This window comes from Diceros bicornis, chromosome 18 (genome assembly GCF_020826845.1).
Source record: "Diceros bicornis minor isolate mBicDic1 chromosome 18, mDicBic1.mat.cur, whole genome shotgun sequence".
NCBI lineage: Eukaryota > Metazoa > Chordata > Mammalia > Perissodactyla > Rhinocerotidae > Diceros > Diceros bicornis.
In genome coordinates, this window is record NC_080757.1 from 1,133,235 (window position 1) to 1,255,130 (window position 121,896).

Sequence of the window (121,896 nt, forward strand, 5' to 3'; positions counted from 1 at the left end):
CAGCTCTGGCCAGTGAGATGCGTGTCCCTCCCAGGCTGAGCGTTCCACTGCTGCGTGAGATGCCAGAGTCTCTTTCCCGCCGCACCCAAGAGGTGACTATGCGTGAGCAGGAGCCTCCCTGCCGCCCTGCTGGATGTGTGACGTGAGTGAGAGATACACCTTTATGATTCTAAGCTCTTGGGATGTGGGGGTTTTGTGATAGCAACACAGCCTCGCCCACCCTGACTGACTTCCTGACTGTCGTCAGCGTCACTGTTACTCAGGTGTGACCCCCACCCCCACTGTTCTCCGTACAGGAGAACAGTGAGTGGTGGAGGGGACCTGGCAAAAAATAGAACTTTATTGCCAACCTACTTCTAGAATTGTTCCACTCAGACTCTCACTCATTTATTCACCTTCTCGCTGTTTTGTTTGCATCGTTCATTCATTCATTCAGCCAATGTCTCTTGAGCTCTTGTTTCGTAGCCCCTAGAGAGCCCACAGGACGCTGGGGAGATGGACCGCGGACGTTCTGCAGAGCGGCAGTGCTGGCCCAGAGGGCACAGGGCCGGCCTCCCCCGTCGGGCTCAGAGGTGGGGGACGCTGAAGGGATGGTGTGGGCATCAGACTTGCAGAGCCAGGCAGAGGGAAGGAACAGCATTCAGGCCAGTGGTCCTGTGGGAGCAAAGGTCGAGAAGTGGCAAGGGGCCTGGGCAGTGGGTCCGCCCAGCAGGGATGGGGCCAGGTAGCCGCCAGGCTGGAGGGAGACTGTGGCCTTTGGCTCAGTGTTCTGCGCTGAAAGATGAGGACTAATCGTGGGTAAAACGAAAGGCCCACAGTTGGAGGGAGGGAGACCAGGTAGGAGGCTGGGCCAAGGATCCAGGTCGGGAAGGGCTGGACAAGAGTCTGAGAAGGCAGCGCAGGCACGGGAAGAGCCCAGGGCCACATGGCCATCGGTCGTGGGCAGCACTGGCAGCCTGGGGGAGCAGAGGGCGGATGGGGGCACCCTGCACAGCGATGCGGAAGGTTTGGGGGGTTCGATGCAGAGTCAGTGCCTGAGCGACGTCCAGGGGAGATGTCCAGGCTGCAATGAGAAAAAACATAGAGCAGGGAAGGGGCTCAGGAGTTGGAGAGATGTTTGCAGTTTAAAATTGAGGAGTCAGGAAAAGCCTCACTGAGCAGGTGACCTGTGAGCAAAGACCTGAGGGAGGTTGGTGAGCCTTGTGCATATCTGGGAGGAGGGCAGGCAGAGGGAATGGCTGTGCAAAGGCCCTGAGGTAGGAACGTGCTTTGTATATTGCAAAAACAGCAAAGGGGCCAGTGTGACTGGGGCAGAGTGACGGGTAGAGGGTTCATGAAAGGGCTCCAGGCATGGCCGGGACTTCAGCTTCCTTCTGGGTGAGGTGGAGGCCATGGGAGATGCATCCTGAGCAGATTTAGGAACTCACAGGCTCCCTGGGACCTGGAGGGGGTGAGACAGAGCATGGAGAGCAGGAGAAGGTTCCTGGAGTCCTCAGGCCGCTGTCAGAGCCACGTGGGCCGAGCTGACCGCCCCCTTACCTCTCAGGCCTCCCTCCTGCCTCCTTGTCTCCCTCCGTCCTCCAGCTACTGCCCTTCCCTGCACCCGCCGCTCTGCTCCTTTGGCTGCCCACCCGCCTCCCTCTAATCACTCCTCAGCTCGTGGGTTTGTCCGGGTCTCTCCAAGTGTATACTGACCTACAGGTGGCAGCAGAGGTGGAGGCTGGCCTCTTGTCCAGGAGGAGACCCCTTGATGAAGTCTGGGGAGCCCGTTGCTTAGCAAGCCCTTGTTTTCTCTAAAACAGGTGCTCATCGGCCTAGATTGTACGAACAAGGAAGGAATGGGCTTTCACATCCTCCCGTCCTCCCCTCTGGGCTGCGCTCGTGGGTGAGGCGGGGGGACCAGGTGGAAAGACCCCCCTCCCCATGATAGAATCATCAAATCTCAGTGTTCCTGGAGCGGGGTCTGGATCGGTGGGTGAATGGGTCACTGTCTCCCACACTTCCTTGCACACCCTATGTGATCCCCAGCATCACTTGTCACGTTTGAGGCTCAGGGATGCTCTGTGTCCCGTGTCCCCGTCCCTCACTGGTAGCCATCTTTTATCCACACTCTGCTTCTAACAACCAAGAGGTTCCAGACGAGGGGAGGGGCATAGAGCAATGCCCAGAGTCTGGAGACCAGGTCCTTTTCCTAGGCTGGGCATCAGCTAACTGACTGGAGCCCATCCTCTCTCTGCGCTCAAATGCTTAAGCCCGTGTGGGAACTCCCAGAACGCTGCAGCTTTACAGCTGCTGGGGCGTGGAGTGGAACCCTGTGCTGGGGTGCCCTGCTGTCCCCGCTCCAGGCACAAAGGGAGCCCTTTGTCTTCAAGTCCTCCAGGGGCCTTTCTCCCCTCAGGTGCAGAGTGGGCTGGGGCGCCCCATTTTACAGGCAGGAAGACTGAGCCCCAGTGAGCAGAAGGGACTTACATCGAGAGAGGAGCCCACAGGGCCGGCCCCGTGGCTTAGCGGTTAAGTGTGCGCGCTCCGCTACTGGCGGCCCGGGTTCCGATCCCGGGCGCGCACCGACGCACCGCTTCTCTGGCCACGCTGAGACCGCGTCCCACATACAGCAACTAGAAGGATGTGCAACCATGACATACAACTATCTAGTGGGGCTTTGGGGAAAAAAAAAAAAGGAGGAGGATTGGCAATAGATGTTAGCTCAGAGCCGGTCTTCCTCAGCAAAAAGAGGAGGATTAGCACGGATGTTAGCTCAGGGCTGATCTTCCTCACACAAACACACACAAAAAAAAACAAAAAAAAAAAAAGAGAGGAGCCCACAGCCTGGGGTTCTTCCCACATGCTCCAGAGGCAGCCCGGGAGCCATCGCTGTAACAACAGTGACCTCTGACTGTGCCGGCCCCTCGCTTCATCCTGTGAGGAGGACAGGATCCAGGTTCCAGCCGAGGAGGCGCCGGTGCTGGGCAGGCAGCTCGCCGGGTGAGAGGCAGAGCCAGGACTGTTTGCCACAGTTTGCCGTGTCAGCTCCGGAGGGCTCCTCTCGGCCTCTCCCTCTGTTTTGGTCTCTCCCACACACTCAGAAACGCCCCTTCCCACCCTCGGCGCACCCACAGCCCGACTTCCTTCTCATCACCCGCGTCTCCAGAGGCCCTGCCCTGCTCCTGGCCTCCCGCTCTGGTTACCGCTGTTCATGGCGCCTGTAGGCTGACCCTGCCCTGGGCTGCCCCGACGTGCAGGCCACGGGGGTGTTCTAGTCCCAGCCTGGAGCAGCCGCCAGGCATCCCCGGGCTGCTCCCCCACATCTTCCTGCACAGCCCTGGCCTGCCCCCCATACCCTTCCAGGCCGTTGGCCTCACTCAGGCCCTATCTCCCTCCTCTGGGCTGGGCTGTGGCCTCAGGGCCTGACCCGGGACCTGTTGGGCCTTGGGGAGGTGGGGGCCCCTGCCCGGGTTCCATGAACCCAAATTCCAGGTCCAAAGTGACGTGTGTCAGGACGTTTGTCTGGGCAGGAGGCCTAGAGCTTTGCTCTGAATCTTAAGGGGCCCACAGATAAGAGCCCTGTGCCTGGGCGTGTGCACGTGTGGGTGCAGCTCCCAGGGACTTGGAAACCAGCTTGTCATGGAGCCAGAGAGAATGAGAGCCCAGAGGGGGCAGTTCCAGGGAGGAAATCTGCCTGCGTGCACACTCATTCCTAGATGCCAGCCCCCTGTGGCAGAAGATACACACTCTCAGACACAGACACACCCACACCCCTGCCACTTGTGGTCACATTCATGGACACTCACACCCCCTTCTCACACCCTCCAAAAATCTGTGTCACACACACAGATGTGCCCTCTGCCGCTTGCCGGCCCTTGGCCACATGACCACGTACACACTTGCTTCAGGGTTCTGGAGACACGAGAGACGCTCATACGAGGGACTCAAGCTGTTGCATATACCCACCGATCAGAGGTGGTGGCCGCAGTGAGGGTGACTCAGAAGCCAGCTTTCCGCAGAGAAACAGAGCCACCGACTTCTGGGGAACCTGTCCCATGAACACATGCATGCACACACACACGGGCACACAGCCACAGCTAGAGGTTCCCTCCCTGCTGCTGGTGTGGGGTTTTTTCCTCCTCTTTTCAGAGCTGGGGTCTGCCCAGAGACCCCCTTCACCGCCTAGCCCCTGGCTCTGTGAGTCAGAGGCCCCTGGTGCTCCCTGCTCCCCGGAGAAATGGCTGCACAGTGCCAGCCTCAGTGCAGGAGATCGGGACTTTGGGTGGGAGGCCTGCTGGCCCGGCGTTGGGGCTGGTGGCTGGCCTGTGATTGGCACAAGCTGCTCTGCCCGTGCCTCAGTCCCCTGCCCGGCTGCGCCTGGCAGATGTGCACCCTGTCCCCTGTGCCTACCAAAGACTTGCCCTCTCCTGATTTCAGAGGTGGGAAACCGAGACAAAGAAGGGGGCAGAGGCTGCTTCAAGGACACTCAGGGCACACCTTCCCCCACGCCCTGCCTCATTTGAGAGCGGACAGACAGTCCCCTCAGAAGCCAATGCATCCTGTAGGTGGGGAACTTCAGGGTCACTCTCCAGAGGCCCACAGAGGGCAAGGGTTTTGCCCAAGGTCACATAGCAAGTCCATGGCACAAGCTGACCAGACTCTTACTCCAGAGCTCTCCTGGTGGGGGCCCCATGTGTGCATGGGGCGGGGGGTGTTGAGGGGGAGCCGGCAGAGGGAGGAGGCAGGACCCGAGCCTCCCCTCTCCCCCTCCCCTGCTCCCTTCTCTCCCTCGCATGGGTTTGTTTGGAGAATGACTCACAGGAATGCAGCAAAATCCTGATGGATGGGAAGGCAGGACCGCAGTACCCGGAAAGCCTTTCCAGGGTGGGGAGGCGGGCCGGAGCCGCGGGGCCAGAGAGGCTGGTGGTCAGGGAGCCCTGTGTGCAGGTAGGGAGACTGAGGCCCTAGGAGAACCCCAGACACTGCCTGCTGTGGAGCCCTCCTCCATCAGCGTGATCACACACACGCACGCACGCGCACACGCAGGCCCAACTGCAGCAGCGCGCCTGGGCTGCAGCCCCGCTGTCTTCTCCCTGGGTCGGTCTCCCCACCGCAGGCCTGCCCCAGGTCCCGTCTTTGTGCCCCTGCGCACTGACACACAGTAGGTGACTAACCAGTGTGTGCTGGCGCTGAGCGTGACCACAGTGGACCCTTCTAGGTGCATGTGTTAGCCCTGATGGGGTGCTGTTCGTTTGTTCAGTCCTGTAACGAGACTGCCCGAGGGCCTCCTACGCACTGGGCACTGCCAGGGGCGAGGGAGGCCGGGCTGAAGCGGGTGCCTCCCCCCCTCCCCCAGCTCACAGACAGATGGGGAGTTGTGTGTTGGGCCGCGACGGGCCCTGGGGGGCAGATGAAGCAGAGCCCCTTAGAAGACATGGGGATGAAGTCAAGAGCAGGCACAGGGCACACCCGCTGCGTGGGGTGCAGGGAGAGCTCGGGAGCCTGGGAAGGTGCGGAGCTGAAGGTGGGTGGGAGACGAGGCTGGGGCCAGTCAGGGCCGACACCAGGGAGCAGCTGCAGAGGTTGCGTCCTCCTGTGAGTCACCTCTGGGGGGTCCCTGAGGGGCTACAAGGCATTCACCTCCCAGGACCTGGAGGCCTTGCGTCTGGGGAGGGCCTGCCTGGCAGAGGTGGCCCCAGGCCCCAGAGCCAGGACCCCAGTGCCCCCATGCCCAGCCTCTCAGTGCCTGCTGACGGCTGTCATGTGGGTATGCGGCTCTGGATGACCAGATCTGTGTTTTCAAGAGAAGCTGGCATTTGGATTTTTATGTGAACTCTCCTGGCTCAATTAACAAAGGCACAGTGTGGTTTAAACCGCACACGTCCACGGGCAGAGGCCGCCGGTTCATAACGCCTGCTCTGTGGGGCGCGTGGGTTTTGCTTCTGCTGCTTTTACATTGCTTATTTTATTGGAAGCAGCCCAAAAATTCACTGAGCTGCAACTCCATGCTAGGTGTGAACAAGACAGCAAGTGATTGAGCTGCCATTTTAGTGGAGGAGAAGACAGTGGACAGAAAGACAGCCATGTCAAGTGGTAAGTGTTATGAAGAGAAAGGAAGCAAAGCTACAGAAAGAGAGAGTGGTGGGGAAGGCTGAGCAGACAACTGGAGAAGTGTGTTCTAGGCGGAAGGAACAGCCAGTGCAAAGGCCCTGAGGCAGGACCATGCTTCATGTGTTTGAGGGGGCCAGCATGGCTGGAGCAGAGGGAGCGAGGGGGAGGGAGGGAGGAGATGAGGTCAAAGGTAGCAGAGGTCAGGTCAGTGTGGTGTAAGTTTGGTTGTAACTCTTGCGTGAGGCGGCACTCTTGCAGGTTCTGAGTGAGGGAGGGTGTGGTCTGACTTGAGCTTTAGTGGGCTCCCCCTGGCTGCCATAAGGGCTGAAGGGGGCAGGGGTGAGCGCAGGGAGGCCAGGAAGAGGCGACTGCACTGGTCAATAAAGACAGAGTGGATTGGTGGTTGACAGGGCTGTGGTGTGGGGGAGAATGGGGAGTGACTGCTAACGGGTACCAGTTTCTTTTTGGGGGGATGAAAATGTTCTGAAATTAGATAGTGATGATAGTTGCACAAATCTGTGCATATACTGAAAACCGCTATAAAAGGGTGAATTTTATAGTACAGTCTCGAGTTGCTTAATGACGGGGACACATTCTGAGAAATGCGTTGTTAGGTGATTTCATCGTTGTGCGAACATCACAGCGTGCACTTACACAAACCTAGATGGTGTAGCCTCCTACACATCTAGGCTACAAGGTACTCATCTTACGGGACCACCGTCGTACATGTGGTCCATCACTGACCGAGACGTCGTTATGCGGTGCATGACTGTATGTGAATTGTATAGTATCTCAATTAAAAAAATCTAGAGCACGCCAGGATTTCTAACTGAAATTGATGGGCATAGAGAAGATTGGAAGGAAATGTTGTCACAGGATGAGGGAGACCCTAGATTTTTTTTTCCTTTCTACTTTTGTATACTTTCCAACTTTTAAAATTAAAAGTAGGTATTTCTCTCTGAAAACTAAATGCTTCGTGTCCTGGCGGGGTGGACAGGGAGTTGGTCTGCGGGGCAGGCCTCCCGCTGCAGCCGCTGAGCTCTGTCTGTCTGCTGGACTTTCCCGTGGCAGGTTTGGAGCAGGAGTGCCGACTCCCGCCCCCAGCTCTGACCTGGAATTCCATTCCTGCTCACATGGCCTTGGTCAAGTCACAGGACCAGAGGTCCCAGCGATCCCCCCGTCCAGTGTCTGAGCCGCCTGCACGCCGTCTCCACCAAGAGACCACCTTTTTCTGCTTGCACGCCTTCAGCCACAGGTTGCTCACCACCTCCCAAGGCAGCTTGCTCATTCCATTTCTGGGCAGCTCTGCCTGTTGGCAAGCTCTTCCTTATATGGAGGTGAAATCTGTCTTCCTGTTGCTTCTACCCCTCCTCAGCTCCCTCTCTGAGCCCCAGTTTCTGGGTCTGTAGCCTGGGGCTCCTGGCCCCTCCCTGCCCCCTCGCTTGGCTGTTGGGAGGTTGTGAAGGGATTCGGGAACCAGTAGCTCAGAGCACGTGTTGGTGGTCATTCGGTACTGGGGACAAAGTGTGGGGGCTTTTGCCCCATCAGCACAACCAAGTAGGAGTTCCAACTTAAATGTTCAGACCGTCACCATGAAATTGGAATTTGATACTTATCCCAGAGATTGAAAACTCAAATCCCTCCATAGAGCTGGAGGGAATATTCATCATCAGAGCTAACATTTCTCGAGGGCTCATGATGTGGCAAACCCCATAGTGGCTATCGTGTACTAATTTCCATTAATACTCAACACAACCCGGGCCCCGCTGTTCTCCCGTTTTAAAGGTGGAAGAACCGAGGCTCAGAAACGTGATGTGAAGCAGCTGGGTGTGAGTCTCGTCGCAGTTTGGGAGCGGTGTGCACTGGACAGGAAAGCTGACCATCGGCCAAGCTCCCCCCGCAGAAGTGTGCGGAAACGAGCCTGGAAGGACATCCAGCTGGGCTTGGTTGGACTGGGCTCTCGGCCCCGTCAGTCTGTCGAGGAGAGGATCTTCGTGTCTGCTCCTGTGGCTGCCTTGTCTCAGGTGCTGGGTTTGGAGGGTTGTCCTGGTCTCTGACCGTGAGCTTTTTCTGAGGGAGACAGATGACGGCTTAGAAGCCTGCTTCCCAGCCCGTGTCACCTCCCCGCCGCGAGGGAAGCAGGAGCAGAAGCATTATCCCTCTTCTCAGTTGTGGAAACTGGGCCCAGAGAGGCTGTGGAGCTGCCCAGGGACACACAGCCAGGCTGCGGCAGAGCTGGACTCACACTGGGGGCGGGCGGCGGCAGCACCTCTCCTGGTTGAGGGAGTGTGGGGAGCATGGGAACTGACCTCCTCACCCGTCACTCTCCTGCAGAGCCCAGGCGTGGGCAGCAAGGGCTTCTTCCTTCCTCCACACGTGAGCCGAGGCTGGACTGCCCGAGGGGCCCTGGGTGTGACGGCTGAACGAGAACGGCTCCCTGAGAAGCTCAGGGGACAGGGCAGTGGTTCGGGCTCGACCCAGAGTCACTTGGGCCTCGGGCCTCTCTCTTCTACTCTCTGAGCCTTAGTTTCCATGTCTTTAAAATGGGCTACGGACACGTACCTCAAAGGATTGCTGGGAGCATTCCCTGGGGAACGCTTGGCAGAGTTAGCACCGTCTCCATCTCCACCCCCTGCCCGTGGTACAGGCATCTGGGTTCCACCGGGGAGTTTTGGGATGAAGCCAAACCAGGAGGAAAAGCACAAGAACAATAATCTTGCCCTCCTCCCCCCTCCCTCCCCTCTCCCTGCTCTCCTCTCACCCAGATCCTTGCCTCCTTCCCCTCCTCCCCTCCCCTTCCTCATAAACTCATGTGGTAAAAAATTCACACAGCACAATAAACGTCCCTCCCACCCCCCACCCTCCTCTTTGATCAGCAGTTTCTCCTCCATCCTTCCAGAGGCCATCTCTGCAGCTTCAGGCACCCCTGAAAAGGGCTTCCCATTCTAATGTTCCCTGGTACCCACCTGCCCCAGGAGAAGCTGGGCCCAGGTCTCTCTCATCCCATTCTGCAGTGACAGACTGGGGCGGGGACTGGGTCTCCCTTAGGAGGGAGGGAGTGGGCCAAGTCGTGCCAAAGACCAAGGGCATGTCCAAGCCGGTCCAGGTCCAGCCGGGAGCTGCAGCTGTCACACGGGACAAGTCAGGAGGACTTTAGGGGTCCTCACTTGGCTGGGGCTGAGGGCTGGGGGCCAGGAGAAGCCCTGGGGCAGCATCCCCTGTGCCACCAAGTCAAGAGAGGGCAGAGGCCCACAGAGCTGAGCTGAGCTGGGGAAGGGCTGGAGGGGTCGCTTGAGTGGTTGAGCCACTCAGAGATACCCATGAGCTCTGGGGTCCCCAAACTGGGGCCACCTGGGGTGAGGGAACAAATGCTGCGTGGAGGCAGGTGGCTGCCACCCAGGTGTGTGCAGTGCATGGGTGCACTCTTACCTAGAGGAATGAGACCTGTGTGTTCTTACATGTGCGTCTGTGTCACACATCTTGTGTACATGTAAGCGCATGTGTGTCTCTGATTTTGGGAGTGTGTGTACACACAGATGGTGTGCCGTGTATGCCCACCGAGGGGAGTGTGTGTGTTTATGCATGTCCTGACCGCCCCGATCTGCTGTGTGACATGGGGCGGGCTCTTGCTGTAAGTTAGCGGCTGCCCTGACTTTGGGGGAGGGAGTAACGCACGCCCTCTCGCTGGGTTTCCTTCGAGGCAGGCAGAGGAAGCCACTGGGGCCCGGGAAGGGCCACGAGGGTTCTGCAGCCTCTCAGAAGGGGAGGAAGAGGAGGCGGCTGTGGTCATTCCCATTCTCAGGCTGGGGAACCACGGGCCTGGGCTCAAGGGGCTGTGGGAGGGACAGAGGGTGGGGACAGTCTCTGTGCACATGTGCATGTCTGCTTGTGTGTCTTTGGACTGTATGTGTGTGCTGGTGCCTGTGAGCCTTGACCTGTGTGTGTCTTGGCATGTGTGTCTGTGTGTGAGGGTCTCGGGGGCTGGGCCCATGGGTCTGACTGTGTGTCAGTCTGACTCTGAGTGTGTGTGTGTGTCCGGCCTGCTCACCCTGGCCCAGGAGGCCTCCTGCATGGGGCTCCTGGACTCTGCTCAGAGAAGTGTCCGTGGCCTCAGGCTCTCCTTGGTCACCGCATGGCCCTGAGGCCTCGGTGTGGGTCCTGTGCCGGGTTGATGGTGTGTCTTACCTCAGGGGTGCGATGGCTCTGAGCTGGGCCCCTTCCGTCCTTCCCATGTGGTCCCTGGTGGCCTAGTGGAATGTGTCGACGGGATAGTCACCACAGTGCACCCCTGCCAGCATCGGGGTTCAGTCTCAGGCTGGGGCTGTGGTCAGAGATCAGTCTGGAGCAGGGGCCAGATGTTGGGCTGTGGTTAGGGACTATGGCTGGGGTCAGAAGTCCATTCATGGCAGAGGGTGGGGGTCAGTCTACGGCTGGGGTCAGGGAGAGGGGCTCACACTGTGCCTGGGGTCAGGGGTCAGAATGTGGCTGTGGCTGTGACTGAGGGTTGGTCAGGGATCCATCTGTACTGGTGCAGAGGACAGGATAGGCCTCGGCCACGCTGCTGCCCCCAGCCCTTTGGTGGCTCCCTGGCCAAGGGGGCAGTGTCGAGCCCCGGGCTGCTGCTGCTTGAGAGGTAGGGCCCCGGGGCTAGAAGGCATGTATAGCCCTGTGGGCCCCACACAGTCATGTGGCTGCCGTGAGCAGCTCCCACAGCCGTGACAGGATCCCAGCCAGGCCAGATGTGCCAGGAGTGGGTGGCCTTGGTCATAACCGGGAACCAAGGGGTGCCCTCTGGCCCCGGGACAGAGCCAGAGAATGCGGAGCAGGGGCAGCACCTCCCCATGCTGAGCAGTGGCTGGGGGACCTGTGCCCGCCCCCTCCTGGTGCTCTCCTCCGGTTCCTCTGGCGCCTCCCCCCTCCCCCCTGTTGCTCTGTCGGTCCTCTCCCCTCCCCTTCATTTGCTCCTTTCTCCTCCCTTCTTCTCTCACCTCTCATCCTCCTCCCTTCCCTCTGTCCTTCCTCTCCACTTCCCCCGCTGTCTGTCTTCCTCTCCAGCTGCCCAGCCCTCCTCTTTTCCCCACTCCTTCCCGCTCTGAGCCCTGCCTGCAGCACCCCCGCTCTCTGAATCTGGGCCTGACCTCCTCCAAGCTCAGGGACACAAGTCAGCATCTTCCAGTGCACTCAGATGCTGAGAAAGGAAGGTGAATGCCAGTGGGGGGGGGTGGGGCGCGCAGGGGGTTTCAAGCTGCGTTGGCCTGGATCGCCCGGGAGCTGGAGGCTGCGGGGGCTACAGGGGTGACAGGTTACAGACCTCCGGCCAGGTTCCTCCTCTGGAGCCCACGCCCCGTGAAGAGGGTCCCGTAGTGGGTGGGTCTGCCCTATCTGAGTCTGTGAGTCTGTCACAGTCTAGTAAAGAAGGATGGACAGACAGACTGATGGCAGAGAAAGCCACAGACAGCAGAGATCAAAGCCAGGCAGAAAGAGACCTGGCCTTAGTCTCCGTCTGGGCAGGCATGGGTGGGCAGACCCCAGCCCAGCCCCTGTAGGGGTGTGGGCCAGCCCAGAGCAGAGATTGTGATGTGCCCCCACGCCCCAGGTGCGAGAGGTAGATGCCAGGTGGCCTTTCTCCCGCCCTGACTCTGGCCAGAGCCTAAATAAAGAGATCCCAGATCCTCCTCCGACCTCCACTGCCATCCCCTGGGATCGGGGGGACACGCCAGCTGTTTGAAAATGTTCTGAAAACTTAAGGGAACTTGGATATTTATAATTATGACCTCCCCCCGCCCCCAGCTAAAACATCAAGTTCTTTGCTTTCAAAGAAATACATTTTCTCGAGTGTTTTGTGCTCAGTCTCACGTGGCGGTCCAGCTCTCAGGAAGTGCTGAGTGTGAGAGGGTTTTGGTGTAGGATAAAAAGGGACAGGGCTGGGATTGCGCAGTGATCACGCCAGCCCATGCAGGCAGGAGGCTTCCCTGTTCATTGCCGTCGCCTGGCGCCCCGACCACACCTGGCACTGGTGGGCGCTCCATAAACCTTCCCTGAAGGAAAGATCGTGGAATGGATTCACTCAGGGTCCGGGAGAACCACAGGAGCCACGGGGAGGGAAGGCACACAGGGCCCTTGGCCCCTGGCCTGGACTGACGTGCTCATAAAAAGGGGAAACTGAGGCTTGGAGTGGGAAAGTGACTTGGCAGGTCACTCGGTGCTGACCCAGTCAGGGCATGGCTCCTGGTACATCCACTGAAAAGGGGCCCTGTTCAGCAGCTGTCCAAGCTCACAGATTGGCATGCAGGTCATTAACCTGTCCAAGGAGGTGGGGTGGCTCCTTCCTGAGGACTTGCCCTCGGACCAGCCACGGGAGCCTGCCCCAGACCACCCGCCTGGCAGCACTGGCTGATCACAGCAGCTCCATCCTGGTAGTTGTTCAGGCCCAATGCGTCAGCTAATCCCGTCAGCCCTGCCTCCAAAATAAATCCAGGGTCTGACGCCTTCTCAGCTCTCCACGGCCCCCACCCTGGCGAGGCCCTGTCATTGTCCTCCTGGACTCGTGAGGGGCCCCTCGCTGGCCTCCCCGCTCCTGCCCTGGCCCCATGTCTGTCCTCTTCACAGCAGCCAGGGGATAACAAGAGGACCTGAGGGGGATCACGTCCCTCCTCTGCTCATAACACTGCAGAGGCTCCTCATCTCAATCCCTGTAAAAGCCAGAGTTCTTACCAAGGTGTACAAGGTCCTATGGTGTGGCCGCCATCGCCTCTCTGTCCCCATCCCTTTCCACTCACCCCAGTGCTCCCTCCGCTCTAGCCACACCAGCTTTTGCCATTCCTTGAAAACCCCCAACCTGCTGTTGCTTCAGGGCCTTTGCACCTGCTGTCCTCGTTCCCCCCAGAGAGCTGCATGCCTCACTCCCTTAGTCTTTCACGCCTGTTCTCAAATGTTTTCAAGTAAGAGTTCCCTGAACACCCCAGTGTGAGAACACAGCCCTGCTTAGATGCTCCCAGCCCCCTTCCCTGGCTTTATTTATTTTTCATAGCACACATCACCTAAATGTAACATACACATAATTTGCTCGTTCATTCTGTTTCTTCTCTGTCTCACGACTAGAAAGAAGGGAAGCCTTGTCTCGTTTTGTGCTCTGCATCCTCAACATATAGACTACTGCCTGGAACATGGTAGGTTCTCAGTAAATATCTGTCGAGCAAATGGATGAGTCCTTCTGCCACACTCGAGTGCTGTGACCTTGGGCAAGTCAGCTGTCTGGACCTCAGTGACCCGGTCTCTGAAATGGGGAGGGTGACTCATCTAAGAGAAAGATAGAGATTTGCAGTGCAAACGTGTGTGGAGTAGACGTTGAAACCTGCCTGGCCCACCTCTGACCCTGGGCCTGCACACGTGCTCCCCTGTCCTCTCCTTGGAGAGCCACGGCCCCTTGAGACCATGAGGGCCTGGGGGTTACCAGACGAGGGCTGAGCTCGAACTGGACTTCTGGGTCTCAGTGGCACCTGCCTGGCCTGGTGGGTGGAGTCCAGGCCCCTCTCCTCTGCCTCTTGTGCCCACCAGGATGGCCCCTGGCCTAACCCCTGTCCCTGGTGGCCTCAGTGAGCCCAACACCTGGCAGCCCGCTGACGCCGTGGCCTGCACTCCCCAGGTCTCTGCCTGGGGTCCCCTCCCTGGCTCCTGTTTATTATTTAACCCTGGAATGGCGTTTGGACACACACTTTGCAGGAAGGCTGCTATTCAGATAGCGCTCGGTGAACAAAAGGGCAACCTGTCCAGGCCCAGGCTCTCCTGAACATAGCCCCACCTCCCCAGGAAGCATCAGGCCCTTCAAGACCTGTGAACACCCCTACCCTGGTCCACAGAACTCTGCCGCCAGCCAAGCAAGGGGGGATCCCTTCTCCCCCTGAGCCTGGGGCGGGACTCACATGGTGGGTGGTAGAGTCAGACCCCTGGCTGGGGCAGGGAGCCTCCCCTGCTGGTCATTCCCTCAGCATTTATGGAGTGCCTGCTATGTGCTGGGTGCTGCCGCCCGGTCCCCTGGGATCCTGTCAGGATGGTCTGATGGACAAGCAGGGGTTTGGGGTCCGTGCAGACCTACGTTTGAATCTTGGCGCTATCACTTCATTCATTCATTTGCAAAACGCATATCAAGCACCTGCTCTGTGCCAAGCAGAGGTGAGCAAGATCTCTCTAGAAACTTCTAGTCAGGTGTGGATCAGATTGTCTTGCTGTGTTCTTGAGAGTCCTTTGATGGCTCTGAGCCTGGGTTTCTTCTCTCAGAGATGGGCAGATCCCTGCTTGGGGTCTGTCCTGATGACCCTCTGTGATAACGCTTGTGAAAGGGCCCTGACTAGGTGGGGGTGGGGGTGGGGGTGTCTGTCTCCCTTTGGCAGATGTGAACCTGGACCCCTCGGCCACACTGCCCCGGGAACAGATGAAGGGCTCTGCCCTCCTTTGGGATAAGCCATCCCACCACCACTCACTCCTCCAAATCCCTAGGACCTCTGCCCAGAATCCAGAATCCATGACGGGCACTCACTGATTGACCCCTGATGAGTCACGTGACCTGTCCTTGCCCTGATGTTCTCCATCCCCACCCTCCCATTGTTCTCCAAAGGGGCTGTTGGTTCAAAGAAGAGAAAGCCCTGGGCTGGGTCTGGCTCACAGGAGGAGGGCTTGGGTCAGTCTCATTCATTCCTTCACTCATTCATTCATTCAACAAATATTTATTGAACGTGTGCCAGGCACTATTCCAGGTACAGAGGATACAGCAGCAAGCAAACTGACAAAAATAACTACAAAATACATAAATAAGTAAATTATATGGTACATTAGAAGGTGAGGAAGAGCATTCCAGGCAGAGAGACCAGCAAGTGCAAAGGCCCTGAGGTGAGAGTATGCCTGGTGAATTCAAGGAACAGGGAGTTGACAAGGTCACGGTGAGGAAGGATAGGGGGACGGCCATGAGGTCAGAGAGACGGTGGGGGCCTGATTGTGTGGGCTCTCCTCAGCCACTGTGAGGACTTTTTTCTTCTTCACTCTGAAACCAGGGAGAGGAGGGGAGCCTGCTCCTGCCTCCCAGGGGAAGGGAGCACACACCACCAACCTCATGCTCCCACCTGCGGGTTTTGACCTTGACCTTGTGGGTGGCTGCCTGGAGGAGGTGGCTGAGTCAGGATGTGATAGGGGCAGTTAAGGTGGAAGGTCAGGGCACTGTGATAGGGGTTGCGGGTCAGTCTGTGGCTGGGCTGGGGGTCCCTGGCAGGGGTTTGGGCACTTTTGTCTAATGGTGCACACAGTGGGCCTCTCCTGGCTCACCTGGCAGCCCCAGGACTGAGTGACCCTGGTTCCCAGGCCAGATAATTGAAAATAGAGACCAAGCAGCCCACGTTTGAAAGATGGGGAGACCAGAGCCCAAAGACGCGCTGGGCTGCCCAGGCCTGCTGGCTGGGAGTGGGTGCCCGCAGTCAGCCTCTTTGTTCTTGCTGCATCCTTACCAGGTGAGCCAGAGGTCAGCCCAGAGGGCACATTTAGGGTCCATTTCTGGGAGGAAGGCCTGCTCTTTGCCCCTGAGTGGCCGCACCCAAGAGTCTGGGTGGGCTGTAAGATGCTCCAGGCCGGTGGTTCCCAAGCCTGGCTGTAAGATGTTGATTCCTAGGCAGGGGTACATCATGTGCAGAGCCTCTGGGCACTTGGATTGAGTAGGTCTGGGCTGGAGCCCAGGAATCTGTTTTTTATTTCCAGTTGGCACTGTACCACTGGTAGGTTTGGGAGTGACTGTTCAGGCCACTGGGGTACTAGTGGCCTCTGTGCTACCAGGCTCTGCACAGCCTTCAGCCAAGGACCTGGAGGCACAGCAGTCCTTTCATGCAGCCACTGCTTGCTCACCCCGGGGGGCTGGGCTGAGGGAGGTGCTCAAGCAGTGCGTAAAAATGTGGTGTCTGCCGCTGGCCTCGCTAAGGAGCCACCAGGCCTCAGGGCGGCCAGGCCGCGGGGGAGGCGCCTCCCGCATCCAGCTGGCTCTTAATTAGGGGCGGGTGGGGGCTTAGTAGATGGGGAGAGAAGTCAGCGATCACCGAACAGCAGAACCTAAGTGTGATGGAGGCCTTGGGGTGCGCTCGTCCCCTCTTGCCAGAACTGAGAGGGGCCTGAGTGGGGAAGCGACGGAGGAGGTGGAGAGAGCCAGGTCTGACACGTCTGTGATCCCCGGTGCGATCATCGGGTAGACGGACGATGGGTCGGACACGTGTATGGATAGAAGGGTGGGTGGATGGAGAGACGGATGGATGAATGAACGGCTGCGCGGGCCGAGAGCAGCCTGGCGAGGGGCGGGCCAGCGAGCGCTCAATCACAGCCCTGGGGCGCGGCGCCCGCCCACTACGCTCTCAACTCCCACCCCCCTACCCAGGCCCCGCCCGGGGCGCGTAATTCCGTGCCCCCGGGGCTCTGGTCTGCTCCCGGTGGCCTTGAGAGCGCGGGCAGGGCCGCCCCTCGGCCGCGGGGCGAACCTGGAGGTGCGGTCGTGCCTCGAGGCTCTCGGCGCCGCTCTTCTTTGTCTCGGCCTTGTCCTCTGCTGTCTCCGGGCCGCGACCCGCCTCTTCAGGCAGCCCTCGCCTCGCGCTTCTGGGCTGTTCCCGGATCTCCCAGTCTCAGTCCCCTCTGCTCCCAGCCCATAGGTGTCTCCCCAGGCCCAGCAGGGTCCATCAAACCCAGTACCTCTAGGACCGCGGGGCCGTCAAGTGTCAGGATCTCTAAGCTGCGTCTCGGGGGCTGGGGGCGGCGCGGGAGGAAGGCCCCCCCATATCTCTGCCTTCTCTCCCCCCCCTCCTCCGCCACTATTCGTCGCGCTGCGCCCCGACCCCAGCGCAGCCTGTTCGCGCCTTAAGCGGCTCTTCTGCGGCGGTGCGATCCCCGATGCCACGCGGACCCCCCTCCCCTCCCGCCCGGGCTCAGACCCTTCCGCAGAATACAGCCACACACAGACCGCCTGCAGACACACATCACAGCCTCCCTTCGAACCACAGCCCTGCACAGGCGCACTGCCCCCTACACGCTCAGACCCACAGCCCCAACAACCGCAATCCCACTCGCAAACAAGCCCACACGGATACACAACACTCCTCAGACATACTTGGGCCCACGCAGACACAATCTCATACACACGCAACCTCACACAGACACAGCCCCTCGGACACACACAGCCCTACACAGGCACAGTCCCACCCACGCAGTCACACAACCCCCCCCACCATAAACAATCACACACAAACACAATCCCACGCAGGCACCGCATCATTTAGTTCCTCCGAGACCCAGAAACACATTCACAAGCTCGTAGCCAGACCTCCAAACCCCGTGACATTCACACGTAGGACAAACCAGAAATATACAGCCACACTGATACACACACGGACCTAAACGCACAGCCAAGAGCTCACCCACTGGCTCGTAAGTCACTGGGAAAATATTAAAGCGTTCGCTCCTTCCCCTTCTATCTCTGACGCGCGCGCGCGCATACACACACACACGGAGACACTCACCCCCACCCCCAGTCTCTAAGCGCCTTGGAGCCTCCTAGCCGGTGACCCCGAGCCCCCGCGGTGAGAGCCGAGAGAGCGTCTCCCTGGCGCCCCCTCCTCCTGCTCCCTTTCCTGAGCTCACCACTCCTCCCCTCGCCTCCTCGCTCCCTCCCTCCCCCCAACCCCTCCCCTCCCCCGCGTCTGGGGCGCGGGCTGCGCGCAGCCAAGCCCCCTCGTCGCGCGCCCGCATCGCGCTTGCCGAGTGGATGCGGCCACGGGGCGGTCTCTAATTACCTCCTGTCCCCCGGCGGCCGGTGAATAATGGCTACTGAGGGCGCTCGCAGGGGCTGCTGAGGAGGAAACGCGGGGCGCGAGAGGCGCGGCGCGCGCGGGAGCGCGAGGGAGAAAGGAGCGAGCCCTGGGCCGCCGCGAGCGGCGGGCGGAGAGAAAGGAATCGTGCGAGCGCTCACATTTTTTTCTCCCAAGGATCTCATCTGGCCGCCGCGTTCTGGAAGAGGCGAGGGGGAGAGCGCGCGCTAGAGGAGGCGGAGAGAGACGGCGCGGGGAAAGGGAGACGGCGAGACGCGCAGTGCTGGCGCCCGGGAGACCCAGGAGGAGCCCGCAGGTATTGTTGGCGGCAGAGCTTTGTGTCTTCGGGGGACCGTTCCGGGGCGCGAGGGCTCCCGGAGCCCCCGGCCTGCCGCCGCGCTCAGACCTGCCCCAAACCCGGGGCTGCTGGCGGGGGTCGCCTCCTGCCGCGGGCACCCCTCCCGCCGAGCCGAGATCTTGGCTGGCGTTGCAGATTTGCCTGCTTTGGGGTTTTCCATGCCGATTGAGGGAATCGGTCTCTGGAGAAGGAATTTCTTTCCTTTTTGTTGGCCGCAGTTTGGTTGTGCTGGGGATTCCCCCCTCCCCTTCCTCCACAATACATTGGTGAGAGGTCTTGGCGACAGTGGCACTGGCGGAAGGCAGGGGGCTGAGAGGGCGGGGCTGGTGGCCGCCGACGGGGAGGTGAGGGATACCGGAGAAGGAAGGAGTTTTGCTCAAGTTCGCAGTCTGCGCCCTGGAGCTGGTCTGGCCGGGGAGGGCCGTCTGCGCGCCCTGTTCTGCTCCAGGCAACCGGTGGGAAACTTCCCGAGAGCGCAGCCTCCCGGGGGACTCGGCGCCCCCGACGCCTCCAGGCGCTTCCTCCGGCCGCCGCGGCCCCTCCTTGCCGCCCGCGAGTGCTTAAGGTCGCGCTCTCCCCACCCCCGCCTTCCTCCCTCCCCCGGCGGCTTCCGGATCTGGACAGAGCTGGAGGAGCAGCTTCAAACACTTCCCCTGGAGACCCCTCCCCACTCCCCGCTCTGGAGCCTGCCCGGTGGCCCCCCTGCCCTGCCCACCCCCGCCTCACGCGCGCCGAGTGGCCAGGCTGACAATGAAATCTCGCGCCTCTACCGTCGGTGGGCGGCGGGGGTGGGGGGTCGTAGCCCGGTCTCTCCAGGGGCTGCTGACTCCGGGCAGGGGGAGGAGGAGGGACTTGTTTGGGTTAGAGACGGTGACGTCGGATGGCGCCCTGCCGGGAGGGGGAGGGGGCGAGGGCACCGTGGAGGCCCGAGGCTTGGGTTCGTGGCCGGGGGTCGTGGATCCTAGCCCCCCTTGGGCTTGGTGATTGGGTGGTGACTTCAGGCACGTCCAGGGCCCCTCCTAACCCCAGCCTCCTCCCCCCAACTCGGCCTCCTCCCCTCCGGTACAATGCGGGCTTCAGAGGTGATCCCGAGGGTGATGTGTGTGTGTGTGTGTGTGACGAAGTGTTTGTCTCCTGCCATCCAGAGCAGACGCTGCTCTGGTGACCCGGAGATCCGGACGCCTCGCCCCCTCCCTCAGGGGCTGGGGGAGGGGAAGAAGGGGGAGGGGAGTAGTGGGAACTTCTCCTTTTCCCAGTGGGGCCATGGGAAGGGAGTGCTAGCCCAGAGCATTTCTGGGGACCACAGTCTTGAGCTGGGGGCTCAACTCAAAGTGGGGGCCGCAGGATCAGAGGCTCCTCAGCACTCAAAGCTCCCAGATCCTTTGCTGCTTTGGGGGGTCGGGATGAAGGGCTAGTTGGAACGGGAGTGGGGGCGGAGGAGAGTCAGTGGAAATCTGCCTTAATTGGATTCCCAGGGGAAGCCGAGGGGGCTAAAGAGGGCTCCTCCCCTCTCTTGTCCTGAGGTGGGGAGCCAGGGCCAGGAACCGAAGCCAGGGACCCCAAGCTGGCCACTGAGGCAGGTGAAGGAGATCCTCCCTACTTAAAGAGGGGAATCCTGGGGTGGGGGTAGGGGGACAGACTGTCTTCAGGCTGTTCTGTGGCTTGGTCCAGGAATAGAAAGAGTTAACCCTCCCCAGAAATCTCTCAGCCCCCACACAGCGGGGACACAGTGTCGGACCTTTTGACGTGCTAACAGCGTGACACTGGCTGACAGGAGCTAGCAGATTCCGTACCCTGTGCTCCCCTTCACAGCAGCCGCAGCCAGACAGGACCTGGCTGGGTGGTGCCTCGTTCAGGGGCCTGGGGGAAGCGGAAATCAAATCCAGAGAGGGCGCCCAGCCAGGCAGCGGCCTTGTGGCCCCGAGGGAAAAGGGGTTACATGCCAGGCCCATGGGAACTGGAAAGGGAATTGCCATGGGAGCTGGGTGGGCCGGGAAGGGGGAGGCCCCTTTAACACTTTGCCCCAGTCCCCACCCCCACACTCACTAGGCACAGCTGGAGGCCTGGCTGTCAGGGGTGAGGGTAGGCTGTGAGACCCCAGCGGCTGAGGGAGGCCTCTGCGGGGCCAGGGAGGCAGTGCCAAGCTGACAGGACTGATTCTGCTCCCTGGAGGCCTGTTATGGCACAAGCCCCGGGGTGTAGTTATTCGGGGCTGTCTTCCCTCCCCGACCAGAGTCCCTGTTTTCTGCAGGGGAGAGCCCCTCCTGGGGGAGCTCAGAGGCAGAGGCCTGGCCACCATGGGCACTCAGCTTTGACTGGACAAGCACGGAGTGAATGGATCAGTAATGAATGAATGAATAAATGAATGGAAGGGGAAAGTTTCTCAATTGGAGGCATTTAGTCACTTAAAAAAAAAAAAAAAAAAAACCTTTTAGGTATATACATTTAAAAACGTGGTTCATAGAAAATCTGAAAAAATAGGGAAAAAGAAACCAAAGGTTCCTGATGGTCTTAGCAGGCTGTGACAATGTTAATATTTTGATGCGTTCTTCTCAGTCTTTTTGGAGTTGGTGGATGGTTTGTTTTTTAAAGACTTGTCATTCTCTGTATTCAGATGTATATCCTGCTTTCTTCGTTGGCGCTCACAGGAGCCTTTTCCTGTTTTGTAACCAACTCTTCATAAACACCAGGTTAATGTCTTCAGGCTTTTCCAATGGGGTAGATGTACCACCATTTACTTAATATTCCCTTTTTGTTCAACATCCTGGATGCTCCTGATGAATGAGATGGTAGTGGATATATTTTGTGTAGAGAGCTTTTTTTGCTGCTTAAGATGATTTCCTCAAAATGACACTGCTGATGCCCAAGGCTGCTATGTGCCTGCGGTGGAAGAAATGGGCTTCTCGTTTTTCCCAGAGAAGTGGGACACTGTTCTCCTCCCTTCCCCACAATCTAGAACCTTCTGTCAGAACTGAAAAGAGCCTTGGCAATGAATCACCTGTCTGACCCCCCTCCTTTGACAGAGGAGGAAACGGGAGCCCAGAGAGGGGAAGTGAGTCCCAAGGTCGCACAGTAGTTGCTGGGCTTTGCAGCAGCCAAGAACCAACTACTGATCTGTCATTTTGGTTTCTACACCTGGCAGGCAAGAGTCCCTAGGGGTCCTTTAGGCTGACCTTGCCCATTTCACAGATGTAGGCACTGAGACCCCAAGAGAGGAGAACCACCTAGTTTGTCCCTGGTGTCGCTAGCTGGAGCACCAGACAGGCTTCTAAGCCCTTCTGTGTCATGCACACTGGCCATGTCCACAGGATCTGGGGCCACCCAAGTTGCTAGCCTGTGGTTGGCCAGCCGTGGGCTCCCTGTTGCCCCTCATCACAACTCCTCCTTCCTCTTTGCCATCCCGTTTTCCAGCAGGGAAAGCCAAGGGTCCAGAGCAGGTGGAGTGAGAGTGGAGGGACTACAGAGGTCAGAGGACCCCCGTGGTGTGCCCTGCCCCCGTGCCTCAGTTTAGTTGTCCAAAGACCCAGCTCCGAGTCTGTTCAGGAGCTAGGGGCAGGTGTTGGCAGAGATATCCCCGTGGGGGAGCGGGGAAGGACCAGTTCCGTCTTAGTCTTAGACCTGTCTCCCTCTGGTCTTAGATTGACCCCGGGAGGCCTTCTGGGGAAGAAGGGGAAAGATGGAGGGTGAGAAGGAAGAGAGAGAGAAGAGGAAGACTAGAAGTGAAGAAGGTGGGAGGCAGAAAGGGATTAGAACAGAGGGAGACGAGGTCGGGAAGGAAGAAAATAGGGGAAGGAAAGGACCTATTTAAAATAAAGAATAGAGAAAGTCCTCTACCCCAGCCTCACTGGGCACCCAGAGGGTGCCCGTGCAGGTGTTGGGACTGCCCGGTGCTGGGTGGCCAGGAAAGGCTGGACATCGGGGTGGGCTCTGTCAGCGCTGAGTGGGGGGGCCAGAAGGATCCAGACCAGGTGGGTGGCAGGGAGGCATACCTCCGTGGTGGCTTCTCTGTTTGTCAGTTCCACCAGGGGGCAGGTGGCAGGGCACCCCCAGGTCGGGGGCAGGGGTGCTTGTAGAGACAAGGTGATTGTGGCTCTGACTTCCCGTTGCAGGACAGGGACCTTCTGTTGCTCCCGTGTCAGCACGCTGGCAGGCCGTCAGGTTGGAAGGAGCCCTCCCATGCCCAGAAGTGTGGGCATTTGGGCATTTCCGTGGGGTGTCTCTGTGCTTGGAAGCGTCCCCGAAGGCGCGTGCGCATCCGTGTGTGTCTGATCCTGTTTGTGTATTCTTGGGGGTTGATGTGCCTGCCAGCCTGGGTGTGTGTGGCCGTGTCTGTGTGCCTCAGATCCTGTCTGTATATTTCTCAAGGGGCTCTTTGCCTTCCAGCTTGGGCACGTGTGCGTGCATGCATGCCTGTGTGTGTGTGCAAATCTGTGTGTGTCCCTGTGTGTGCTGTGTCTGTGGGTGTGTGCACGTGTCTGTGAGTCTCTGATCCCATTTGTGCATTTCCTGGGGGAGAGCGTGCCCCCGAGCTTGGGCACGTGCGTGTTTGTCTGTGTGTGAGCACACACTTCCCTCCTGATGGCCCCAGGAGGGATCCAGGCAGCAGGCTTTTGTGCTGCTTTCAAGGTTGCGGCTGGGTGGGTGAAGGGGGGCGGCCTTCTACTGGGAGGGGTGGGGGGGGGGAGGCAAAAGAAAATCTTAAAAGACCGTCTTCCCTCTGGTCTCCAAGGAGATCAGCCTGTGAAATGATCCACACGTTAATTAAAAACGATTATATCCTGATTGAGCCATTCCTGCTCCCATCCCTCAGCCAGGGAGAGGAGGAAGCTGAGACGGGAGGATGCAGAATGGGGCAGGGTCCAGCTGCGGGGCACAGGCAGCTCGAGCCCCAGCCCATGGAGGGGAGCAGACCTTGGGGGGGGTCCACGGCAAGCTGTTGAGGGTATGTGCCTGGGGCAGATTTGACCTGCTCCTTTAAATTTTAAAAACAACCCCTCCAGGTGGTGTTCTCTGAGGTCCCAGGAGCTGGGTGGCAGCCACCAGGCCCCATGGATCCCCACTCCTGTGCTGGGCACTCCGCCTGTCGTTTGCACAGATCCTGAGTCAGCCTTTGTGGTTCCAGTTTTACACAGAAGTGATGTGCTTGAGGTCACAGAGCCAGAAGTTGGGGACCCCAGGCTGGACCCAGTCCTCTGACCCCAAGGCCCAGATCCCCTTCCTAGCTCCCAGCTGCCCCAGACTTCCACGGTGAGGGATCGCCTCTCTACAGGACTGCTGGGGAGCTGGGGTGCCCAAGGACAGGCCCTGTCATGCTCTATGGCACCTCTGAGATTGTTCCTTTCTGAGGTCCAAGCTGCATGGAGTGGAGGGCTGTGATGTCCATTCGTGTGGAGAGCCAGATGTCTCGCCGGCCCTGGGCAGCTCTGGTCTGACTCGTGTCACCTTTGCAGCCTGAGCAGGGCCTGCTACCCCTCCCTCCCACTGTCCCCCTAAAGTGGCTGAGGATTCTGCAGCAGCCTAGCCACACGTGCCCCTCAGGGCTGGAGGGCCCCCGCGTACCCACACTCCTGAATATATGCCAAGACCTTTCTGGAAAAAGTCTGGGCCTCGTCGTGCTCTGCTTCGCGTGCTTCTCTGGTCTCCTGTCAGCCCTGTGAGGACTGCAGTGGCAGAAAAAGTAGTCATAATAACAAACCAGGTGACCACTCAGCCTATACTCCAGCATCAGGTGGTGTTGTGGTTCGTAAGAGTGGTAGGTGCTCGAGTGAGCCGGTTCACCTGGGCATTTGTGGGGCCCTGGCTGTCCAGAAGGGTGGCTCGCCGCTCTACCCCTTCCCGTCCGCACACTTGTTATGGGCCTGTGTGCTGAGCCCAGCTTCTCTGAGAGGAGGAGACCTGCCTTTAGGTCAGCCACACCCAGAAGCCCATGAGAGCACCGACCACAAGCAAGGGCTTGCTTTCCTTTTTTGAGCCTCGGTTTCTTCTTTGTGCAATGGGGATCAGAGCTTTTTCCTGACAGGACTGTTGGGAAAGTAAGGAAAACCAGGTCAAATTTGTTCAAGTGCCTGGCGGCGTGGGGACGCACAGAGGGGCTCATTAAGTATTCATTTGTGCATCTGTCCATTCAGGGCACCTGTGTGTTGCCACAGCAGGGGCCTCGGGTTGGCTGGCTTCTGGGGAGGGAGACCCGCTGTTTCTCCTTCACTGCTTTCTAGGAGACAGTCTGGGGTTGAGGTGACTGTCATTTCAGTAGGAGCCTCCAGGGGGCTAAGAAGTTCGTTGGACCCACCTGAAGCTACATTATCAAAGGTAGAGTGTCTGGGAAAAGGGAGGGGATGCTCCTCCTGCACCAGGTCCCACATTCTTAGGGGGACCCTGACCAGGGGGTGGGCGCTGGAGCCAGAAATGATGTCTTGAGGAATTAGAGGGGCAGAATGGACCAGAAAAGTCAGCATCCCCTGTTCCCAAGGGCAGAACTGGGAGAGAGGCAGGCAGATGTTGGCTCATCCCGTAAAGAGCCATTCGCACTGAGGCAGGCAGACACGTTCTGCCTGCCCCAGGTCACCCCTGCAAGGTGCTACCTTCCAGGAGCACCTCGACCTATATGGAATCTACCTTCCTGCAAAATCTCCCCCTCTTGCCTCTCCCAGGGCCTGAAATGCCTCCTTTCATCACTGCGCAGGGTCAGAGCATCTAGGCCCTGCTTAAAATGCAAATGAAGTGATCAGAAGGTGAACTCATGTTTGCATAATACAGGGGCCGCCAACCTCTAGGCCCCGCAAGGCCAGTGGGCAATGCTAATGAGGGAGTGGGAGCCGCCTGGCCCTCATGGGGTGCCGCAGCTCAGCTCTGCCAGGAGGGCATCTGAGGATGTAGCCCAGGGTGCCCGTCACCCACCTTCTCAGGAACCAGGATTCAGAGATTTACATGACATCTCCTAGTTTGTGTGTGTTGTCACCCAATCTAGCAATCTGCTTGTAGCCAGACTTGGACCCCGGGCCGCCAGTTTGCAGCCTCGGCTTCCTAGCTGTTGCGCAGCAGTCACTATAACCGCCCTCGGTCTGTGGAGCCCTGAGAACAGTGTGCGATGCCAGCCTCTCGCACATCCCACACTCGCCCCGGGCCTTGTTAGCCGTCTTAGAGGTGACGGTGTGGGAGCAGAGGGCGTGGGTCCAGTGGTACCAGGACCCGAAGGAACGGGTCAGCCTGACCCTGTCCGCGCGGCTTGCCGCAGCCTCATCCCGTCCTCCTGCATGCACAACCAAGTGCCCACAGCTGCTCCCCCAGGCGCAGTGGGGACCGGTGTTGGTGGGCATCTGGTGGGCGCCTGGTTCACAGGTTGAGGTTTGTTTCCTTCAGTCCTTCATTCAGCGCCCAGCAGACGTTCGCTGACAGCCCCATGGGTCTGGCCCAGAGGAGGCACATCCAGACCCTGCCCAAGGCGAGTCAGGGTGGGCCTCCCGGAGGAGGGGACAGGGGCACTGGGTCTGGAAGGGGGAAGCATTTGACTGCAGGAGGAAGGGCATTGGCGGTACCACACAGCATGCCCAGAGGCCCGGAGACGTGAAAGGGCCAGGAGAGCTCTCGAAGTTCAGACGGTGGGAGTGGGGGAGGCAGAGGCAGGAGTGGAGGCTGAAAAGGAGTCCAAGGACTTGACTACCGTCAAGGGGTGAAGGGGTTTGTCCCGAAGGCAGTGGGAAAAGGACGGCGCAGGCAGGGAGCCCAGCAGGAGCAAAGGCTCCGAGGTGGGACCTCGTGGGACCCCTGAGGAGAGAAGCAGGGCGATCAGAAAAGGACCGGGGTGGGCCTCAGGTGGTTCTCCCTTCAGGGCCTCGGTTTCCTTCCCCGGAACTCCCGAATTCTCTAACTGGTGGGGCCTGGACTGGACAAGAGCTTCCTCCTTCCTTGCATCCTCCCTCGCGGCCCACTCCCCATGGAGCCGTTGGGCAGGACTGGGGCCCTCTCCAGAGGGAAGCGGGGACCTGAGCCTGGAGCAGCTCAGCCCAGCCCTGCAGCCGGTCCCCGAGCCCCGGGGGGGATTATTAAGTCTCGGCTGGGGAAGGAGGTGGCGGTCCTCAGGGACCAGTAATTGAAGCTCAGCAGATTGTAATTCCCTAAAAGAAGGCTGGGCAGGAGAGAGAGGAACGGAGGAGGCAGGAGGAGGAGCGCTGGGGAGGAGGGCAGCCTGGGGGTAGGAATGATATCTGGAATCCCATTGTTCAGCCAGTCCTCTCTGCCAGGCATCCTGGTGCTGCCCACCCCCCCAGCACTTGGTTATTTACAGTCTTCAACCCCTCCCCTTTCTCCCAGGGAAGGGTTCCTGCCATCCCCATTTTACAGACCAAGAAACCGAGGTTTGGAGAATTCAGGCAACTCTGGTTCGGGGCCCTGTGGGATAGGAAGAAACTAGGCTAAGGAACCCAGGTCTGCGTTCTGGCGTCGCCCTCCTTGCTGGGTATTTGTGAGGGGGCTGGCACAGCTTAACCCCAGGGAGGCTTGTCCTAACGGTGGAGTCCAGGCAGGGCGGACCTCCCCGCACGTCTCATGACACCCCTCACGTGTGGGGTCTTCTGTCTGGGGGCGGGGGCAGGGGGAGCTGGCATCATGGCTCACACTATGGTGGCTGGAGGAAGTCGGCCATCCAGGGCCTCTGTCCGACCCTGCTGTTCGCTTACTCACCTGCTGTGTGATGCAAAGCAAGAGCCGCCCCTCTCTGGGCACTTCCGCATCTGTACAGGGCTCGGATTATCTCGGGGTTGCTTGTAGCCCCAACAGTGGGCTGGGCCAAGGAGAGCAAGCCCTAACAGTGAAGGGAGCTAACCTTTGAGAATCCTGCTCCTTCCTTCCTCCCTCCCTCCCTCATTGATGCTGCCAGCGCTCCTGAGCCCGTGCTCACTGTCAGGGGCTCCGACTATGGGCACTATTATCACCCCTGTGTGACAGAAGAGCACACTGAGGCCCAAAGAGATCACTGCTGCCTGGCCAGCTCCTGGCAGGTACACCACTCTTCCTCAGTCCTGTTGCCAGCCTTTGCCTCTGCGAAAATCTGACTTTCTGTTTCTCTTAAAGAAACTGACAGGTCACAGCTTGGCCCACACGCCCACAGGACCCTGCAGGAGAGCTGAGCGGAGACTGCCTGACAGGGCTCAGCTGCCCGGTTCTCTCCGCCCACTCCATCGAGTCTGCCCTGCTGAGACCTGGATTCCCATCCTTGCACTCCGGCTTTCCATGACCTTGGGCAGATCATATCTTTTTTTTCTCTTTTTTTTTTTTGCTGAGATAGATTCGCTCTGAGCTAACATCTGTTGCCAGTCTTCCTCTCTTTTTTAATTTTTTTTTCCCCTCCCCAAAGCCCCAGTGCATGGTTGTATATTCTAGTTCTAAGTCCTTCTAGTTCTTCTCTGTGAGCTGCCGCCACAGCATGGCAACTGACAGATGAGTGGTGTGGTTCCACAACCGAAAACAAACCTGGGCTGCTGAAGCAGAGCACACCGAACTTTAACCACTAGGCCATCAGCGCTGGCCCCAGGCAGATCGTATCTTTGAAACTCATGTATAAAATGTCAGAACTGAGGAACTAATTCCAAACTGGGTCTTGAAGGTGTTTTCCAGAAATTCTTCAGGCAGAATAAAAAAAAGGAGACAGTGCCCCAGGTGAGGGACTGGCTGGGGAAAGACAAGGAGGTGCAGGGGGCACAGAGTGCTCAGGGAGTGTACCAGCTCTCCTCGCCCCTTACAACGTGCCTGGCAGAAGCTGACCATGAACGCCAGCTGGGTTCTGCTGGTTCTGTAGCATGATTCATTCATTCCCGTCACTCATCTGTCCCTCACAGCCTCCCTGATAGAACACCATTGTGGGGCTTTTATTCCCACTTTCAGTGGATGAGAAAAGTGGAGTGCACAGAGGGCAGGTGACATGCCCTGGGTCCCAGCAAGGGCAGGACTCCGACAAGGACCCCTTTTCTTGACTCCCAGTCCAGTGCTCATTCTGATCTAAGATACTGTAAAAATTGGCTCTTAGGTGAGCTGCTTTTTCCTGTGCATTTTAAAAAACGCTCTTTCAGTTAATATGCGGGTGGGATGTCGATCTTCTCGTACATAACCTTTTGCTGAAGAGACAACGTGCGATAAAGGGTCCCAGGAGAGCCAGTGTAATTTGGGCTGTGAGGGGCAGAGCATACCAATGCAGACGCCTCTCCAGAAGCCCAGCTGCGCCCGCGAGCTGGGAGACCTGGGGCCCCCTCTCGCCGCACCCCCTGCCAAGGCCTGGCCCGAGCTCCCTCCCATCTTGGACCCCGGGACCATGTGTTCATTCAGACTCACGTTTGACTCTTTGCCTTTCTTTTTTGCTCTCGCATTTTGAGTTCCTTAGTTCCTAGAGAAGGTCTAGGTAGAGAGAAAAGGAGTCTCCAGGAGCCAGAGGGATTGGGAGCAGAGGGTGGGTGTGGGACGGATGTGGAAGCTCCCTTTCTAGGCAAGAGCTGGCCAGTTGGGGGGTGGCAGAGAATGGGGCCCACGCCGAGGGCAGATTGAAGGGCATGTTCAAGGTCTGTTAGTGTCTGCCCTTGGCCCCAAAGGATCAGAAAAGGGGACTGGGGAGGTTCCAGTTAATTGAGGCTGGTTCTAAATTGGGAGGCTTAATAAATGATAATTATCCTTCCCTGGGAGCAGACCAGAGCTAACCAGTGCTGGTGGCAGCAGAGATCAGGGGTCAGAGTCCCTTCCCCCTCCCCCCACCTGGAGGCTCTGAGAATTTCCACCTGCAGAGGTGTCAGGGACAGAGCTGGTACAGACTGCCTCCTCCTTCCTTGTATGTGGGTTCAGGGCATGGAGGTGTATTACATGCCTGCCTGTGTGTCTGCACGGGAGGTCCTTGGACACGCACGGGGCCGCATCTGTGTGCCTGTTTGTGTGTGTGTGTGTGTGTGAGTGTTGGTACTTGCCCACCCTCCACTCAGCTGCCTCCAGTCCCCCTTCCCTCAGAACAGCTGTCCCCCTTACCTCTCCCACCTGTCAAGGGAAAGGAAAGAGAGAATCTCCATCGAAATCTCAGCACAACATGGGCTTTGCAATGCCCATGTTGAGGGGCTGGAGAGCAGTCCCTGGCTGTGTGGACAGACGTGGCATCCCTGGGTTTCAATTCCACCCAAAGAGGAACTTTCTGTCATTTAGAAGTGACCCAGAAGTGGCCTGGGCTGCTCCAGGAGGGAGTGAGTGCCCCATCTTAGTAGGTGTGCAAGCAGATGGCGAATATGCACCTTCCTCTGTTTTGTGGGCTCTTCTAAGCTCAAAGTCCTGGGGCTGTGAATTTCCCCAGTTGGCACACAGCAGTTACTGAGGCTGCCCCCTCTTGCCAACCCAAACTGTATGGAGGGACTGACAGAGGGCCTCTGCCCCTTGGTGTACCCAGGACTTGTCCCAGAGAGACCCAGGGAATGTGGGTGAGGACGGTCGTGTGTGTGTGGTGTGTGACGGTGGATTTGTATGTGTATCTGTATTGTGTGTATGCATTTGTGTATGTTCTGTGCACTTGTGTAGATGGGGCTGCACGTGTTGAGTGTGGGTTTCCAGGTTGTGAGTGTGTATTGTGTGTGGCTGTGAGGGGTGGGAGGTGGGGTGGGGGTGGGCATTTCTGTGCACTAAGTATTGACCTTGAAGTGTGAGTGTGTGCACTTAGGCTGATGGGCATGTTTGTGGCAAGGGTGTGTCTGTGGGGGGGCTGTGCTGAGCCCCCCCGCCAACTTCTTCCTGGTCCATTCCTCCCCACCCCAGGTTCCTCTCACTGCCCCTGCCCCCAGGTCAGACTTCGGAGGCTCCCACCCCAAACCCTGATTGTTCCTACTCCCCACTTCCAGGGACCTTGACACCTGCCAGCCAAGCACTTGACTTCATCCTTGCTCCTGGCACAAGAGCAGGCCCAGCAGGTGGCCGAGAGATCCCAGGGGACCGTAGGGACAAGGAAGAAGGGGAGGAGGCCACCTGGTCACTGCTCAGCCTCTCCCTAGGAGGTCCTAAAGGAATTGGGTTTCTGAATTTCTGCAGCATCTGGTCCAGACAGGAGACCTTCCTGAAGATACCATGGGCATTCTAGACATGAGCTGGAACATTGCCAGAGGTGGAATGTTTTTAGAAATGAGACGTGCATTCTGGAGACAGGATGAAGATGTTTCTAGAGACGAGATGGAAAGCATTTCTGGAGGAAGGGCATTTTTGCAGATGAAATAACATTTCTGGAGGTAGGACAGGGCATCTTCTGGAGTAAAGATGAAGCTTTTCTGGATTCCAAACATTACTAGAGATGAAACATTTCTGGAAATGGAATATTTCTAGAGATAAACTGTAGTACCTCTGGAAGTGGAGTGTTTTTGAAGATGATGCTGGAGTATTTCTGGAAATAAAATAGGGCACTTCTGGATTTGAGGTATTTTTAGAGCTGAAATGGAACATCTCTGGAGAAGGGATGTGATATTTATGGAAGTAAAACATTCTTGGAGCTAAGATGGAGCCTTTATAGAGAGCACTGGCATTTCTGGAGATGGGTTATATTTGAAGATGAGACGGGATATTTCTGGAGGTAAGATGGAACATTCTGGAGCTGAGAATTTCTGGATTCAAATGAAGCATCTCTGGAGAGGAAATGGGTCATTCTTAGAGAAAGGACATTTTTGGACTGAGGATGGAACATTTTTGGAGATGGTGTTTTCTGGAGATGAGGGGGACATAGCTAAAGCTGGCTGTTTGGAGGCCTCTTGAGGAGTAAATGGGGGCTCCGGAACGCCCCCTACTTGTGACCCTTGTCTTTAAGGAGATGTACCCGAGGCCCAGAGCGGAAGCCCCTGCCCAGGCCCACTCCTCCTGTGAGTGGCAGGGCAGGCCTTGTGGGGACCTTTCCAGAGCCACCCCGCCTCCGGGCCTGTGCTGGAACCCCCCCCTCTGGAGGCCACAGCCCTCTCAGTCCTGCTCTTGGGGTTCCCACGCCACCCTCATGGGGCCCTGGTAGCCTCAGGCAGTGACTGAATGGTTACATTTAATTTAATTCAATTTCGTGGAGCCATCTGAGGCTTACTCCCCAGCCCCCTCAATCCTTTCTCGAGTCCCCCAGTGTCCCCCTACCTTGGAGCAGCCCGAGGTTGGCCCTTTTTCAGTAGAAGGATGGCGGAGGGGCTACAAGGCTGAACGTGGGCAAGTCCCAGGTTCCTGCTCAGGTCCAGGCTGACCTCGGGGGTGCCCAGCCACCTCCCCCCACTCCAGGGAAGCAGATATTGAGGCTTGTCACCACTTGAGCTGGCCTGGAGCCCCGGAGTAATTATTTCTCTTACTTAATTGAAATTTCAGCCTCAGCGATCCTGCCTTCGAAGTGAGGCAGGCACAGAGACCCTGCGCCTGGCCGGGGTGGCGGAAGGTAGGGGGCCCCCTCCCCTGTCCCCAGAAGGAGGGAGGCAGTGCCAGGCTCCAGGCCCTAACACTGCTGGTGGGCATGGGGAGGAGGGCTGCAGCTCAGGGAGACAGAACCAGGGTTGCCTTTGGTTTGGGCAGTTACGGCAAACTGCAGTTAAAAGGCCGAGCCTTTCACCCTTGACCGTTTGGGGTAAGGTTGGGAGCAAGAGGGGCTCTGGCCTGAGGCAGGTGTGGGATTACAGTCTGTGGGGGCTCCTGAGCCAGGGTAGCATGAGGGCGGGCGTGGGCTCCCAGGAGCACTGCTACCTCCTCTCAGGTCTGACGGGATCTGAGGGGGTGGGCTGGGGGCTGTGACTCAGGCCGAGCCGGCCCTGTTCCTGGTTCAGGGCTGGGTGAGGTCGCTGGCCTGGTGGGGTAGGGGGGGCTGTGGCTGGGGGTGCAGCTGAGGAGCCTGTTTTCCCAGCTGCGGTCGGGCTGGGCGGAGCATCCGGGCTGGGAGCTGGGTCACCACAGGCCGGGCACACACGCGCGCGCGCGCGCGCGCGCGCGCGCGCGCGCACACACACACACTCTCTCTCTCTCTCTCTCTCTCCCCCTCCCCTCCCTCCCTCCACCTGGGTGGTCCCTGCCACCCCACAGGGCCTTGAGCCTGTCTGCTGGTGGGGGCAGAGGACTCCAGGGGAAACAGGAGAAGGCCTGGGCTCCAGACGGTAGGGGCCCGTCCCTCCTTGAGCTTCTGGGGATGGCTCTGAGGTGCTGGGGCTAAATGTTGAGGCTGCCAGTTTCCACCCACATTTGTCCAGACTCAGGCAAACCTAGGCTCCATTGCAAAGGAGCGACTGTGGTCAACTCTGGCCCCTGGTGCTTACAGGGGGCCAGAAAGCCTGCTTGTGGCCCCTGGGGTCTCAGTCTTCCCCATCTGGGAAATGGGATTGTGGTCAGCCTGGGGCGTCTTCAGGGCTAAAATACGTGCACGGTGCTCAGTGCTGTAATCGTGGGTTGTCCTCCTCACTGTTATTGTTAATAAATGTGCCCAGGCCTGAGCAGGCCCAGCCCTGTACCCTGCATGTGCGTGGTAGGAGCTTGGGGGAGCGGCAGCAGCTGTCCTCACGTTATTATTGAGGTGGTGTTTTCTCACACCCAGAAATGCCTGTGGGGGGGCGCTCCCTGCCCAGGCAGTGGCCTGGCCCCCCCCTTCCCTGGGCGGGCAGGTTGTGTCACGAGGGAGACTGAGGCCATTTGGAATGAGGAAGGAGTAGGGGAGGGATCTGCCTCCTCCTTACACACCGGCTCACACACGCACACACTGGGCAGTCACACATCCATTAAGTGCTCTCTGGAAAAACCATTAAGATGAGAGCCATGCTCAGCAAGGCCGCGTCACTGCAGCCTGACTGACCCCTGGCTCCAGAAGCTCACAGGCGTCTTCGGTGTGGTCTTCGGTGGGGGCAGGCTGTGGCTGCCCTCCACACTGGAGGGGGCAGAGATGGGAAGGGTCAAGTCAGCCCCAGGAGCTGGGAAAGTGAAGAAGGCGGGTGCAGATGAAAATGAACTATCCCATTTGCAGTCCATTTGCTTAGAGGGAGAGGAGGAGGGCAGCCACAGGGAGAGAGGGGGAGGGATGAGGATGCAGAGAGCGAGTCTGGCAGCGAAGGGTCGCGGCCTGTGGCACAGGCCGTGGAGCCCGGACTTGCCTCAGCTCGGAAAGGCTGCCACGTGCCTCGGCTATGGCCCCTCTGCCTGCAGAGCTTGGGGAGCTCTGCTCTGTCTCAGCTCCAGACACAGTCCAACAGCTGCCCCCTTCCTCCTGACCTCTGGCTGCCCCCACTGGCCTCCCCTGACCCACTGCTTGGGGATTTTGAGGTCTTAATCCACCACCCGCCCTGATCTGGGCTCGGTCCTCCATGCAGTCGGGGGCGCAGGGGACTGGAGCCCCAGAAGCTGCCTGAGGTGGGTCCCAGGCGCCAGCCTAGCCTGCCTGTCGTTGCTGAGCTGACCTCCTCACCTTGGGCTCAGACGGAGGACAGCCCCTCCCCCGAGCACACAGAGCCGGTGGAGCTGACATGACTCACCTCACTCGTGGTACAGACAACTCCCTCTCCCTACTGAGGGGGCAGGGGGAGGCTCCTGATGCTGCAAACACCCCCACTCCGCAGGGGAATCACAGGCCCGGCGGGACCCCTTCCCAAGGGGACAGCCAGGGATCCAGACATCAGCATCCCAGAGGGTGGGGCTCACTCCCCTACAAGGGCCAGGCCACCTGCTTCGGGCGCTGGGCTTGGTGTCCATTTAGAGCCTTGGTAGACCCTGGGCGGGGGAAAGGGCTGTGCAGACACACAGGATGTAGACCTGTGGAGTTCCGAGTCAGTGCTCCTGCCTGACCCCAGCTGCTCCCATGGCCTCCCTTTGGGGAGGACGCTGGCCAGGGGGCCCCAGCATCTTCTCCATCCAGAGGAACCCTAGGTCCCAGGGGCAAGTAGGTGCTCTCTTCCTCTGAAACACCTCCTGGAGGCTCTGAACCCTAAAACACAGCCGCCCCTGGAGAATTAGGGTCACCGTCCCTCCTGTTGCTCCCTCCCCCAGCCTGATGGAAAAGTGGGTCGTCCCCTCTAAGCCCTGGAGATGGCCAGGTCGGGGAGAGACCTGACATTGTGTCAGGGGCTTCCTACAGGTTGTCGCGTGAGGCAGCAAAGCCAGGCTCAGAGAGTGAAAGAATGTGCCCCAGACCACGTGGTCATCAGTGGCCCCGCTGGGATTTGAATAGGCCTCTCCAGACCACAGCTCCCAGGGAGAGAGGTCCAGGCAGCACGGGCCTGTGGGACAATGCTATTTTTTGTATTTATTTCTGACCCCCACCCCGTTACCCACCCCAGCAGGCCCTGGGACAGACCCCCATCTTGGTTTTCCCCAGAACAAAGCAGCCTCTGCTAGACGTGCTGGAGCGGAGGCTTCAATCAGCAGGTGGAAGGGGACTCCATCTCGCCTTTTGTTACTCACGGAGGAGCGAAGGGACTGGATGTGCCCTTGAAGAGGGAGAGAGGAAGCGAGGAGGGGGTGGGAACGTGGAGAGGGCAGGGGCAGACATACCTGAGGGGAGACACTCCACCCCCGCGAGAGCAAGAGCCTGGTCACCATTTTAGTATTCAGTACGCACACACACACTCGTATACACGTATCACACATGCACACTCAGACGTCACTCCCCTCTTCCCCCACCACTCTCTGAGGTCCCCTCTGAAACTAGAAGGTAGCGTCTGACCAGCAGAGAAAAAAAGAAAAAGGAAAGAGAAAAAGAGAGATTAGTGGGAAGAAAATCCGACTCTGGAGTTACCTTAGTTACCAGCTCTAATGACTCTCAGGGCGGGCTCGGCCACCTTCCTGCGTAGGAGGACCCTCCCTCCCGGGCCCCTCCATCACCCCATTATAAGACGGGGCCCTTGTTCATGAGTTCTGTGGCAGAAAGGGAAGAATCAAGGACTTTTCAATAAGAGAGAACTCCCTGGGTGGTTTTCAATAGTTGCTTTTTGTGTGGCAGTGAGGGACTCGTCCTCTCCTCGGCGCTGTGCCCTGCCCGCCTCCCTCCGCCATGGAGCCGCCTGCTCCAGGGTCTCCAGATGGATGAGCTTGTTTCTCCGGAGCCCAATCCTTTATTGTTCCGACCTTTCCCTCCTGACACCCTCAGCTTAGCAAAGGCCACGGGCAGCCTTTGCATCTCAGGAAAGCAAGAGAATCCTCGAAGTAATTCTAAAAAGGCTTAAACCTGAGGAGTGGGGTCCAGCGCAGAGCCCCCGGTTCCTGTCCTGTGCCGGGAAACGAAGGCACACGGGCTGCATTCGCATCCGAGTGCTGGGCCTGCCCACCTCAGCCAAGCTCACGGCCATTGCTTTGGTGCCTGCGAAGGGGCGTGACTGGAGGAAAGCCTGGCCGAGGAGGGATGCCCACGGAAAAGGAGGGAGACAAGCAAATCCGTCTTATCAGATGCTGCATATCTCAGGAAAGCACATTTCAGCGCTTCTGTCTTTTGGCAAGCTGGTCCTACCCTTTAATTTTCTAATAAAAAGGAATTATGTTGCTGAAGAGGCAGTAACCAGCTTCATGTCAGTGTCTCTTGTAAAGACCATAATTCCCATCGTGGGTGCCTGCCGGCTCCAGGGTGGGGGGGTGGGTTCCTGTGGCCACAGGTGATGCTGAACAGGGGCCAAGGGGCAGGGACGTTGGGGCATGAGGCAGATGGCAGGCGGTGCCATTTGGCTTTGCCCTGCTCACCCCACCCTGGCCCCTGCACCCCAGCCCAGCCTCAAGCCACAGTTCCAGGCTTACTGCCGATGCCCCGGGACTCACAGCAGATACTAATAAATAGTTGTGGTGTGAACGAATGAATGAATTCTTACTGCTGAGGCCTGGGGTAGCTGGCAAGCTGCCCGGAGGGTCGGATCTTTGTTGAATGAATGAATGCCTGCTTTCCAGAGTCTGAAGTCACCTGTCTGGAAGAACTTACCAACCCTGCACCCTCCCAAACCCCTGGCACTGAATTCATTGGAAACTTTGCCAAAAATCATCTTTTTTTAAAAAAAAAATAATAACATGCGTTCCTTGTTTCTTTGTATGTGAAGTTGGCAGTTTATGTTCGCACAGCTCTGCGCCTGAGTCCCCTGGAGGCACAGGTGGGGCCCACCCCTTAGCTCTTCCTCCCATCACTGGGAATTCTGTTCCTCACCGGGTTTGGGGTTTACTCCATGGGACCTGCCACACACACTGTTCTGCAGCCCTGAGGGGCTCCTCAGCCATCCCCCTGCCCACTCTCTAGCCTGGGGCACAGGAAGCACACAGTAGGTACTTATGTAAGTGCCCTGTCTCTGCAGGGTGGACACGTGGATAGCTTTTTTGCTGTTACAAATATCTTCATTCCAGGCCCAGTTTTAAACAAGCTCATGTGGGCAGAACACTTCCCACAGGCAGGCACTTGATAAATGGTAACCTTTGTGATTTAGAAGGAATCTGTACTCAGTTCCAAGCTACTGTGTGCGAGGCCCCCTAGGCCTTGGGACCCACGGTCACAGAGGGGTGAGGAGGCGCCTGAGCAGCAGCATCCAGGAGCCCAGCTGCCCCTACCCTCCCTTCCAGCAGCTCATCACTGCTGGCAGCCAGGCACCATCAGACTGGCTTATGCCACCGGAAATGCCAGGGCATGTGGGGCGGCAGATCTCACACGCAGCGTTCTCTCTGGGGCTGCCCCCTGACCCCAGCCCAGGTGTGGAGGCAGCTCCCTGCGCCTGCCCTGTGTCCGGGTCCCAGGGTCCCAGGCGCCAGGCTGCCGTGCTTCAGCAGCAGACGTGGAAGCAGCCCGGGGCTTGTGTGGTCAGGCACTTGGAGGACACGCACAGAAGTGCCCTGACCTTGGGCCTGTCTGAATCACAGTCCCTGGCGGTGGCCAGGGAATTGAAACTAGCAAGCCCCTCAGGTGCTGCCGATGCCGGCCAGGACTGGGAACCAGCATGAGGCATAGTGGGATCAGGGACATCTTTTAGCCTGGGCAGGGCCTAGTCCTCTCTGCAGCCCCCTCTCCCCCTCTCCTAGTGGGAGAGCCGAGGGGCTCGGGGTGGGGAGGGGAGATGGAAGTGAGAGCAGGTGGAGGACCAGTGGGAGGTGTTGTTTCCCAAGGTTCTGGTTTGGCTGGAGAGACCAGTCACCCCCTGACGCCTGCATCTTCTCGGGCACATAGTGGGTGCTTAAAGACTTTGCATACAGACAGGAGTGACTGTGAATGGTGGCACCTGGGCATATGCTGACTCTGGAGGCCCTGCGGGACTTTCTCGTGGACACCCAGCTTGGCTGGGGAGACCCAGTAGCCCTCCTGGGTAGTGTGGTTCCGATGCCCCTGGGGTTCAGATGCCGCATATCTGCCTTGGGAAACTCTTCCCTGCTCTGAGCCTCCTCTGGCTATTCTGTAAGGTGGGCCAGGCTGTCCCGGCACGTCCAGGGAGGCAAGGCCGCTGCACAGAACTGGGTCCATAGCAGGCGATTTCTTGGGAGTGGCCTTGGTGCGTTTTCCACTCAAAATCATTTAGTTACAAAAGGAAAGAAATGGTTGTGCATAGAACAGGAAAGAACTATGGAGGTACACAAATAATAGGTCCGAGTCCCTCTCGAGGCTGTCCTGGACGTGGCTATTTTTACTAGTTTAATGTGGGCCATTTGACAGTTCTTTTGGTGCACTGCACCCACACACTGGACTCTTTCCGGAGACCCTGTGTGTGGAACCCGCGGCATGTAGAAATGACTCGGACCCTGCCTTTAGGTGGCGCTCACAGTCCTGCTGGGGAGACCGACTGGGGAGCTGAGCAATGATCCTTTGCTGGGGAGCCGGCTGTAAGTGATGAGGCAGGGGGTGCGCAAAGGGACGAGCTAACGGTGGGCGGCAGGGTCGCTGGGGAGTCGAAGGGCTGGACCGGCCGTGGGGTTTGAACTGGGCCTTCGCAGACGCCTGGAAGTTTCTAGGTCGCCAAAAGAAGAGGGAAGCATGGGAGAGCACGGGGGAGAGGGAGGTGGTTTGGGACCGCGGACTTGGGGCCCCTGTGCGAGGCCCGCGTGAGAGCCGGGCGGGGCGCCGCGGTGCGTCCTCCTGTGGCGGGAGCCACTGCCGGCTGTGGATGGGGCAGGCCCCCGGGCGGGGTGTGGTTAGGGGACGGTCCCTCCGCGGCCGGGGCGGGGGGCGGGGGAGCCCGGGCGCGGGGGCGGGGGCGGGGGCGGGGCGGCCGTCCGCGCGCGCTCGGCCCGCGCCCCACCCGGCAGGACGCCCTCCACCGCGCCTGGCACCCGCGCTGGCAGAGCCGCGGGCGGAGCCTTTGTGTCCCCAGCCCTCCTTCGGGGACGCGGGTGTGACCGAGCCGGCAGATGCCCCGCGGAGCCGCTGCCCCCGCCCGCCACCTCTCACGCCCAGCTGTTCCCCAGAAAGAAAGGGTTTGTCGCAAAGGGCGGAGGGAGAGGACGCGCTTCCGCGCCCAGCCCATCTGGGAGCCACGTTATTTTCCTGATTCGAGGAAACATCTGTTCGTGCCTCTCCTTTCGGAGCGGCGGGCAGCAGACCCAGGACGGGGGAGCTTGGCCGTCCCTGGCGCTGGGCAGGAGGTGAAGAAGGTGGGCTGGGCCCAGACCCCCTGTCCTGAGGGGTGTAAGACAAGCTACCACCATCCTCTGCCCGATTTCCACCCATCCCGCTGCTGCGCGGCCTGCCTGCGTGCCTGCCTCGGTCCAAGGGGCCTCCTGGTCAGATGCTCCCCAACTCCTTCAGGATGCCTGTGGCTGTCACTACCTCCCCCGAAGGCGGGGACTCCTGGGGCAAAAACCGTAGCCTCCCCCAGCGTGCCCTGTGTGTTTATTGGGGGACCCTTCCTTATTTCCCACACACACAAGCCATGTTTGTGAAAGATACAGCTGCCAAACTGCATTTATTACATAATGATTAATTCATTGCCCCATTTCTTATTAATCAAAGACATCCATAACTGCCTATCTGAGCTTGGGGTCGGGGGAGATAGCCAGTGGGGCTTTGAGCTGACAGCATTCCGGCCCTGAGCAGGGGCACTGCTGGATTTGTGTCAGTGTGGCCGCTTTAGGGTAAATGCACAGTACTCCTGAGGTTTCTGGAAGAAATGGAGACAGCTTGTGGATCCCCACACATTGTTGTCCCAAGCCTCTGGGCCACCTGGGGTGTTGTATCACCCTCTCTCCAGCCAGCCCTGAGCTCAGCCTGGGTACTTGGCACTTAGCCACTGGCTCCCCGGTGGCTTGGTGGAGGATGAGGGAGATGGAGTGGGCCTAGAGAGGAGGGAGGAGACTGGGGGACCTGGGCTGAGGTCAGGACTGTTCTGGGCAGAGCTGGTCCTGAGCCAAGAATCTCGGGATCCAGGGGCATTTGAGTTGCTTGTCCTCTCGCCTTCCAGGAGCAAGGCAGGCTGTGTTTTTAGCTCTTGGGACAGATGAGGAGGCTGAGGTGGGACCTGTGCCATCCGCCCCTTCTTTATTTACTCTTCCAACGCTGACCACACGGCCCAGCACACACCAGGAATGCCCTGCCTTCAAGGTGTTCACAGTCTAGTGGGGAAGGGCACAGATGCCCAAACAAATCATTGCTGTCCCCTGTGGTGTCACGCCAAGGGTTGCCCAGGGAGCTAGGGACCAACCAGAAGGCACCTAACCAAAACCAGGGGTGTGATCAGGGAAGGCTTCCTAGAGGAGGTGCTGCTGCAAGAAGGTTGGCTTTTTTTGGGGGGTGGTGGTGAGAGGGTCTGCCTTTAAATAACTACTTTGTGCCATATGCCATTAGATGTTTTTCACATACATTGTCATGTTTAATTTGCACCAACAATCCTGTGAGGTAGGAAATAGCTTCCGCATGTTCTCAATGAGTAAGCTAGGGATCAGAGGAGAGGTTGCTTGGCCAGCTCACTCAGCCTGGATTAGAACTCCAAGCAGTTCTTAAAAGATGACAGAAAAGATGTAAGGAGATGAGAGGTGAATCTGGCACACCTGGCAGAAGAAACAGCGAATGCAACAGCATGGCGGTGGGAGCAGCCATGGTGTGGCGGTCTGCAGTGTGGAGTGAGCAGAGCCGGGCTCAGGTCGTGGTGAGCCTTGAATGCTGGCAGCGGAGAGCTAGGGAGCCACCGCAGGTCCGTGAGCTGAGGGAGTGATATGGTCCCACTGCAAGTCCCCAGGGGCTCCAGCTTCTAGGTAGACCTGTGCCAGCACCCCCTGCCTGCCTGTGCCCTTTTAGGTGCCTCAAAGCAAGCACACCTCCCAGATTTGATGCCTCTTTTCCTGCTCGCAACCTCAGGAGACAGCAGGCAGCCCGGCATGGAGCATCAGGGAAATGCCCAACACATCTGCCCCCAGAGGCCTCCTGGACCTCTCCTCAAATCCTGCAGTGCCCCTCTCCACTCTCCCTGTCCAGGAAGAAATTGAATGGCGGCCAGCATCTGCCCGTCAGCAGAGAGTTCCCGCTCTTAGCACCAGCTGGCAGAGCGGCCTCCAGGGGCAGTCCTGCCCGCCTCCCCAGAGAGCCAGCACTTCCGCTGCTGCCTAATAGCTCTCCCGGCTGGAGCCGATCCTTGATATGTAGCCTGCGTGGCAGGGCCTTTAGGAGCAGCAGCTCTCCCTCCCTGCTTCTGCCTCCTGAGCCCCAGAGACGGCCCCGCTGGTGTCCTCCCTCCCCCACACACCTCACACCTGAGGCAGAGGCTTTTCTGCCCACTTGCAGTAATGTCGAGGATGAACAAGCATCCTCCAGAAGCACTGTGCAAGTGGTGTTTTCTCCTCTGTGATCCAGAGATGCCCTGTGAGAGGCATTATTAGTGTCACCTCCATTTTAAAGATGAGAAACCGAGGCTCAGAAAGGAGACGAAATGCAGACCCACTGTGCTGGCCTCATCTTTCCCCCCTTGGTTCTAGGAAGCCGACCTGATTCCTCACATTGCAGGCCCTTTACCGCTGCTGGTCTGCCTGGAGTCCTCTCCTCCTGTCTTCTCTCTTTTAGATCTCATCTTAGTGAAGCCTTCCTGCCCCAGTACCCTGCCCTTAGTTATTTATTTACTAAGGATGCCTTTCTTGCCACACTGTAAGCTCCACAAGGGCAGAACTCACACCCTCTGTATCCCCAGGACCCAGCATGGGGCATATGGAGCCCATAAGCCCTCGTGAATATTTACTGAATGAGTAAATGAGTGAATGGGTAAGTGAATCTCGGCTAGTTAGGGTAAGGCTAGCTGCAGTAACAGAGAGACTCTAACATTTCTAGAAGTTTATCCTTCACTTGGGAGGGTAGTGAGTTTCTGGTTGGTGGACCGCTTCCGCCATGCATTGATGGGGTTCTGCCTTGCCCTGTGGCTGGGCATGGTCCTCATGCCTGGAAGGGGGCGCGTCACTTCCACTCATGTCCCATTGGCTAGGACTCAGTCATGTGACCATGCCCAACTGCAAGGGAGGCTGGGAAATGTAGTCCAGGTGTGGCTCCAAGGAGCCAACACAGGTTTTGTTGACTCCCAAGCCTCCCATCGCAGTGACTGTAATCACCAGGGCCGGCTTCTGCCGAGTCCTTACCACGGTTCTAAGCACTTTCTCACAATGGCCCATTTAGTTCTCACAACCACCCTGCAAGGTGGGTCTTACTGTTAACCCCATTCACAAATGAGGAGGCTGAGGCAAGAATGACCTGTTAAGGGCCAGGGCCGCCTCGAGGGCCGTGTTGTCAGGTGCTGCCTGCTCTGCTTCCTAAAGTCCACCTGTCCAAGCGCTCCCTAGAAACACGCACCGGTGTCCAGCTGAGACTGTCACCCCCGACTCCACACACCAAACACCGTGGGTCTTTAAATCGGCAGGCCAGTGTCCAGAGAAGTGAACTGTGTGCAGGCTGAGCCACAGTGGCTGGCCTCCCGTTTTCCTGGTCTTTGGAGGGCTTTGCCCTCGCCCGGGGCGGGGCTACATCCCTCTGAGGCTCAGCACTCTTCGTCGTGTCAGCGGTCCATTTTTTTATGTTTTTTTTGGTGAGGAAGATTGGCCCTGAGCTAACATCTGTTGGCAATCCTCCTCTTTTTCCTGAGGAAGACTGGCCCTGGGCTAACATCCGTGCCCATCTTCCTCTAGTTTACATGTGGGATGCCACCACAGCATGGCTAACGAGTGGTGTAGGTCTGCGCCCAGGAGCTGAACCCACGAACCTGGGCCACTGAAGTGGAGCATGCAGAACAACCACTCGGCCATGGGGCTGGCCCCTGTGCCTGTCCATTTTTGGAGGGCTTCTTTTCCTTTCCACCTCACCAGCTCTGGGCCTGAGCCCGGCACGTGTGAGTGGTGGGGTGAGTCCTGCCTCACCCTCACACACAGGGGAAGACGCATACGTGGCTCCTAACGTGGGCCGGTGACTCCGGGTTTTGTGTTCCCGGGCCCTTGGGACTGAAAAGTGCTCCTCCACTGGCCTGTCTGCCCCTGCCTCTCATCCCCCACAAAGGAAGGACGAGTGCCCTGGTGGGAAAGCCGGGGGGGGGGGCGCGGGGCAGTGCTGTGACAGGCTCTGGGAGAGAGGGAGGGGAGCGGACGCCTCCCCAAGCCAGGTAGCCCCGGCTTCCTGGAGGAGCTGATACCTGCTGGGCCTGGGAGGGTAAGGCAAGAGTCTGTCAGACTGAGAGATGGGAAGGGCATGCTAGGCCGAGGAACAGCTGTGCCAGGGCTGAGAGCCTGGCTGCCGGCCCCTGTCTCTACCCTAGCCTCAAAAGCCAAGTCTGTTGCCCAGACCAGTGGCCCAGGTCCTTCCTTCCAGCCTTTGATGAAGAAGGAATGTCTCCTGGTCTGTGGAGGAGGAAAGGAGGCATGGGAGGAGGAAGAAAGGAAGACTCTAAGGAGGGGAAATGCACAGATACTAACTGGGCTGAGTACCTGCTGAGGCCCCAAAGGGGCCTGGATCTTGTTGTCACCTCTCAGGCCTCGTCTCTTCTCCCCTTGTTCACCAAGCTCCAGACACACTGGCCTCCTTGCTCTCCTTCATGCACACGGATGCCTCAGGGCCTTTGCACTGGCTGTTCCCTCTGCCTCCAGTGCTCTTACTGAAGATAGTCACATAGCTATTCCCTCGCCCCTCTAGTCTTCCCTCCAGTGTCAGATGAGGCCTCCCAGCTCACCCTGTTTAAAACCACAAACCACGTCCCGCACATTCCCCATTCTCCTTACTCCAGTCTGTGTTTCCCCGAAGCACTTAGTCCCTCTAACGGCCTGTACAGTTTGTTTATTTATGTTTTCGCCTCTTGGCTGCCTCCCTTCCGCACCCCCCATGGAAGCCACCGGAAGGCAGGATTTCGTTTTCAGTCGGTCTCCGTCGGTGGTGGCTCTCCAGCCCTGGGCGCAGTAGGCGCTCAGTAAACGTGGAAGTCACGAGCGCATTCCGCGCAGGGCAGTGTGTGACCTCGCTTGAGAGACGCGGCGGGGGAGGCGAGGCCGCGGACCCCTGCAGCCTCCCGGCCCGCGGGGCGCAGGTGCCACGGCCACGGCGCGGCGCCCGCGGCCCCCGCCTTTGTGCTCGCCCGGCCCGGCCCGCCCGCCGCCTGATTGGCCGGCAGCTGCGGCCGGTGGGCGGGGCCCCCGGCGCGCGTGGCCGCGGTGGACGGGCCGGCGCGGGCGCGCGGCGGGGAGGGGCGGGGCTTCCGGGACAGCCCCCTGGCGTGGTGGGGGCGGTGAGCGCGGGGATGGCGGCCCCCGAACAAAGGACGCCTCGCGGTCGGGCTCCGTCTGTTGTAGTCTTTTCTGGCCCCCCGAGGTCTGACGGTGAGAGGCTCCACTGCTCCAGCGCCCCTAATCGTCACCCCGCGCTTGGTGGTCCGGGCCTGCCACCCTGTCCCTAGGGGCTGACCTGTCCCCAGGGGCCGACCGCCGTGCTTACCACGCTGACCTCTCCCCTTCCTTCCCACCACGGGGCCTTTGCACAGCATTCTTTGTTCCTGGACGCTCTGAGTCCCCTTTCCGCACAGGCCCCTTGCCTTGCTCTGCTCAGCACTTGTCTCCCTTGCAGTTGTACCTCTATTTGTGCTTCCTCCTCCCACACAGACTCAGTGCCATCAGGGTGGGGCCCTGCCTGTGGTCTGGCACACAGTAGGTGCTCAATTTATGTTGTTGAATGGATCCATTCATCCCACTGCCCCCAAGGCCGCCTTGGCAGGCCCAGTGCTGGACACTGGGACTTGGGAGAAAGGGAGACAGATGCCCCTTCACTCCAACACAGAAGAGCTTGTGTCCAAGGCCAGGCCATGGGGTGAGTGTCTGGCCTGGACCCCAGGCCACAGGAGCCTGGTTTGATGTGCGCCCTTGGTGAATGGCCCACTGTGCGGGCTGACTGGAGCCCGGGGCTGGTTCTGCCCAGGGAAGCAGGATGGTGCAGAAATGGGCTGCGGAGGGCTGCTCAGCACGCTGGGGCCGGAGACCCCTGGGAGGGCCAGCCATCTGACTCCTGGATGGCAGAGCCCTCATTGTGCCCTTCCCTGTGGGGGGTGGGGGTGGGGGATGTGACAGAACCTCCACGGCCCCTACCCACCTGGCACTCCCACCACAGAACAGGAGCTAAAGTCATGAAATCAGTCTCACAGTCATACATGGATAGGCCCGTTCAGGCTCTGATGGGCTGTGGGGTATGCGCGTCGTTCCCCCTAGCGCCAAGAGAGAAAACGCGGCATACGGCGCAGCTGACAAGGACGTTACACCAGAGCTTCGGGAGCTCTGGCAGGTTTTATAAGCCACCGCGGAGTTTGTACCAGTGGCAAATTCCTGGGCCCAGGCCACCCCCAAATCACAGATCTCAAGGGATGGGGTCCAGGAATCTGCCCTTGTTCAAGCCTGTGTGGTTTTGATGCTTCGAATCTTAAGTCTGATTTTCGAGAAATGTAACAACAAATGTTTGTGTCCCTGAACACACTCGAGCCCCTTTCTGGGCTCTAGCAGGACCCCTTTACCATTCCCCATCCCAGACCCCGGGCCCAGATCCAAGTCTAAACTACAGGGACTCTGTACCCTTTGGAAACTGGAAAAATGCTCTGCACCCTCTCCAGAAAAATGTGCTTGTGCACACACACAAACTTCGCATTTGATTTCAGGGAGTTCTCGTAGCTGGGCTGAGTGGTCTGAAAGGCATTGGAGACCTGTTTGGGGAAAGGCCTCCATGCTGACACTCACCTGAACCTAGGGCCAAAGTGTATAGTTGTGTAGGTTGTGCACTGCACAAGGGTTCCTGGCAGAAATCCAGCCTACATTCCTTTGGCCGAACTGTACAGACTGGTACCTGGGGCATCTTTTCCTATTTTTGTAAAGGCGTCATATGGCATGCCCCCAACCTCCGTCTTCACTTGCCCTCCTCCTCCCATGGCAACTTAGGTTAGCGGCACTAATGAAGTTACAGAAATTATGCGCATTATCACTGACTAGCTGGCCTTCCTTAAACTCCATTATTAAAGCTGTGACGAACGACCCAGCAGCCCTCACCCGCTAATGCTTGGTTCCTAGTGCTCCCAGAGTCCTGGGCTTTTATTGGGCAGTGGTTGGGGGGCTGCCCACAGGCCTCACTTGGGATAGGAGGGTAGTCGAGGCAGCTGGGCCTGTCTCAGCAGAGAGTGGGGAGGGGAGCACCTACTGTGTAAATATCCAGTTGACGTGAGTGATTCATTGGGTCCATTTTATAGATCAGGAACACTGAGGCTCTGAGAGGGCTGGCAGTTTGGAGTGGAGAAGGCCCGCCGATCTGGGGAGACTCGCTGAACAAAAGCTTTGGAGTGGGACCGGGAGGAGGCCAAGGAGGGGGAAAGGAGGGAGCCGCAGCCGGACCCTACGACACCTCAGGCCGCGTGAGTGACCCCTCTCCTGGACGCCTGCCCTGACGTGTGGGCTGGTCAGAGGCCTCCTCTGGACTCGCATGGCCTGGGCTTTCCTGTCACGGTGCTGCCACCCTGGTCTGGCAGGCCTGTCGATGCCCCGTCTCCCCAGCGGCCTGGCAGCACCGCGGTGCTGGATGTGGGCCCTGGACGGGGGGCCGGGCACGTGGTGTGAAGTACAGCTCTGTCGCGTGAATGAGTGACGAGGGCCTGGTCACGTGGGCTCTAGTCTCCTGGCGGCTTTGCTCCTAGAGCACGACAGGCGAAGACCTGACAGGCGGGCGGGCTCGGTGAGGGCAGGAGGGCTGGGAGGCGTGAGGGGGGCCGGAGCAGAAAGGAGAGGCGTGGGCCTGGGGTTGGACAAAGAGCCAAGGGCAGCGTTGGGCAATGGAGCCGGCTTGAAGGATGGGTTGGCATTTCCTGATAGCCAAGGCCCCGCGGCCCCTCACTGACGTCTCATCCCAGCTCAGCTTGGCTGAAGGGCAGCAGGGCCCGGACGGCCAAGTTCTGGAGGGGCAGAGGCGGCCGGGCACTGGACAGAGCTCTCCCAGTGGGATCTCTCTCCCGGACGCCTCAGACCCTCAAAGGAGCTGTGTCCTTCCCACCTGCAGGCTGAGCAGCCTCCTCAGGGACCCCTGCCCTCTGGGGACTGAGGGCCCTGAAGATATCAGGGGTCCACAGTGCTTTCAAGCTCCTCCTTTGGCAGCACTCTCAGTCTCCGTCAGGGTCCCCACTAACAGGGGTGCTTCCCTGAGCCAGGAAAGGGGGCATCCCCCCGATCCCTCATTCCCTGCTCATCCCTCCCAGCCTGGGCCTAGCCGGGCTCTCTCAGCCGCTGCCCCTCAGAGGACTAAGTCACCCGGGGGCTCTCTGAAGGAAGCCCTGCTCCGCACCCTCTCACACAGGTAATAGTCAGCGTGTCTCCTGCAGTGCCCCCAGGTGGGGACCACATCCGATTCCCCAGTGTCCCCATCATGTCCCCCACAGGGCCTGGCTCAGAGCAGGGCCTTAGGGAGTGTTTGGTGAATGAATGAATGAATGAATGAATGGGTGACACCCGTCTTCCTGCAGGGCCTGACCTCCTGGAAGAACACGGCACGAGGTGGGGGGTTCTGGCAAGGCGGTACTTCTCTCCCAGGCAGGTGGAATCTTACTCCCAGGAGAGGCCTCTGCCTTGATGCAGAGCGCCCGGCGGCCCTGTCGGCGCAGGCGGGGGCTCTCCAGGCCCCAGGGGAGCAGGGTGGCCCGGGCCCCCTGTGCAGCCCTCAATGCCCCCCAATCCTTGCGTGAGTCCCAGCCGCCCAAGAGGGTCAGGGTGGCCCTCCATCTGGGCGTGGGTGGTTACTCGTGAGCCTGCTGGTGGGTCTGTGTATGCCGGACTCCCCGGGGATGGGAGCTCCGGGGTCCCCATCTGTGGGCACTCTGAGGCCTGGGACACTTAGTGCCCAGCACAGGGCCTGGTGTAGGGGCCTGGGCATGCCTGAGCCCAGCACGAGGCAATGAGTGAGCGGGGGAATGAGTGATGGAGGTGGGGGAAGGGAGGCGAGCCCAGGATTCTGCCCATGCCCTTCCACCCCACTGCAGACTATGTGACCCCAGCAGCCCTGGGTCAGGGGAGGGCTCGGGAAGGGCCTGGCACCCACCCACCGGGCGGCATTCACTCCCTCGTTCCTTTATCCACTCAGCTGTCAACAAACGCCTGAGTACCGACTGTGTGCCCTGCTGTCCTGGGTGCTGAGGGCACAGCGTGATTCAGACAGGCGGTAGTCCTTGCTTGAGAAGCTGATGCTGGGCTGGGGGCACTGCAGAAGCGAATGGGCCGGTCAGTTGGGAAGCAGGGAGGTGGGGTGGGGCTGGGAGGGGCTACTGTAGAGAGGGGCGGAGCAGGCCTCTCTGCTCCCCCGGGAGAATGGCGTTCTGGTCGTAGCTATTGTCTGTTATTAATAGCATGCCCACAGACGTCCAAAGTTTGTGGGCCCTCACGTGCCGCCCCAGAGGGGGTTGGCAGGGGGCTGCTCTCCTCCTGTTGGCCCCATGGCTGCTTGTGGGTCCACCCAGGCCCGTGCTGAACGCTGGGCAGCGTGGCCCTGTGTAAACTTCGCCTTATCCCTGTGGGGGGAGATGGGTCCCAGGAGGGACAGGGTTCTCCCACATGCTTGGAGCGGGGGTGGGCCAGGGCTCCTGGGGTGTTCAGGGCCTGAGGAATGAGGCGGGGGGAACCTGCGTCCAGACACATCCCCATTTGTGAACGGGAGATGCTGTGACTTTTGGGGACAGAGCTGTCAAGGTGAGGGGATGTGGTCTGAGTGTTGGGGTGCCCAGTCCCGGGCCCATTTCTCTGGCCCAAAGACTGGGGTCTTGGGGTTCCAGGGAGGAGAGAGCCCAGCCAGCTGCGGAGTCAGAAAGATTCCCTGGCCTGGGGTGAGAGGCCAGGGAGGGTTGGAGGAGGCCTCAGGAGCGAACTGCAGGTGAAGAGGTCAGCAGAGGCCCCAGCGCGGAGGGTAGCGGGGGTGGGAACATCCAAGGGGACGCAGCCACCTTGAGGCCAGCTCCCCGGGGCGCCACCTGCGCGGGGCGGGGCCCGGCCTGCAGGGTGGGGGGCTTGTGTCCGGGCGTGCGGAGGGGGGATGACGTGGCTCTCTCCCGCGGGCCTCCGCGTCCAGGGCAGCGCCCGGGCCCTTGCCCCCGCTCTTCCTCCTCCAGCCCCTTGGGCTCTGGCTTTCTCAGGGCCTGCAGGAGCCCGGCCAACAGCCCTGCTTCCTGCGCAGCCACCCCGCCTGCTCGCCGTCGATGCGCACCAGCCGCCACTTGCAGCAAAGCAGAAGGGAAGTTGGGACTTGCATGTAATCAGCCCCACACAGCCCCCGCCACAGGCGCCCATCAGGGCCGCTTCCGGAGACTACTCGAGATACACCTGCTCGCACTAAAAGGAGAAGCAGTAATCCATCAAAACAACGCCCGGCGCGGCGGGGAGGGGCCCAGACTTAGTTTCTCCTCCCGCGGACCAGGGCAGCATCAGGCCTCTGAAGTCCCCTCGGGTCCTGGCATTCTGGAGTCACGTGGCTCTGGCGCTTCGCCCCTTGGGCCGCGGTTTCCCGGCTGTCAGAGGTGGCAGGGGGATGAGCTCCAAGCTCGTGCCTCTGGGCCTCCTCCCTCACCCCCACTCTTGCCTCTCTCTTTCCAGAGACATTATAAATCAAACGGCTTAGAACGTAAGGCATCAAAAATTCTGAAACCTTCATCTATTATTAACGCTGACAGTAAATTCCCCCTCCGAGCGTTTTACATAGCAACTGTTACCAAGACTCGCTGGTGGAGCAGCCGCTCCAGCCCGCCGCGTCCCACAGCTCCGGGCGCGATGGCGGCCGTCGCCAAGCCTGCACCCGGCCCGGCCGCCACCTGGGCACCCGCCAGCCTCTCCCTGGGGGTGGGTGGGAGGGAGACCTTGGCAGGGGAAACGGTTGGCTTCCTGCTGAAAGGGGGTCCAAGTCGCTCTTGGTGAGCCTGCCGGAGGCACCTTACAGACCTCAGCTCCTGCCCAGGGCGAGAAAAGGGGCCCCCAGGTCCTTCGGAGGCAGCGCCCAAAGGGATCTGGTCGGGGTGGGATCTGGGAGCCTCCCCTCCCCACTGCCCCAGCGAGACAGAGGACAGGAAAAGGCTTCGTAAACTGTAAAGGGCTGTGCAGATGTTGTTTACCGACTCACCCACCTGTCAGCTAGACGTTCCTGAGTGCCTGTTTGTCTGCAGGCAGTATCTGGGCACCAGGGATTTAAGACAAAGACAAAAGGCCCAGTCCCTGTCGCGTCCGGTTTGGTAGGAGACAGACGCGTCAACCCCTAATTGCGTTGAGCGCGATAATCAATATGTGTACAAGGAGCAGACTCGGGCAGGGGAGGGCAGATAGCAGGGTCTGGGGAGGGGAAAGGATCAGGAAGGCCTCTTCACAGGCGCCTGGGCAGGGTTTTGAAGGATGAATGGGGTGGGTCTGCCTGTTCTGGACAGAGACTAGCATATGCAAAGGCCCAGGGGCATGAAGCAGCCCTGTTGGCAGGTAGGTTATAGCCTGACCTGTCTTGGTGGAGGAGGGGACCTGGAGGAGGGAGCAGAGGTCAGAGAGTGTAAGACCTTGGATGCAAAGCTCAGGGGGTTTTATCTCGAGCCACGGAACCATGGAATGTTTTAAACTGGGAGGAACAAAGTCAGATTTGGGTTTGCGGGAGAGCCCTAGACGTCATCTCTCTGGTTGCAGTGGTTAGGGATCCTGGGGTGGAGGGAAAGCTCACATCTACCGGTGCTGTTATGAGCACCCTCATCGGCCTGGGGAGGTGAGAACACTTGCCCAGGTGGCAAGCAGGAGAGGCTGGCCACTTGCTGCAAAAGCTGTTATTATGCACTTGCTGTTTGCCCAGCCCCATGTTGAGCCTGTGGTCCCTGCCCGAGGAACTTGCCATCGCAATGGGGGGCCAGGCCGGTACAGACCCCACGAGGGGACAGCAGCATGGGCAGGGTGTGAGGCTGCTGCTCCTGGGCCCGAGGGTCTGAGCGAGGCTCCGGGCAGGGGGCCTGTGGGCACCTTCCCACGGAGAGTCGCCTCGCTGGCTCTGCCACTCCAGACAGCAGGACACAAACCGGACACGGAGTCCAGCCGGGCCCAGTCGATTGGCAGGCTTCCCCCCTAGTGACGAATGATATATGTTCACGTGTGAAATTCAGCAACCAGACCCAAGTCCCAAGAAAATAAGGCTCCCTAGGGTCTCACCACCCACCAATGCTGGGTCACATGTGGGCCCGGTTGCTCCAGAGCCGGGCACGGTTACAGCTTTTGTAGAACGGAAGTGGCATGCTGTTCTTTCTGCATCCCTTTGGTGACCTGCTTTTCTCACTTAATGCGTTGGGAATAGTTCCCCCTGTCCGCGCATATCCAGGGGTGAAGTTTGCTAAGAGCCGAGCTGCCCGGAGGGGACCTGGCTGACCTAGAATGTCCGGTGCTTGTTTTCATGGCGGAGGCCGTGGCTGTGCTGCTGGTGCACGTGGCACCCAGCCCAGAGGCTGGCACTCAGTAGGTGCTGAGTGAAGAGTTGTAGAAAGAAGGGAGTGCTGCATCCACAAAGGGGAGCAAGCTAAAGCCGGTGGAGCCCAAGGGAGCTGCGATTTGGATCTGGGGCTAAACTGAGTCTTGCGGTGAGATCTGTGCTTCCTGGGGCCTCTAGATGATCAGCGTAGAGGGAGTAGGGTGTTCAGGGAGGGCTTCCTGGAGGAGGAAGGAAGTAACAAGTAACGGTCTATTCACTCATCTAACAGATCTGCTAAGGGCTCCCTCCTGGTCAGAGCCCTGTGTGCGCAGGGCTGGGTACCCAGACAGGGTTCTGCCCCCACAGTGCTGCCAGGCTTGGGGCGAGACAGACACGTACCCGGGACGTGTGGGGGTGTGTCCCACACTATGATGGTGGGAAGGTAGCCAGCGAGGGGCCGGTGACACTGAGGAAGCCTTGGGAGCCGCAGGCCCAGAATGGGTTTGGGATCAGGACCAGAGTCCCAGGGACTCTTCCCAGAAGTTTGGCTCACTCCAGTGTCCCTCAGCCTTCTGGACGCTCCTGGATGCTGGGGGTTGATGGCAGCTCAGTTGGTGCCCTGGCCCTGGGTTCCCCCACCTTGGAGATGGGCCCCTGCAGCCCAGTGCCTACTCCCAGAGTCCCCTACCAAGATGGGCACCAGCCCCCACACACAGCTTCTCAGAGGCAGAGCCAGAGTTGGAATCCAGCTGTGTGACCTGGGGCAAATCCCTGAACCTCTTTGAACCTCGATGTCCTCAGTTGTCACAGAGCCTGCTGTGCCCACCCCGGATAGCCCTGGCCACCCAGAGCTCCACTGAGAAAGCTCCTGGGAGAAGCCCCCACCTCCCTGGATTTGGGGGTTGACTTATGGGAGGGGGCAGTTTGGCAACAAGGTGTGGCTGCAGATGGATGGCAGTGGGGGAGCTCGGGAGGGACACCTGACAGACTGCCCCCTTGCCAGAGCCCCTGGAGCCTCCTGGAACTGCAGGCCCTTGTGACCGGCTCATCACAGTTGAAGGGCATATGTTTTGGAGTCAGACAGGCCTGGATTCAAGTCCCAGCTTCTCCACTTTCTGGCTGTGTGACCTTGGGCTAGTTCCTTGTCCTCTCTGTGCTCAGCATCTTCATCTCTACACTGAGGATTATAACAACACTGGTGTCATCGTGAGGATTGGAAGAGGCGATCCATATGTGAGTTGCCTCAGCATAGTGCTTGGTGCTAGTAAGCAGAGGAAAGCTGCTGTTGTCATTTTTCCTAGTGCCCAGGGACCAGTCTCTTGGGTCCCTGGCTCATGTCCAGCCACCAGTTTCAGCCTCTGGAATTGCACAGCGCCAGTCCATTCACCAGCCCACATCACTGGCTTTCTCTGAGCCCCCGTGTGCCAGGCGCTGGGGGCACCGGGGTGGAACTGGAAGCTACAGACTGGGAGGCAGACAGCTGCAGATCCCGATGGGTCAGGTGACTGATGCCACGGTGGACGGCGGCGCGGGGAGGGAAGCCAGGACAGGTAGATGGGGGTGGGGAGGGAACCCAGGACAGGTGGGGGGCGGGGAGGGAAGCCAGGACAGGTGGGGGGGGCGGGGAGGGAACCCAGGACAGGTAGATGGGGGTGGGGAGGGAACCCAAGACAGGTGGACGGGGGTGGGGAGGGAACCCAGGACAGGTGGACGGGGGTGGGGAGGGAAGCCAGGACAGGTGGGGGGGGCGGGGAGGGAAGCCAGGACAGGTAGACGGGGGTGGGGAGGGAACCCGGGACAGGTGGGGGGGGTGGGGAGGGAAGCCGGGACAGGTGATGGGGGGGCAGGGAAGGAAGCCAGGACAGGTAGATGGGGGCGGGGAGGGAAGCCAGGACAGGTAGACGGGGGTGGGAAGGGAAGCCAGGACAGGTGATGGGGGGGCAGGGAAGGAAGCCAGGACAGGTAGATGGGGGTGGGGAGGGAAGCCAGGACATGTGAGGGGGGGGAAGGGAAGGAAGCCAGGACAGGTGGGGGGGGGGAGCAGGGAGGGAAGCCAGGACAGGTAGATGGGGGTGGGGCGGGCGGGCGGGGAGGGAAGCCAGGACAGGTGATGGGGGGCAGGGAAGGAAGCCAGGACAGGTGGAGGGCTGTGGGGAGGGAACCCAGGACCAGGTGGATGGGGGCAGGGAGGGAACCCAGGACAGCCCGTCTGTTGGAAATTATGGTGAGAGCTGAGGAGGTGATCCTGAGCGGAGGTTAGGAGGCCTACCAGCGTCTAGCCAGGTGAACAGGGAGGGGAGGCATACCCCGGGAGCATGCCCGGCCCGTGTGAAGATTGGGGGTGTGGAAGAGCTGGTGGGTGCAGGTAGCTCTTCTTGGCTTAGTGTTGCTGGGGCGTGGGGTTTGGGAGCTGGGAAGGTGGGCAGGGGTCATCCCTGAATGCCAGGCTGGGGAGGCAGGGACGTTGTCTCCGGGGTGACGGGGGCCAGGAGGGGTCTGAGTACAGGGCAGAGATGGGTAAGAGAAAGACGGTGGAGCCTGAGGAAGGAGGGCGGGGCAGGAGAGGTGGAGAGGGCGCAGGAGGTGGGCCAGCAGGGGCAGAGGGAGGGGAGGACGACTCCAGCACCCAGGGGCCTGTGGGCTGAACTGGGAATTCCTGGGTGGGAGGATGGCCTGAACCTGGAAACAGCCGCAGGCTCACTCCCAGCCCCGGGCCCTGCACCTAGCTCAGGCGTGGGAGTACCGACACCCAGCGTCCATTCAGCAGGCATGTGCCCAGCGTGTGCCTGGACAAGACAGACAGGACCCTGCCCTCGTAGAGCTTACCATCCTTGGGGTAGACAGACAAGAAGCCAGTCAACAAATACACGAAGGAGGTGATTTCAGAGAGTGGTAAGAGCTCTGGAGGTGGGGGGCAGTCAGGGAGGGCCTCCGGGAGGAGGCAGCTTCTGGGCAATGAGAAGGTGGCCCAGGCAGAGGGAACAGCATGTGCAAAGGCCTCGGGGTCAAGGCCTGGTATGTAGGAGGAGCCCACAGGAGCCAGTGTGGCTGGAGAACGTATGGGGAAAAGAGTGCGAGATGAAGCTGTAGAGGACCCCTCACATAGGACAGTGCAGGCTGAGCTGAGGGCAAGGTCATACCCCCACTGCCTTCCTGTGTGACCTTGAGCAAGTCACCCACCCTCTCTGAGCTTCTGAGTTCTCCTGTGGCAACACAGAGGTAGGCGAGGTGCGTGCTCAGAGCCCTGCGAGCCGTGACTGGCCAGGGGTTTGCTCCCACCCACTCCTGCTCTGTGGTGGGGGACTTGGGGGGGGGCAAGTGGAGATGACACAGAGGGCTATGCTTCCGTGGCCGCTTCGTTCCTTGATGCACCCCCAGACTCCTGCCCACACCGCCTCCGTTCAGCCTCTCCTCTCACCAGGGCTGGAAGCCAGACGCAGCCCAGGCTCCCCTGGGGCCACCTGCTGACTGGCCACTCTGAGACCCTGCAGCTCCGGGAGGCTCCGCGGTGGCATTTGTAGCTGGGACTCAGGCCAGAGCTGAGCCGGGATCATTTATCACACAGCCTCAAACAGAGGCCTTCCTAAAGGAAAAAATGTTCTTTCTCTGGGATTCCAATCTGTATTGTCTAAGGTTACTCGGCAGCACCGTTTCCCTCAAGCACCCCCAGATTCTTCCTCGCACTCCCCAGCTTTCCCTAGCCAGCAGGAGGCCTCGGGTGGGGGTGGCAGCCTAGTGTGCGAAGGGAGGATAGGTTGAAGACAAGCCGCATTCAGAGCTGCAGGAGTTGACGGCAGAGCTATGGAGGCCGCCAGGAGGGGTCCTGGAGACTGGCCGGGGCGTCCGCAGCCTCCCGGGCTGCACCTGGCTTTGTGATCAAGGGCAGGGGTGGCCTTCCAAGGCCCTCCCGAGGAGCTGAGGTCAGGCTTGTGTGTCTTGACTCCCCTCCTCGCCTGCTTCTGTGGGAAATCACGATTGCCCACCGACTGCACGCCTGCCCTCAGGAAGCTGCTGACAGCAGCAAAAGGGGGGCTCTGGGCTGGGGCTGTGGGGACCCAGGAGAGGGAGCAGCCACCTCTGCCTGAGCACTCAGGGAGCAAGCGGCAGCCTGCCTGGGAGGCAGGGTAGGGAGGGGGTGCTGGGCCCCTGAGAGCCTGTGATGTGAAAGAACTGGGTGTGTTTGAACAGCTGAGATCCCAGTGTGTCCAGAGCGTGGACTTCACGGGCCTCACGGCCAGAATGTTTCTACCTCACAGAGCCAGCAAGTCTGTCAGGAACCAGGCCACAGGGAGCCCTGAATGCCTGGCACACTGGTCAGGACAGGCTGGGTATGCTGCATAACAAACATCCCCGAAAGGTGCATACCATCAGACAGGGTGTGTCCCTCCGTGGTGCTGTGTCTGTGACCAGACAGTGGAGGGACCATGCACTGTGTCACTTGGGGACCCAGCAGAGGGACTGTGTACTGTGTTACTTGGGGACCCAGTGGAGGGACTGTGTACCATGTCACTCGGGGACCCAGTGGAGGGACTGTGTACTGTTTTACTTGGGGACCCAGTGAAGGGACCGTGCACCGTGTTGCTCGGGGACCCACCCAGCAGGGGGACCGTGCACCATGTCACTCGGGGACCCAGCAGAGGGACCATGCACCGTGTCACTCGGGGACCCAGCGGAGGGACCGTGCGCCGTGTCACTCGGGGACCCAGCGGAGGGACCGTGCGCCGTGTCACTCGGGGACCCAGCGGAGGGACCGTGCGCCGTGTCACTCGGGGACCCAGCGGAGGGACCGTGCGCCGTGTCACTCGGGGACCCAGCAGATGGGGCGCAGCCTTTGGAGCGCTTACATGTCCCAGAGGGAAAGAGAGGCATGTGGGTTTGTGGAGCTTCTTCCAGAAAGCAGCACGTGTCACTTTCACTCGAATTTCATTGACCAAAGTGGGCCACCTGGGGGACATACACACTCCCTTTGGCAGAGGAGAGAAAGAGGTTTGGTGGGTTCTATACTTCACCCTGAGGCCTGGGGAGGCATTGAGCAGAGGAGGCCGAGGTCTGGTTTGTTTTACTTTGTAAGTTTTTATTGACTTGCGCGCAGAGAAGGGCAGGAATCCTAAGTGAACAGCCTGTGAATTGCTGCAAACTGAATGCGCTCCTGTATAACCAGCATTCAGATCAGGAGAAAGAGCATCACCAGCCCCCAAGTCCCCTGTGCCTCCACCGGGCACTGCCACCCAGGATCCATTCGTCTGCTTTTGAGTTTCGTCCACGTGCTGTCTCACGTGTCCAGCTTCTACGCAGTGTGCTGTTTCTGAGACTCACCGTGCTGCGTGCAGCAGCCATTTGTTATTTTTCATAGCTGTGTGGTATTCCATTGTGTGCACGTGCCACAGTTTGTTTGTCCCTTCTGCCTTTGATGAACATTTGAATAGTTTACAGTCTGAGGATCTCGTGAGTAAACCTGCCATGAACATTCTGGAACACGTGGTTTGGTGCCAGCGTGTAGCATTCCCCTTGGCTGCATGCCTGGAACTGGAATTGCCATGGCCTCATGGCGTTGAAGGCACACTGGACAGAGGAGAGACCAAGGCAGGGACCCAGGCCGGAGTGGGGTGGGGGACAGAGGGCGAGCCAGGCGCTTGGCCCCCTCGGCCTCAGAATCCAGAAGCGACCCCAGTGCAGTCTCCTCTTCCATGGGGCCTGGAGGATGAAACTCTCATATGATCAGTACTCCCCAGAATCCCATGAGGTGAGGCCCAGACACATGGGGCTGTGGGTTCAGCCTCACACAGTAACACCTAGGCCTCACTGTGTGAGTCAGGCAGTGACACAGCATGTTCTAGTATGCAAGCAGGAACAGTTGTCATCATAGGCATCATAATGCACAGAACTTACATCTGCCAGGAGCGTGTGTGAGGAGCGCCCCCAAGGTCACCCAGTCACACCCCTCACCCATCTGGCCCGCGGGCAGACGGAGGCCATCCACTGAGTCCGCAGAGGGGACCCCTGGGGCAGCCGGGCTGGCTGAGCCCCACTCTGCTCCCCGTTCCTGGGCATGCAGGACAAAGGGCCGGGCTCACGGGTGGCGAGACTTGCCATTACCTCTTGGGGTGGTATTTCTTAATAGAGGGGCCAAGAGAGGGTAACTCCTCGCCCAAAATGAAGGCGGGAGAACAGGGGGTTTCAGTCTTCTGCCGTTGGAAGACTAGGAGTGTTTGGGAGCCTTAGCTGGAGCCCACAGGCCTCTTGGCCTGGCCGGCGCCTGGTTCACGAGAAGAGGTGATGGCGCTGCCGCTGGTGGCTGTGAACTTGGTTCTCATTGCCGGGGGCCTGGCTGCCAGGCCTGGGCTGCGATGCTGAACAGGTGACTTGCTCAGTGGGGCTGTCCCACAAGTGACCTTACACAGGCTGCCACCGTGTGCAGCCGACCCGGTCCTGCCAAAACCCCTGGATTCGTCCGAGGTCAGAACGAGGCTCCGCTGAGCTCCTTTGACCGTCTGGTTGGATGCGTGCCCCACCCCCAAGCCCTTAAGGGGTGGTCAGTTTCCATGTTTGTTTTAACAAATATGTGGCACACCGGTTCTTTTGGCTGGCCTCCCCTGGCCCCGTGGCTGGGTGACCCAGGTGCAGGATGGTCCCTGAGACCCCCACTCCTGGAAGTGAGCCATGTGCCGATGGGGGCATCTGGAAGCTGAGGGGGACGCTGGCCAGTCATGAGAAGAAATGCATCTTTGTCACAGACACATGTGGGGCTCTTCATGTAAATTGTCGCGGTCCTAACAGGCAGAAGAAAAATGAAGCTTTGATGCGAGCCGCCTCCTCAGCCGGGTGCGGTGTCACTCAGGCCCGTCTGTGGCCCGCTTTTATTAAGGAGCTGTCAGCTCTTCTCAGGCCAGAGACCCAGGGGACTCTCTGGGCAGGAGGTGGCTCAGCGCTGTCTGTGGAAGGCTCGGCGTCAGCGTGGGGTGTGCGGGGGCCTCAACCCGGTTCCACTTCCAAGGGGCACAGGGGACTGGGGATGGATTCCCCGGGCACAGCGCTAGGCCTAGGGGCCGGGGACGTGGATGAGCCCCGTGGGGTTGCCGGGAGTGACAAGCATGCGGACGGGCCCTCTTTGCCATGGTTCTGATCACCACACTACAGCACAATATGGCAGGGAACTGGGGGTATGGGGGCACGGCTGCCTGCTCTGGGTGGGGTGGGTGCAGGACTTCCAAGGTGTGGAGACAGGACCGTCCAGGGAACGAGCCATGGTCTCTGATGGGCCGGAGAACATTGAGGGCATTGGGATGAGGCCAGAAAGGGTGTCGGGCCAGCTGAGGGGGAGGGGGCAAGAGTCTGGTCTTGTGGATCCTGGGGGCCATGGGGATCTGATGGGCTGTGAGCAGGAGAGGGTGGGGTGGTGCAAGTTTGAGAGAGGCCTGGGGGATGCGGGGAGGCTGGAGTGGGGGTCCGGGCAGGAGGACAGCACTGCCACTGGTCACCAGCACACACTGGGACCCGCCTCCTAACCTGCCAGGGGGACACCAAGACTCCCAGCTCCTGGAGGCCGGCACAGCTCTGCCTGGGGCCCACACCGTCCAGAGCACTCAGACTTCCCCTGAGAGCCAGGCAGGGACGTCCCAGGGATGACCCCAGGCCCCCCAGGTCCTGAGGAGCCTTCTGAACCCTCAACAGTAAAGAGAAGAGAGGCCCAGACCAGCGTGGGCCCAAAACTCGTCTGCCGTGCTCTGGTTCTCCCGGTGTGTGTAAATCCCAGATTGGTATCTATGGCAACTCCCTGTTACCCAGAACTCGGTTCCACAAACTCCCATTTCCCATTCATTCTAAAAACTCAGAGCTGTTGGTCTTTTTAAAAATCTTATCTCACTGGAGAAAATATAGAAAATACCAAAGAGTATAAAGAAGAGAACAGGAGACCCCTCTAACCCCTCTGATGAGAAGACACTCCCGTTAGCATTTTTGTGCTTTTCTACCCAGTTTGTTTAACAAAACTGGGATCATGTTGAACATGTGATTTTGCATCCTGCTTTTTCATTGTGCGTCAGATCATAAGCATTTGCCCAGGGGCAGAAAAGGGTTTTTGGAAACAGGGCTGTTGCGGGCTGGGATGTGGGGGTCCTGCTGTGCTGTGTGATCTTGCAGGAGTTGGTCACCCTCTCTGAGCCTCAGCTCCTGCATCTCTACAGGGAGAAGATGAGGGTGGTTTCTCAGGCTCCATTCAGAGGCAGCATTGGGGGTCTCAGAGTTTTTCCTGCTGCACGGGCCTTTTTGTTCTGCCTCGATCCTGGGGGAGAGCCTGTGATGTTTGCAGCAGGGTGGGCCCGGGGCTGGCCCTCCTGCTGGGCCTGTGGTTCAGTTGGGAGCCAGCCCCTGGAGTCGGGGCAGCCCGGGCTCACTTCGGCCTCTACTCGAGCACTTTCCCACCGCGTGATCCTGGGCACGGGCCATCGCCTCCCTGACCCCCGTCTCACATGCTGTGGAGCTGGGCAGCTGTGATCATTTGTTGACTTAATATGTGCAAAGCACTTGGCGCACAGTCAGAGCCGGGCAGACAGGAGCTCTTGGCACTGTCTGACTGCTGTTGTGTGCCCTCTCAGGTGTGCCCTGTGGATTCGGTCGTGATCCTCCTGCAGCCTTCAGCGCAGTGCTGGGACCTGCGGACCACTGCCAGGGTGTGGCAGCTGGTCTGGGACCTTCTCCCAGCCAGGGGCGGCCTGTGTGGCCCCACAGGGCCGGCGCTCTGTCTGACGCTCTGCCGTCACTGTCTTGAGATGAATGCTTGTTGAGCAGTGCCCCGAGTTTTCGTTTTGCACTGGGCCCCACGTATTGCGAAGCTTGCCCTGCTTTTAACAATAGGATTCCTCACAACCGTCCATAGGATCGCCCGGCGGCACCCCCGTGTCGTCTGTGCTCGCAGGCTATTTGTGACGTAGAGGCGGGGCCGGGCGAGCGCTGCCCCGTGGGGTCAGGTGTGGTGCCCGGGGCGCACGCGGAGGCAGGCGCCAAGCGGTGCTCCAGCCGTCGCACCAGGGCTGCCAGTGCAGTGGGGAACCTGCCAAGGACAGGAAGTTGTCTGGGGGATGCCAGCGGGCGGGCAGGGCAGCATGGGGTCTGCCGAGCTGCGGCTAGACACAGCCAGGGAGACACGGGACGACTCGGGTTAGAATCGACTGAAGCTGAGCGCGTGTGAAGAGGAGGAGCAGGCGGCAGCGCCCGGCATCCAGACGCTGTGGCTGTCTGCTTCCCTCCCTCTGTCCTCCGGGAGGCAGGCCTGGACATCCCCCAGCACCCCTCCATGGGTAGAGAGGAGAGGGCCAGGGTGACAGTGCCAGGGGCTTGGCGGGCAGAGGAGGGCGCAGCAAAGGGCAGCAGCAGGGCCAGAGCAGCATCCACAGGACAGTGGGGACTTTGGGCCACCTGCACGTGCAAGGAACGGGCATCCAGGACGTGGGCGGACGGCCGGCGGGGCCAGGGATCTCTGGCTGACAAAGACAGCTCAGCAGAAAGGGAAAGAGGAAATTAAAGAAAGACAGAGAAGGAACAACTCTTGTGCCTGCGCGAGGCACGCAGGGCTCCCTGGAGGGGCCAGCGTAGAGAAGGAAGCCCGCTGCCTCCTGGCTGGGTCACCCCTGGGAGGGGCTGGGCCCCGGGGTGGGGGTGGGCAGGCGGTGTCTCCAGAGAGAAAAGGGAGTCAAGGAGAGACTCTGCCTGTAAACGTCCCGTGTCGGCCTTTGTGGGGTGACTGTCCTAGGGTGGGCCCTGTCCCCATCCCCTGCCTGCAGCACTGCTGATTGCCCCACGCTACAGGTGGGGAAACTGAGGCCCTGAGAGGCACACTGATTCGTCTCCAGGCACGCAGAAGCCAGCGGCACGCAGTCAGGGGGAGTCAGGGACTCCACAAGCCATAGGAGCCATAGAAGGGGACTGCGGGACCCAGAGGAAAGGGAAGAATTGCTTCTGGCTGAGGAAATCAGGAAAGGCCCTGGGGGGCCCCTGCTCCCTTGGATTTGGACCTGCAGAGATGGGGGGGCACCCCAGGAGGCGTGAACGGGTGTGGTGATGGGACAGCCCCTGTTGGGGACAGCTGAGGCCTGATCTCAGACTGAAGAGTGCAGGGCAGTGGGAGCCAGCTCTGCCCGAGGCGCTGGGGCTGGAGAGGTCTGAGCAGCGCGCTGAGGGTGGGGACTCAGGTAGGGGAAAGTAATGGGGAGCCACTGAAGGTTTTATAGCAAGGGAGCACCCTGAGCAGGGCTGGGAAACCCAGCTTGGAAGTGGTCGTAGAATTCCCCCGGGCGGTAACGTGGCCAGACTCTGTGGCTGTGAGGACAGCAAGGAGGGGTCTGATGAGGGAACCTTGGGTGGGGGGACCTGAGGACTTGGGGGCCTCCTCAGAGACAGGCCACAGGAGGACTGTGGCAGAGGGCAAGTTCTGTGGAGTGGAGGCGGACAGGACGCCGTGGATGTTCTGGGTCTGGGGCTCTGGAGCTGTAGAGAGGGGTTGGGATGAGGGAAGATGGGGTGGCTTTGCTCTCAGGAGGTAGCTGGGGCTCTGGGAGGAGAAAAAGTCACCCAGAAGAGAGGCCAAAGGATGGGACTGGGGAGGCAGGCATGGCCCAAGGCCAGAGGGCTTTGCTAGGCCCGCCAGGACCCAGGTGTGGACGGGTGTCTCCCCTGGGGACAGGCAGGACGAGACCTGTGATGGGGGTGATGGGAGGCCGAGGGAGTTGGTGTCAGGAGGGCCTGGGGACCAGAAGTCCTCGCCCACAGGGCCGTCCTGAGCGAGGCCTCCAGCCGAGGTCTTGTCCACCTGCTGGGGGAGGACAGCCGGTCTCTCAAAGGGCGGGAGGGCTGCCAGGCCTCAAGGACGAAGGCAGGCGGGGGCAGGGGAAGGAGCTTGTGGCTGGGAGCTTAATGGCCCCGAAAAAAAACATAAAACTGGAGAATTATGGGGAGACATAAACAGAGCTGTCAGGCATTAGCTGCAGGAAGATGGCTCAGCCCGGGAAGAGAGCCGGCGGCTGCGCCGGGATCCTTGTGTGTGCATAAAAAAGACAGAAGTTATAAAAGGAGGGAGATTAAGAAGATGCTGCCTCCACGCTTGGGCTCCCTGGCCGATTCTTTTCTCATGCCCCAGCTGAGGCCCCAGCCACACGCTGACCCTGGGGCTGGGCCTGCATGGCCTGGCTGGGGCAGGGGCAGAGGCAGGGCCTGCCAGCAATGCAGGGGTCAGTGTGTGTTGGGGGGTGGGGGGAGGGGGTCACTCAGGGCCCAGGCTGGCGGAGGGGCCGGGGAGCCAGGCCCAAGGACGGAGGCAGCGCCAGCCCTGACAATTTATGGGAGCTCACACACCCTGCCATCTTCATTTTCACTGTTGCTGCTGATGTCATTAGCCAAGCACTAATGGGCTTAAATTTCACCTTAAACCATCCCCACTGTCTTCAGCAGATGACAAACACCCTGCTCTCTCTGGCTCTGCAAAGCTGCTGGGCTGGTTCGACAGGCAGGCACCCCTCCCTCCTCACACGCCCTTCTGGCCCCCAATGAGAGGCTCCTGGGGACCCAGGGCCTGGGGACTTACAGGTCAGGGGGATTCCCAGGGGTCTCTGGGAGCCCCGAGGGGGGCAGGGGTCCGGAAAGGGTGCTTCTGGCAGAGCTTTGGAGGCCCTGGGATGACACAGCATGGGGAGGCAGAGCCCAGGGTACAGTGCCCCCTCCTTCTGCCCCTCTGAGTTCCCCGGCCCAGGTGTCATGAAGGGCAGCTGCAGAAGGGACCTGTGGGACCCCAGGAATTACCTGCCATGTTCTTAAAAGCCTTAGGAAAATCCTATTTTGCTCAGGCTAACAAAAATAGCAGTGGCTTTGCTGGAGGCTGGAATTCCATGCATCCATCCATGCATCCATCCATCCATGCATCCATGCATCCATGCATCCATCCACTCATTCATTCGACAAACACGTGGCCCGGGAGCCCCTACTTTGCTCACATCCATCAAAGGCCCTGAGGAGCTGTTCTCTTGAGCTTGAGCCCTGTGAGAGAAAACAAGTGGGTGATCTCTAAAGACGGTTTGTTTGAGAGACAGAAATCTTTCCAGTGGTGGCTCTGAGGGCGGGAGGGGAAGTGACAGAGGAGGGCAGGCGGGAGGGGCGAGGGGACCTGTTGGCCCACCCAGTCAGTGAGGGATGTGTTGGCCTGAAAAGGAGGAGACGGGAATAAAGACGGAGCCACGGCAGAAGAAACGCAGGGTCGGGCTGCTGGGGGCTTCCCCACTGATGTTTGCACGGGTCCATGGTCACCGCCCTCCGCCTTTGTCTCCCAGCGAAGGGCAGGTGCCCGAGGAGCTGCTGGGACTCATCTGCCATCAAAGCTGGCCTATAGGGGCTGGTGCGCAGAGCCACCCCTTTCCCATGGGAATCTTGTTCCCTTCCACGTCCCCAGCCCTAGGCTCTCATCACTGTGCTGGGAGCTGTGTCCCCCCCACACCCAGACAGCAGTGCCGGTCAGGCCTCGATCAGAGGGAGGCCACCGCCCCACAGGCCTCAGATGTCACACTGTCCCCACAGTGAGACAGGGAGAGAGGAGGCTGGAGACGTGGACTAGGGGGAGTAGGCTCTGAGCCACTGTGCTGCGTGGCCCCCTTGCCAGGCCTCACGCGTGGGATCTGCCATCTAAGGGCATTGACCCTGCCCGAGAGTTGTGAGCCAGGTTCACGGTGGTGGATACATCCTGGAAGCCTGGGTAAGGCTGCTCTGAAGGGCGCAGGGAGAGGCAGCACCTCTGACCCCAGGAGGGCGGTATTGCCTAATGGTTGGGAGCATGGCTCTGGAACTCCGAGGGTCGTCTCCCCTTCTCTCCCACCAGTATTTGGAATTGGCTGTTGAGTCCTGCCGATGCTCTGTTCCTGACATTTCTAGAACCTCAGCCCTCCTTTTCACCCCTCTGCCAGCACTTTATCTGGCTCCGCTTACTGCTCTCTCAGAAGCTGTCCCAGCCTCCTCGTCACTGGCCTCCTAGCCTCCACTCTTGCCCTCTTCACCAATCCATTCTCCATTGCTGCAGCACTGGGAACTTTATAACACATGTGTCTGACAGTGTCACTCACTCCCTTGCTTACCCTCTGTGGCTCCCCATTGCCCTCAGCACAAAGTCCGTGATCGTCACAGTGGCCTCCTACCATGTGGACCCTGCCCATTTCTCATCTCTTGCCCCTCATGTTCAACTTGCAAGCCATGGCCACCTTTTCCTTACCCTCACTCTCACTGTCTCCTGCCTTCCGGGGCCTTTCCTCATTCCCTCACTAATTCCTGCACATCTCTCAGCTGTCAGGTGAGGGCTTTCCTCTGGGAAGTCCCCTGTGATCCCCTGTTCCCACTCAGGCATGATCTGGGGCCCGTCCCTGTGCTTCGGCCCTTATCTGCCTTCTCCAAGAAGTCCATGACTGTCTCTGGCTGCTCAGTCTCTAGCACTTTCGTGGCACACAGTAGGTACTTAGTAACTACTTCTCAGAGGGAGTTAGGGATGGATGGGTGGATGGGCAGGTGGATGCGTGGATGGATGGGTGTGAGGATGGATGGGTAGATGGATGATGGATGGGTGGGTGGATGGGTAGATAGATGGATGGGTGGATGGATGGATGGAAGGGTGGGGTAGATGGATGGATAGATGGATGGATGGGTGGCTGGGGTATGTGTGAGGGTGGATAAAGGGGCCATGTGGTCTGTGAAGGGAGCCCATAGGCACCAGGAAGTGGGATTCTGAGCCTTGGGCCGGTCCCTGCTCCTCAGTTGGCCTCAATTTCCCTGTCTGTAAAATGGTCCACCCAGCTCCTGTGGCTAGTGAGGAGAGTCAGGGTGAGCTGGAGTGAAGGCGGAGGCCTGGAGGAAGCAGTTCATGTGCTCCAAGGATAGTGCGTGGGACAGAGTCCTTGCATTTCCCAGAATTCTCCGGGGAACTCTGACGCCCACCGTTCTTGCTTTTGCCCAGGATCCTTGCCCTCAGGAGGAGACTTGGAGCCAGATGGGCTGAGTTCAGATGTTGCTGCTCACCAAGAAACTCCATTTGCCTCCAGGCCTTAATTTTGCTCTCTGTAAAATGCGGATGCTCCTGTATGCCTTGCCCAGTTCCTCTGGGTAGATTAAAATGATGTGACAAGGAAGATGGCACTTCTCTGGATGCCCAGCACACGAGGGGCACCCAGGAAATAGGGGACTTGAAATTCCAATGCCTGAGAGAGTGCCTTCTGCCCCAGCACCTGCCACAAGGGTCATACCTAACCATAACAGTGCTCCGTCCTGGGCCTTTCTACTCTGGCCAAAGCCGCCTCCAGCAACTGAGCTTGAAGCTGGCAAATCCTAGGCCTCACAGCCATAATTATAACAATAATATCAGGCCTCACATTATCTACTTGGTATAATGCCTGTGGCCCCTTACAGGCTGTGTGACTTTGGACAAGTGGCCTAACCTCTCTGTGCCTCTATTGCCTCATCTATAAGATGAGTTAAAATATGTAGCCTGCTTCTTAGAACAGGGCCCTGCACATGTGAGCACTGTGTGAGAATTAGCTGTGAGGGCAATGATGACAAAGCGCTTTTATGTCCATTTTCTCGTTGATTCTGTGCTCAACCCCATGGGGAGGATACTTATCATGATCCCCATCTTAAGGGTGAGGAAACGGAGGCCCAGAGCAGTTGGGTGACTCACCTGAGGTCACAGAGCGAGTCAGCAGCAAGGCCTCAGGTACTTGATGTTCTTTCCAAAGACTCATGAGGCTCTGGTCTGGAAAAAGTCAGCCCTGGAGCAGGGAGAAACACAGGGGCCTTTCTGAGCCCTCTTTCCCTGGGCCTGGGGCTGCAGGGCCCTCCAGCCAGCCGGCCAAGTCTGTTCCATCTGACGTGCCAGCTAGGGAACACAGACGGCTGGGCCCTGCTCTGGCTGCTGCCCGCCGGGCCTCTGTGCCAGGACAGCATGTCCACCCACCCAAGCAGGCACCAGCTGCTCTGGAGGACAGACCCAGGCTCCTGTCACTCCAAGGAGTTCCTGCCTTCCTGGCCCCCCCTCCACAGCCAGCTAGGACCAGTCAGGGATTTTCCTGAACTTTCCCTCTGTTATAAAAAATTATATAAATATTTACCTTTTAGAAATAACAGCTCACTTATTAGGCCCTCCTCTGCCAGGCATTGCTCGGAGAACTCTGTCTGTCATCTCATTTAATCTTCATACCACCCTCTGAGGGACAGGCTCTCACTCCTGTCTCACAGATGAGGAAACTGAGGCACGGGCGCTGCAGTCGCCTGCCCAGGCCCCACAGCTCAGGAGTGTCCTAGCGGGATATGGCCCCAGACATTCCTGGACCGCTGCCTGTCAGCCATATCCTCACGGCCCAGAGTCTTGGGCCCACGGGAGCCTGGAATGTTAAGTCTTGTAACATGTGAGGCCTTCGTTCTGATGATCAGAGGAAAGCATATGGCAGAAATAGAGAGTAAGGTGACACATAAGACCAGGGGTGGTCCCTGCAAGCACTAGGCCTGCGGCTTCTCAGTGGTCCTGGTGGCACTGGCTGCCTACACAGCTGGGGCTCCAGCCAGGCCTGGCTCATGTGTCCTGCATGGCTGTGCCCCGGAAGTGAGGATACGGACCGCTTGGGATTCAGGTCTGGTTCCCCCTCCCCACTTGGGGCCTCAGTTTCCTCATAAACTGGGGAAAATGGGGGAATGATCCCTGTCCTGCTCATTGCCCACAGCAGGACACAGGGGGCTGACTCCTTTGGCAGCCAGGCCTTGTCCCATCCCGCTGATGAGAAAACTGAGGTCAACCCCTGGCCTGCAGTCAAACGGCTGGCACGTGGCCGCCTCAGACCAGCTCCCTCTTCAGTCATCTCGCAGGGCCCGAAGGTGGGTGTCTGTCCCTGCAGTACGGGTTAGAATCTTTAGTAGGTGTCACGTGCTCCAGGTAAAGGGAAAAGCAATCAGACACGCCCTCCTCTCTTGTACAGCGGGGCCTCTCCACACACTCTCCACACAGTGCTCCCTCTGCCAACGTGAAGACAGGCCCCGTTCCCCGACGAAGCCCCTCCTCACTCTCTCTGTGCTCCCCTATATGGAATCCCCCCGCGTATGTCCCTCACCCCCTCGGATGGACATTTCGGGGGTCTCCAGTCTCTTGTTGCTGCAGACGCTGCACTTTAGGCCTGTGCAGACAACCCTGGGCCTGCTGGGAGCAGGACTGCTGGTCAGAGGCACACGCAGTTTTATTTGGGTCCATATTGCCAAAAGGCTCTCCAAAGAGACTGTACGGCATACCCCACGTCCCCGACTAGACATGGGCATCTCTTTCCCGGGCCCTCACCAGTCAGGCGGATGCATGCACCATGTCCACACCTGCTCCGTGCCAAGGAAGTCAGACGGGTTGTTTCCGGGAGGAAATCCTCAAATGCCGGCACGTCTGGCGGCCAGGCCAAGAAGAACCAGAGGCCAGCCCCTGCAGGCCCTGCGGCCCCTACCAACGGTGCCACCTCGGGCAGCGGGCCTCCATGTCCTCCTCTGAAAAACAAGGGCGATAATGTCCCCACCCCATGGGGCTTGCTGAGGAGGAAGTGTGCAGGTGCACAGTGCTCACGCGGACTGCGCCCAGCACACACGGCAGCGAGCAAGCAAGAACTGGCTGCTCGTCACCGTTAGTCTGGGTGAGCCACGGATCCCAGGATGCAGCCCCGGGGGGGCGCCTGGCCCCTGGGGTTGACGCTTGGGTCTCAGGTCTGTGGTACCTCGGGAAGGGCTCAAGGAAGGGAAGAAGGTGCAGGGAGCCACCCCGGGTGAGGGTGGGATCAGTTTATCCCAGCTGTCCCGATGGGAACACTGAGGCCCAGGAGGCTTGCATCTGAAGTGACTTCGAGCTTAGCAGTGTGAAACTGCCTTTTACCTGTGTGTTGCTGCCAGGGAGCAGTCCAGGGGGTTGCCCAGGCCACTACAGGGACCCAGCTGAGACACAGGGCTCAGGCACGCAGGGCCGGAGCCTGCTCCTGGGTCGTGGAGGGCCCTCCTCGGACAGGACAGGACAGGACCTCCAGCCCCTCGCAGAGCCTGGCCTCCACGACTCAGTGGGACCTGGAGTCCCCAAGGGTTGCGATCTTGCTGCCCAGTGTGGTCCACAGCTGGCAGTGTGGCCTCGCCTGGGAGCCTGTTAGATTGCAGAATCCCAGGCAAACCCCTGGGGTATGAACGTGCACCTTACAAAAAAGTGCACGGCAGTGTGTGAGAAACGCTGCGCCGCCAGCAGGAAGATAACCCACCTGCTGTGGGGGACAGGACACGTCTGTGTCCTGACCTTAATCCTCAGTCCCAGCAGCCCTCCCCAGCTTCGGGGCGTTGTCCCTCATAAGCCTTTCTTGAAGACCTGCTCTGTCGCAGACATACGCAGCTCCCCGGGACACACAGACACTACAAGACTTGGCCCTTGCCCCGTGGACAGTGCCGAGGCGCTGGAAGTTGCCACTCTTCATTGAACCTCTACCAGGTGCCAAGCACCGTTATCTCATTCAGTCTCATGATAACCCTGTAAGTGTGCCATTAATCAGAGCAAGTTTCAGCTAAGGAACGTGAAACTCAGAGAGGTTAAGTGAATTGCCCAAGGCCACCCAGCAAATAGCGTGCAAAGCTGGGATTTGAACCCAGAGCTGTGTGGCATGGGGCCTCAGGCATTTATTGTCAGGGTTGGGGTGGGGACAGATGATGCCCCCCACACCCCAAAGCTACACAGCCAGCTGCCTGTGACTCCTCACAGTTGGCCGGCCTGGCCGTTGTGAATGACATCTCTCTAGAGCCCCCCCTCGGGAGCAGAAGATGCTTGCCACTCTCCAGGCTGTCCCCCCACCGGCAGGCAGAACCAGCCAGGAGGGACTCTGCTGCAACTTTCCAGAACAAGGCGGCTCTGGGGTCGAGCGCCAAGTTAGCTGTGTACAGCTGGAAGAGACACTCTCCCCCAGACGCTGAGTGACCCAGGCCAGAGGGGCGGGAGTTCTGGAAGGGTCTGCTGCACATGGAGGGGAGGCCCCAGGGGCTGGGCCTGAGCCTGGTAGGAAGGAACACGCCTTTAGCCGTGGGCACAGAAAACCAGCGCACAGAATATGGGCAGAAGGCATTCTGTTCACCTGGGAGAGAGCGTGCTGCTCAGAAGGGCCGGATGCTGGACTCAGACAGCTGCCCTCGCCTCGTTTTTACCCTTAAGCACCTCCACATTTCATGGTCCTGCGGAAGAGAGGAAATCAGCCAGGATGGGGCGGCAGCCGAAAACCAAAGGCAAATATTTTCCATCCTGAGGAAAGCGGTCCCAGTCCGCCTCCAGACCAGCCTCTGGAGCCGTGGCTGGTGGTTGGCTCTCCTCGGAGGTCAGTGCTTTTGGTCACCAGACCGTGTGTCTGGGGGGCTGGCCAGGACCCACCCCCACCCAGGGAGAGCTGGGGGCTTGGGCCACCCAGCCAAGCCATGCCTGGAGATGAAAGTTCCGTTCCCAGCAGTGGGGGCTTTGGGGGAGGCCAGGAGGACAAGGTGGTCCCAGCTGTTCATCTGACAGAGGTCCCCCGCCCAGAACCAGTCTTGAGATGGAGATCCCTTTAATATCAAAATAGGAGCTGTCTTGTTAGTCTGTTGTTGGTGGGAGGGGGCTATAACCACCCAAAGCAGCTAGGCCCTAAATGAGTTTGTAATTCATTCATCACAACAATAGCTACACGCTTTTGGGGAGCAGCGCTGCATGGCTGGGTGGGATTTATATTTGGGCTACAGCTGAATAAACGAGGCCCATGTGGACGCCAGGCCTCACTACAGTAACTGCAGCCCCAGGAGCCACCCCACTCGGAACTCTCCCCAGAGGGCCTGGCTCCCCCGTGGCTGGTCTGCAGGAGGGGGCGCTGGCGGTGGCGGGCAGTGTGACTTTTCTTCAGCTCCCTACCACACCACCTCCGGCCCTTTTTTTCTCTCAAGAAAACCAGGTTTTGAAATTTCCAAAGGCATAAACTAGGACCTCATTGTCATCCATCTGTATCTTGAGCCCCAGGGCACCTCCCTCACACCAAGCTGCAGAGAAGCAGAGCACACAAGCTTGGGGCCCTCCCCACAGGTCCAGGGCAGGGGCACAGGGAGGGCCCCCAGAACAGCCCCTTCCCGCTCCAGCTCACTTTCCAGGTCTGTGAAATGAGAGGTGATGTCACCTCCTAGAGGGCAGTTGGAGGCTTAGAAGTCACGTCTCTCAAAGCCCCTTTGCCCTAGGAGGGCTGTCTGCTCTCACACCTGCTCCTTCAGTCTGAGGGTTACTGGGAACTTGCTAGGTCTGAGGGAGGCCCCAGGCCCCGTGTCCAGGCTGGCTGGGGGGAGAAGCCCCTTGAGAACCCGCACTCTGCCCTGCCAGGCCCTTATGTGCTGGGGGGCCCTCTCTCTCTTCCAGGGTAGGCAGGGCACCCCAGCTCCAGCAGCCGTCCCGAGGGTGTCATCAGACAAGTCCCGTGGCGGCTGCCGTCCTCACATCTGTATTCCACGTGCATCATCCCCCCCACCCCCAGCCTGCTGCGCTTCTTACCTCTCTCTGGTAATCCAGGCCAGAGGCTGCTCCCTTGGGGTGGGGGCCCGGCCCCCCCCCCAGTTAAGCTGGGGAGAGAAATCTGTTCAGGTTCCCAAATAGGCTCTGTTCTCTCCTGCCACTAAGCCAGGCAGCTGCTTGCGGCTGGAATGCCCTTTTCCTTTCTCCTCTGCCCACCACGTCCTCCAGTTTTCCCTTCTGTTTTGCAGGATTCTCTCTTACCCCCACCTCATGCAGGAGGGAGGCGCTCAGGGCCCTGTGCCTGTGGGTCTCCAGGATTGGGCACTGAGCAGAGTCTGGAAAATGTCAAGTGACTGACCCAGTCAAAGCCTCCAGGGGGTTTCTGGGCTCAGCCAGCTCCTCTGCCGCCCCCCTCCTTTGGGGAGAAGGACAGGCTGGGGTTTGGGTGGGTGGCCTTTCGGAGAATAGGGTAATGGGAGTGAACACGAACTTCTTGCTGCCTCATTCGCCTGAGGAAGGGGGTTGGGGGTCGGAGCTGCTGGGCCTGATGGGGAAGGGGCTGGGAGGGAGGGGCGGGGGTGAGCCCGAGGAGGGGGAGGGAGCTGAGGAAAGAGCCTCCCCCACCCCCCTCTGCGCGCCCCTGGCACGGCCTGGGCACGGGTGGGGTCTGCCTTGAAGTTGTTGGTGTGCGAACCCGCTGCTGTTTAAATGGCGTGTTTGTTTGGAGTGGCTCAGGGAGGAGGCTGGAGATGGGGGAGGCAGCGCCCCTCTTGGCGCCGCCGCCGCTGCCGGAGGGTCCGTGTGTTCAAAGCTCCAGCTTGGTTATGACTGAAGAAAGGTGGGCACTGAAGAGAGCCGGCCGAAAACCAAAGAGGGGCTCGGCGCCCCGGGCCGGCCGCCCCCTGCTTGCGGAGGGAGAGCCGGAGCCGCCTCTCGCAGCCACTCTGCGCGCGGGGAGGGAGGCGAGGGGACGAGAGCGCCGGCTCCCCGCCCCCACCCCAGCCGGTTCCAATATTTCGCAGAAAGGCACGCGGCTCCTAATCGGTCCTTTCCAGGCTGAGATTTAGCTGCGCGATGCCCGCGCGGGGGCGGGGGCCGCGGGCCGGGGGAGGCGCTGAGTCCGGAGCCGCCAAGCGAGGTGAGGAGCCCGCGTCCTCGGCTGGTGGAGCGGGCGGGCGGGCGCGCAAACCCGAGAGGCAGATATAGAAAGGGGGGCAGGTTAAAAATAACCCTCTCCGGCTGGGAAGCTCGCGCGCACTCTCGCCTCGTTCGGTGCCAGAGGACTCCAGGGGAGGTGGCGTTGGGGAGGGCAGAGCGGGATTCCCCCTCCTCCGCGGGGCGGGGTGCCCGCCTGCGCGCCGCGGCTGCACGTGTGTGGGGCCGCGCGCCCGAGCCCCCTGCACCCGGCCAGGGGGCGCCCCCTCCCCAGGACCGGACGCAGCTGGCAGCGGCCCCCGCCCGCAGCCTTGCGCGGCTGGAGGGTAGTGCTCCATTATTCATTATTTACGAGCGTTAATAGGTTTGAGGCACGGGGGGGGGACAAGGGCGCTGTGGAGACCTAGGCATTAGGGGAAGGGGTGGGGGCGAAGGGGGGCGGGGCTGCGGCGCGGGCCGCGAGAAAGAGGTCTCCACCTCGGCCCGGGCGTTCGGGGCGCACCTCCGTCCGGTCCCTTATCACCGCCCGCTGCTGGGGCTGCGCACGGCTCCAGGTGGGAGGTGCGGGCCTTTGATGTTGCCTCTGGGCCTCTGTCCTCCGCGTCCTCGCCCTTCAGGAGGCGCGAGGAGAGGGCTGCGGGCCGTACGCCCCGCCCTGCGCGGCCCCCGCGGCCATCGCCGCGTCCCCGACGCGGCCCGGGCCTCATTTATCATCATCTTTGGTCAAGTGGAGTGTGCAAGGAACAGCTGCTTCACTCGGCTGACTTCCGAGGGCGGCTGCAGCGGGAATCAGGGAGATGAATGATGGGGGCTGGGGGGGCACAGACCCCCGGGGTCCCAGCGCAGGCAGGAGGGAGGCGCGGAGCGTCCAGCGCCGCCTCCGCCTCGTGGCGAGTGCAGCGCTCCTTCCTCTCTCTCCCAGCGCCTCCAATTACCGTGGATTGCGGACGGGGGCGCCCCAGGAGGGGGCTGGGCGCGGAGAGGCGCCCCTCGCCGGCGGAGGACCGGCGGGCGCACTGCTGGCTGAGCCCGAGGTCGCCGTGACCTTGCTGGGGTCAGCGGGTTGGGCCGCGGAGGAGGCGGCGCGGCGTCTTTGGTGGCGCTTGCCGGATTGGCGCAGAGGCCGGGAAACAGGGCGGGGGTGTGGGGGGCACAAATAGAAGGTGAAATTTTACCTGCCCCTGAGGGAGTCCTGCGGATTTTCTCCCGGCAGCAGCAGGCGCTCTGCCTTTGTCTTACACGGCTGAAACATCTGTTGCAGAGGGGCGGTGAGGCCGCAAACAACCCCCACACACCCTGCGCGGCTCCCCAGACCCCAGCTTGGCACTAGCCAGGCTCCCGGACTCCGGCGCCGCGTTAACCCTGCTCGCGCTGGGCGCGCGCCCGGCAGCCTCCTGCCGCAGTACGCGCCTCGGTGCGGGGCTCCCTGTCCCCGGCCCCAGAATGGGTCTCCTCGGGGCGCCGACTGGGCCACCCCCACTTTCAAAAGGTGCCGCGCTATCGATTGGAGGCGGGGGGCAGTTGCGGGAAGGGTTAATGGCCTGGTCGCAGACCCTAATTGTCAGACCTGGGCCCGCTTCGTTTCAATTACCCTAAGTAGAGACTGAATGCGCAATTAACGAAGTCAGCTTGCCAACTGGAAAGCCGTCCCCGCTTTCACGTTCAGCAGAATACTCCACCAGCTGACTTGGACCAAGCAATTTCCTCCTCTCTGTTCCTTTCTCTCTCTCTCTCTTCCAATCCCCCTCCCTCTTTTTCTCTCTCCTTAATAATAAAATTATACCAAGCAGTTTGCGGTGTGGCAGGCGGCCAGAAAAGCGTTTCTTTAAACGCCGCCGTCTCACAATTAGGCAGCAAGAGGATTTGACACGCCGTGGCGTCCTGACAGGCGGCTTCCTCCCCTGGGGGCTTGGGGGGAGGAAGGGGGCGCCAATTCCCCTGTTCCCCCAGGTGGAACAGGGCTGGCGGGGGCTGGCGTGCTGTGCCTCCCCAGCTGTCAGGATGTTGCAGAGAGAGGGTGTCAAGGCGGGGAAGCTAGGCGTGGTTCCCACCCAGGCTGGGGAAGGCAGAACATTCCGTGACTCCTCCAGGAAGCTGGGGTGTCCAGGAGGAGGACCTTGCCCCCTCTCTTTGGCCTCCAGCTCTGAGTTCGTTTTCTGGTTGACAGGCGGGCACTGTGGGTCACGGGTCTGTAGAGGGATCTCAGCCCTGCTGGGCCTCTTGGATAAGTCACTGTCTCTCTCTGGGCTTCCATTAATCCCTCTGCAAACTGAGAGAGAGGTTTGGCCTAGAATATGCTCTGCAGAGAGTGGCTTCTGGTGGCTCACTGCTCCCAGCAGTGGGCCTTGCTGGGGGGAGAGAGAGGGATGGGGTAGCACCATGTCAGAAACCAGTCAGAGACCCCACTCCAGCTTGGGCCCTACACCGTGGGCCCCAAAGGCACCCAGGAGGGTGGCTCCCCAGGCAGCAGTGATGCAGGCAGCTCACAAATGGGGGTGACTCTGCAGGTTTGCCAGGGATTGGCACCAGGAGGACACAGGGCATCTGACCATCGGCTGCAGCAGCCCGGGCGCCTGAGGTGGCGGTGGGGAGAGAGAACTGCAGTGGCCCCGCTTGCCCTATCCTGCCTCCCAGCCTCACTGAGGCCACACCTCCTGTCTGGTGGACCCTCTCCCTCCTCCCGTGGCTAAGTCCTCCTCCTTCCACCTCCCCTGACCACCTCCTCTCCCCAAACCTGCAGCCTCCTGGGAGTCACACCCTGGCGGTTTTTGTGTGTCTGTCTGTCTCAGGAGGGCAGGGGCCATCCTGCTTTTTCCTCCGTGTTCTCAGCACCCAGCTTGTTCCCCGGTTCAGACTGTAAGCTGAACAGAAGTGGTCCTGACGAGTGGGCTCAGGCACAGGAGAGGCTGTGACTCGGGGCTGTGGAGGCCAGAGCATAAGCTTCGTCTTTCCTTCCTGATTGGCTATTGCATGTGTCCTGGCCTCTGGGGCTGTCATCATCAACCCTCTCTCTGGGTGGCATCCCTTAGGGCTGTGGTAAGGGTGTAGTAATGCACCAAACCCAGAGCTGACCTCTCACTCATCTCGTCTGTCAGTCCATCTAGCGAGTATTTGATAGGCACCTGCTCCGGTCAATTTTGGGGCTTAGAGCTTAGGACCAAACAGTTGAAGGCCTTACTGTCATCAGGCTACGTTCTAGTGAAGGAGACACACGTGAAACAGCTCATTATACCTTTAACTATGTCGTTACCGCTGTGAAGAATGCCACCAAGGAGCCCTGAAGGGACCCAGCAAAGTGGGGGGCAGCAGGGCCTCATCAGTTGCCTGGGTGGAATGCTAGGAGGTTATCACCACATCTCTGGGCCCCAGGCCTCCCCGCTCTCTGCACCTCCTTCCCAGGCTGCAGAGCCCCTCCCTCCCTCTCTCGGAGCCACAGCTGCACAGGCCAGCCCTGCCTCCTCCGAGCCCTCCGTGCTCACCCTTCTGCCCCAGTGCCCGGCTGAACTGGTTCGTGCTGGTCTCAGGGCTTCTCCCGGGGGTCAGGGAGCTCTAGGTGCTCCTCTGCTCTCATTCCGTCTCACTGAGCGCCCATCGGTGCCCCAGCTCCCCACCTGCTGAGGTTCTGCCTTTGCCCCTGCAAGGCTCTGCATGCATCAGCTACGCCAGCCTTTGACCCTGGGAGCCTGTGACCGAGAGCAGCGCGTGGACGGTGTTCTGGATCTCTGGAGTGTTGAGCTTTCTACTTGGTTGGTAACATTTTTGAAAATGAGAGATTTCCCTTTATATAAAATCCTGAATTCTGGCTTTTTAAAGGAAAAAAAACTCAAAAGCTCTGGCAGCCTGGGCCCTCATTCCCAGCAGGCAGCAGGCCACTGGGCTGAGCGGGGCTCCCCGTCACTGTATCTGGGACCAGGTCCCCAGGTTGCTCCATCCCCACCTGCCCACTTCACTCAGGTGCGTGTCCTGCTGGGCCTGAGGGAGATTGTACTTTGTCGAATGAATGAGGAGGAGCTGTGGACACAAGCCCCCCATGCCCACCCAGATGTGCCCACACCTCCACCTGACTGCTGTTTCTGGATACTTGCGTACTTTTCATACTTTACTGGGACGTTTTACACATCATTCATTGCATGAATATTTCTTGTTCCGGGAAATGGGGCTATAGCTGTGAACACAACAGGGAAAAATCCCTGCTCTCATGGAACTTTTCCTTCTAAAGAGGAGAGACCACCAATAAAGCCAGCCAGCTAGCATAGGGCTTATGACAAGGGGGTGGGCGCTTTGGAGAAGAAGTAGAGGAGAGGAGTGCAAGGGATGCCAGTTCAAACACAGTGGTCAGGGAAGCTGCCTGAGAAGGTGACTTGAGCAAAAAGACTGTGAGCGCAGCCCTGCAGGTATCTGAGAATGGTATTCCATGCAGAGGAAACAGCCAGTGCAAAGGCCCTGAGGCTCAGGGAGGTGAAAATGCACGCCCAAGGCCACAGAGTCAGCAGCCAGACAAACCACCAGCTTGGTGCTTTGGTGCTTCCACTTCCCCAGGGAAGTCATGGTCCCTCTGGTCACGTGGGGTGGCGAGGACAAGGCTGGGGTGAGAGGTTGGGCTCTTTCATTTCGTTCTTTGCCTCCCCTCAAAGCCAGCAGACACACAGATCCTATCTCAGCCATATTGCGCAGTCATCAGCAAGGCCAAGACTTCTAAGGGCTTGTGGGGGGAGAATGGAACTCACTGAAAGCCCTCCGTTCATCCCTCAGATTCCCATGCCAGCCTCTGGGCCAACCCCTTGATCTTGCTTGCCCGGGGCCCTGAATGTGGGCCCAGACCCCAGCCCTCTTAGCTGTCTGCATCCCAGCTGTCAGTCCCTCCCGTTTCTTTTCCTCGTTTTGATGGAGATGGGGAGAGGTGGTGACGCTTCTTGTTGAGAGGTGAATACAATGACCCCAAAACAGTTGTTGTCCACGAGAGACTGATGAGTGTGGGGCTGATCACAGTGAGCTGTCCCGTGGCCTCCCCCAGGAGGGCTCGTCAGGGCCCATGGCACAGCCGCGGCGGGTCCCTTCTCGCGGCCCCACCCCTCACAGGGGCAGGGGGCTGGCTGGCCATCTGCCCCTCCTCCTGGACGGTGGGCCCCTCCAGCCCAGGGCTCGGGGCCTGTTGACCACGGGGCCGTGAAGAGCAGCGCGCAGTTTTAGAGGTCAGAGACCTAAGTTGAGATCTCAGCTGTGCTGTGGGTACTCTGCCCCTCCCGGAAATGGGGTGGGGGCGTCCTAACCAGGCAGGGTGCTTCAGGGGACTAGCACAGCACCAACCTCCCACCCCGCACCCACTCCCACCCCGGTGAGCAGCACTGGGTGGCTTGGACCCTGAAGGGAGGCCCTCATTCCGGGGGCTTTGTGGGTCTCGGCTGCCTCTGCAGCTGGGTCCTTGGAGGAAACAGCGTTGGTGGGCTTCAGGGGAAGGCTTTCCAAACATCTGGAGAGTCCAGAAGCCTCTGCTCCCCGTGCAAACATTCTTCAAAGAGCCCTCAGACCCCAGTCTCACCTGAGGTCCCCCGCCTCAGCGAAGGAGCCTGGCTGGGGGCCCGACAGCTGGAGAGGGTCGTCCTGCTGCTAGCCCTGCTCACCCCACCGCTTGTGTCTCCATATTCAGGACCCCAGCCCCCAGGCCCGCCCAGCCAGGCCCTACTGACGGGGTGTGCTGACCCCCATGGGGTTCTCCCATGAGCATGTGTGGGTGCCCGTGAATGAGGAGGGGTGCATACCAGGTGTGTTACTCCCACAGGGTCACAGGGTCATGCTTGGGAGTGCGGGCTGCCTTGTTCTCTGGGATTTCTTATGACTCAGGTTGGTCCCCCCAGCCCCAAGCGGCCCCTCCCAGCTGGCTCAGGTCCCTGCTTCTCCACTAGCCCCTGGCCCTGGGACCCTAACCTGGCCCTGAGTCCCCCAGGCACCCAGCTGTTTGTCCTGCGGACTCCTGGGAAGCTCAGCCCTTCCCCCGTTCAAGCCAGGCCCTTGGGACTCAGAATGGACCCCGTGAAACAGCAGTCAGTGTGGCTAATGCCGGTTTACATTTCAGTCACGTCTCATCCTTAGTGTCCTTCCCCCCCGACAGATGAGGAGAACGGAGGTGGTGCTGCCTTCTCCACTCATCCTGGACACCACCGCCCCCCCACCTCCTGACCCAAGTGACTTTCCCCTTCTTCCTGGTTCCCAGGCCTCCAGTGGGTTGGGTTTTTACATTTTTTTCCCTGCAGCTACAAATCAGGAAACTGGGTCATAAAACAACCTTGGGTAAGTGGGTGGGATGGAACCAGTGGCCTCAGAGCTGCCACGGGAACGGAAAGCTTCCTTCTCTCCCTCTCTCTCGCTTTCTCCTTCTCTGCCTCCCTTTCTCTCTCTCCCCATCTCGGTCACTCTCCCTCTCCCACCCCTGCCTCAGGAATAACGTCCACCACAGCTTCCAGCTGGGCCCACCAGGGTCCCCCATAACTGTGCCCATTCCCTGACCGGGGCCTGGCCCTGGGGACTGGAGAGGCTGTGGGCCCAGTGAGCTCTCTCTGAGGCTGCCCGGGGGACGGTATTTACCATGGTGACAGCAGGCAGCCAGTGACCACTATTGCCCATAGTGGACCTCCCTAAGGTGGGTCTGGCCCCTTGAATAAAACTGAGGCTGCAGAGGGGACTCGGGAGAGGTGAGCTGCCAGCAGCCCCTCGCCTCCCCTCGCAGCACCTCCTTGCTGTCATGCTGCACGATGCCTTCCTCTAACGTGGGCATTCTTGGTATGGGCTTCAGGTTCAGGTGAGGGGCATCCATCCTTGGTCTTGTTGCTGCTGCTGCAGGCGTCCAGCGAAAGGAGCTTCACTGGGGGGCTCTGCCCTGGGCTCACACGCAGGCCTCTTGCCTCTCTGAACCTCACCTCTCTCTAAAAATACAGAACCATCAAAGCAGTAAGTGAGCGCACCTGTGCGGAGGAGGCACGCACAGCCAGGGTGTCCCCACTCCGGCCTGTGGTTCCTTTGGGCAGAGGGCAGAGTGCTGGGGTCTTTGCCTGAAAGAAGGCCTGGGCCCTTGATCACCTGCTTTTGGTGATTTTGAGGCCTGCTGGCCCCGCACTGTGGGGAGTCTGGGGTCTCATTATGCCCCCGTTTGCTCTCTGATCTCCCCCGTTTCCTGGTTGTGTAGACGGCTGGGGCCACAGTGAGACCCGTCGCTGCGCTGAGGGGAGTCCTGGGCGTTGGATACGAGGGCTGGGCCCTGCACCAGCTTCGTGGGGTGGCCTTGAGCACGTGTCTCCCTGAGCCTGGCGTGCCCCCCTCCAGTGGCCAGGGAAGACCGCCTCCAGGAGTTGTCATAGGAGGAGAGCAAACATTCTGGCTCAGGGGACACTCAAGACTGGCTTCCTCCCTCCCTTCTCTTTTTCCTTCCTTCCTTTCTTCCGGGTTTGGCAAGAACTTCAGAGACAAGGCCTTGACCAAGGGTCTGGGAGAAGAGACAGGTGGCGGGTGGGATAGGGAGGCTGGGCTGGACCAGAGGAGCTCTGTGAGGATGTGTTAGGGTGCCCTCCCCTGACCCCCACCCCTTCTCCCTCCAGCTGAACCCACAAGGCCAAATGCCCAGTCTGCACCCCTCTGCCCCCTCTTCCCCTTCCCAGGTTCAAAGGTCACCATCTCTCTGCCAAGGGGGCCTCTTTCCTGCCCCCTTCTCCTGATGCGGCCCATCCTGCCTGCTGCCTGCCCCCTCTCCCTCCTTGTCCTTTCCTAGTGCTCTTGAAAAGTAATCATAATCATAATAATTAATAACAACAGAGCCTGTGGCAGGCCTGAGGCGGCTCTTAAAGAGGCAGAGCCCCATTTTCTCCCAGCAGAGCTGGCGGACCTCGTGGGCTCTGAGAGGCGGCCTTTGATGCCATGCCTTTGTTCCTGCGTCCCTCTCCCCCCGCCGCCTGGGGTTGGAGGGTGGCGTTGGGGTGAGCATTTTTGCCTGCGTTCTCCATCAGGCACTGGGCTTCTCCTTTTTAATTGAACTGTCTTTTCTTAGAGATAGATGCTTCTACCACATGCAGCTGCTCATGTGTATTGGGAAACCCGCCTGTAATACAGCTTGGCTGAATTAAAAGACGCAGCAGCTGGGCTGATTAAGGAGGGGACACTGGTCATAGCGCTCTCTCTTTTTAAATAATGTTTCTGGTAATGCATTTTGGAGAATGTGAAAAAAAATAAAAAATAAAAAAGCTGTAGAAATGTTAATGATATCCACAGGACACTCAGCAGGAAATGAGAGCGATCTGGGACTAATAAAAGCCGAAATGTAATTTGTGCAGATATACGAGGCACAGCTTCCAGAGCGGGCCTGGGTTTGTGCATTCTGGGCTCATAAACATGGCCGGGGAGGGCAGACCCGGGCGCGGTGTCCTCGGCCCTGGAGCAGGCCTTCCTCACCAGGGGCTGCTGCTAACCCTGCCTGCTGGCTGGGGACACCCTGAGCAGAGGTGGCCTCCACCCGCCAGCGAGCAGCATGGGGAGGCGCCACTCAGGCCTGCCCCGGGGCAGAAGGGAGCCACCCCCCTGGGCAGCTCTGGGGCGGTCTGGCCAGCACCCTTTTCTGTGGAGGTCAGGTCAGGAGGTGCGGGGCTGCCCACCTGGCGGGAGCCACCAGGCCAGAACCGAGTGCGGCCTCCAGCTCCTCTGGGCCGGCGTGTGGCAGCAGGCACCTTCTGTAATGTTTGATCCAAGACGCCAGGGCCGGGATTGAAGTGGGTCAGAAGGGCGGGCGCATTTCTCTTTATTGGGGATGCCTGTGATAAATCCAGGGAGAGGCAGGAGGGGAGGCCGCTGGCTGCTGTCGGCATGGAGCCTGCTGGCTTTGAGAAGCCCAGTGGGCAGGGGCTTGCCTCATAGGACACTGGTCCCCTCTCTGCAGCCGTGGCGCTTCCATCTCTGAGTCAGGGCCAGCTACCTGCTGAGGGCAGGGGAGGTGGGCCCTGCGGTGCTAACGGGGCTCCTGGGGGCTGTCTGCTGCCCTGGGCTTGCCCTGCTCAGCTGGGTGGAGCCCCTCCCCTGTCCCCGTCCCTGACCAGTTCCCGACACTGAATGAGGAAGCGTCTAGGTGGGATCCAGGTGAAGAAGAGGGGTGAGCTGGACCTCCTGGAGGAAGCCCCCTACCGTCCCCCCTGCTCCGCATCCCTCTCTCTGTCTCTCCCCTTCTTACATCTGTGTGTGTCTCTCGTCTCTGTGCCTCTTCATTCCATTCTGGTCCCTCCTATAACCCTGGAATCTCTGTTGCCCGAGGCAGGCCACTCCTTCCTCTTTGGGCGTTGGGAATGGAACTGGAAAGTCCCCCATCCTCTCCTGGGGGCCTGGGCCGTGTAGGCAGAGGCGAGTTCTTCCTGCCTCTCAGCCCACCCCCACGCCAGCCGGCACGGTTGTGGGTAAATCCCAAGGCCCCTGGGACTCAGGGCTGACTGCCAGCCCCTTGCCGTGATTCCTCCCGAGCCTGGAGTGTTCCTTGCTTCTCCTTCCCTCCTTGGAGGGTCTTCTGGGGTGACCAGGCCCCCAGTCAGTTAGGGGCACCTACAGCCTGGACACTGAGGGCCGGCCTGTTTTGTGAATCCAGTTGCTCTGCCCTGAAAGGCTCGCTGTCCCCACCCCAGGGTCATCTTCTGACCCAGGATCCTGCTTTGGGGTAGGTTAGACCCCGCCTGGGCCCCAGCCCCTAAAATCATCAACAGATGGGCTCTCAGCCTGGTGCGCCCTGGCCCTGACCCTGCGGAGGAGACGGGGAGGGGCTGGCCAGGAGGGTCTCTTCACACAGGAGGGGAGTGTGGCTCTGTCCCCCATTAGCACGCACTCCCTCACTCCGGGCCACGTAAGCTGTTTACGCACCTATGATATCAAAAACAGGAGGCAGCTGCTGCCGTCCTGCGTTCCTGGGAGTCAGAGAAGGGGACGCTTTATGCCTACCGTGGCTTGGTGGCCTCTAATCGACGTCTGCTAGAAGGAACAGACAGATTCCAGATGGCACGGCAGTGTTGCAGGGAGGGGTGCGTGTGTGTGTGTGTGTGTGTGTGTGCCCGAGGCAGGCCTTGGTGAGCACCTTCTTGGGGCAGGGGCAAACCTTCCCAGGTCCCCGGCAGGACTGGGTCACGTTTGAACACTGCCACGCTGGGACTAGATTACAGGATCCAGCGGCCCCAGGGGACGGGGGAACAGGAATTGCTCTGCTAAATGATTTTGAGCTGTCATGGAAGGGCTGGGAGGGGAGCGCTGGGGGATGGGGGGGAGGAGCCGGCCAGGAGGAAGATGGGTGGCCGCTCCCCGCGACCTGGTGCTGGGTAGCCCGTGTACGTCTCCCTCCCACCGCGGTGGCCGTCCTTGGCCAGGCTCAGCTGCGGGCGATGTCAGAGCGGGAATTACAGAGCGCACCTCCCTGACACAGAAGTTGTCAATATGTGCACAGCTGGTGAGGAGGCGCTGGCAAAGGAGAGACTATTAAGAGCTGCGGGGAGAGGGCAGGGCGGGGAGAGGGCTGGGAGGCAGGCTTTCTGAGGTGAAAGGAAATGGCCCATCTGAATCGCTGTCCCTCTGCCCCTCCCCTCCCCGCCCTCCCTCTCTCCCTTTCTCTTTTCACAGATACCCAGCCCGAGTGAGTCATGCAGTCTTTTCGAGAAAGGTGTGGTTTCCATGGCAAACAGCAGGACTACCAGCAGACCTCACAGGAGACCTCTCGCCTGGAGAATTACAGGCAGCCGAGCCAGGCCGGGCTGAGCTGCGACCGGCAGCGGCTGCTGGCCAAGGACTATTACGGCCCGCAGCCCTACCCGGGCTACGAGGGCGGCGCGGGCACGCCCGCCAGCACGGCACGCGGCAGCAAAGGCCTGCCCTCCCAGCAGGCCCTGCAGGGGAGGCCGGCGTTCTCGGGCTACGGCGTCCAGGACAGCAGCCCCTACCCGGGCCGCTACTCGGGCGAGGAGAGCCTGCAGGCCTGGGGCCCCCCCCAGCCGCCACCCCCCCCAGCCGCAGCCCCTGCCAGCGGGGGTGGGCAAATATGACGAGAACTTGATGAAAAAGACGGCGGTGCCCCCTAGCAGGCAGTACCCAGACCAGGGCGTCCAGCTGCCCTTCCGGACTCGCTCCCTGCACGTCCCGCAGCAGCTGCCACAGCCCCAGCCGCCCCTGGTGTACCCCAAGCTCCAGAGGCAGAAACTGCAGAACGACATGGCCTCGCCTCTGCCCTTTCCCCAGGGCGGCCACTTTCCCCAGCCCTCGCAGTCCTTCCCCGCCGCCTCCACCTACTCCGCCGCCACCGGCCAGGCCGCCGGGCAGGGGGCCCATTCATATAAGAGTTGCACGGCCCCGTCTGCCCAGCCCCTTGACAGGCCGCTGGCTGCCAACGCCAGCCTGGCCCCGGGGCAGCGGGTTCAGGGCCTTCATGCCTACCAGTCTGGCCGCCTCAGCTATGACCAACAGAAGCAGGCCCTTCAGAGCCGGCACCACGCCCAGGAAACCCTCCATTACCAAAACCTCGCCAAGTACCAACACTACGGGCAGCAAGGCCCGGGCTACTGCCAGCCGGACACGGCCGTCAGGACGCCGGAGCAGTACTACCAGACCTTCAGCCCCAGCTCCGGCCACTCGCCGGCCCGCTCCGTGGGCCGCTCGCCTTCCTACAGCTCCACTCCGTCGCCACTGATGCCCAACCTGGAGAACTTTCCCTACAGCCAGCAGCCGCTCAGCGCCGGGGCCTTCCCCAGCGGCGCCACTGACCACAGCCACTTCATGCCCCTGCTCAACCCCTCGCCGACGGACGCTACCAGCTCCGTGGACACCCAGGCCGGCAACTGCAAGCCACTGCAGAGGGACAAGCTCCCTGAGAACCTGCTGTCGGATCTCAGCCTGCAGAGCCTCACGGCCCTGACTTCGCAGGTGGAGAACATCTCCAACACAGTCCAGCAGCTGCTGCTCTCCAAGGCTGCCGTGCCCCAGAAGAAGGGTGTCAAGACCCTGCTGTCCAGAACGCCAGAGCAGCACAAAAGCCAGCACTGCAGCCCTGAGGGCAGTGGCTACTCGGCTGAGCCGGCGGGCACGCCACTGTCAGAGCCGCTGAGCAGCACGCCGCAGTCCAGCCACGCCGAGCCACCGGAGGCCGACTACCTGAGCGGCTCCGAGGACCCACTGGAGCGCAGCTTCCTCTACTGCAGCCAGGCCCGCGGCAGCCCCGCCAGGGTCAACAGCAACTCGAAAGCCAAGCCTGAGTCCGTGTCCACCTGTTCCGTGACCTCGCCCGACGACATGTCCACCAAGTCCGACGACTCCTTCCAGAGCCTGCACAGCAGCCTGCCGCTCGACAGCTTCTCCAAGTTTGTGGCGGGTGAGCGGGACTGCCCGCGGCTGCTGCTCAGTGCCCTGGCACAGGAGGACCTGGCCTCCGAGATCCTGGGGCTGCAGGAGGCCATCGGCGAAAAGGCCGACAAGGCCTGGGCGGAGGCGCCCGGCCTGATCAAGGACGCCAGCAAGCCGCCCTTCTCGCTGGAGAACCACGACGCCTGCCTGGACGCCATGGCCAAGAACGCGTGGCCCCGGCCAGGGGAGGCCGAGGCCCTGCCCCAGTCCTTGCAGCTGGACAAGGGCGGCAACACCAAGGACTTCAGCGCGGGGCTGTTCGGAGACCCTTCCGTGGGCTTCGCCACCCCCGACCCCAAGAAGACAACGGGTCCCCTCTCCTTTGGCACCAAGCCCACCCTTGGGGTGGCTACTGCGGACCCCGCCACGGCAGCTTTTGACTGCTTCCCGGACACGACCACCGCCAGCTCAGCGGACAGCGCCAACCCCTTCGCCTGGCCTGAGGAGAACTTGGGGGATGCTTGTCCCCGGTGGGGGCTGCACCCTGGGGAGCTCACCAAGGGCCTCGAGCAGGACGGGAAGGCCTCGGACGGCATCGGCAAGGAGAACGCCCACGAGGCTTCGGCTTGCCTGGGCTTCCAGGAGGAGGAGCCCCCTGGGGAGGAGGCAGCCGCGCCCGGGGCCTCGAAGCAGGAGGAGGCGGGTGGGGTGAAGGAGGAGGTGGGCGGGCTGCTGCAGTGCCCCGAGGTGGGCAAGGCTGACCGGTGGCTGGAGGACAGCCGGCACTGTTGCTCCGCCGACTTCGGGGACCTCCCGCTGCTGCCGCCCACCGGCAGGAAGGAGGACCTGGAGGCGGAGGAGGAGTATTCCTCGCTGTGCGAGCTCCTGGGCAGCCCTGAGCAGAGGCCCAGCATGCAGGACCCGCTGTCGCCAAAGGCGCCGCTCATGTGCACCAAGGAGGAGGTGGAGGAGGTGCTAGACCCCAAGGCCGGCTGGGGCTCCCCGTGCCACCTCTCTGGGGAGTCTGTCATCTTGCTGGGTCCCACCGTGGGCGCCGAATCGAAGGTCCAGAGCTGGTTTGAGGCCTCCCTGTCCCACATGAAGCCAGGCGAAGAGGGGCCCGATGGGGCGCTGGCTCCTGGGGATTCCACCACCCTGGGCCCAGACGCCTCCCTGGCTCAGAAGCCGAACAAGCCTGCAGTGCCGGAGGCTCCCATTGCTAAGAAAGAGCCCGTGCCTCGCGGCAAAAGTTTACGGAGCCGGCGGGTGCACCGGGGGCTGCCCGAGGCCGAGGACTCCCCGTGCAGGGCACCAGCACTGCCCAAAGATCTTCTGCTCCCCGAATCCTGCACGGGGCCCCCCCAGGGGCAGATGGAGGGGGCGGGGGCCCCAGGCCGGGGGGCCTCGGAAGGGCTCCCCAGGATGTGCACCCGCTCCTTCACGGCCCTGAGCGAGCCCCGCACGCCTGGACCCCCAGGCCTGACCACCACCCCTGCCCCCCCAGACAAACTAGGGGGCAAGCAGCGAGCCGCCTTCAAGTCAGGCAAGCGGGTGGGGAAGCCCTCGCCCAAGGCCGCGTCCAGCCCCAGTAACCCCGCTGCCCTGCCCGTGGCCTCTGACAGCAGCCCCATGGGCTCCAAGACCAAGGAGACGGATTCCCCTGGCACTCCAGGCAAAGACCAGCGCTCTATGATCCTCCGGTCCCGCACCAAAACCCAGGAGGTCTTCCACGCCAAGCGGCGGCGGCCCTCGGAGAGTCGGCTGCCCAACTGCCGTGCCACCAAGAAACTCCTTGCCAACAACCATCTGCCCACCACGTTCAAGGTCTCCGGCAGCCCCCAGAAGGAGGGCAGGGCCAGCCAGCGGGCGAGGGTCCCCAAGCCCGGGGCAGGCAGCAAGCCCTCTGATCGGCCTCTCCATGCGCTCAAGAGGAAGTCGGCCTTCCTGGCGCCCGTCCCCACCAAGAAGCGGAGCCTGGTCCTGCGGAGCGGCGGCGGCAGCAGTGCCTGCAGCCTCGAGGGGGCAGTAAAGGAGGAGCCGTCCGAGGGCCCTCCCACCCTCTTCAAGAGGATATCTTCTCCCAAGAAGGCCAAGCCCACCAAGGGCAGCGGGGAGCCCACCTCGAAGCCCCTGCCCCCCGAGACCCCTGACGCCTGCCTGAAGCTCGCCTCGCGGACGGCCTTCCCGGGGGCCATGAAGACCAAGGTGCTGCCGCCCCGGAAAGGCCGGGGCCTGAAGCTGGAGGCTATCGTGCAGAAGATCACCTCGCCCAGCCTGAAGAAGTTCGCATGCAAAGTGCCAGGGGCCCTGCCCGGGAACCCTCTGAGCCCATCCCTCCCGGAGAAGGACCGTGGGCTCAAGAGTGTTGGGGGCAGCCCCCTGGGGACAGAAGAAGGTCTCTTAAACGTGGGCGTGGGGCAGAAACTCCCAGGAGCTTCAGGGGCTGACCCATTATGCAGAAACCCCACCAACAGGTCCTTCAAAGGCAAACTCATGAACAGCAAGAAACTGTCCTCGACTGACTGTTTCAAAACCGAGGCCTTCACTTCCCCAGAGGCCCTGCTGCCGGGGGGAACCGCCCTGGCACCTAGGAAGAGAAGCCGGAAAGGCAGGGCTGGAGTCCTCGGACTCCCCAAAGGCACCCTGGAGAAGCGGCCCCATCTTGGCCCGGCTCTGCCCCTGACTCCCCGAGACAGGGCCAACGGCACGCAGCGGGGTGGGGAGGATGGCTCTGGTGGAGGAGGCAAGAAGCCAAAGACAGAGGAGTTGGGCCTAGCCTCCCAGCCCCCTGAGGGCCGACCCTGCCAGCCCCAGACGAGGGCTCAGAAGCAGCCGGGTCATGCCAACTACAGCAGCTATTCCAAGCGGAAGCGCCTCACACGGGGCCGGGCCAAGAACGCCACCTCCTCACCCTGCAAGGGGCGTGCCAAGCGGCGGCGGCAGCAGCAGGTACTGCCCCTAGATCCCGCAGAGCCTGAAATCCGCCTCAAGTACATTTCCTCATGCAAGCGGCTGCGGGCAGACAGCCGCACCCCGGCCTTCTCGCCCTTCGTGCGGGTGGAGAAGCGAGACGCGTTCACCACCGTGTGCACTGTCGTCAACTCCCCTGGGGAGGAGCCCAAGCTCCACAGGAAGCCTTCCTCCTCCGCCTCTTCTTCCTCATCCTCGTGCTCGTTCTCCCTGGACATGGCCGGGGCCTCCCTGGCCACGCTCCCCGGAGGCTCCGTCCTGCAGCCGCGGCCCTCCCTACCCCTCTCCTCCACCATGCACCTGGGGCCCGTGGTTTCTAAGGCCCTGAGTACCTCTTGCCTTGTTTGCTGCCTCTGCCAAAACCCGGCCAACTTCAAGGACCTCGGGGACCTCTGTGGGCCCTACTACCCTGAACACTGCCTCCCCAAAAAGAAGCCAAAACTCAAGGAGAAGGTGCGGCTGGAGGGCACCTGCGAGGAGACCTCGCTGCCCCTCGAGAGAACACTCAAAGGCCTCGAGTGTGCAGCTGCCGCCACTGCCACCGGGAAGCCCCCCAGGCCTGACGGCCCGGCCGACCTGGCCAAGCAGGGCTCAGTGCGCACCAGTGCCCGAGGCCTGTCCCGGCGGCTGCATAGCTGCTACTGCTGTGACGGTCGGGGGGACGGTGGCGAGGAGGTGGCCCCAGCCGACAAGAGCCGCAAGCACGAGTGCAGCAAGGAGCCGCCGGCAGAGCCTGGCGGGGACACCCAGGAGCACTGGGTGCACGAGGCCTGCGCCGTGTGGACGGGCGGGGTCTACCTAGTGGCCGGGAAGCTCTTTGGGCTGCAGGAGGCCATGAAGGTGGCCGTGGACATGGTAAGACGCCAGCCCACCAGGGTGGGGACCTCGGGGTCCGCAGGCAGGTAGGCAGCGGGAGGTCCATCTCTCCAGTGCTGCGGTTCAGGCCAGACGTGCCCACAGTCACAAATTAGGATCTGGGGAGGGTGGGAGGGAGTTGAAGCCCACCCCAGGCTGAGGCAGGACACGCCTGCCCTGGTCCGCACTCCCCCTGCAGCCCCTTGCTGCCTGCCCAGCCCAGTGCCCACCACACACTCACCTGGTGCCTTCCAGCCCCTGTCCCCCCAGAGCCCACCTGGCTCCACCTTCTCCGCTGAGATGCTGGGGCCCCAGAGGACGTGGGGCCTTCCCGAATTGCACGTCAGGGCCTGCAGTACGGGTTGGCCCTGCTCTGGTACCTGCCTCCTTGGTCTCTGAGATGGAGCTCGGAGCTTAGGGGAGGAACCCCTCAAACAGCACGTGGTTTGAATGTGTCTCCTCCAGCAGGAGGCCCCCAGGATCACACGGCCCTCTTGGTGCAGGGTGGCCTGGGAGCCATCACAAGTGGTCCTAAAATGCCCCTTGAGGGACTTTAGTCCCAGGTCTGTGAGCAAGAACTGGGCTGGCTTCTCGGTTCAGGTCCCAGCTCTGCCCCTCGCTCGCTGTGTGACCCTGGGCATGAGACTTAACCTCTCTGTGCTTCTGTTTCCTCGTCTCTCAAGTGGGCAGAATAGGATTGGATGAGTTCATGCCCATAAAGCTGTTAGAGCTGTGCCTGGCCCAGGTGCTCTGTGAGGGTGTGCTGTTGACATCCCGTGCTGGGACCAGGACCTCGGCAGGAGCCCCGTCGTTGGCAGTGTCACTGCCATCTAAGTACCACGGATCTGGCTCCTCAGGAGCGAGGGGTGCAGAGGGCGGCAGGGAGCGAGCAGCCGGGGGGCCCCGCTGAGCCCTCAGACCTGTCTGGTGGCTGTCAGCAGAAGGGGTCTGGAACGGGGTGGTTGGGTCAGCTTCTGCCCCTGGGGCCCCTGCTCCTGTCCCCACACACAGGGCCACCGTGTCGCCCACCAGGCTCCTGTGAAGTGATGCTCCCTGGCACTGTGCAGCATGGCCCCAGCCCTCAGCCTCCAACCTCTGTTCTCCCCCAGGGCCCGCCCCCACGCACTGCTTGCGCACTCGCTCCTTCTCGGCACCCCAGCCGCTGACCAGCTCCTGTGCCGGCCGTCGGCTGTGGGGGCCACTGTGGATGGGCGGCTGCCCTCGATGCCCTGTGTGTCCCGCAGCTGACCTTCCACTGTCCTGGGCGTGGTCGGAGACCTCTACACGGCCAGATGTCTGCCCGTTGGCCTCCAGCCTGACGGAGGAAACCCCAGCCCCAACCGGACACCTGCCACTTCCCGGCCCTCCTCCCACACCCCAGCCGTCCCTGAAGTGCTCCCCTCCTCTCTTCTCTCCTGGCTCTTGCTATCTGTGCTTCTCTGTCTCTTCTCTCTCTCTGTCACTGGATTCTTCCCGCTGCCCTGAAATAGGTTCAAGTCTCTCCTGTCCTTAAAAAATAATACTAACCCTGAGATCACCAGCCCCAGCGGGCTGCTCCCATGCCATTCATGCCCGGCTCCCGAGCCTGCGTCCTCAGGCCTGTGTGTTCTCCGAGAGCCCTTCCCACACACCCCAGGCCCCACGTCCAGGGCCTTCCCCGCCTCCGCGGCCCGGGCCGGGCTGTGCTGCTTCCCCCCTTTGCATGCAGGGCCGGAACCCCATCTGCCCTGAACCCCCGCCCCCAGTACTGGCCTGGGCGAGGAGGAGACAGCAACAGGCATGGGTTAGCCACTTGCTGCCCCAGGCTGTTCCAGGCGGTTTGGTCTCACCGACCGACTTGCACCGAAGTCCTGCTGGACTGGGGACAAAGCCAGGCTCAGAGCAGCGCTGGGCTCTCCTGGCGTCACCCAGCTGTTAGGTGCGGAGCCGGGATCTGCCTGGCCGGCCCATCCCTGCCTGCTGGGCCAGACTCCAAGACGCTCTGGCGGCCTCCCATGCTGGAGACATCCCTGGAACATCAGAACCGGCGTTTGCGGGTCCCTGCCCGCGTCCCCCTGCCTCTCACCAGGTGGCTCCAGCAGCATCTGTGGGGCCTCCATACCAGAGAAGTGGTCCCAGGCGGCCTCAGAGGGGCTCATTAAAGCAGCATCCCCCCTGGAGGCGGAGGCTGCAGCTACAGAACACCCTGGAGAGACGGGCAGGCCTTCGGGCTTCCCAGGGTCACAGTTGGGCCCCCTCCCCTCTGACAGCCCAGGCCACTCAAGGCCACCGGAATCCGCCAACGGCGGCACGCATCCTTGAAGTCGAGCAGACCCCAGCTGTTCCACCCCAGCAAGTCACCGCCCCCTGGGAGTGTCAGAGGGCTGCCCCGTGAGCAGGGCGGCAGGGCTGCAGGCCAGGCAGTGGGGGCTCTGTGCAGCCCGTTCCCCGGCCCCCTCACGCCTGTCAGTGCTTTGGCCTCACTTTTGCTCTCTGGGGGAACAGAACTTCCGTGTGGGCTCACAGGGACCCCCCCTTCCTTCTGTGCCCTCTTGGGAACCCCCACACAACCTGCTGTCCCTGACGCCTACCACACCCAGCCCGCGGGCCCTCGGTTTCCCAGTCTGCCAGAACCTCTGTGGACCCCGCCTCTTGGTGAGGCCTGGCGTGGTGTGGAGGATGCGGGGCTGTGCCTGCGACCGGGAGTTGTTAGGAGGGCAGAGTGTCTGCTTGGGCCCCGGGTTGGGCCCTTCCGCCGGCCTGGGACCCTTTGGCAAGTTCACAGGCTACACCCCTGCTGGTGCCCGCATCAGAAGGGCCCGAGGCCTCCATCTCTGTACCTCGGTCTCTTTGCGTCTGGAACGCCTGCCCCCGGGGGTGGGGGCCCTCCGTGCAGGCGAGGCGGCGAGGAGCCCCCTCTGGCTGTCACCCTTTAACCATCAAAACAGCCGAGGGCCGCTGTTGGGTGAGACACTTGGGTCTGGTCTGGACCCCCCAGTCCTGCTTCATAGCCCTTTGTGGGCCCCAGAGCTCTGGAAGGTCTCAGCCCTGACCAGAGGGCAACTGCCCATCCAGAGGGCTTGTGTGGAAACCTGATGTTCCAGGTTGGACCCCAGCCCCCCACCCTGCACCTCCCCACACGCAGCTCGGTGCCAGAGGGAGCATCCCCAGGCGTTTCTCAGGCTAGGCCCTAGGCCTGGGCAGGCTGGGAGAAGGCTTTCTCATCCCTGGCCTCTCCCAGCTGCTGGGGGTGAGTCTCCCTCAGTCCTGGGGCCTGGGATGAGCCCGCCCCTGCCCCAAGCAGTATGGAGTGGTGAGTGCCAGCCTGTGCTCCAGCCGAGCTACTGGGCTCAGAGCCCAGCCCAGCTACTTCTGAGCTGTGTGTCCTTGGGCAAATTATTCAGCCTCTCTGAGCTCTCACTGGTGTCACAGGTTATGAGGAGGCAGCTTCGAGCCTGCCTGGCACCTCATAAGCTACAGTTACTTGTTTCCATGGCTTGGCATCTGCGCACGGGCCTGCCGCCCTCCCCACCTCCTTCCTGCACCTCAGTCCCCCCGCCCCTGTGCAGTGAGGGCTGTGGTTCTGGGCTCTACGTGGTTGGGGGCCCAGCCCCTCCCTCCCCCAGCCTCAGGTTTCACTTCACTCTTCCAAAGGCCTTTCTGCCCTCGCCATCCTGTCCTGGCCACGTCCCCCTCCAGGCAGCTGGGCCAGGCACCGAGCTCAGCAGACCGCATTTCTGAGAGCCGGAGGGGGCCAGGGGCCATGCTGGAGGGCGTAAGATTCACATAACTCAGCATTCGGAGGACTGGCTGTGTTGTCTCCTCCTGGGTCCTCTGGGTGATTTGGCGCATCCGGGGGTGATTCTGGGTCAGTGCTTGTTCTGCTGCGGAAAGGGTGCAAACGACGCTTATTGCCTTCGCTCTCGCGGGGAGTAGGGGCCTCCGTCTCACTGTCTGTAAAGTGGGGTTCATGAAAGGTACCTGCCTGGAGGGCTGTTGGGAGGAGCCAGCTGTGACGACACATAGGGTGCGCCGCCCTGGAGACCCTAGCGCACGCCAGCGGGTGGCCAGAGCCATAGTGGTGACTGGCCTCACGAGTCCCCGTCATCCGCCGGGCACACGGCGTTGCTCATTGATTCTTCACGACCATCCTGTGGGAGACAGTCCCCTCTGCACAGATGAGGCCCAGGAAGTGTGCAGGGCTCAGCCGAGGGCCCACGGGGCAGAGTGGCAGAGCTGGGATTCAAACCCAGGTCTGTGTGAATCCAAGACCCATATGCTCATCCACAAGCTAGTCATTCCCCCAGGCCGAGGGGGTCCCCACAGCCAATGCGCTAGCCCAGGGGCTGCCACAGACTCTACCCTATGGGCGTTTTCCCCCCACTGAGCTGCCTCCTGACTGATTTTCAGGGACCATTTCAGAGGAAGGAGGCAGGGACTGTGGGGGCCTGTCTGTAAAGCCAGGTGCCAGCCCCGAGGCCACAGACTCACCTGTCTTCCCTCTCTCCTCCCAGACTTGTTCCAGCTGCCAGGAAGCCGGGGCCACCATTGGGTGCTGCCACAAAGGATGCATCCACACCTACCATTACCCGTGTGCCAGTGATGCGGGTAAGAGCCAGCCCGCGGGGACAGGAAGGCCCTGGAGGCCCATCCAGGCAGTCTAGGGGGACCCGGGCACAGCTCCTCAAACCCCGCCCCATTTAACCCTCGGCTTCCCTCCTCTCCTGCTCCAGCAATTCTTCCTGTCTTCATCTCTCTCTCTCCACTGGAACCTGTGCGTGGAGATGAGTCAGTCCCCAGCCACCCACCTGAGGAATGCCTAGAGGCATAAATTACAAGATGGAGAGCTGTTTGCGGAGCTGTCATTGCCAAGGGGTGCCAAGGGGTGGGGGCATTTCAGGCCTCAGGGGAAGGGATACTGGGGCTGGGCCTTTGAAGGCTGAATAGGAGTTTACTGGGCAGAGAAAAAGGGAAAGGATATACTTCAACAACAAAAAAACAAGTGAGATGGGAGGAGATGAAGTTCAAAACAGACTCCTGTTGGTGCCAGGGAATAGCTGTAGAAGGTCTTAAGCAGAGCGATGCTCACTCATTCATTTGTCCCGTGAGCATTTATTCATCACCAGGCACAGAGAATGACAGATTGCACAGGCCAGAGAAAGCCAGGAGCCCCAAACCTCATCAGCCAGGCAGGGAAACTGAGGCTCAAGGACTTCCCTTATTTCAGCCAAAGAAAGATATTGTTGATGGTGGAATTTTAGTCATTGATGAGGGCAATATTTTAGGGAGTTTAGAGGCGGCTTTGGCCTGGATTCAAACCCTGGTGGCATCTTTAATGTGTAGACTTGGGCAAGTCCCTTGATGTCTCTGCCCTCGGTTTCCCTGTTGATAAAATGGCGATTATGATAATCCCTCTTTCTGCAGCTGTTTGGAGGAGGGAGTGAAATACTGAACACTGTCCCGGAAGTGCAGCCCCAGTCCTGTTTTGGGGCCAACCGCCGTAACTCTGTCCCCTCCTCTGCTCCCCTTATGCTCCCTCCTCTGGCCCGGGAGGGGGTGAGGTTATGACCCTGTGTCACAGATGACAGGGCAGAGGCATCTCCTGGCGGGACACTCCCACTGCCTGGGGACCCGCTGCCCCTCCTCCCCACCTGCAGGCCTACTGGCGCTACCCTGGGCAGAGGGGACCCCTCCCTGCGCCCGCCTGCCTGCCTGGTCCCGGGCCAGCGCCAGCCCCACCCAGGCCGCCCAGGGGCACACACAGGACTCTGAGTGAGGACAGGTCCCTGGAGAGGGCCGAGGCACCAGCACCCTGCAAGGAGGGGCTGGCTGGAGGGAGACGTGGGGTTCTCTGTGAGCAGTGTGACCCAGAATGTGACGTGGACTCAGGCGCTTCACCAGACACGTGGCCTTCATCCCAGTGATAGCCACCGCGAGTCGCAGCTCCCTTCCACCGTGAGGCAGCACCGCTCCGGGCCGGCCCTGCATCGGGCTCCTGTGCATCTTAACAGAGAGGCTGCCTTACCCATGGCCACATCACGGGCCGACAGAACCAGGGCGGGACTCCCTGCCTGTCTTGCTCCACGCCCTGTGCCCTCTCTCCCACCCCAGTGCTGTCCTGCCTCCCGGGGGGGGGGGGGCTCCCGTTTGAGTGGGACAGACGGGAAAGCTGTGGTCCTTGCCCAAAGTTATGGGGACCAGACAAGAAGGAGAGAGGGTGTGCTGTGGGAGAGATTCATGCTGTCTGAGCTGGGAGGGAATACAGGAGGACTTCCAGGAGGAGGTGACATTGGAGCCAGGCCTCAAAAGGTCAGGGGAGGCCGGCAGCCGCTGGTTAGTAGTGGGATATATATACCAGGCTTGGAGCAATAGAACTTTTGTTTCAAATGAAGTCTTTGAAGGAGTCCCCATATAAGAGGGATCTCTGTAGAGACCCAGGGATTACGACAGGAAGTGGGCTGGAGGCTGGAAAAAGGAGACCCTGACACGATCAGAGCTGACACAACACCGCAGTCGTCCAGGCAGGAGAGGAGGGCTGCCGGGGCAGAGAGCCGTGTATGTGGAGACTGCTGGCGCAGGCAGGCCAGGCCCTGGTGTGGGGGGTGAGGGAGGGGCGGCGTGGAGCCTGATGGGCCAGCTTCCCCGTGGGGGCAGGTCTGAGGCAGAGCGGGGCTGTGCTGTAGTGTGTGAGCTGCTACTGCTTAGCTAACGGCCCCTCCCGGCCCAGCGTCGTGGCCGAAACACCAGTCCTTCCTTGTTCCTCACGAGGACGCAGGTCGACCAGCAGGGTCTGCTGATCCGGCTGCGCGTGGCTGGTCTCTGCGGAGCCCACCCAGGCGGCTGTGGTCAGCACTTGGGTCCCCTGAGGCAGGGTGAGCTAGGGCCCCAGGCGGGCCAGTGCCTCTCTGCTCCGTGTGGTCTCTCCTCCAGTAGGCGAAGCTCAGGACCGCACCACCCCTTCTGCTGCATCCTGCTGGCCAAGGCAAGGCTCGCTTCCAGGCCCCGGCCAGCCAGGAGGGCTGGGAGTGAGAGGGAACTGAGGGTACGAGCTGGGGGCCTCTGTCAGCACCTTGCACCTGTCTGATCCCCAGGTCTGCCACAGGGCGGGTCTGTGGGGCTCTCCACGTGTCTGGGTCACGCTCTCAGACCACAGGACAGCAGGGCTGCCCTCCTCTGCCCTTCCCTGTCGCCCTGGCCCACTGACCCTGCCCTCCACTCAGCCCATTAAGGAGCACCAAGGTGGGGCTAAGCAGTGACTCGGAAAGGCTGGCAGAGGCCAGCACACCATGGCATCCTGTCAGAGCCCTTCCACACTCAGGCCCCAGGGCCACCTTGTCAGCGAGGGTCCCAGGTTGCCCAGGTGCAGACACCGAGAGAGGGGCCAGAATTGATGACCCGGCTCTTCCGAGTGGTTCCCCTGCCCAGTGTGCATGCTGGTGGGTTACTGAGCGAGCTGGTTTTGGAAGTGGTGACTTTCTATCCTTTGCTTCTGGAGACCCAAGCCCTTGACTGTGGGGCCTGCAGTGGGGTGGGGTGGGGGCACCACGTGTGCAGCAGGCCTGGGGATTTAGCCCAGTGCCCTTTGGAAAGTGTAAGCGCAGTCCCGGAACCATGGCCTGCTTGCTGAGCATAGGAAAGGGGGGAAACTACTGAAGCCCCTCTGGCCCTGAAGTGTGGGAACTCGTGGGAGTTGTCAGGTCTGAGGCCCTGCAGCTTCCGGCTGGGTTTGGGCAGAAAAAAGAGGAGACAGCCTCAGAGAGGCCGGGAGCCTTCCCTGCCCTGCTTTCAGGGCTGAAGATCTGTCCCCACCTCCTGCCCTGCCTGCCAGCCGCCATGCTGTCGTGGTGCCACAGCACAGAGCCACCAGTGGCAGCCACGGCGTGAGCAGGAGGGGGATGTGGGGAAGAGAGGCCCCCTTGTCTGTGGGTTTGGGGTTTGTTCAGCACAGTGGCCGGTGAGGCATGAGAGGGAGGAGGATGAGCCCAGAAGGGCACCAGGGGCTGGGGGTGGGGATTCTGGGGCCGGGGGGGGGGGGAGCAAATCAGGGTCTCCCTAGGTGGCGGTGGGCAGGGGAGTGGTGACTCTCGGAGACGTCAGCACACCCTGGGCCCTGGGGCATCAAGAACTGGTCATGCTCGGCCATCTCTGCTCCTCCAGCGGGGCGGTGCCCGGGGCACTCAGAGGGGATTTGCTTAGACCCGGGATCTCAGCCCCTTCCGCCACCGGCCCTGCGCTGGGGTCTGCCTCCCACTCTAGGCCCCCAGGGGAACAAGCCCTGTGTCCTGAGCGCACGCTGCGCGCGTGGTTTATAGACACGCTCCTCCATCCCCATGATGACACACAGCAGGCGGCATCGTGCCCATTCTACGGATGTGGAGACTGAGGCTCAGAGGAGTCGCTGAGGCTTGAATGCAGCCCTGTGACTGCAGCGCCCAGTCTGCCAGCGTGCGTTCACTGAGCACCTGTGGGGTGTCAGGCCCTTCTTCTAGGGGCTTTGCCAGGGAAGGAGGCGAGGCTGTGCCCCAAGCTCACCTTCCAGGGGACCAGAGACCGTGAGCAAGTAGTCCACATCTCGACCACTGCGAGGTGGTGACCAGTGTGGCCAGGCAGGGGAGGGGAGAGAGGCTGGGGAGTGCGGGGTCTGCTACAGCCAGGGAGCCAGGGAAAGCCTCCGAGTGACCAGGAGTTCCAGGCGAGGAGGTGACATGAGAACAGTGGGCACAGGCCAGCCAGGCTGGAGGGCGCATGGAGGCGGAGGGCCAGGTCAACCATGACGGCGTTTCAGTTCTGGAGGATTTCCAGCAGGGTCTGACTGACTTTGAAAGAGACCCCTGCAGCCTCGGCCTGGTGGGCAGTGGGGCCCCACCCCTCTGGCCCCTAGAAGACTCCAGCAGCTGTCCTAATCACCCCAACTTATTTTTGGCCACAGGTTGTGTATTCATCGAAGAGAACTTTTCTTTGAAATGTCCCAAACATAAGGTAGGTGACCCTAAGCCTTCCCTGGAGGGCGTGCGGGCTGGGGAGGGGCCCTCTCTCGCTGCGCCCTGCCGCGCCCCGCCGACCCCCGCAGCGCGCCCCAGGGCCGCCGGCTCCCACCCGCCCATCGCGCGGCCTGGCCCGTTGGCTCGGCGGGCGCGGGGGCCGGCACAGCCCGTCTAAAGCCCGCAGTCTGAACCGGGCAGCTCCGGAGGGAGGCCATCCCGGGGAGGGGGCAGAGGGAGGCCGGCGGGGGGCTAAAAGAAGGAAAAGCCCCACGGGCCGGCCGCCTCTCGCAGAGCCCCCAGCTCGCGCGGCGCCGCGGGGAGGGCCCGGGGTGGGGAGGAGCGGCCCGCGCCCTCGTCCGCGACCGTCCGTAACCCGCGGGCGCTCTCGCTTCTGCAGAGGCTGCCGTTGTAATCCACCCCGAGGCCGGAGAAGCCGCCTGCCCGCCCGCCGCCGAAGGAGGGGAGCCGCCTGCTCAGCCCCCGGGCCTTTGAGCTGCTCCCCGCGCGGGTCCAGAGCCCATCCTTGATCCGGACCCCGGATCTTGGATCTGGCCGCCTGGGGCTGAAACTTGCGGTCCCGGGTTGAGAAGAAAACACATTCCGGAGCCGCTTGCTCCCGGAACCGGACGACACGGGGCGCTCTTGCTCGCATCCCCCGGGCCAGGCTTGGGGAGGGGGGCCCGCGGAGCCGCCAGACTCCTTGGGGCGCTCAGGCTCCAGCGGGCGCGGGAGACACCTTTAGCCTGGCCAGGGGCACGCGTCTCCCCTGGAAGTTCCAGGACGACGTGGCACACATTCCGCCTGGGTGCTGCCGCCGCCCCTGACGATCGTGGCAAGCAGCTGGGCGCCCGGGAGGGGGGGTGGGTCCGAAGAGCCCTGGAAGAGGCCGGGGGCGGCTCCCGGCTCCTTGAACGAAGCGGGGGGGTGGGGGGGCAGGGAGCCGAAGCCCTTCTGCAGAGGGCTAGGCCGGCGGGGGAGGGGCTGGGGGCTTGGGAACAGACCGTTGGGAACGCGTCCAAGCGCCCTTCCCACCCAGCCTTTGCCAAAACTTGCGTGCGGTTGGGGGAGTCCCGGGCCCATGCTCAGGGGATGCGGGCGCCCCGGGTGTGGGCGGAATGCCCCCCTTCCTTTGGCTTCTGTCCGTCCCGTTTTCAGTCCTCCAGCCACCCCTGGGACCCAGCCTAGGAGCGCAAAAGGAAAGGAGTCGCGACCAGAGGGCACCTCCAGCGGACGCGTGATCGGCCCTCTGCACGACCACCCGTCTCCAGGGACCGCAGTGCCCACTTGGCACGGGAGCAGAGACAGCGCTAGATTCCTGTACAAACCTGTGTACCCCTCTATATATATGTTACATAGAATGTATATATGTTGGGAACATGCTCGCTTCTCCCGTGTGTCGCCGCCGTGCGCCCCTCAGCACGGGGCCCTTTCTGGGAATGGGGCTATGGTGATGCCCCTGCCCCACGCGGCCACCACCGGCCCAGGCCAGTCCCCGCCCGTCCGTCTGCCTGTCCGTCCGTGTCCTCAGCTCTGTCCACGCTTCGATAGGCCTCACGCAGCCCCCAGAACGGGGCCGCCGTAGCAACTTCCTGTACATATGACTGTAAAATGGTAAACGTGTGTATTATATCTGGCCTGGTTACATAGTGTATATATATGTATACAGATACATATATATAATATATATGAAGACTGTAAATGTTAAGACGACTAGTGTTCTTATTAGTATATTGCTTCACACTGAAGATTGTGTGTATCGAGCTGTTTCTAAAAGATGTTTATTTTCCTTAAGAGTAAAAACAGTCATTGCATTCAGAAAAAAAGTCAATAAAGAGACAACGATTGTTTTGGAAGTCTGCAGCCTGTGGGTTCTGACCCGATTCTGCCGAGAGGGGGCCAGGCTTGAGGTGAGGGGTGGGGATGGAGGGGGACACAAATGGGGAGTCAGGGCTTCTGGCCATTACTGCAGAACAGGGAGCAAGCCCCTACTGCTCGATCCACACACACACACACACACATACACACCGCGCGGTCTCAGGGCTGATGGTGGGTAGGGGGGGGTACAGGCTTTCTCAGAGGAGGATAGATGGAGACAGACACTCCAGATGTGAAGGGACTCCAGGTTGTAGCCCCTCCTGTCACAGCAGATCCTTGAGGACACTGATTTGTCCTGCCATGTCATTCTGGGACCTGATAGGCATAGAAGCCGGGCGGCAAGAAAGGACAGCTGAGACCATAATGAGTTAGGGGTTGATATAGCTCAAACGAGTGGCCCAGAGGTCAGTGGGCTCCAGGTCAGGTCGAGATCCCTAGGCCTCCCATGACATCGGAAGGGGGAGTTTCATCGCTTATGGCGGGTGAGGGAGACAAGCCCAAAGGCCCTCCTCCGGGAGGGATACACTTCAGCTGAAGCGCCCACCCTCCTCGCCAAAGGAACAGAACCCAGATTATAAATAATTTTATTTTTTATTCTCTGTACAAAAACTTCTCAAACTATGAAAATAAAGTTTGCAAAAGGCAAAGTAACACTTGAGCCTCGGAGGGCAGGAGGCTGGCACACTCTGATCTACACTATGCACAGATCTCCCCAGAAGGGAGAGAGGCGCCTTGGGGCAGGGTCCCCTTGCCGGCCGGGAAAGCCAAGTCGGGCCCCCTCAGCTCAGTGAAATGGACCCCTCTCTTCCCTCCGGACAGGAGAGGCAAAAAGCCAGGGGCGCCGGCGGAGCAGGGCCCGGCCCCTGCAACCCCCCGAACGGCCACCAGAGGTCAGCACCATCCTGGCCGCCGCTCCGCGGGCGGTGGGACCGCGCCCCTTCCCACCTCCCAGGTCAAGAGGCAAAGTCCCCGAGGGTCTCCCACCGCCCCCCACGCCCCCGAGGCAGTGGAGTCCGCGGGTAACCCGGGCACACCGGGAGCTCCGGCGCGGCCTTCGAGGCTCCAGCCGAGCCCCAGGCCGGACGGCACCGGGGCGGCTCGGGGGTCTAGCTGGAGGTGACGGTGGTCCCGCCGCCCAGGCGCAGGAGCATCTGCTGGCAGTCGTGCAGCAGCCGGCGGTCGCCGAGCTTCTCGAGCGTGCGCGCCGCCTCGGCCAGCATGCCCACGCGCTGCCCGGGCGCCGACAGGAAGCCGGGCGGCAGGTAGCAGGACGCCAGCAGCAGGGCCTCGGCGTGCTCGCGCCGCGTGGGCCGGGGCTCCAGCTCCGCCGCCGCGCCTGCGCACACGCCGAGTCAGGGGGGCGTGTGGGGCGGGGGGTAGATTGCGGGGGCAGGGGGGTGGCGCGGGGCGGAGCTGGGGCCGGTCCTGCCCGCCTCCAGGCTCCAGCGCACGTGGGGCCTCGGAGCCCTCCCCAGGGCCTGTGCCTTAGCACACAGACCGGGGGTCCCGCGGGTGCAGTCGCCCAGCCCACAAAGGACAGCGGCCCCCCCGCGTTTCTCAGGTAAAGTCTCTCCATCAGGTAACAACCCCAAGCCCCCCCGGCCTGTTGCTCACACACACAGTGGCCCTCAGCATCCCTCACGCCCTGTCTGGGCCCTTCCCACCCGCGGCAGGAGGATGGGCCAGCCACCGCCCCCTACAAGGGCAGCCCCCTCTCACCTCCTTTGCCGCAGGGGCCTGCCCTCCTCCTCAGACTGCGGTCCAGGAGCTGGTGTGTCCGCGTGGGGCTGGCCCCTGCCATCAGCCGGGCAGTGGCTTCATGGAGGAACACCTGGGCAAGAGCGGGCGTTCAGGCCAGGCCCCCACTCTCTCCTTGCACCTGCTGCCTCCTGTCCCCATCGAGAGGTGAGGGGCTGGTGGGTACTCACCCTCCGCATGGCAGGCCGGAAGCTCTGCGCCAGACGCCTCAGGCCACTCAGGTCCCGTTGGAAACCATGCAGCTCGAGGGCAGAGGCCTGGGCCCCACTGCCCGGGCCCTGCGAGGCCTGGGCTGGTGCAGGCGGCTGCTGCCGGCGCCACAGGCTAGTGCGTGCCACAAGGAGCAGGTCACAGAGGAGCAGCTGCATAGCCTGGAGGTGGTGGGCAGGGGTCATGGGGGGCTCCAGCTGTGGCAGAGGAAGGGTGGGGGCCCGTGGTGCCAGGGGCCGGCTCCGGGCTGCACTGCCGAGGCACTGCACCCGCCTCACACACGTGCAATGCAACAGCAATGCACCGCGGGGCCGCCCGCCTCTCCAGGCCCCCACGCCTGCCACCTGCCACCAGAGCAGCCTCCAGAGGGCCCTGCAACACTGCTCACCCACCCCTCCTCCTGAGGCCAGAGGGATCAGCCATTCTCCCCTGGACCCAAGCCTCTGCCAGAAAGCAAGGCCGGCTGGTCCCCAGTCCTCTGCTATCGGGCTAACTCCACAGTGTTCCACGGCCCAAGGGGGAACATCCAAGGAGTGGAAAGGCTGTGACCCCCAGACCTGCCAGGCCCCTGGCCCCCCCCTCACCTTGTCAATGGAGTTGCCTGCTGGTGTGGCAGCCAGGCTGTCCTGCAGGTACCCACTGGCCTTCTCACAGAGGGCCAGGCTGGCCGGGCCAGAGTCTGCCTTCCCACGGCCCAGCAGGGCCCTGGCAGCCTTGAAGGAGTGCAGAGCTGCCCTGGGCAGGGGTCTCCTGTTGGGACCAGGGCAGAGGAGTGATGGTCAGAGCAGGCCACAGGCCCTCACCAACCTCCTCACTGCCCCGGTTCTGGCTGCACAGGGAAGAAAGGGCGGCAACCCCAACTGCACAGAACAAAGACCGGGGGTCAGCGGGGTGCTGGGGCCGGAGAACCTGGCTCGCACTCACTCAGACTCCTGCAGGGCACGGGGCAGGTGCTCCACCAGTGGGTACAGGCGCGCGGCCGCCTCCTCATCCTGCCGCAGCCAGTGGGTCACCACGGCCGTCAGCGAGGCCCACCATTTGGCCACCGGGTCTATGCCTGCAAGGTGGGGGGGGTGCTCCCTGAAACTCAGCTGCACTGCACTTGAGGCTGAGCTGATGTGGAGCTGGGGCTGAGCAGGGAGTCACAGGGGGCCTCGGGGCTCACCAGTGGTGGCGGCCATGCTGGAGCTGATGGAGAAGCTGCAGGCTGGAGCCCCGGCAGCATCAGAACAGCTGTTCAGCAGCTGCAGATACCCGAGGGCGTCTGAGAATTCCCTGTGGCAGGAGAGGACTGGCTGTCAGGACAGGTGGCAGGGGCCCCAAAAGTCATGGGGGCACCGGCCCTCCTCACCCCCCCACCAGAGCACAGCCTGACCTCGGCTCTACAAAGGACCACTGTCTGCTCCTGCCAGGCTGGTGGGAAACTGAGACCAGAGAGTATCAGATGCACCTGAGGCCACACAGCCAGCTGACAGTAGCCCGGCTCTGGCCTGGGTCCCACACAGGTCCCTGGACACAGTGATTTCCAGACTCCACTGTGGAGGGCTCCTGCCTCGTGGGCCACTCACCTGTCCCCATCAGCTGATCCAGGGCTGGGGCTGGGCTGGGCCACACAATTCAGCGCTCGCTCCAAGAGATGTTCGCGGAATAACTGTGTCACCTGGGCCAGGGGGTCCACTGTGGGGAGGGGCGAGTGAGTGGAGTGGCGAGAAGGGGCCCCACTCCTCCTCTCCACACCAAGGGCTCTCTGCTGGGCACACAGGTGGGCTTGTTTTTGGGACAGGTGAAAGTTGGTGGACAGACACCCTAAATGCCCTTGGAGAGGATAACCTACCTTGGACAGTGTCATCTACTGGGGAACACACCCTTTTCAGCTCTGTCCTTTCCCTGTCTGACCTCCTCACTGCACAATGATGCTGCCTGGAGTCACCTCCCAAATCCACCACCTGCCCCCAAGTCCGTCTCTGTTTGCTTCTGAAGAGCCCCACCTGAGACAGAGACCCAGCCAGGCCTTCCTGTTCCTGCAGCCCCACAGCAACAACAGACGACAGGGAACAGACCAGGGCGGGCAGGGACATCCAGAGACGCAGAAGCAAGACACGGGATAGGAAAGAGGATGAGGAATGGGAATGGGGGACAAAGAATGAGGCTGGGGACAGGGGACGGGCACAGAGGGGAGAGAGCACCTGGGTTCCCGGTCAAGCTGTACAGGCTCTCCCGCGGGGCACTGCACACGGCCCAGTCCCCATCCACGAAGAAACGGTGGCCCACAGGGTGGCAGAGCCACTGCATGGCAGGAGGCACTGAGCCGCTCTGTGCCAGGCAGGCCTGGCGGGCACTGCTCAGGAAGAAGCGCTGTGGGGGAGCGGAGCTGGGCTGTCACACTGGACCCAGGCAAGGGGGCAAACCCAGCCCCTGGGCTGAGCCCCCAGCTGGGCCCGGAGCCCACCCCATGACCAGCCGCCGCCTCCTGTGCAGCCCCTCGTCCAGGGAGCCATTGGGCAGAGCTGCAAAGACAAGCCCCCAGCCCTGCTCCCACCAGCCCACTGCCCACTCACTGTCAGAAAATGTAAGGCCCGCGGGAGACTGGTCTTGACCCTCAGAGCGGCGGCCACATAGATCTCAGCCAGCGTGGCCACGGACACGGTGTCCCCCGCGCACTCCACCAGGTTCAGGGCACTCAGCGCCAGGTTGGCGGCAGTGAGGTGCCCGCCGGGGTACTTCCCTGGAAGACAGGCGGCGTGAGGCTGCGGCGGAGCGGGACAGCGGGAGCCCCTCGGGCCCGCCCTCGCCGACATACCCATGGTGTGCAGCTGGTGCAGCCTGTGGTAGACCAGGGCTGCCTCCCGGGCACTGGCGCGGGCGTCTGCCTGCAGAGCGCAGTCCCCTTGTAGGCCCCCTGCCCGGCCCGCCAGCCAGCGGCCCACCCAGAGACGCTGCAGCAGGTGGCGGATGAAGTTCCAGAGCAGGCTACAGGCCAGGTCCAGGTGGGAGGTGGGCAGGGGCCGGCCCAGCGCCCGCAGGGCCAGCCACAGCTGCTGGGTGGCCTGGGCAAAGTCCCCCTGGGGATGAGGGTTTGCCGAGTGAAAAGTGGGGTCAGAGCATCCCTAACACACAACACCCCTCTGGCTCTGAAGATCCCTTCACCTCGGGCTCCCCACCATGCCCTCAGTGTCTCTCAGCAGCGCTGGGCTGGGCCCCCAGGGGTCAGCAGGGGTCTGAGGGATAAACAAGAGTGGGGAGGACAGGGCAGACTGACGGTGTGCCCAGGGGCAGGGAAGAGGGCTGCTGCCTGGGTCCCTGCCCTGCCCGCTGCCCCAACCCCCAGGGTCCGGTCCCTCACCCGGGCCAGGTCCAGGTCGGCCTGCTTGCGATGCCTCCAGAAGCGCACGGCGGGGCCTGAGTGGGGCCGCGTGACAGGTTCTCCGTAGACGAAGAGCAGCGCTAAGGAGGCTAACACCAGCAGCCCGTTTGTCAGCCAGATCAGGGGGGGCAGCAGCCACGGGGCCCAGCCAGGGCCATCTGGGGGCAGAGAGAAGGGCTGGGGGCACAGCTCCCAGGAAATCCAGAGCCACAAGCCCACAGGCCTAGGGTCTACACCCAAGTGTCCCCCTTCCCACCTCTCTCCCAAAGATGCCCATGCTGACCTGTCCTACCTCTGCCCTCAGTGCCCAACATGTTGCGCCCAGGACCATGGTTGATGCTGGTGGCATCGGAGGTGCCGGGGAGACCCCAGCTGCCCAGCAGAGAGGCCAAGGGGTTACAGGAGAGGCAGAGAAAGACGAGTGCGCAGAGGGCCAGGCGGGAGCGGTCCAGCATGGCCCGGCTGTGGGGGGACGGCAGCTGCTCTGGCTTCACCTGGTGGGGTGGGCAGGGGGTGAGGACAGAGCGGGTGACCCAGGGAGCACGGCTCAGGGAAGGAGAGATCAGCACTCTGCCCACCTCACCATGGGACCCCACAGGCTCCAGGCCTCAGTTTTCCTGTCTATAAAGTGGGAGGTAGGCTATACTAGGGCCTCTTCCTAACCCAGCCTGGGGCTCAGAGGGCATCACCAGGCGACAGGAAGGGGGCAACACTGCAGGGCCCGACCTGGCCATCCTCAAAGCCTGGGCTGTCGGGCTCCGAGTCGCTGCCGCTGCCGCCACTGCTCCTGCTGCCAAGAGACAAGGGGCTGCTCTGGGAGGGCGAGCCGGCATCTGAGGGTGGCGGGCTCAGCGTGTCCACCACCTCGGGCTTCATGCCCTCCCCGGGTGTGTCCGTGTTTCCTCCACTGCCACAGGCTGACACCAGGTCCTTCAGGGATTCTGTCGGCCGGAAAGGAGCAGGGCTGGGCTGAAGGCTAGAAACCCCATCCACCCAGAACAGCTTAGGGCCCTGGGGGATGGGGAAGTGGGGGTTCACCTAGCCTCTGAGGGCCAGGTTAGGGCCAAAGGAGGGGCTAAGGGTGCTTGTAGGGTCAAAGTTTAAGCAGGGCTGGAGGCCGGGTCAGAACCCTGGGCACTAGGAGCCAGAACTCACTGCTTTTGTGGGCAGCAGTGCGCAGACTCAAGTTCTCCTGCTTGAGTTTCTGGTTGCTCTGTTGTAGGAAGCGGATGTAGTCGATGGCCTTGCGCAAGACAGCAGATTTATTCAGCTGCGGGGGGTAGGAGGGAGACAGCGCAGGTGGCTGGTCAGGCCTGGCAAGTGGGCACCTAAGCAAGGCGGGCAGGGCTACTTTGCAACACAGCTGCCTCAGGGCCTTTGCACTTGCTGTTCCTTCTACATGGACTGCTCCTCCCCTAGTAGAACCTACCTCCCAGCAGGGCATAAGGATTAATATGTAAAATGCACACAATGGAGTCTCCCTAACTGCTATTATTATTACCCGCTTTGTGCCTCACTCCCTCCCTCCTTCAGGTCTTTGCTTGTGTATATCACCTTTGTGAGGCTTTCCCTGGCCACCTGACTCAGATTTGCAACTCTCACCATCCCTCTTCCTGCCTTATTTTCCTCCGTGGCACTCATCACCATCTGGCGTAGTCCAACACTTATTTATCCTGCTTACTGTCCCCCCACTAGAACGTCAGCTCCAGGATTTTGTCTGTCACTGCAGTCTCCCCAGTGCCTAGAAGAGCCCCGGCACACAGCTGAGCAGAATAAAAGTTCAGCTATGATGAACTTGAGCAGAATAAACGGCACTGGTCAGGCCCAAGTCGGCTGCAGCCCAAGGGCCTGTCTGGCCAGGCTCAGCCCCAATCTTTCTCTTCCTTCCAGTTGCCTCCCTCTGCAGGGTCACCCAGTCCATGCCTTTGCCCGCACCTTCGCCTCGGTGCCCACCACCAGGTCCTTGAGCTCAACGATCTTGTCATTGATGGAGGAGCGGTAGCGCTTCTCGATGGCATTGTGGGCTGTGCGCTTCTCACCACGGCTCTGGGCCAAGCCAGGGGCCTTGCCACAGGCCGCCAGCCGGTTGATGGGCAGCTTGTCAGGGTCCACTACTAGCGGCACTGTCGCCAGGATGGTTCCACCACTCACCAGGGTCTGCAGGGCCAGATGCGGGTTACCAGGCAGTCATGCATATGTGCAGCCCCCACACCCTTCCACCTTGCCCATGCCACTCACCTGCAAGGGCCCTGTCTGCACGGCTGTGCCAGGGGCCAGTGAGCTGAGACCCGCCGCCTTCACGGTGGCCCCCAAGTCGGTTTTCATGGTGGTGAGGAGCAGGGAGTCTGCCTTGATGAAGTGGGGCTGCAGCAGGACCTGGGGCGGGGAGAGGTCTCGGCCATGAGCTCTGAGTCTGGGCCAGGGGCTGCCACCTCCCTGACGCCTGACCAGACCCCCTCACCGGGACCTGCTGGATCTGCGAGGTCACAGTGGTTGTTCCAGGGACCACCGTGGGGGTGGCTGTGGCCGTCAACAGCTGCTGGGGAGCCGCACTCTGGACCTGGGTTTGCAAGGAGACGGGCACGACCCCTGGCAGGGAAGCCAGCGGCAGGCCAGGCAGCGGCTGTGGGGTGCTCCCTGGAGGGGTCCCTGCAGAGATAAAGGCTGAGGCTGCGGGCACAGGCTGCCCTAACCCACTTTCAACTCACCCCTCAGGTCCCTATCACCCTGTGACCTTGGATGAGTCACTACCTCTTGTAGCCTCAGTTTCCCCTCTCGACAGGCGCCACCCAGGGCCCTGATGCAAATGTGCGAGCCTTCCAGGCAGGCATGTGTCTCCGGAAGGGCAGCACTGATGTGGACGCCCCGGCAGAGCGGGTGGCAATGCACAGCCCCAGAACAACAAGAACGCAAGTAATGGAGTACTGGAGGCGTCTCCGGCAGCAGAGCTGAGACTCGACTTCTAAAGCCTGCGAATTCCTCTCCTAAGACTACAGGAGACCCTTCTCCCTGTGCTCCTGCTGTCCCCCCCTCCACAAGCCCCCTTACCTGTGGAGAAGCCTCCAGAGGGGCTGGGATAGCTCAGCACAGGGGCAGAGCTGAACTGTGGTGGGGCCGGGGCTGGAAAGCTCCGGGGCAGGAGGCCCGCTGGCAGGCGCGGCGGAGTGGCGGGCTGCAGGACAGTCAGCGGCACTGGCTCCTCCTTGATACCAGGCCCGGGGGAGAAGGCAGGCATAGATGGGTCCATCTTCAATGGGGTGGGTGCAGGCGGGGCAGGGGACAAGGGTGGGGGCGTCACCTTGGGCCCCCCCAGGAAGCCTTCAAGTGGGGAGCTCATCGTGGCAGGAGGTGGGGACACGCTGCCCGGGGAGCTGACATCGGGACTGGCAGGGTCTGTGCCTCCTCCTCTGCCCCCGGCATAGGGGGGGTCAAACAGGCCTGGGAAGTCGCTGTCCTGGTTGTTGATGAGCTGAAGCATGTCTAGGGAAGGAGAAGAGGCCGTGTGAGCGACAGTCAGACATGGGCTGGCCCCGTACAGGGCATCACACATTTGCACGCCCCTCATCCACACAACAGTCCACGTGTGAGCAATGCTATGGAAACAGAAAGCCACCACGTGAGCCCATGCTCCTGGACACACAGCCACTTTTTGGGCACCTGTGACATCTGGAGCAAGGCCTGGTGCTTCACATACATCAATCAGCCCCTGCAACGACTGGACAAGGTCGGTGCCACGTGGGCCAGGGCTCCACGAGGCCCATGAACCCACCCCACACCTAGGCTGAAGCAGAACTGGGCCTTGGGCCCAAGACTGCCAACCTCAGAGCTGCCATCACCAACCCATTCCTCCGTGGAACATACCAAGGCTTGGGACAGAGCCACGTGTTGGGCCAGCTGCTGGCCACGTGTGTGCCAACCAGTGTCTGCATGTCCTGGGTATAAGCCCAGACCCTGTCTGCAGCCAAGCCACCTTGGGACCTGGCCTCTCAGGGCTTCAGTTTCCCCTCTATAAAAACCCCTGCTGTCTGCCCTGCTCCTTCCTCCCTGTACAGACCGGCTCACACTCCTCACTGGAGCCCCAGCCTGGCCACAGGCCCTCTCCCCCAGCTGGCAACTAGCAGCCTGGCTGGGTCAGCCTGGGCCCTCTAACCCACTGGCGACACCCACTGGGTCAAAGTGCTCTGCAGGACCCATGAGCACAACCCTGGGAGCCCCGAGTGGCCTCAAGACCTCCAGCCTGAGCTCCCAGCCCTGCCCACCACGGACTGAGGTGGGGCGCTGGGCCAATAGCCCCCTTTCTCTTACTGGGCCTCAGTTTCCTCATCTGTACAACAAAACAGATTCAACCCGTTTGGGCAGGGCTGCCTCGAGGCTTTGCTGGGCAGGCAGCTGGCAGAGTGGGAACTCAATATTGCCCGACTCCTTCCTACTGCCAGGTGCCAGGCAGGAAGTGACTGCGGGAGGGGACCTGCCTACAGCCTCCCAGAGAGCAAGACGGGGCGCCAGGTGCAGCCTCCCTGGGTCCTCAGAGGCGAAGGTTTTGTGGCCTCCAGGTTTATGCAGATCAAAAGGCAGAAAGGACGGTCACGTGCAGGATCTCCTATCTCACGCTCGTCCTCATGAGCCCCTTTGACAGATGGCGAAACTAAGACCCTGAGAGGAACACGACTGACTCCGGGACTGCAGCCCGGGTTTCCACGGCAGGTCCCCCGCCCCCTGCTTCCTCCCGCGCTGCCCGGAAGGGAGCAGAGGACGGGGAAAGCCACCCTCTCCCTGCAAACGCTGGGGTGGGGGGACTAACGAGGCTGGGGGTGGTCCCCCGGCGCCCCGAGAGCCGGGAACCGGCGCGTGTCTCCTGGGGAACTGGCTCTTTCCCACGGGGGTTCCGCAGCCGCCGCACACACCCTCCCTCGGAGGGGACGGGGACGACAACCCGCCGCGGAGATGGAGGCTCTGTAATAAAAGGGCGGGGTCCTCCAAAAAGTACCTTCGAACGTGCAATCCATGGCTCCGCGCCCGCCGCCCCCCGAGACCCACCAGCCGGCCCGCCAGTCTCCGCGCCGACTCCACCTGTCCGGCCCCGGCCGCGCTTTAAAGCCCGCGGCCGCCCGCCCCGCCCCGCCCCGAGGCCCCGCCCCCGCCCCGCCCCCTGGCCGCGGACGCGCATGGGGTGAGTGCGCGCGGCCAATCAGCGGCCGCGCCGCCGCCTCCAGCGCCCCGCCCCGGCCCCGCCCCCGACGGCGGCGCGGGCTCGGGTTTCCCCCGCGGCGCTGAACGGGGCTGGGGTTACTCGCGGGCGCCGGCGGGAACCCGCTCGGCGCCGACCTCCGCCGGGGTTACTGGCGGTCACATGCCGCTCCCCCACCTCCGTCACCCTTCCGGGAAGGACCCGGGCAGGGATGCCCCAGCACCCCGGAGCTCTGAGTTGGAAACCACTGGCTCGCTGACACCCTGACAGGTCTCGACCCCGCTAAGCCTCAGTTTACTCCTCTAGAAAACGGGTCAGTCACGTCTCCCTCGCATCGAATGGGAGAAGTAAAGGAGATAACGGGTGCGGCGCTCGGTACCAAGAAGCGTCTAATTAAGGCCAAGGGCTGCCTGGTGGTGCGTGCGGGGAGCTCCTCCTCCTGGGGCAGCCCCAGCATGGGGCCACCCCCCACTCCGTGGACCCCTGATAACAGGTCACTGCCAGGAAACGGAGGCCCAGAGGAGGAAGGGAAACCCCTACCCCAAATGACACATCCAGGTAATACCTGACTCCCAGCACAGATGTCCCTTTGCAGAGGGTCCTGGGCAGAGATGAGGGCAGGAGGGGGGTCAGTGAAATCTGCCCTGCCCCCCGAGGTCTCTCAGCCCCCCAGCAGTCAGCAGGTGAAGCCTGACTCACATATTCACTGTAGGCTCCTGGAAGGCCAAGATGCCACCCCATCGTTGGGACAGAGGTCAGGAAGGCAAGGGTGTCAGCCCTAGGGTGACAGGCTCTGGGGTCTTTTGAGGGGGTGCCTAGGCCTCTCTCCCCTTCTGTGTAAGGTCCAAGTTGGACACACACAGATGAACAGAGCCTGGCCAGCAGCCCAGGTTGCCAGCTCAGGCTTTTGTGGCTAAGCAGACCGACCACCAGCAAGGCCCGACCCAGCCTCCACCTGTGGCATCAGCCCCCTCCTCCTGCTCCCAGTCTCCTGCAGCCTTGGCGGGGGGCCAAACCTGGGCAGGCAGGCAGGGCGACTGAGCAGACAGTGTTGGGGGCTGGAGTCCCTCCTGGCCCCTATCGCTCTCCCTCTCCAGGAGCCTAAACCAGTAGACTCGGCCTCATCTCCCTGACTCACATCCAATTCCCCTGTTACCAGGTCTGTCCACGGCCCTGTGGGGGTGCCAAGGGCAACAGCATTCTCCTCTCGCACCTCCACCTCCCTCGCTTCTCAGCCTGTGGGTGCTCACTCTCCCTTACCCCTAAAAAACAAAACGACACATTGCAGTTGGGAAGGTCCTGACGTCACCTGAGTAACTCAAGACAGGGAGGACACTGAGCCCTGGGTTCCAGGACGACTTGCAGAAGCAGACCATCACAGCTCCGTTCCGTCTTTGCTGTGCCCCTGGCCCTGAGCCCAGGATGCGGCAGGGCTGACAGGGGCCAGGCCAACCACCCCCGAGGGGTCGAGCCTGGGCCCTCCCCTTTGTGCCCCATTCTTCTCTCCTTCCCTGTATTTGCTTGCCTCTTTCTCCATTTCTCATGTCTTTGTGCCCTGCCCCCATCCCATCCAGACTGAGGAGTAAGAGGGAGAGGACAGTCACTCACTGACCCCCTGATGGTTAGCAGGGGTCAGGAAAGGCTACTGAGGGGAGGGCTGGCCTTGGAGAGAAAGAGGGCCTGAGGGCCACGCGGCACCCAGGGGCACCCGGCCAGCCATCCCCTGAACTCATGGCCTGCCCAGCCTCCCATCTCACTCCCCTGGGGGGCAGGATCCGCCGGCGATTTCCGCAGAGGCTGGGTGCCAGGGCTAAGCCTGGGGGTGGGAATTCTGGAGCCAGCCCCGCAGCCACCCAAGAGATATGGCCAAGCGGACGGACCTTCCCTCTGCCCCCCACTTGCTGTGCAGTCCCTAGCCGGTCACTCCCCCTCTCTGAGCCTCTACCCCTGGTGTCCAGAGGGAGGGATTCTGGGAGAGCACGTGTGGGAAGCACCCCCCACTCAGAAGGTCTCAGCAAACCTCGTTCCCTCTGCAGCAACTGGGATGGTCGAGAACTGGAACACCAGGTAGCGCGTTGCGCTCCATAACCATTTGATGGAGACTGTTTCTACAGAGAGTTAACAGGGCAGGGACTCGGGTGAGGCCAGAGAGGCCTCCAGGGTGCACAATTCAAGGAAGCTCCCCTCCTGCCCCACTCCAGCCCCGGCCCTGGGAGCAGGACGGCAGGTCCCAAAGGCTGGCCGTGGCTCCCAAGTCGTGGGCCATCCTCGAGCGAGCACGAAGGCAGACTCAGGGCGCTGTGGCTCCTGCGCGCACTCTGCACACAGGAGGAAGAGGAGGCGCAGACTCCAGGCGTTGGTGGGCCCATCTCCCAGCCCTGCATCTGTCACCCTCCCTGCCCCCACTCCCAGCCTAGCTGCCTCCTCCCCCCCCCCCCCCCCCCCCCCGCCTGATTCTATCAGGATCCAACAGGAAACCTGACTCCCTCCCCCCACCTCTCTGGCTCTACCTTCAAACCTCCCTCTGAAGGCAGATGTGGGGCAGCCTCTTATTCTCCGGCCTGTTTCCTCTGTGAGGCCGTGATGGAAATCCTGGGAGGACCCTACACCACAAACTTGCAGGGCCCAGCGCTGACCATCACAGAGCCTACAGCCCATCCAACCTGCGTGAGGCCTTGAACGCCAAACAAACTCTGTTTGCATGTATCCCAGGACAGGGAGCTCACCACCTCCCCCACAAGGCCTGGTCCATGAAGCCCAGATCTGCTTCTCTGACAATATCTATTGCCCTTTCCTAAGTGCCTACTGTGTGTCAGGCTGGTGCCAGGCATGGCGGGGTACAGGGACACAGCACAAAGACCTTCCCTCATGCAGCTTATGTTCCAGTGAGGGAGACCAACGGTTTGCAAATACGTGGAGGAATGTGGGTGCAGGAGGTGGTGAGCACCATGAAGAAACTGAGGCAGTGTAAAGAGAGTGTGAGGGGCCACTGCAGGTGAGGCGGTCAGGGCAGGATTCTCTGAGGAGGTGACATCTGAGTAGAGGCCTGAATGAAATGAAGGAGTGGGCCAGGAAGAAGGAAGGACATCCTGGGCAGAAGGAACAGCAAGTGCAAAGGCCCTGAGGTGGGAGCGAGCTTGGTGTGACGTTGAGACAGCGAGGAGGCCAGTGTGGCTGCAGCAGAGGGAGCAAAGGGGGGATGGAGGGCAGGGAGGCAGCCAAGGAGCTGGGATTCCAACCCAGGTTTGTCTGCCACTCGAGCCAAGGACACCAATTCTCCAGGGAATGGGCAGGAAACAGACCTGCAAACTGTCCCAGGCAATGCAGATCACAAAGGCTGCACGATTGTGAGAACAGTCAATGACGTAAAGCAGCGCCACCACACAGGAGGATGTGGAATGTGGCTCATGGGACCCCTGGAGCATTCCACCTCTGCCTGCTCGATGGAGGGCGCAGGGCGGGACAGGGGGCTCACCCAGCTGCTGCCCCACCAGCGCCTCCTCCATCCTTCCCAGGACTCAGGTCGGCAGGTTCGTGTCCTCAGCCAGTCATGTATGCAATAGGGGACAGGCTGCCCTTTGTGCACGCGGGGCTGCCCAAGGGTGCAGGTGTGTGCCGGCTCTTCCTGGAACAGGATGGGCCCGTGGCTGGAGCCCCAGGTGCACCTGCACATGGGCCCTCTAGACGGATGAGGAAACTCAGGCTCAGAGGGAGGCCACGTGCCCGAGGTCCCACAGCTGCCAACTGGAGAATCTGGGACGCCAACCAGAGCCCACACTCATCAGCGCGGCCTCCCAGGGACGGGAGAGCGCCCCCACTCACGCCTGGCTCTGCCCCCGCGTGCTGGTCGGGAAGTGAGCATAGAGCGCAGGCATGGAGAGGAGGCCGCATGAGCTCTGCAAGGCTCCGCTCCAGCACTGCCTCCGCTCAGAAGCCTTCCTAACCACCCTTAGAGGCCAGGCCTCAGCTAGGAGCCCCTCAAGGCAGGGCCAAGGCCTGGACCAGCTCTGCGACGGCAGCATCACTCAGCACGGGGCTGAGCACAGACGGGACCAGGTCAGGGTGTATGGACGGCCAGCCACCACCCAGTCCCAGTCTCCAGCCGTCTGAGTCCCACTGCCTGAGCCCTCGCCATGCCTAGTTTCCTTGTCTGCCTTCTGAACACATCACTCTTTAGCTATTTAAGGCTACCAGGCATTTGCCCAGGCTGTTCCCTCAGCCAGGAATGCCCTTCCCACTATCTTTTGTCCACCTGGCAAACTCCTATTCCTCCTTCAAAACTTGCTCTGGTGTCACCTTCTCAGATTCTTCCCTCATCTGTGCCACTCCACATGCCAGCTTCCAATTACATGGACCGAGTGACCCTGAACATGACCTGTAAGATGGACATTAAACCAGCTGCTGGTCAGCCCCGGTTCAGACATCTTGTCCTGGGTGTGGGCTCGGCCTCACACTTATCATTCTGCAGCTGAAGAACAACCCATGGGCCTGATGCATGGCAATCTGGGGCACAGACCCTGCTGCTGAGCATTGTTCCCAGTCTAAATAGTAGTGCTGTGCATTTCTTTATAGAAATCACATCTATCACCCCCTTTGGGGTTGCTTCCCTGCAGCCTGTTTTAAACCTGAAGTAAGTGTGTTGGTTCAAAGGCAGCGTGCTGTTTTAGAGCCGCCAGGGTGCTCTCTGGAAAAGGTAAACCCCTTATAACCTCCCGGCCGTGTGTCCCATTTCCTCATAGCGTCACCAGCACTGGGTTCCTTGTTTTTATTTACTTTCGGTTGCTTTCCTTAGTCCCCAGAGCTGTGTGACGGGAACCTCACAGGGGCTTTCCTCTGCATCTACGAGGCTGCCTTGAGGTCTTCCGTGCAGTGAAGCATCGACTGTCACCAGAGGCTCAGGAACACTGCTGCTCCCTGGCCCTCCTCCACAGCTGGAAACTGCGCTTCTTCAGCAGGTTCTGCCTGGGAAGCAAGCCCTGCTGGGCCTGCCCCCCACCTGCGCCCCACAGGCCCCCAGCTCCTCAACCCTCCTCAGCTGCACTGGGCCGGGACGACACAGGCTGGGCCACAGGGGGCTGCGGTGAGCCAGGGTCTCGAGGCCTCCGCTCCTCATCTGCACACGGGGCGAGGAAGTGACATGGCATTTCTAAGGTTCCCTCCAGCCCCAGTCTCTTTATCTCTTTGGTAGCTAAGGACAGGGTGCTTGCTCCCCAGGGGAGAAGTGGGGGCAGGGCCGAGGGGCTCCCCATTGGCCTTGCCCAGCCCCACCTCGTCTCCCATGCAAAGACCCAGAATCACCACATGGTGGACGCTCAGAATTGGAACCAGAGCCTAGAACATCCTAGAAACTTTCAACACAGGCTCCTTATGTAATTGCTGCTAACATTTGTTTAGCTAAACATACTAGGTGTCAGGTAAACGATGATACTAACTGGCACTGGTCGAGGGCCTGCTATGTGCCATGTACTGCTTCAGCCCTTGACCTAAAGGAGCTCATCTGATGCCCACGACGCCAGGAAGCTTGTTCTGTGACTACTCTCAGGACACGCATGAGGCTAAGCCGCATGTCCATGGTCACACAACAAGGGGTGAATCTGAAGACCCCTGGGCTCGGCCTTCCAGCTGCAGGGAGAATGGAGGGGCAGCCCGGGGTGTGATGGGGGGACAGGCTCGATGGGAGATCGCAGGCAGGTCATCTTGGGGCGGGGCTTGAGCAGGGCTCCAGGTCAGGGTGGGCCTCTCCAGGCCACAAACTCTCCCAGGCAGGATGGGCCCCAAACCTGCCCCGCCTCTCACCACATCCCACACCCAGCAGCGGAACCATACACCTGCAGCCAGCCTCAGAGACCCCCCCGCTTCCCAGGAGGCCCCTAGTCCGTTTCTAAGGCTCCCCCCTGCCCTGACACAACCCTCTCTGTGGCGCTGCGTGGGCCGTGGGTCTCACAAGTGAGCGGTCCCAGTCAGGCCCAGGGTCAAAGGGCACATCCACAGGAGGCAGGAGACAAGGCCAGAGATTTCTCCAGCCAGTGCAGCCATTCCCACTTGGGCTGCACCTGTCGTTGGGGCAAAGTCTAGATCCCAGGCCTCTGTCTGGCAGTGACCCCTGCCTGGGGCTGACCTGGTCACTCGGCATGTTTGTGTCCAGTGAGGTGACCATCGGGCAGGAGGTAACTCCCAGCCGCCTGCCTGCCTGCCTCCCTGGACCCACTCCCAGCACACTGCTCTCCATCCCCCTAACCCTGTCCCCTCAGAGGCATTAGGGCTGGAACCCATGGGGGCTCCAGGGCAGCAAATCTTACAGTCTCCATCTCCTGCTTTCCAGGGGAGGCCCCTGAAGTTCAGAGAGGGCAAGGTACCTTCCCTAGGAAAAACAGCAATTCACGGCCACACTGGGAGGACACTCTGCTTTCTGCTGCCCTAGGTTGGGCATGCTGGATACCAAGAGGCAGAAAAAGGGATGGGAAGGGGAACATGACCCATGGGAGAGGACTCTCAGGCTCTACCCCGAGGGGCTCTGGACACGGGAGGGAGAGAGGAGGGACACCACCCAGGGCAGAGTGTGTCCGGGGCATGGAGGTGCCTGAGGGGGAAACATCACAGGAGGGGAGGTTTGGCAAACCTTGCAGGTCTGGAATGCCATGCAGAGACCAGGGGCACTGGGGAGCCACGGTGGCTTGGGAACTGAAGAGCTATGCGCTGGGAGCTGGGCAGGAAGCAGTCTCAAGCTGTGTTTCCTAAGGAGGGCCTGCGCTTGGTGGGAGCAGGGAGAGAGCCGGGCATGAGATACCGTGGGGAGAGGAGCGGGGTGGCAGAGTGGCCCCCAATGTGTCCTCTCCTCCAGGCCTGGACCCAGAAAACGGCCAAGCGCACAGAACTCAGGAGGCAAGGCCCCCCGTGGTTGATTTAGGCACCTTGGGAGGGACCCCAGGGCTGGGAGAGCACCAAGAAAGCAGTGCCCAGGGTGAGGTGGGGCGAGGAGAGGGGAGGCGAGAGTCAGGAAGGCTGCCCCAGCTCAGCAGACACCTGGGGTACGACAGACGGAGAGCGAACCCGCAGGTATCCAGGTAGAGGGGGACAGCTGTGCCTCCAGAGCCCAGGGCGGCCACTCAGCCAGGCCCGCCCCCGCTGCGAGATGTGGAGGCCCCGACCAAACTCCTTCTCCATTCGCCCCTCCTGCACTTAAAAGCATGTGCAAGAACTGACGAATTAACCAGAGGGGAAGTGAAGACCACGTGAGCTTAACAATAATCCCAACCCATGTATAGGACTGCGTTCACGGCCCCTCAGCCCACAGCTGCCGGGGGCCCCAGAGCACAGAGCAAGACAAGGAGGCCCGGGGGGGATGGAGTTCGTTAGAGGTCACAGCGCACGGCAGCCAGGGAATGCCTTCACCCACAGAACCAGGGACTCATGGGGGCAGCTCCCCCCAAAAGCCAGCTGTTCACATGACAGAGGGTTTGGCTGAGGCGGGCGGCAGGGCCGGGTGGGGCTCCAGGCCCTGGGCTGGCTCCCTGGTGCCAGTCCTCAGTCTCATGACTCAAAGGCTGCTCTGGGCTGGGAGGGGGAGGAGGCCACATGGCCTCTGACCTCTCTATGACCCACTCCCAGACACCCAGCATAGCCCCACGTGGAGCAGCCTCCTGGGTTCCCTGCTCCATTGCCCCTTGCCCCTACCCCCACTCTTAGGAGCCAAGCAGTTAAGAGCATGGGCTCTGGAGCCCACAGCCTTGGTTTGAATCCTGGCTCAGCCATGTTCTGCCTGTGTGACCTTGCACAAGTCACTTAACCTCTCTGTGCCTTAAGGCACTCATCTGTAAGATGAAGATCATAAGTCTCCCCACTCGGGGTTGTTGGGAGGACTCAGTGGTCAGCACAGTGCCTGGCATACAGTAAGTGCTCAATTAGTGTTCCCTATTCGTGCTGTGACCCTCCACCATGGCTGTCAGCGGGAACTCCTGACACACAACCCCAGCATGGCACAGCCCTGCTCTGACCCCCCAGACTCCCCACAGCCCCCAGCTCCCCAGCCTGGCACTCACAGCCTGCCCGGCCCACCTCTCAACCCTCACTCCTTTCAGGGGCCCTGCCCTTCCCACCTCCCAGTAACCTCTCTCTCGAACTTCCAGAACCTGCCCAGCTCCACGGTCAGGGTGATGCCTCAAAAGCAGGCCTGGCCTCTGACCAGCAGTTCCCTTCCCAGAGCCTCCATTCATGGAGCTAAACGAAGATCCGTCCAGGCCAAGATTGGCTGCGGGGTGTCCATTGCACACAGTCTCTGAGCACAAACAACCTAGATGGCAGTCCATGGAGACCGAGAGGATAAACCAGGGAACCTGAGTGCTGTTTGGCTGTGGACACAGAACAGAACAGGCTGCAATCCGCCATGCGCCAACAGACCCTGTTCTAATTTATAGACATATGAAGAAGTGGCCTGGGGCTGCGGTGGCCAGGGAACAGCTGTACACAGGCATGGGGGATCTTATCGGGGTGATGAAAATGCTCGACAACTGGTGATCGTCACATGACTTGGTAATTTTCCTAAAACGCATTGAATTATACACCTTATGGTGGGTAAATTACACCTCAACAAGTTTTATTTAAAAAGTGGATGCAGAGTGTGCAGCCATTCCAAAAAAAATGTACATACACACGCACAGGAAATAATCCCCCCCATAGTTAACAGAGCCGATCTCTGGGTGGTGGGTTTAAGGAAGATTTTATTTTCTTCTTTTTCCTCACTTGCACTTTCTAATTTTTCTACAATGTAAAGAGATTAGTTATGTAATTGGGGAAAAGAACAGAAAGTCTGGATAAAAACTGAGAAATCCTCTGCTGCAGTGGGCAAACTTCATGCCCACCCCAGCGAGACGCCCCTGTCGTCCCCTTTCCCTCACAGACCAGAGCTGGGGCCAGGTCTGCTCTCCAAGTGCCCCCATCCCCAAGAGCTGCCCAAGACTGGCCTCTGGGCCTCGGGAGGTAATGTTTCTATAAAGGAGTCCATGAGACAGCGCTGTGCCAGACCCGTGGCCCGGATACACCTACTCTGATGTGACTGTCCCAGTTCCCTGGGGAAGGGAAGCATTTGCATCCAGAGGGGGAAACTGAGGCTCAGAGGGTGAGCACAGTCTCCAGAGTCAAGTCCTGACTCAAAGCCCATCTCCTCATTGCTTGGTCCTGGCACCTCTCGGGCTGCACCCACTGGGCCCAGTGCTTGCAGAACCCTTTGTTGAGTCAGGCTCGGACCTCCCCAGGGCCTGGGGTTTTGGGGGTCATCACTCCAGAGTGCAGTGATGGGGAAGGCTGCTTTGGAAAAGCCCCACAATCAGAATCTCTCCTCTCGGGCCCTCCCCTAGCTCGGCCCCAGGGGAAGGTGAGCTGATAAGGCCCGGGCTGGCAGCCAGCTGGCTACTCTGCAAGGCTGCAGTAGGGCAGGAGGGGGTGGCTATGATGTGCCTGTTTTGCCTAACCCAGGGTGGCCACAGGCTCCATGGACATATCCATTCAGGTTGTGTGAAGTTTGAGTTCTGTGCTCTTGGCCTCAGTTTCCCCATCAAGTGCAACTCAGCCAGTGTTTCTGAAACTGCATAGCACCCATGGAGGGCAATTTGCTGGGGGCTTCGATTTGCCCTGTCTACAAAGTGGGGCAACAGCCTCCTAACTGGTCCCTGCCGCACCATCGTCCCCAAACCCCCTCTCTGTATAACAACCAGAGTGATGCTTCAAAAATGTGAGCAAGCCCAAGCCGCGGCCCCGCTCCAGTCCTCTTCCCGGCCAACCAGGGGTCCTCTCTTGGCCCACCTTCCCAACCTCACCTCCTGTGCGCCCCTCTAACTCCTCCAACGCAGGGCCTTTGCCCGCGCCGTGCCCTCGGCCTGGAAAAATATCCTTCCCTGCTGGTCGGGCTAACTCAGTTCTCAACCCAAAAGTCTGCGCAGAGAGGTCTCGCCCCACCCCTGCTCCACCCCAAGGTGCAACTAATTTCCGTTTGTGGGTTTCCTTGGTGATCTTTGTGCTCCCAAGAAAAGGGGGAGCTCGGGCCGGACTGTGAACCCCAGCGCCCAGGACGAGGCCTGATGTTCGGCAGATGCTCAATAAACGTGAGCCGAAGCGAAGCTCTTCTCCGACTGGGAGAACCGGACCCCGGGGCCAGCAGCGCGAGGACTCGTCGCGCGCATGCGCCAGAGCTCCTGCGTCGAGCTGAACTCTGGGGCCGGAGGGAACGACCGCGAGTAACCCCGCGCTGACGTCACGGCGGAGCAGGGGCGGGGCCTCGGCGACGCCCGGGTCCCCAGCTCCCGCCACGGCCGCCGCCGGGCTGAGGACTCGGTGGCCGCGCGGAGCCCGGGACGCCCAGAGGCGCACGTGCCCCAGCCCGAGACCCCCGGGAGCCGGCGCGCCGCGCGGCCCGAGACGGCGGGGCGCCGCGGACTGGACAGCGAGGTCCGCAGCGCGCTGCCCCGAGGCGCGGGGACGCCCCGCACACGGCCCGGGGCGCACGGCACACGGCACGGAGCCCGCGCCCCGCGCGCCCGCCCGGGAGACAAAGGCCCGCGCCGCCCGTGTGCCCCCTCGTGCGGAGCCCCGCCGACCCCGACGCACCTTCGATGTCGGTCAGCAGCGCCGCGTCCAGCTCGCACGGCTCGGCCAGCGCCTGCTCCAGGGCCGCCTCGCTGAAGGGCGGCTCGTCCATGGCGCAGTCGCCTCCTCCGGGCGGCCCGCCGGCCCGCCGCCGCGCACAGACTTTCGCAGGGAGCGCTGCTCCGTGGGCCCCCGCCCCGGCCCGCTGCCGCCGCCGCTCCGCGCGCTCGAGGCCCGCCCTGGTCTCACTGATGGCCCGGCGCCCACGAAAAGTTGCTCGGAAACTGGGTTCCCTGGCGGCGGCTCCGCAGGGCCGGCGGGGCGGGGCGGGGCGGGGCACGGCGCGGGAGGCCCCGCCCCCGGGGGACGGCCCGCCCCACCTGGAGAGAGCTGGGACCGCTCACGGGTCTGCCCCGCAAACCCACCCCCAGCAGAGTGCCCTCCAGTCGTTCATTTGATCCGGCCCCTAGCAGGGCAGACTGTGGCCGGCTGCTGCGGGAGCTCGGGCAGCCACGGCCCCTCCCTGGGCCTCGGTTTCCCCCGCACCAAGCAAGGGGGCTGAGTGGAAGCCCCAGGACTGAGCCCGTCCCCGAGGTCTCCGGACTTGGGGCGGAGGTGTCCCGACAAACCTCCCTTCCTGGATCTGGCTCTTCAGAACAGGACAGATCCGTCCAAGTTACAGCTCTAAGACCTGCTGTGTGGCTTCGGGCCAATTGCATCGCCACTCGGCCTCAGTTACCTCGCTGTAACTGGGGCTTCAGGATGCCTGTCAGCCTGGCTAGGACGGTAATGATGACATGGAAGGAGGCTGGGCTGTGAGATCAGCCCGCCCCTGCTCAGTCTCCTCAGATCAGGCTGGCCTCCTGAGGAGGAGGTGTCCGAGGGCAGCCTGGCAGAGGCTGGAATTTCCCGTCCAGACTTAATCTGGTTTCCTCCCAGATCCAGCTGTGGGGACGGCAGAGGGACTTGGGGGCCAGTGGGCCAGTCCAGTCCCTGGAGGTAGGCTGGCCTCAGTACCCAGGAGGACAGGAAGACCTGGAGAAGCCTGTCCAAGCTCGCACAGCACCTCAGGGACAGCCACAGGGGTGGGCCCCGGGCTCTCTGACTCCAAGCCTGGTGCTGTCCCTGGAGCAGTGGGGTGGGGGCACGAAGAGGCGGACTGTGCTTTAGACCTGAGCCAGGTTGCCCTAGATCATGACAGGCTGGGGTCGGGTCAGAGGAGGCAGCTTGGCTGGGGAGATGGCTGGAGACCAAACCCCGGGACCTGTGGATTGGGGACCAAGCTAGGTGGCAGGGGAGGGGTCCGAATGAGGTAGACTGAGATAAACCAGAACTAACATACAGGTATCCGAAAGCGGTAAGGCAGTGAGCTCCCTGTCCCTGGAGGTATGCAGGCAGAGGAAGTCACCCTTGGTGGAAGGCAGCCAAGGAGACTTATCACAGGTCTGGACCGCCAGGCCCTCCTAGCCCCCAGCCTCAGTGAGTCAGGCCATCCGGAATATGCCTTGCTGGGACTGCAGATATAGCCTGTCTGGCCACGCCCTCTGAGGGAGTAAAATTAGTGGCGCACTTTAGAAGGGGGGTGCCCGGGCCAAGAGAGGCCTTGGAAGCCCAAGTCCCTGGGGCTCAGCCTGGACACGCAGCTCTCTTTGTTCCCCTCCTGGAGGTAGCTGCTGTGGAAAATTACCCAGAACAGGGCAGCCGGAAGCTGTGGGGGTCTCCAAACCACATCTCCCCGTGAAGTGGCCCTCTCAGGGATCTACCCAGGGCCTGGCCCCTCCAGATGATCTTCTGCTGGGGAACACAGAGGGGTCTGGCTTCTCAGCCCCCTCCATCCTGCACCCCCTCCCCAGGCCCACCAGCCCAAGTAGTAGCCAGGCACCCAGGAGGCCTTGGGAATCTGGTGACTTCTCCAAACATTCCGGCAGCCCTTCCGAGGGAGAGGAGTGAGGGGAGGCCGGGAGCTGAGTGAACCCTCAGGTCCACTTTCTGCCAAGTCAGGAAGCTGGTCTTGCTTTTCCTCCTACTTGC

General features: G+C 60.9%; 2 protein-coding genes across 11 annotated transcripts; one reads left to right on the forward strand and one right to left on the reverse strand.

Moving 5' to 3' along the window:
- The first annotated feature begins 17,023 nt into the window (after positions 1-17,023).
- On the forward strand, positions 17,024-97,747 carry RAI1 (retinoic acid induced 1). Its single transcript, XM_058559521.1, is given in 6 exon segments — positions 17,024-18,234; positions 82,395-82,768; positions 82,770-87,929; positions 92,423-92,516; positions 96,838-96,887; positions 97,290-97,747. Coding segments are annotated over 5 exon segments (5,673 nt in total). The 5' UTR covers positions 17,024-18,234; positions 82,395-82,414; the 3' UTR covers positions 97,305-97,747.
- Positions 97,748-99,862: 2,115 nt separating this feature from the next.
- On the reverse strand, positions 99,863-120,536 carry SREBF1 (sterol regulatory element binding transcription factor 1). Of its 10 annotated transcripts, XM_058559534.1 has the most exons (22): positions 119,887-120,169; positions 119,086-119,099; positions 109,214-109,248; positions 109,087-109,127; positions 107,148-107,579; positions 106,561-106,748; positions 106,338-106,475; positions 106,035-106,256; positions 105,255-105,369; positions 104,826-105,040; positions 104,392-104,593; positions 104,079-104,257; positions 103,536-103,797; positions 103,294-103,460; positions 102,922-103,090; positions 102,304-102,412; positions 101,901-102,010; positions 101,660-101,792; positions 101,320-101,485; positions 100,696-100,896; positions 100,487-100,598; positions 99,863-100,103 (listed from the first exon to the last, which is right to left on the reverse strand). In XM_058559534.1, the coding sequence occupies exons 1-22, from the start codon at positions 119,975-119,977 to the stop codon at positions 99,874-99,876; spliced, it is 3,531 nt and encodes a 1,176-aa protein (XP_058415517.1). In that variant the 5' UTR covers positions 119,978-120,169; the 3' UTR covers positions 99,863-99,873. The 10 variants fall into 10 exon arrangements, with proteins under 10 accessions (XP_058415517.1, XP_058415514.1, XP_058415513.1 ...); XM_058559531.1 differs by lacking the exons at positions 109,087-109,127; positions 109,214-109,248; positions 119,086-119,099 and adding an exon at positions 102,570-102,638 and having other exon boundaries at positions 104,383-104,593; positions 107,148-107,301; positions 107,398-107,579; XM_058559530.1 differs by lacking the exons at positions 109,087-109,127; positions 109,214-109,248; positions 119,086-119,099; positions 119,887-120,169 and adding exons at positions 102,570-102,638; positions 120,495-120,536 and having other exon boundaries at positions 104,383-104,593.
- Positions 120,537-121,896: the final 1,360 nt, after the last annotated feature.

Bases quoted from the DNA above. Each gene is read 5' to 3' on its own strand.
- SREBF1 (XM_058559534.1), bottom strand. From the start codon at position 119,977: ATGGACGAGCCGCCCTTCAGCGAGGCGGCCCTGGAGCAGGCGCTGGCC. The intron at 109,128-109,213 runs GGGCGGGCGGCC...CTGGTGGGTCTC, and splicing joins CGGGGCCTCGGGGCGGGGCG to GGGGGGCGGCGGGCGCGGAG. The intron at 106,749-107,147 runs GTAAGGGGGCTT...TTATCTCTGCAG, and splicing joins CTCTGGAGGCTTCTCCACAG to GGACCCCTCCAGGGAGCACC.